This window comes from Pan troglodytes, chromosome 18 (genome assembly GCF_028858775.2).
Source record: "Pan troglodytes isolate AG18354 chromosome 18, NHGRI_mPanTro3-v2.0_pri, whole genome shotgun sequence".
NCBI classification, from domain to species: domain Eukaryota; kingdom Metazoa; phylum Chordata; class Mammalia; order Primates; family Hominidae; genus Pan; species Pan troglodytes.
This window is the reverse complement of record NC_072416.2, coordinates 21,782,131-21,912,493: the sequence shown is the minus strand read 5'-3', so window position 1 is coordinate 21,912,493 and position 130,363 is coordinate 21,782,131. Positions and strand designations below refer to the sequence as shown.

General features: G+C 45.8%; 1 protein-coding gene across 7 annotated transcripts; it reads right to left on the bottom strand.

The window, feature by feature from the left end:
• Positions 1–16,418: 16,418 nt before the first annotated feature.
• On the bottom strand, positions 16,419–116,588 carry SYT17 (synaptotagmin 17). 7 transcript variants are annotated; one of them, XR_001710247.4, is made up of 9 exons: positions 111,822–112,098; positions 111,658–111,680; positions 110,857–111,005; positions 103,897–104,045; positions 100,300–100,919; positions 61,701–61,821; positions 60,024–60,179; positions 18,113–18,251; positions 17,775–17,861 (listed from the first exon to the last, which is right to left on the bottom strand). XR_001710247.4 is itself a non-coding variant. In XM_016929559.4 (8 exons), the coding sequence occupies exons 4-8, from the start codon at positions 104,042–104,044 to the stop codon at positions 17,665–17,667; spliced, it is 1,242 nt and encodes a 413-aa protein (XP_016785048.1). In that variant the 5' UTR covers position 104,045; positions 110,857–111,005; positions 111,658–111,675; positions 116,277–116,588; the 3' UTR covers positions 16,419–17,664. The 7 variants fall into 7 exon arrangements, 6 of the variants coding, with proteins under 6 accessions (XP_016785048.1, XP_016785043.1, XP_063653757.1 ...); XM_016929559.4 differs by lacking the exons at positions 18,113–18,251; positions 111,822–112,098 and adding an exon at positions 116,277–116,588 and having other exon boundaries at positions 16,419–17,861; positions 111,658–111,675; XM_016929554.2 differs by lacking the exons at positions 18,113–18,251; positions 111,822–112,098 and adding an exon at positions 115,760–116,181 and having other exon boundaries at positions 16,419–17,861; positions 111,658–111,675.
• Positions 116,589–130,363: the final 13,775 nt, after the last annotated feature.

Genomic DNA, 130,363 nt, shown 5'->3' with positions numbered 1-130,363 from the left:
TCTGTGTCCTTAGGCAAGTCACTTTGCCTCTCTGAACCTCAGTTGCCTCCTCTGTAAAATGGGGGATAAGTAGAGTACCTACCTCACAAGGATTAAATGAAGTAATTTGTTTCTAAAACTTGGCATGGATGCTGGCAAGTAGTAGGTGCTCAATAAATGACAGCAACTTTTGCTATTGTTGTCATTGATCTAGTGCAAGGCTTTCCTTGGCATCACCCACATCCTCTGCCCCTGCACTCCCTCATTCCTCTCCAGAAATGCTCTGCCAGGTGCCCTGACACCTCATGTGGCTGGCACTCACAGGGAGGACTGGAATGTGTCTGTTTGGCTTCCAAGTCTTTCTGGAACACCTGCTGCTGTGCTTGTGAGAAATAACTTAACTTGTGCCCACACAGCTTGCCTTGCCTGCTGGCACTGGAGCTGAAAGTCTGCCAAGGTCTGACTCAGAATATGAGCACAGCTCAGGCTCAGCTTCAACCTACAGGATGCCTCCTCGGGTAGATCTGTTGCCTCAAAACTAGTGTACTGGTGCATATCCCAGAGCATGCACACTTACTTATTTATAAATGGGATATATTTATTACATGTTTATAAGTGATGTGCAGGTACGACTCACTGTACTAATATATTATTTCTGTTATAAAACACACACACCCACATTGGACATTATTAAAGGTTGATAAAAGATATAAATGTGGAAGAAAGTTTGGATATTTTCTCCCTACTCCCTATCATCTTGAAAGCTGAAATTTGGGGGCTCCTGCTGTCATGTTCCTGGGTGCTGCTTGGAATTTAAAAGTGTCTATCTTAGTCTGTTTTGTGCTGCTATACTAGAACAACTGAGACTGGTAATTTATAATGAACAGAATTTATTGGTTCACAGTTCTAGAGACAGGGAAGGCCAAGATCAAGGTGTTGGCATCTGGTGAGGGCTTTCTTGCTGAGTCATCATATGGTGGATGGTGAGAGGGTAAAAGAGAGACGAGACACAGAGAGAGAGAGAGAGCTTTTTAAAGAGGGGATGAACCCACTCCTGCCATACCTGAGCTACTCTTGTGATAACATCTTTGATCCATGTATGAGGGAAGAGCTCTTATAACCCAGACACCTCTTAAAAGTCCTGTAACCTCATCGGACCAGTCTAGTTCAACTTTTACATAACAAAGTTGTGAGTTGTTTTTCATTTGCCATGGACCCTCAGATTAAAGGTCACGTAACCTGAGCATGACCAGATGAACCCAGTGTGCAACCACAGGGGGAACCTAAGTGCTCAGACTGAGGAGCAGGGACTGAATTCAGAAGCAGACACTACATGGCAGGATCCAGAATCCAATCGGATTGAGCTCTGACGTTACCCCATGGCAGGATCCAATCAGGTCATGCCTCCCCACATCATCTCATTGCAAGATCCAATCAGATCATGCCTCATTACCCTATGCTTATAAAACCTGACCCAAACCCTAGCGTGGGGAGACAGATTTGAGCCTTTCCTCCTGTCTCCTTGCCAGCTGACTAGCAATAAAGCTTTTCTCTTCTTAAAAGCCAGTGCCATGATATTGGCCTCTGGGCACATTGGGTAGCAAGCCCATTGATTACTCAGTACCAGTCCCGCCTCCCAATATCATCACAATGACAATTAAATTTCAACTTGAGTTTTGGAGGGGACAGACATTCAAACCATAGCAATGTCTCTCTGGGTGTGGACACATTAAGTGGGAAGGAGAAGAGTGGTCCAAAGCAGGCCACTAGAAATCCTTCTAAAAAGTGGAGAATCCTTTGATTTGGCAAATAAACCTCCTAAATTATCTGTGTTGTATTTTGATGCCTGAAGGTTTTTATAAATCAGTTCATGTACCCTCTCTGAATGGAGACACACAAGATATTTGTTACTTGCTCAAACACAAGTATGGTCAATGGGCCAGCAGCACGGGGATCTCCTGGTAGCACATTAGAAATGCAGAATCTCAGGCCCCCCAAGACCTGCTGAATCAATTCTGCGTCCCAGGTGGATTGTGTGTATATTAAAGTTTATGAAACACTGCTCTGGACAGGGTAGGGAACTTTTTCTATAAAGAACCAGACAGGCCAGGCACAGTGGCTTATGCTTATATTCTAGCACTTTGGGATGCTGAGGTGGGAGGATTGCTTGAGGCCAGGAGTTTGAGGCCATCCTGGGCAACATGGTGAGACCCCATCTCTACTTAAAAAATAAAGTCTTAGCCAGGTGTGGTGGTGCACACCTGTAGTCCCAGCTACTTGGGAGGCTGAGGCAGGGGGTTCGCTTGGGCCCAGGAGTTTGAGGCTGCAGTGAGCCAGGATGGTGGCTGCACTTTAGTCTGGGTGACAGAGTGAGACTCTGTCAAAAAAAAAAGGTAGACAGTAAATATTTTAGGACTTGTGGGCCACACAGCCTCTGTCACAACTACTCAACTCTGCCAGAAATACAGGACTGGACCAGGCAGTGTGCCAATAAAACTTTATTTACAAAAATAGGCAAGGGGCCAGATTTGGCCCACGGGCTGTCACCTGCCAATCCCTGTTCTAGACCTCAAGCTTTCTGGCCAGAAAGTAAACAATTTCTTCACTTAACAAATATGATCTTTGCTGTCATTTGGAGGTTGTAGGCTTCTCTTTGTTACATCGTATATATTTTCTGGCTTCTTAAAGTTGTATTTATTGAGTGGTGGCCTATCTCTCCTCTCCCCCAATACATACACTGTGTTCATGGCATCTTGAAGTTCCATTAAGATTCTCCCTCTCTCTCTCTTTTATCTCTCTCCCTCTGTCTGTCTATCTATCTAATCTCTATCATCTATTTATCTGTCAATCATCTATCTCCCTTAATTTATTAGCTTTTAAAAAATGTTGTTTATCAATTAAACAAAGTCCCCTACCCCTTCACCACAATTATAAAAGAGGCAATAGATGCCAGTTCATTTCATGGCTTTCAATTCAGATGCATTGTTGTTCAGACTCCAGACCTGTTGCTGTGTGATTATATGCTGATTAGTTAACCCCTCTAATCCTCAGTTTTCTCAACTGCAAAATGGGAAGAAATCAATACTTCCCACATACAAGTGGTTAGAAAAATGTTTGTCACATGATAAGCATTCCATATATGTTAGCTACCTTTCGATCACTTTAGAACCTTCAAAAATACTGTATAGGAAAGTATCAAGTTGATGTGATGGTTGATTTTAGGTGTCAACTTGACTGGATTGAGGGATGCCTCAATCCAGGAGGTAGCATTCTTTCTGAATGTGTCTGGGAGGGCATTGCCAGAGGAGATTGACGTGGGAGTTCGTGGACTGAGAGAGGGAGACTTGCTCTCAGTGTGGGAGGACACCAAACAACTGGCAGGGAGCCAACTGGAAAAAATGGTCAGAAGGAGGGGGACTGGTCCTCTCTCTGCTCTCCCTCTTCCTTCCAGAGTAGGACACTTTTTCTCTTTTTGCCTTTGGACATTGGATTCCAGGTTCAGCTTTAGGATTCTAGGGATTGCACCAGTGGCCTCTGGGGGCTCTTGAGTCTGACTGGAGGCTGCTCTGCTGGCTTCCCTGGTTATGAGGCTTTGGACTTGGACTGAGCCACACTCCCAGCTTTGAGCCACACTCCAGCTTCTCTGGTTTTCCGCTTGTAGTTGGCCTATCCTGAGACTTCACCTCTGTGACTGTGTTTGCCAACTCCTCCTCAATAAATTCCCTTCCATCTATCCTACTGGCTGTCTCTCTGGAGAACCCTAATACAGATTTTGGTACCAGGAGGTAGTTCTAGAGAAACAATTTTTTTTTTTTTTTAGATGGAGTCTTGTTCTGTTGCCCAGGCTGGAGTGCAATGGCGCAATCTCGGCTCACTGCAACCTCTGCCTCCCAGGTTCAAGTGATTCTCCTGCTGCAGCCTCCCGAGTAGCTGGGACTACAGGCGCCCGCCACCATGCCCGGCTGATTTTTTTGTGTGTATTTTTAGTAGAGATGGGGGTCTCACCATGCTGGGCAGGCTGGTCTCAAACTCCCGACCTCATGATCTGCCCGCCTTGGCCTCCCAAAGTGCTGGGATTACAGGCCTATGCCACCGCACCCAACCATTTAGAGAAACAATTTTAAGAATGAATTTCCTTACTTGGTTTTGGGGTTTCTGGAATTGGCTCTGTAATCTGATTAAACCCCAAAACGCTAAAGATTCTACTTCTCATAGTACGGAGAGCATTGATAGTCCATGGCATGAACTGTTAATAGAGATACACAAAATAAATGCACTTGATACTCCTAGTACACTGCTAAGAAGAAGCAAGGAACTTAGTGACCCTGTGCATGAGACTTTTGAGCATCTGTAGAAAGCCAAGGCATAGAATGATGTGGGTTAGTTGCTCCTAACATCCGTAGACAAAGTGATGAAAGAAAAGAATGAGGACAGGGACTCAATTTCTCAGCTCTAGATGCACACAATTAGCCTGGAAGCTTCTAAGTGTGCCCTGAAGCAGAATCTTCTCTCCTGTATGGTCATAGGATTGAAAGTGCTGAAAATCAAACACAAGCCCTCATCCTCCAATTAGCTGACTTACAATGAAAGGTAAACTCAGCCCCTCAGGGTGTCTACCGTTAAGGTAAGGGTATTGATTGGGAAAGAATGGGCCCTGTAAGTTGGGAGGGATGTGTGGGAGGATTCTGAGGAGGCTGGGACACTGAACTTCTATTTTTTTTTTTTTTAAGAGACGGGGTCTTGGACGGGCATGGTGGTTCATGCCTGTAATCCCAGCACTTTGGGAGGCTGAGCGGGGTGGATCACTGAAGGTCAGGAGTTTGAGACCAGCCTGGCCAACATGGTGAAACCCCATCTCTACTAAAAAATACAAAAATTGGCCTGGCGAGGTGGCTCACACCTGTAATCCCAGCACTTTGCAAGGCCAAGGTGGGTGGATCACAAGGTCAGGAGATGGAGACCATCCTGGCTAACACAGTGAAACCCCATCTCTACGAAAAATACAAGAAATTAGCCATGTGTGGTGGCTAGTGCCTGTAATCCCAGCTACTCGGGAGGCTGAGTCAGGAGAATGGCATGAACCTGAAAGGCGGAGCTTGCAGTGAGCTGAGATCGCGCCACTGCACTCCAGGCTGGGTGACAGAGCCAGACTCCGTCTCAAAAAAATAAATAAATAAAATAACAAAAAAAACACACCAAAATTAGCCAGGCATGGTGGCCAGCGCCTGTAATCTCAGCAACTCGGGAGGCTGAGGCAGGAGAATTGCTTGAGCCTGGGAGGCGGAGGTTGCAGAAAGCTGAGATGGCACCACTGCACTCCAGCCTGGATGACCCAGCAAGACTCCGTCTCAAAAAGAGAGACAGGGTCTTGCTCTGTTGCTCAGGCTGGAATGCCATGGCACAATCATAGCTTACTGCACTGAGCTCTTAAATTCTGATGAGTCTTATTTCCCAAGTGAAGTGACCTCCCTGTCTGCAGTGGTATAGGTCTTATACCACTTATAGGTTTTATAAGTTAATCCCCCTTGTCTAGGGGGATTAAGCCCTGCATTGCTTGAGGAAACAGAAGTGGCCTCCTCCGAGGCAGTTGCCAGGCAAGACAATGCTGATTCTCCTCTGGACCTAGCTCCACCACCCCTTTTTACTTCTAGACCTATAACCTGTCTCTAATCCCAGCAGGCCCATAAAAGTGAGGCACAAAGTGTGACCCACGAGAACGTACACTACACACCAAAAGAACTACATGAGTTTTCTAATTTATACACACAGAAATCTGGAGAACATGTGTGGGAAAGGATATTCAGGGTGTGGGATAATGGTGGAAGGAACAGAAAGTTAGATCAGGCCAAATTTACTAACACAGGCTCACTAAGCAGAGAGTCTGCATTATTGTTGCAGCTTGGGGAGTTAGAAAAGATGTTAATAGTTTGATTCCTTGACTGGTTGGCTGAAACATGGATCAAAAGATGGCCCACCATGATGGAGCTGGAGATGCCTGATCTCCCCTGGTTTAATGCAAGAAGAGATTTAAAGGTTTAGGGAGATTGGGATGACAGAGTAGCTTTGTCACACACTCACACTGGGAGGGACCAGAAAATATGCCTTTGACTAATGCTTGAGAAATAGATTTGTGAGGAGAACACTAGCATCCTTGAAGAGCTCTGTGATTGTTCTTCTCTGTAGGCCAGACCTTACAGTGGGAACTGCAGTCACTCAACTGGAAAACTTAAATGCAATGGGAATAATTGATTCCGGGGTGGCAGCAGCCAAGTGGCAGCACTAACCATCAAAGGCAAGATGGGCATGGTTACCATAATGGATCACAAAGGCAAAGCAACAACCAGAATCGTTGGCCTCCTGTTGACCTATGGCACTGGCTAATTAATCATGGTGTTCCTGTTGGCATTGGTTAATTAATCATGGTGATCCCAGAAGTGAAATAGATGGGAAGCCTACCACATTCTTTTATTTAATTCTTTTTATTTTTAAATTTTAATTTTTTTAGCTATTAAAAAAATTTTTTTAAGAGACAGGATCTTGTTTTATCATCCACGCTGGGGTGCAGTGGTACAATCACAGTTCACTGCAGCCTTGATCTCCTGGGCTCAAGTGAGCCTCCCTCCTCAGCCTCCCAAGTAGCTAGTACTATAGATGTGTGTCACCTTGTCTGGCCCTGGAAGTCTACTACATTCTTACTTGATCTGTGTAAGCAGAAAACTTTCAGGTCTAGTGAACAAAAGTAATTTAAATCATAAAAACAGAGAATCATGGTCCCTCAATCATTTTCCAGACTCGAGTTAGCCTACAGACCCCAAAACCCCTTGAAAGAAGGGGAGGCTGAGTCTCCCTGAGGAAGGACCCTGGTACACTACTGAAGATTTATGCTGTTAATCTTTTCCCCATCCTTCCCCAAAGGGACCTATGGCCTTTTACCATAGGTAACTGTGCACTGGGGAAAGGGAAATAATCAGACCTTTGGGGACTACAATACTGGCTCTAACTGACATTGATTCCAGGAGACCCAAAAAGGGCACTGTGGCCCTCCAGTCAAAGTAAGGGCTTTTGGAGGTGTCAAAGAAAAATAAAATCTAAGGACCCCAAACTCACTATGCCAAAGAGAAAAGTTAAGCTTGGGAATTGAGTAATGCAAAAACTGCCTTTCTTTTGTTCCTAACCAGATAGCTATAACTTCACATGCTTATTTGATCTTACGTAAAATGTAGATCTACTGAGTGTGAGATGAATACATAATTGACTTTTCCCCTCACTCATTCCTTTTCACATGTAAAATGTGGATTCACTGAGCACTGGTCAGAGCCTCACAAGAATGTGACCACTCCCTTCACTGTGTATCTTCCCCCTCCTTGTTTCTTTCCTCCTTCCCCTCCTGCCCCCTCTTTTCCCTTTAAATATTGAAGTCCTCAAAATTGTCTTGGGAAAAAGCACAGGCTGTAGATTCCACTCTAACTTGTGTCTCTTTTTTCCAGACTCATCCTCAACCTTAGCAAAATAAACCTCTAAATTGATTGAGACCTGTCTCACACACTTTTTGGTTTACAGAGGTCAGGTGATTAGTGGAGCTTTAGCTCAGGTCCAACTGACAGTGGGTCCAGTGGGTCCTGGAACCCATCCCATGGTTATTAAACATTCCCTAGTTCCAGAATGCTTAATTGAAATAGACATACTTAGCAGCTGGCAGAATCCCCACATGGACCCCCTAACTTGTGGAGAGAGGACTATTATGGAAAGGCCAAATGGAAGCCATTGAGCTGCCTCTATACAGAAAAATAGTAAATCAAAAACAATATTGCATCCCTGGAGAGATTGCAGAGATTAGTGCCATCATCAAGGACTTGAAAGACACAGGGGTGGTGATTCTCCATTCTGTGTTCAGTTTGGATGGAGAACACATCTCCATTCAACTCTCTTCTTTGGCTGGTGCAGAAGACAGATGGATCTTGGAGAATGACAGTAGATTATCATAAGCTTAAGCAACTGGTGACTCCAATTGCAGCTGCTGTACCAGATGTGGCTTCATTGCTTGAGCAAATTAACACATCTCCTGGTACCTAGTATGCAACTATTGACCTGGCAAATGCATTTTTTACCATATCCGTCCATAGGATCCACCGTAGTTTGCTTTCAGCTGACAAGGCCGGCAATATAGCTTTACTGTCCTCCCTCAGGGATACATCAGTTCTCCAGCCCTATATCATAATTTTGTTTGCAGGTATTTTGACTGCCTTTCCCTTTTACAAAGTATCACATTGGTCCATTACATTGATGACATTATGCTGATTGGACATAGTGAGAAGTAGCGACCACTCTGAACTTATTGGTAAGATATTTGTATGACAGTGGGTGGAATATAAATTCAACTAAAATTCAAGGAACTTCTACATCAGTGAAATTTCTAGGAATCCTGTGGTGAGGGGCCTGTTGAGATACTTCTTCTAAGGTAAAGGATAAATTGTTGCATTTGGCCTTTTCTACAACCAAGAAATAGGCATGATGCCTTGTGGGCCTATTTGGATTTTGGAGGCAACACATTCCTCATTTGGTTGTGTTACTCTGGCCCATTCACTGAGTGACCCAAAAAGCCATTGGTTCTAAGTGGGGCTCAAAACAGGAGAAGGCTTGGTAACAGGTCCAGACTCCTGTTAAAGCTGCTCTGCCACTTGGGTCTTATGATCCAGCAGATCTAGTGGTGCCTAAGGTGTCAGTGGCAGATGGGGATGCTGTTTGGAGTTTGGAGCAAGGCCGTGCATCATCCACAGATAACTCCTCTCCTGTTGAGAGATGGCTCTTGGCGTGATACTTGGCCTTAGTAGAAACTGAACGCTTGACTATGGGTCACCAAGCTCTCATGCCACTAGAGCTGCCCATCATGAATTAGGTGTTATCTGATCCACCAAACCATAAAGTTGGACATGCACAGCAGCACTCCCTCATCAAATGGAAGTGGTATGTATGTGACCAGGCCTGAGCAGGTCCTGAAGGCACAAGTACCTTACAAGAAGAAGTGGACCAGAAGCCCATGCTCCCCACTCCTGCTACACTATCTTCTCTCTCCCAGCCTGCACCTTTGGGCTCATGGGGAGTACCCTATGATCAGATGACAAGAAAAGAGAAGATTAGGGTCTGGTTTACAGATATTTCTGCATAATATGCAGGCATCACCCAGAAGTGGACAGCTGCAGCAGTACAGTCAGTTTCTGGTACATTTCTGATGGATAATGGTGAAGGGACATCTTCTCAATTGGCACAACCTTGGGCAGTGCACCTGGTTGTGCACTTTGCTTGGAAGGAGAAGTGGCCAGACATGGGACTATATATTATTCATGGGCTATAGCCAATGGTTTGGCTGAATAGTCAGGAACTTGGAAGGAACATGACTAGAAAATTGGTAACAAATAAATTTAGGAATGAGGTATGTGAATAGACCTCTCCGAGTGGGCAAAAAATGTGAGAGTATTTGTGTCCCAGCTGAATACTTACCAAAGGGTGGCCTCAGCAGAGGAGGATTTTAATAATCATGTCAATAGGATGACCTGTTCTGTGAATACCAGGCAGCCTCTTTCCCCAGCCACCCCATCGTTGCCCAGTGGGCTCATGAACAAAGTGGCCATGGTGGCAGGGATGGAGGTTATACATGGATTCAGTAACATGGACTTCCACTCACCAAGGCTGACCTGGCTACAGTGGCCACTGCTGAGTCCTCAATCAGCCAGCAGCAGAACCCAGCACTGAGCACCCAATATGGCATCATTCCTTGGGGTGATCAGCTAACTACCTGGTGGCAGTTTGATTATATTGGACCACTTCCATCATCGAAGAGGCAGCATTTTGTCCTTATTGGAATAGACACTGACTCTGAATATGGATTTGCCTTCCTTCCACGCAATGCTTCTGACAAAACTACCATGCGTGGACTTACAGAATGCTTTGTCCACCATCATGGTATTCCACACAACATTGCTTCTGACCAAGGAACTCACTTTACACCCAAAGAAGTGTGGTGGGCTCATGCTCATGGAATTCACTGATCTTACCGTCTTCTCTACCATCCTGAAGCAGCTGGCTTGATGGAACAGTGGAATGGTCTTTTGAAATCACAGCCAGCTAGTTAACAATACTTTATAGGGGTGGGGCAAGGTTCTCCAGAAGGCTGTATGTACTCTGAATCAGATATGGTGTTGTTTCTCTGGTAGCTAGTATTCACGGGTCCAGGAATCAAGGAGTGAGCATAGGAATAGCTCCACTCACTATTACTCCTACTGACCCACTAGCAGTTTTTTGTGTGTGTGTGTTTTGCTTCCTGTTCCATGATATTATGTTCTGCTGCCCTAGAGATCTTAGTTGCAGAGGGAAGAATGCTTCTACCAGGAAACACAATAGTGATTCTATTGACCTGAAAGTTAAGACTGCCACCTGGCCACTTTGGGCTGCTCATGCCTCTGAGTCTACAGGCTAAGAAGGGAGTTATGGTGTTGGGTAGGGTGATTGATCTGGACTACCAAGGGGAAACTGGATACTACTCTACAATGGAGAAAAGGGAAAATATGTCTGGCACACAGGAGGATCCCATAGAGTGTCTTGTTAATGCCTTGGAATCAAGGATGATGGGAAACTACAATAACCCAATCTAGGCAGAACTATGAATGGCCCAGACCCTTCAGAAATGAAAGTTTGGGTCACCCTGCTCCATTAAAAACCATGAGCAGGCTGAGAGCAGTGGCTCACACCTATAACCCAGCACTTTGGGAGGCTGCGGTGGAAGGATTGCTTGAGTCTAGGAGTTCAAGACCAGCCTGGGCAACACAGGGAGACCCTGTCTCTATAAAAACAAAACAAAAACAAAAACAAAAAAATCATGACCAGCTGAGGTGTTTGCTGAAAGCAAAGGGAATACAGATTGGGTAGTAGAAGGTAGTTATGAACAATCAACTATGACCTGCACCAGTTACAGAAATGATGATTATAATTATATGAGCCTTTTTCTCCCTACTTGGTTAAGAAACCATTATATATACAGGGCATCTCTCAATCCCTTGTGCATATATATACATATATTAAGCAAATATCTTTGTTTTATCTTCTGCCTTATTCTTTTATCATGTAACATAAGATTTATCAACTTTATTTTTATTTATTTATTTTTGAGACAGAGTCTCGCTCTGTTGCCCAGGCTGGAGCACAGTGGCACCATCTCGGCTCATTGCAACCTCCACCTCCCGGGTTCAAGCAATTCTCCTGCCTCAGCCTCCCAAGTAGCTGGGACTACAGGGATGCGCCACCATGCCTGGCTAACTTTTGTATTTTTTAATAGAGACAGGGCTTCGCTATGTTGGCCGGGCTGGTCTCGAACTCCTGGCCTCAAGTGATCAGCCCACCTCAGCCTCCCAAAGTGCTGGGATCACAGACGTGAGCCACCACACCCAGCTAGATTTATTAACTTTATATCAGCATTTAAGCATTGTTAATTTTACATCCTGGTATTTCAGTTATGGAATATTAGGAGAAGAGTAAACATCACTCAAGAACTTTACCTCCTCTTCTGGGGACGGGGTTCACACATTTTTGGTTGTACTTTGGATAGCTGTATCATGTTATGTGGAATTATGACGTTGTAATTGTCTTTATGTGGAGATTAAGTATGGTTTAAGGAGACATGCAGGAGTACCAGGTTGACAAGGGGTAGGCTTATGATGGTTAATTTTAGGTGTCATCTTGACTGGATTGAGGATTCCTAGACAGCTGGGGAAGCCTTGTTTCTGGGCATGTCTTGCAGGGGTCGTTTACAGAGGAGATTGATGTGTGAGTCAGTGGTCTGAGAGAGGGAGACACCTTCAGTGTGGTAGATGCCATCCAGTTGGCTGGTGGTCTGGCTGGAACAAAAGGGCAGAAAGGGGATTGGCCCTTTCTGATCTCTCTCTCCTTTCCAGAGTGGGACACTTTCCCTCTTTTTGCCTTTAAAGGAACATCAGACTCCAGGTTCTTCGGTTTTTGGACTCCGGGACTTGCACCAGCATCCTTCAGGGGCCTCTTGGGTCTAACTGGGGACTGCACTCTTGGTTTCCCTGGTTATGAGGCTTTGGATTTGGACTGAGCCACACTCCCAGCTTTGAGCCACGCTCCCAGTTCTCCAGTTCTCCAGCTTGCAGTTGGCCTATCCTGAGATTTCTCTGCCTCTGTGATCATGTGAGCCAATCCCCCCTAATTAAATCCCCTTCCATATTTCCTACTGGTACTGTCTCTCCGACAGCCCTGACTAATACAGTTAGGTAGTAAAAGAATGACCCAAAGGACCGCTGCTGCCAACCTGTAGGGCATTGCCATCCAGTCTTTTTTCTAGGCCTAAGTTTTCAGTTTTTACCTACAAACATCCCAGAGTTATTTTTAAATGGTATTTTTGATCATAAAAAGGGCAGATATCCCACTGCCAGTGGATGACAGTCCACCCAGAAAGGAAAGGAAAGGAATTTTCTTGCAGTGATTCCCAGCTTTCTGGGAGCGAAATATCAGTACCCAGGAAATAGCTATTCCTGACGCCCTGGGACCCATCCTATGTGAGCAGAGCTGGGCAGGGGTCATTAGCTTCTGCCAAGTCCAAGGTGTGGGCTGGAATCCTGGGATGCCCTGGAGTCAGCCGTGAGCTCCGAGTCACTGCCAAGGAGGGAAAGGGGGATGTTGCTTCACCCAAGAAGATGAGCGGACTCTTGGATGGTCCTGGGAAAGTAGAAGTGGGTTTAAAAATCCCCAACCCAGCTTTTTTCCTTTGAACTCAAGTTCCCATTCCAAAGAGGGTGTTTAAGTGGTCTGTGTATCTCTTTTCCCACCTCCTACCTGAAGAGGAGGAGGATGCCAATTTAAACGAGTGGGCAGCCCACAACAGGGCACCTTGGGCACAGGTTTCTACAGAAACTCAGTCCTTCCTTCACCTTTCAACACATCCCTCTCGTCTCCTGACGAGCTCTGTTCCTGGAGATGTGAAAGGCTCTGATCTGTCCACCACTGTTACCTCTGATCATCCAGCAAACACTGCCTGATGTGTGCTAGCACTCATCACCATCACGCAGTGTGCCAAGGGTTATGGTAAAACTTTGCAGGCAAAACAACAACAACAAAACAACAACACAACTAAACAAACAAACTCTCTGCAGGCATTTTCCCAGCTAATTAACCCTAAGGGGTAACAACCGTCACCCTATTTCCGGACATGGTGGTGTGTGCCTGTAGTTCCAGCTACTTGGGGAGCTGAGGCAGGAGGATTGATTGAGCCCAGGAGTTCGAGACCAGATTGGGTAACATAGTGAGATCCTGTCTCAAAATTTAAAAAAAAAGAATTGTCATCCTATTTTTAGATGACACAGCCCAGTGGAGTGTTTAGCTACACTGGCTCTGACTTAGTTTGCTAGGGCTGCCTTAATAAAGTGCCACAGACTGGGGCTTAAACAACAGAAATTCATTGTCTCACAGTTCTGGAGGCTGGAAGTCTGAGATTGAGGTGTCAACAGGGTTGGTTCCTTCTGAGGGCTGTGAGAGATTTGTTCCAGTCCTCTCTCCTTGGCTTGTAGATGGCTTTCTTCTCCCTGTCTCTTCACATCTTCTTCCCTCTGTGTCTGTCTCTGCATTCAAATTTCCTCTTCTTTTTTCTTTCTTTTTTTGAGACGGAGTCTCACTCTGTTACCCAGGCTGTCACGATCTCAGCTCACTGCAACATTTGCCTCCTGGGTTCAAGTGATTCTCCTGCCTCAGCCTCCCAAATAGCTGGGATTACTAGCATGTGCCACCATGCCTGGATAATTTTTTGTATTTTTAGTAAAGTTGGGTTTCACCATGTTGGCCAGGCTGGTCTCGAACTCCTGACCTCAAGTGATCTTCCTGCCTTGGCCTCCCAAAATGCTGGGATTACAGGCATGAGCCATTGTGCCTGGCCAAATTTCCTCTTCTTATAAGGACTCCAGTCATATTAGATGAGGGCTCACCTCATGACCTCACTTCAACCTGATCACCTTTGTAAAGACCCTCTCTCCAAATAAGGCCACAGTCTGAGGTTAGGACTCCAGCAAATCACCAACCCATAACAGGGTAGGCAGCTGGGCCTGGGCTGGCTTTTTATCTCTATTGCAGTGACCTGACACTTAAACTTATTAAATCTTGACTTCCAGCTGGGTGCAGTGGCTCATGCCTGTAATTTCAGCACTTATGGGAGGCCGAGGCAGAAGGATCACTTGAGCCCAGCAATTCAAGGCCAGCCTGTACAATATAATGAGAGCTCATCGCTACAAAAAAATTAAGAAGTTAGCCAGGCCTATGATCCCAGCTCCTTGGGGGGCTGAGGTGGGAGGATTGCTTGAGCCCAGTGCTGTGAGCTGTGACCCCACCACTGCACTCCAACCTGGGAGACGGAGCAATTTTTTGCCTCAAAAAAAAAAAAAAATCTTGGCCTCCCCATTTGTAAAAGGAGATTAACATCTCTTCTACACCCCTGAAGGTTGCTGCATGAGGCTTAAATGTGATGTTTGGCACCTCGTGTGGTGCTAGTCAGCCCTCTTGTTATTACTAATGAAGGTGTCTAATGCTGGGGATGCCCTGCCTCACATCCCTCAGTCCACCTGGCTCCCCTGTGGCTGTAGGGAGCTGTGTTGTGCACATACACAGCTGACCTCATCAAGCACATGTGCCTCTTCCTCTGCCCAGAGATTTCTCTGGTGTTATGGGAGCTCATACAGACCACACTGGACAATTCTGAAGTGCCAAACATTTAATGCTTTCAGGGCAGCCCTCAAGCCATGAGGAGGGACAAGCGTCAGTAATTAAATACTCCAGCTTCTGCATAATGATAATTCTTTAGTGTTTTCTACAGGGGTCCTCAGTATGACTGAGCTCACAGTACTAATTCATGAAGACTTTTGCTTTTCTCCTTTCCCTTATTCTTCACTTATGCTTTCTGGGGTCGTCTGCACCCAAGTCCTCATGTCAAGGTCTGTTTTTGAGGGACCCTAAGACAACGAGGAAATTGAGGCTTAGAAGACTTACGTGGTTTGTGCCCCAGTACACAGTTAAGGAGTGGTGGGCCTGGGATTTGAACTATGGTTTCTCGGGCCCAAAGCCCTTGGGCCTCATCACCAATGACTCCACCTCTAGTTCTAAGTGCTTATTATGTACCTGTCTTCACTCATTTTGTTTGTTCTTTTATGCTTTTATCTTCTACTGTAAACCACAGTAATGAAGCCATTTCATACAGAAGGAAAACACTTCTCCTTTTCTTTTCTGAGAACTTAACTGATATGGTTTGGATGTTGTTTCCCCTCCAAATCTCATGTTGAAATGTGATCTCCAATGTTGGAGGTGGGGCCTGGTGGAAGGTATTTGGGTAATGGGGGTGGATCCCTCATGAACGGCTTGGTGATGAGTGAGTTCTCACTCTATTAGAGCTGGTTGTTTAAATGAGCCTGGCACCTCCTTCTCTTCCTCTCTCACTTCCTCTCTTGCCATGTGACACGCCTGTTCACCCTTTGCCCTCTACCATGATTGTAAGCTTCCTGAGGCCTCAACAGAAGCCACACAGATGCCAGCACTATGCTTCCTGTATAGCCTGCAGAACCATGAGCCAAATAAACCTCTTTATAAGTTACCCAGTCTCAGGTACTCCTTTACAGCAATGCAAAATGGATGAATACATCAACCTAACCCAGCCTTCCTGTTTCTCCCCCTTGACCTCCACAACACTTCCACTCCAGAATGGGAGACACCATGAGGTTCTCTCTGCAATACCCAATGTAGCCTGAGGGGTGAAGCCATTTTAGCCCATGGAGCAGTTACCTGGGTCATGCCCTTAGCAGGGCTTGGCCAATAAAATGCTAAATAAGCCATGAATCTTGCCCTGAGGAAGTGAAAAGTTTTATATAGAAGAGCAAAACTGGAATAATTGGCATTAGTACACTGCTCAAGTCAGACAGACATATTGCAAATACTCAACATTCTTGACCCCCAAAATCTACCAGTATAATAAATATCATTGTTTTGAGGCTGGGTGCAGTGGCGCATGCCTGTAATTCCAGCACTTTGGGAGGCTGAGGCTGAGGCAGGTGGATCACTTGAGGCCAGGAGTTCAATTCCAGACTGGCCAACATGGTGAAACTCTGTCTCTACTAAAAATACAAAAATTAGCCAGGCGTGGTGGTGCACACCTGTAATCCCAGCCACTCGGGAGGCTGAGGCAGGAGAATTGCTTGAATGCAGGAGGCAGAGGTTGCAGTGAGCAGAGACTGCACCACTACCCTCCAGCCTGGACAACAGAGTGAGACTTTGTCTCAAAAAAAAAAAAAATCATTGTTTTGACTTGTTCAGTATGGTTTGTTACACAGCAGTACTAGCTGCAATGCCCTCCCACCTTCTATGTCCTGTGTTCATGAAGAAAAAGATAACTCGAATGCATGGCACAAATAAATAATCTTTAATTTCAATAAATAGCTCCCCATCACACCAGACATTATGCTGTGGAAAAAGATATAGAAGCATCCAACAGAGAGAGAGGAAAGGGAGAGAGAGAAAGAGAGAGAGAGAGAGATCTATTCTAACTACACTAATTCCTTACCACGAGAGACGTGACATTCGTTCACAGACAAACACAGAAAGATCCTCAGAGTATGATTAAGGAAGAAGATCATCATGGATGGGGTGTGATGGCCATTTTAATCCATGTATCAGGTCTTTGTATGTCTTTCGTGGGTCACAATCACCATGATTCGGTCAAAAAATGTTACTTTTGCTCTATCATATCCTATTTACTTTACACACACACACACACACACACACACTACTGTTATCCAAAGTGGGATCTCTGACAGACAGGAGGACACTGGTTGGACTCTCACTGGACAGGAGAGGCAGAGAGAAGGCAGTGCTCAGGGCTGAGGTCCTGGCCCATCGCCATGCTCTCCAAGAGGACACATAAGCACACACGTGTTCGCCTGTGAGGGCACATGCACGAGGACATACACATAAATACCCACAGGGAGTTCCCTGGGATGAGCTAACACAAGGACAATTCCGTTAAGCCAGGAGAGGCTTCTGACACTGGAATAGTTTTGGTTGCCATTTGGTTTCTCCAAATGGTCCATAATCTAGTTATCACATTTACTAAGGAGAAGACAAAGATACTTACACCTTTGGAGAAAGGTATCAGGTTTGAAGAACCCCAGGGAACAGCAGCCTGTTCAGAAGTTACCCAGTGGGTGTGTGTTTTGGGAGTGGGGGGTGTTCAAGTCTCCCACACACTGGCCAAATTCTTGGTAAATTTAGTCTTGATGGAGGTTGGCACCCTTTGGGAGGTCCTTTCTCTGGCCTGAGGGTTGAAAGTGCATTTTGGGGCAGGAGTATTGACAAGAGCAGGCACTGCCAATAAGTCCCACGGCAGAGCCCACTGAGCTTGTGATCTATGGATGGGGCTTCCGGAAAGTTCCTAGGCCTCACTCACTGAGGGTGGCCATTTTGTGATCAATAGTCAGCTTCCTCTCAGTTCTGAGAGGATTTGGGGTGTCTGTGTGTCTGTGTGTGTGGACGTGTGTAGACATGTTGCGAGTGTGTATGCAGGTGTGGATGTAATAGTATGTGACACATTTTTTTCCGTCTTTTTTTTTTTTTTTAAACAAATGAAAGCTGCCTTCCCTGCAGCCCTCAGGTCACCTCCAGGGAGGCAGGAGACACGCGGTCACACTCAGCTCGGGACCTCAGGCTATGCCACTGCTCCACGGCTGTGCGGTGCGTGTTGAGCATGCGCCTCCAGTGGTTGGTCTCAGAGGGGCCTGAAGAGTACTGGCCAATGACGATCCTCCCGATGAAGTCGTTGCTGCTCTTCATGTTGTGGCCGAAAACTAGGGAGCCAGAGAGTCGAGGGCAGGAGGGAGGCAAGAGGAAGGAGGGGAACAGAACAGGAAGGCAGGGAGAAGACAAGAGGCCATTAATCTACACATTTGTCAACTGCAAACATGGGGGTCATCGTTTAGGGCACGCTGTCTTTTTCCTTTTCTTGGTGAGAACTCCAACTCCCTCATCTCATCCTCCTGTGAGTCTCTGCAACAGCTGCACCTGGTTTCCTGCCATCCCATGCCAGCCAGATTCTTACCTCTCAGCCTTGGCATTGGCTGTTCCTTCTGCCAGATAGCTGCACCGCCTGCAATATGCAGCCTTAAACGTATGTCCCACGGCATCACCACACTGCATATAGAGCTCCGTAAGTGGACAGTTCTAGTGGAACAGTGAGCCTGTCAATGTAGTCCAGTTGAGCGATTAAACAAGGGTTTCTCAATCATGGAACTGTTGACATTATGGGCGGGATAATCCTTTGCCGTAACTGTCCTGTGGATTGTAGGATGTTTAGCAGCATCCCTGGTACCTACGTACTAGAAGCTGGTAGCAGCTCTCTCTACAGCTGTGACAACCCAAAATGTCTTCGGACATGGCCAAATGTCCCCTGCGGAGGCCAATGCATCCCAAATGGGAACCACTAGGTTAAGCCATGGGCCATGGGACCAAATATCCTGGCGGTGAATCCTGGCTCTATCATTTGACCAAGCTCTGTGACTCCGAGGCAGGCGAAGTAACCTCTCTGAGCCTCAGTTTCTTTATTAGTTAAACAGGAATTTTAGTAGTGCTTCTCTCATAGGTCAATGTGCAATTTCTATGAAATAATGTGTGTAAAGCCCTCAGCACACAGTGCCAAGCAAGTGGTAAGAGCTCAACAAATGTTATACTGCTATTTTGATCCTAAATTTCTGTCTGTTGACCTTTTATAAAAGAGACTTCATGTTTCCTCTGTTCCATCAAATGGTGGAAATTTTCTGAGCGTAATGGCTACGGCAACTTCTTCCACCCCTTGTTGTGCTGCATGTCTCTTTGAAAGGCTTCTCTGTTAATCCCAACTTCAGCTTAATTTGTGTCTTTCAAGCCTAATGAGATGGTTAACTTGATTTATCTTCCCGGCCAAGTTCCGCCTAATTCTTGATCTGTGTGTGGGTAGTCCAGGCATGCCATCTCACTAATGGGAAAGCAGGCTATGCCTGTGTTATAAATGAAGGGCTACAGAATGGGAAATATCACAGATTCACCCAGCGTGAGCTGAGCAAAGGCAGGCTAGATCCCAGGAGGGATGCTGAATATCATATAAACCAACTAAAATATGCTGCCAAAAACAGAGCTTGAATGCTAATGAGCCTCTGTTCTCCCCTGTGGGTTTCACACCACGAATTCCAAATGATGAAAATGAGGGAGAAAAAAGAAAAATGGAAAAATAAAAACAAAAACTCCATCCATCGTCCAAAAGCCAAAAAGACTTAGGGAAAACTAGGCTACGTGAAATACTATGTCATCTTCAGCAAGAGGGATGGGTACCTGTCAGCTCTGTGGAGAAAAATTGGACCATGTATATTTTTTGTACATTTGGTAACATGCTCAGTATGCATAGGTGGACCTCATTTACATGCAAATTACTTACAAAGAGAAATAATAGGAATGGAAGCTTTGCTTAATAAATGAAATTGCTAAGGAGCTCTCTGCATTTGAAAAAATAATTGAACAGGTAACACTCAAGGCTTTTAGGAATGACAATTAGTGGGCAGTGTAAGGTTTGATCTCACCAAATGAGGACAAGTTACCAGAGTCCCCTTCCCTGTGAGCCTCAAATCTAAAATAAGATACTATTATGAGACCACTTCAGGCCCCGTTTAGTTTTCTTCTTTGGGGGCAAAATGTTCTATCTTCTTCTTCCTCTCCAAAGCTCAAGAATGACAATGCAGAAACTTCCCTTCTAAATGGGTATGGGTTCTACTTCTTTGTGAAAGGGCTTTAAGAAAGGAAATTCTGACTGGGCACGGTGGCTCGCATCTGTAATCCCAGCACTTTGGGAGGCTGAGGCAGGTGGATCGCTTGAGCCCAGGAGTCTGAGACTAGTCTGGGCAACATGGAAAAACCCCGCCTTTACTAAAAAATACAAAAAATCAGCCAGACATAGTGGTGTGTGCCTGTAGTCCCAGCTACTCAGGAGGCTGAGGTGGGAGGATCACCTGAGTCCAGGGAAGTCAAGGCTGCAGCGATGGTGCCACTGCACTGGCTCTAGCCTGGGTAGCAAAGTGACCTTGCTTGTCTCAAAAAAAAAAAAAAAAAAAGGTGGGGGAAATCTCAGTCTCACGTACTCTCATGTGCCACTGGTGGAAAAGCAAGTTGGTTCAAATTTTGGGGTGGTTCACAGCATCTGTTCAAAATAAATATGTCATAACTCATGACTCAGCAATTTCACTTCTAGGAATTGATCCCATAGAATTTTCTGCACAAATGGACAAAAATACACATACAAGGATATTTTATATAGCAGGAATGGGCAAACTAGAGCCTCCCAGTCAAATATGGACTACTACCTGTTTTTGTAAATAAAGTTTTATTGGAACACAGTCAAACCCATTTGTTTACATAATGCTGCTTTTGTGCAAAAAGGGCAGAGTTGATGTCTTAGTCCATTCAGGCTGCTGTAACAAAATGCCATAAACTGGGTGGCTTATAAACAACAAAAACTTATTGCTCACAGTTCTGGAGGCTGGGAAGTTCAAGATCAAGCCACTGGCAAATTCGGTGTCTGGTGAGAAGCTGCTTCCTCATAGGTGGTATCTTCTCACTGAGTCCCCACATGGTGGAGGGGACAGGCTAGTTCTCTGGGGCCTCTTCTATAAGGGCACTAATCCCAATTATGAGGGCTCCAACCTTCATGACCTAATCATCTCCCAAAGGTCCTGCCTCCTAATGCCATCACTTTGTGGGTTAGGAATTCAACATATAAATTTGGCAGGGTGGGGGACAACTATTCAGACCACAGCAGCTGAATAATTTGGAGGCCATGTGGCTCTCAAAGCCTCACATATCTGCTATCTGTCTGGTTCATCCATATTGTAGTGTTACTTTTTATGGCCAGTAACGTTCCATTGTATGGATATGCCATGTTTTGCTTATCTGTTCATCAGATGATGGACATTTGGGTTGTTTCCACATTTTGAGTATTATTATGGATAATGCTACTGTAAACATTTATGTCCAAGTTTTTTTTTTTCTTTTCTATTCTTTTTTTTTTTTTTTTTTTTTGAGTTGTAATTTCACTGTTGTCACCCAGGCTGGGATGCAGTGGTGCGATCTCGGCTCACTGCAACCTCTGCCTCCCGGGCTCAAGTGATTCTCCTGCCTCAGACTCCCAAGTAGCTGGGTACAGGTGCCCACCACCATGCCTGGCTAATTTTTGTATTTTTAGTAGAGACAGGGTTTTGCCACATTGGGCAGGCTGGTCTTGAACTCCTGACCTCAGGTGATCCGCCCACCTCGGCCTTCCAAAATGCTGGGATTACAGGCATAAGCCACCATGGCTGGCCTATGTACCAAGTTTTTAAGGTCATATATTATGATCCATTTTTATGAAATGTCCAGAATAGGCAGATCTTTAGAGACAGAAATTACCATTAGTGGTTATCAAGGATAGAGGAAAGAGGGAATGGGGTGTGATAGCTAATTGGCACAGGGCTCCTTTTTGGGGTGATAAAAATGTTCTGGAATTAGATAGTGGTGTTGGTTGCACAACCTTGAAAATATACTAAAAAGCACTGAATCATATACACCAAAAGGGTGAGTTTTAAGTTATGTGAATTTTATCTCAATTAAACAAATTGCCAAAAGGGAATACAAAAAAAAAAAAAAAGATTATCTGACTCCTTATAGAAAAGTTTGCTGACCCCTGCACCAGGGCATTGTTTATAAGAATGAAAAACTGGAAATGGCAAGACTGTCCCTGAGGGAGTGTAGCTGGGGCTGTGGGTGCCCTGCCTACCCCTCAGCCCACCTTGGAGGCTACTCATGGTTTCTATAGATAGTGTCCTGCCTCAAGCACCTGCAGCTTCCTGCCTGAGCCATGCCAGCTTGTCTGTGCTAACTGTGATTTATGGTGAGGACCTTGGGCCACTCAACATTAGCTTGACCTCTGCAAGCTACCTCTGCAAGGAGGCTCAGCTACCCAGATGGTCAGCCATGACCATCTAACTACGTCCTCTAACTACGCTGGACACCAAGGCTCAGGTGAGTCTTCTTGGGTGGCAATACCCTAAGTGTGTTGTCACACATCCTTGCAAGGAGAATTAGGCACTGCTCGTATAACTCCAGTTGAGGAGAACAACTGGAAGCTTGCATCTGGTCTCTCTTGGACTTTTTCCTGTGACAAAGAGGACTCTTTCCCCTTTCTTAGTCTGCTGGGCTGCTATAACAAATTACCATAAACAGGGAGGCTTATAAACAACAGGAATTTATTTCCTAATGGTTCCAGAAGCTAGGAAGTCCCAGATCAAGGTACCAGCAGATTCGGTGTCTGGTGAGGGCTTGCTCTCCTTCATAGGTGGTGCCTTCTCATGCAATAGAAGCAGCAAGGCAGTTCTCTTGGGTTTCTGTTATAAGGGCACCAACCCCATTCATGAGGACAGAGCCTTCATGGTCTAATCACCTCCCACATGGGGATTAGGATTCAACATAAGAATTTTGGGGGAACAAAACATTCAGACCATAGCAGCAATCTTTCACTTTGCTGATTTTGGTCTGTATGCTTTTTCTGTAATAAACTGTAACCATGAGAATAACAGTTTTTCCAAGTTCTGTGGTGAATCATTGGACCTGAGGGGGATTTTGAAGACCCCCTATACTGCAGATACTCGCCAAACATCCTTGATTTGTTTTCCTCCTTTTCCTGTCTCATTTGCCATTCCCTTATTCAAGCTTCCTGAGGTCACCTCCTAGTAGCCTACTTGAGCTCATGTCACTAAGTTTGTCTTTGGGAGGTACCTAGAATAAGACTGGAGGAAATGAATTAAATAACTTCTGAGATAATAATACCACGGAAATCCATGTTGCCATTAAAAATGAGACAGACTTATCTATATGAAATGGAAAAATCTCCAACACATATTGCTAGGAGACAAAAGCACATTACAAAACAGTATATGTAAGCACAATCTTTTTGTTAAAAAGAATGTTAATATACCTGAAGAAAACAATATGGATGTTCACCACACTGTTCAGAGTGGCTCTCTCTGGGAAGGGGGAAACAGAGGAAGATGTCCACTTTCTGTATCAATATGTACAGTTTGAACTTCTTACAGCAAGTACATATTATTTTAGAAAGAAAACAAAGGAAAAATAAGTCACTGTTAGAGAATCCACAACTAAATCACCAGAAAGGATGAAAACTAAAAGGAAGTCTAATATCCTATGCTCGTCATCCCAATTTGTAAAGTAACTTGGCTGGTGAATCACTTGGCCCTTGAAAGGTGGGAGCGCTTGAGTGATTCAGCCTTTCTGATGGGAGGCAGTTCCTGCCATGGCCATCTGAATTAATTAGCAGGCACTGTAACTTGCAAATCACTTGGTAAAGTTATGGCAATCTTAACAGTCTTAAAAAAATTTAAAATGCAAATTATAATAAAATGAAGCTGAAGATAAGTAATAACTTCTATTAGAAAAGTTGCCTGGGATATCAAGATTGCCATCACTGTAAATTCTAAGTGTGTTGAAGAAAATAGAGAATTAAAACTAGACATGTCAGGGGCCAGGTGCAGTGGCTCACACCTGTAATCCCAGCACTTCAGGAGGTCAAGGTGGGAGGATCTCTTGAGCCCAGGAGTTCGAGACCAGCTTGGGCAACATAGTAAGACTCTCTTTCTACAATTTTTTTTTAAAGACTAGACATGTGGAATCCAGAAAGGGGCTTAGGGACAGTGGGTCAGATAACCCAGCCCTCTCCATGTTATAGGTAAGGAAACCAAGTCACATAGCTAATTGGTGATAAAATCTACAGTATTTGAGTAATCTGTGAATGAAGCCAATTCCTTATAACCACATTCCTAAATTCCTTCTCTTTAGAAACATCCATAACTAAAAATTTTGTTGTAAAGTACCTCCACCAAATATTTCTACTGATGGTTATGGGGGACTCTTTTAAATGTAGTCACTAATATATTTCTGGATATTGTAAGCCAAAAATACAATTCTAAGCCCCCTAACCATCTGAATGGGCCCCTCCTCTTGGTCAAGGGCATTCCAAAGGTGACCTGAAAAGCTAGTTCAGGCTGTGGTGGGAAGGGGAAGTCAGACATGCCAACATTAACATCAAGACAGATCTTAAGACTGATAGAACTAATTCTTTTTTTTTTCTTTCCTTTTTTTTTTTTTTTTGAGGCAAGGTCTCTCTCTGTTACCCAGGTGCAGTGGCATGATCTCAGGTCACTGCAACCTCTGCCTCCCAGGCTCAAGTGATCCTTCTACCTCAGCTTCCCAACTAGCTGGGACCACAGGTGCACACCACTATGCCTGGCTTTTTTTTTTTTTTTTTTGGTATTTTCTGTAGAGATGGGGTTTCACCATGTTGCTCAGGCTGGTCTCTAACTCCTGAGCTCAAGTGATCTTCCCGCCTTGGCCTCTCAAAGTGTCGGGATTACAGGTGTGAGCCATTGCGCCCAGGCAGAAGAGACTCTTTAAGTCTGGTAAGAAACATTTACCATCTATTCTCTCTGAAGCCTGCTATCTAGAGGCTTTATCTGCATGATAAAACCTTGGTGTCCACAAACCTTTAATGTAATTTAGACATTGATTTCAGGTCTTTAGATAATAACCAATTGCCAGTCTTTGAATCCACCTAAGACCTGGAAGTCACCCCACACACTCCCCAGTCCCTGTTTCCAGCTGTCCCATCTTTCTGGACTGAACCAATGTACCTCTTACATGTATGGATTGATGTCTTATGTCTCCCTAAAATGTATAAAACCAAGTTGTAGCCTGACCACCTTGGGCGCATGTCCTCTGGACCTCCTGAGGCTGTTTCATGCACAGGTCCGTAACCTTGGAAAATAAACTTCTAAACTGATTGCAACTTGTCTCAGACACTTTTTGGTTTACAAAATGTACACACTCTAAGTGTACCCTAGTCATCTGGAAGCAATTTCTCAACAACCTGTATAATCTGGAGTGTGGCAAGAAAAAAAAAATCAAAACATTCAGAATTGATGTCACAAGTCTATGTACAAAATCCATGAAGAGGGCTTTCTCTAAGAACCTATTTAATGCTCATGGATTTAGACATAATTCAAATAAACTCAGTCATCTGGTTTTCCCATCTGGAGTAACTTAATATAGTGGATTGTGAGTACCAGACAGATACAAGAACTCAAAAAACTACAATAGAATGGAACCATTTGGTGAAGAGGCAAATAACATTTTCCTCCTTCACAGGGCTGGCGGCTATTTGCAGTGTGATCATTTATTTTTATAATTATGATCATGAATCCATTAGAATGCCTGCTGAATGGATCAAAGGAAGTATGGGAATTTTGGTAGCAAACACAGTTAAAAAATGTTAAGCCTTGTTTAAAGCTTATGGGGAAAGGGATCAGTAAGTGGAAACTTTACTCTCACAAAATGCTCTTAGTTCTCCTCCTCCAATGACTATAGAGTAACACCTTGCACAGTAGCTTGCTCTAATGTTTTCTCTTCCGATTTCGCTTAATCTCCAGCACCCTAAGACTACCCTCTGGGGACAGGCAAGTACCCGGAAGTCCAGTTCCCTTCTTCAGACAATGCATGGACACACCCTGCCTATTCCACTTTTAGGAATTTGAGACCCGACTTACCTGTAGAGTTATTAACATTTCTGTCTATTTCCACCGTATCATAGCAATTCAAGTTGGGGAAACACAACCAGGAAACAAAAGTGTGGTAGGAGGCATCCACCAGGGCTCAAAGATCAGGCTTTGAAGGAGCCTGGGATAAAGATCAGTTTATTAAGCACCTACTGTGTATTAGGGCCAGGGCTAAGGACGTCAGTGGATTGACTCATTTAATCATCACATCAAGCCTCCAGAGCAGGGTTTCTCACCCTTGATACTGCTGACATTATGGGCCAGATCATTCTGTGTTTTGCGGTGCTGTCCTAGGCACTCTAAAATGTTTGGTAGCTCCTATCATCTCACACTAATATCAGTAGCAATTCCTCCATCTCCCCTGTTTCTGTTATTTTATTTTATTTTATTTTATTTTTGAGATGGAGTCTTGCTCTGTCGCCCAGGCTGGAGTGCAGTGGTATGATCTCAGCTCACTGCAACCTCTGCCTCCCGGGTTGAAGTGATTCTCCTGCCTCAGCCTCCTGAGTAGCTGGGACTACAGGTATGCACCGCCTGGCTAATTTTTGTGTTTTTTAGTAGAGACGGGGTTTCACCATGTTGGCCAGGCTGGTCTCGAACACCTGACATCAGGTGATTCACCTGCCTCAGCCTCCTGATGTGCTGGGGTTACAGACGTGAGCCACCGTGCCTGGCCTCCTCTATCTCCCTTGTGACTGCCAAAAGTATCTCTAGACATTGCCAGATGTACCCTGGGGACACAATTGCCACCCTTCCTGCCCCCCACCTCCCACATTTGAGAAGTGCTTTAAGGCAGTTGCTTTCACTGGCTCATTTTACAGCTGAGAAGAGTGAGTTCTAGAGGGTGAAGGGAGATCACTCACTGCTCCAGTCAAAACCTGAGTACCCTGAATGAGTCAGGGTCAAACTGAGGCTTTCACCTGTTGATATCTGCTGTAAAAACGAATTTGCTCCTCACCATAGGAGCTAAATTCTTTGGTCGCTAATTTAGTTTGCCAAGGCAGACGGTTCTGGAAGGGAAGCTGGATGACTTAGAATGTGGGTGTAATAAACACTGCAAATTAAAAGGAAAAAAAAAAACATCTTTACCAATGGGAGCAGACTCAACAGCTTCTCATTTTGCATATTTGGTTCACAAGGTAATGAAGGACTCTCATTTGTGCCCTAGGCTCTCACTGCTCCCATATGCAACTCTGAGTCTGACAGCACAGTGCAGGGACACCCCCAAATTATGGCTAGCACCCCGAAACCTCATCACTGTACCCGGCGATCTACCTCTTTGATGCTGGGTTAAGATGTTCCCCTATTCCTGAAAAGAAAAAATGCACAAAGCCAGCAAGACCACCCTGGGCTGTTTCATAGTCCTGCCTACTTCCTCATGGCCGAGAGGTCCCCACAGCCCATCATCAGGGTGTTCATGAGTTAGCTTAACTGTTGGAGGAGACATAACGCAGTCTACACAGGCCTGCTTCTTCCCCTTTTCTTTCTTCCTACAGGGCAGCTCTGACACACTGCAACACAGGTGGCCCTCACTGTCTTTCCAACTTTTGCAAAACCTCTTCTCACTGGAGCACTCTCTTTTTTTTCTTCTTTCAGAAACCTAGAAGCTTTTTCAGGTTTTTGTTTTGTTTGTTTTTTTTTCAAAACAAGGTACATCATATCCCTTCCCTGGGCCTCAGTTTCCCCCTTTATACAATGAGCAGTTATATGTAGATTTTGAGTTCTTTTTTAGCTATGACATTTCTTTGGTTCTAAGAAGTTTCATCCATGACTTAAGGGTGATGTTTTTCAAGCTTTTCTGGCTCACTTCGTGATTCACAGCAGCTGCTGGGACAGAACTTTTTTTTCATGTTTTTCCTTCCAACAGTCATAATGACGATTCAGTTAACTTTATTATAATAATTAAAAATCAGTAACAGCAAATCTTGAGGTCTGTGTACTACGAACTGAGAAAAGCACTTTATATATGTCGTTGTTTTTCTTTTTTAAACTTAAATCCATATCACAGCCCTATTTTTATTGCCATTTTGCAGATGGGTAATTTGAGGCTCGGAGAAGTTAAGAAGTTGAGTGCTCAAAGCCACCCAGCCAGCACGAGGCATAGTAGAAATTGAAACTCAAAGTCCAGCCTAATTTCTTCCTTTATCTCAAAAAGAAGAGGCCAAGCACAGTGGCTTAGGCCTGTAATCCCAGCACTTCGAGAGGCCAAGGTGGGAGGATTGCTTGAGCCCAGGAATTCAAGACCAGCCTGGGTTACATAATGAGACTGTCTCTATAAAAAAATTTAAAAAGTAGCTGGGCATGTTGGTGCACGCCTGTGGTCCCAGCTACTTGGGAGGCTGAGGCGGGAGGACTGCTTGAGCCCGGGAGGTTGAGATTGCAGTGAGGCATGATCATACCACTGCACTCCAGCCTGGTCGAAAGAGTAAGACCCTGCCTCAATAATAATAATAATAATAATAATAGTCTCACCCATTTCCTACTTCCCTTGACCCTCTCCTGTGATAAGGGCCAGATTGGGTAATAGAGATGTATGGTACGTGTGTGTGTGTGTGTGTGTGTGTGTGTGTGTGTGTGTGTGTGTGTGTTTGAAGAGGGGTTAAAACCTCAACCAGCATATAAGGGAAAAGGCCAACAGTCAGAATGGCCCTGGAAAGTCCCGTGAAAATCCTCATAAAGGCGCCATGTTGGGGCCCTTCTCGCCATCTCTCTAGGGTCCAGCACGGTCAGGATTGGCTCTGACTTTTGAATGAGTGGCTGCCTGTTCAGTCAAGCAGCAGATAAGGAAGGAAGATGCCCTATATGAAAGACTGTTGCTATGAAAAATACAATGATAGCACCCAACAGTTCTATAGTGCTTATCACATACCAGCCCTGTCCTGTGGATTTCAGTACACAAATTTAATCCGCACAACAAATCTATGAGGTTTGTACTATGATTACCTCTATTTTATTATTTCCTTGAGCCTAGAGGGCACACACTGACAGCATGATGCATCGTCCTGGGGACTGACCTAGACCAGCCTTAAGCAGGCCCTGGAAATAGGCTTGGGCTGTTTGGGTGGGAAATTCTGGGATCCCAGTATTTGGAGATGATCTAGAAAGGAAGATGTGGGCTCCTTGATGCCTGGACTCCTCACTCCATGAATTTCTTGCCTCCTCCCATTTACAGCATGAGGCCCAAGGTAGAAGCCCTCTTTGTCCTGGTCTGCAGGCAATATTGGCTTAGAACGAATTATTTAATTTTTATTTTAAGAGAGTACAGTGGAGTGCAGTGGCGTGGCATGATTATAGCTCACTGCAGCCTCAACCTCCTGGGCTCAAGTGATCCTCCTGGCTCAGGTTCCTGAGTAGCTGGGACTACAGGGGCACCTCACCACGCCCAGCTAATTAATTTTTTTTTTTAGACATGGGGTCTCGCTACGTTGTCCAGGCTGATCTTGGACTCCCGGCTTCAAGCAATCTTACTCTCCTCAGCCTCCCAAAGTGTTGGATTACAGATGTGAGCCACTGTGCCCAGCCTGAATTTTTTTAATGCAGTTGTTTTCAACAGGGGCCAATTTTACCCCACAATCTGGAGGCATTTTTGATTGTCATGTCTTGGAGGGAGGGGTGCTGCTGGCCTCTAGCGGGTAGAGCTCAGGGATCTGCCCACCATCCTACAATGCACAGGACAGGCCCTACAGTGAAGAATAATCCAGCCCCAAATATCAGTGTAAGTGTGGAGGTAGAAAACCTCTGCCTTAAGGGAAAAGCAGCAACGATGGGAGTTCCCTTCATTAAAACCGAAGCCTCCCCTCTCCCAACCAAAGGAAAGCCACTGAGATTCAAAAGACTATGGCAGATTCACAGGGTAAAGGAGCTGGGAGACTCAGGAGCAGGTGGGAGGAAAGTCACCTCCACTGAGCTAGACAGAGCTTGGGAGCTCAGCACAGAAAACAAATTTAGAGCGAATTTAAGGGGAGAGAAACGGGGGAGTGGAGGAGAAACCTCGGAGAAATGCTGCTTTGGCATACGGAGAAATGCTGCTTTGGCTTATGAATGAGATCTCTTTCTCCTTCCTCAAGAGATGAAAGTCAAGGTTGAAATTTCTTTTAAAATTCCTTTGGGGCTGTGGGACCCCTTTCTTTATGCCTCAGTGTGGAGATTGAGCCACATGGAGCCTGCACTGAAGATGACATATGGGTTGAAGAATCACTTTCAGATCCACGTGTGAATCACACCAACTAGAAGGAAGCACACTTAAAGGTGTCACTATAAAGCAACGTGCTTGTTTTGACATGAACAACCAAAAATGTATACATCTGACTGAGGGTCCGCTCTACATTTGTTTCAGAGAAGCTGGCATCGCTTGGGGGAAGATGTACACTACAAACTGTCTACAGAGCTAGTTACAATATTTCATCTATGTCATGAAATGTACACTGCAAACTGTCTACAGAGCTAGTTACAATATTTCATCTATGTCATGAAATGTACACTGCAAACTGTCTACAGAGCTAGTTACAATATTTCATCTATGTCATGAAATGTACACTGCAAACTGTCTACAGAGCTAGTTACAATATTTCATCTATGTCATGAAATGTACACTGCAAACTGTCTACAGAGCTAGTTACAATATTTCATCTATGTCATGAAATGTACACTGCAAACTGTCTACAAGCTAGTTACAATATTTCATCTATGTCATGAAATGTACACTGCAAACTGTCTACAAGCTAGTTACAATATTTCATCTATATCATGAGCTTTGGGGATGACGTAAGGCCTGCAGAAGGTCTGGAATCAAATTCCAGGTTCACCATGAGCACCTGAGCAAGTGTGGTGATATCATTAGAATGTTATGTTGTGATCTTCCAATTTCATTTTTGTCTTTAGGGGATAATAAATCAGATCTTCCCCCGTCAGTGCCCAGCTTTACCCCCAAGAGATTCTGTTGATTGGTTTGGGGTTGGGGGCCTGGGTGGCACTGGTTTTCAAATGCTCCCCGAGTGAATCTCATGTGCAGTCAGCTTAGATGCAGAATCAAAATATGAGTTGACTGGTGGCTTAGCTGGGTTGTAGAAAGGGGCCCGATCCTACTATTTCCTCTTCTTGATTTAAAACTCTCTGATCATAACTGTGCAGGTTTTGTCCCTGCAAGGTGAAGCCTGTCCAGCAGACTCACTCAGGGAGTTGCAGAGGGTGGTGCCTATGGTAGGCAGGCAGGTCCCAGAAAGAAGAGGAGAGCAAGAAGACCTTTAACAACTCAGTCCCATCCCACAGAGATTGGGACCTCTACATGCACAGTTATTATGCTCTCCATTACGTAAGTCACCTCTTACCTGGAAAGAACAAATAAAGAATTGAAAGAGGACTGGGTGCGGTGGTTCACCCCTGTAATCCCACCACTTTGGGAGGCCAAAGCAGGTGGATCACCTGAGGTCAGGAGTTTGAGACCAGCCTGGTCAACATGGTGAAACCCCATCTCTACTAAAAATACAAAAAATTAGCCAGGCATGGTGGCAGGCGCCTGTAATCCTAGTTACTCGGGAGGCTGAGACAGGAGAATCTCTTGAACCCAGGAGACAGAGGTTACAGTGAGCCGAGATCGTGCCACTGTACTCCAGCCTGGGCAACAAGAGTGAAACTCCGTCTCAAGAAGAAAAAAAAAAAGAATTGAAAGAGAGTCCAGAGGTGTTACTCTAGGGCCAGGGTAGGCACACTTTTTCTCTTTCTTTTCTTTTCTTAAGAAGCAGGGTCTTGCTCCATTGTCCAGGCTGGAGTGCAGTGACATTATCATAGCTCACTGCAATCTCAAACTCCCAGGCTCAATCTAGAGTTTCCAATCTCTGTGGGATGGGACTAAGTTGTTAAAGGTCTTCTTGCTCTCCTCTTCTTTCTGGGACCTGCCTGCCTCAGCCTCCCAAGGAGCTGGGACTACAGGCACACACAACCACACTTAGCTAATTAAAAACTATTAAAAAAAAATTTTTTTTAATATTCAGGTTCTCACTTTGCTGCCCAGGCTTATCTTGAACTCCTGAGCTCATGCTGTCCTCCCACCTCGGCCTCCCAAAGTCTTGGGATTACAAGCATGAGCCACCATACCAGGCCAACATACTTTTTCTATAAAGGGCCAGAGAGTAAATATTTTAGGCTTTGAGGGCCACCTGTGGCCTCTATTGGAAGCATTCAACTTTGCTGCACTAGCAGAAAGCAGCCACAAACAGCATGTTGATGAATGCACATGGCTGTATTCCAATAAAACTTTATTTACAAAATCAGGGAGTGGGCTGTAGTTTGCTGACCTCTGGTCTGTCTAAAGCAGTGGTTCCCGAAGTGTGATGTCCACACCAGCAGTAGCAGCATCACCTGGAAACCTGTTAGAAATGCGAATTCTCAAGCCCACACAGCTATACTGAATCAGAAACTGTCGGGCAGAGGCTCAGCAGTCTGTTTTAACAAGTCTCTGGGTGATTCTGATGCACGCTGGGGTTTAGCAGGACTACACATAACCACCTAGGGAGCTTTTTAGACTATAGTGATGGGGGAGGGGATCTTCCTGGCCAATTGACACAATCTCTGGAGGTGGCACCCAAACATCCATCCCAGCTTTTTAAAGTTTTTCCAGTGACCCGAATGTGTAGCCGGGTTTGAGATTCACTGGCTTAGGGTAAGTGCCTCATGCAAACATTAAGTTGAGGAATAGAATCCTCTTCAAAACATCCAAAGAAATCAGCCTCATTTCTTTAGAATGATGCTTCATTTCTAATTTTTTAAAGGTGCTGCTGAGCTTAATCTAGATGAACCATTCAGCTTTCCATGACCTCAAGTTATTTAAAAAAATATATATATATATATATGTATATATGTCTCAGCCACACACGGTGGCTCACTCCTGGAATCCCAGCACTTTGGGAGGCCAAGGAGGGTGGATCGCTGGAGCTCAAGAGTTCGAGACCAGCCTGGGCAATATGGTGAAACTCCGTCTCTATTAAAAATACAAAAATTAGCTGGGCATAGTTGTGTGCACCTGTAGTCCCAGCAACTTGGGAGGCTGAGGTGGGAGAATTGCTTGAGCCTGGGAGGCAGAGGTTGCAGTGAGCCAAGATGGCAGCACTGCACTGCAGCCTGGGTGACAGAGTGAGACCCTGTCTCAAAACAAACAAACAAACAAAAACATATATGTTTCATTTCAAAGGATGAAGAATTCTGCCACATTTATGTTTTCTTTCAATGTGGGGCAGTTTCTTGAGGTAATTTCAAAAAGATGTCTCAAACATGGTTTTTTTGTTTTGTTTTGTTTTGAGACAGTTTTGCTCTGTCGCCCAGGCTGGAGTGCAGTGGCATGATGTCAGCTCACTGCAACTTCCGCCTCCTGGGTTCAAGCAAGCACCTCCAGCTAATTTTTGTATTTTTAGTGGAGACGGGGTTTTGCCATGTTAGCCAGGCTGCTCTCGAACTCCTGACCTCAAATGATCTGCCTGCCTCGGCCTCCCAAAGTGCTGGGATTACAGGTGTGAGCCACTACACTCAGCTCAAACATGTTTTGAACAGCGGTAACATCCCTTAAAGATCAATAGGCCACATGTAGAGGCCGTGTGGCCCTGTGTATGCGCAATCCCTTTCCACCCTCACAGCAGCCTAGGAAGAAGGTTGTGAGATGCTCCCACTTTCCAGAGAAATAGATGGAGGCTCAGGGTGTAAGTACAATGAGCGGAATTGTCCAAAAGAGGCTCTAGGAGCTTAGGCGAAACATCTGGACCACGAACTGTCTGGGACCAGCTTTCCTCCCACCCTGGTGGCTTCCTCCCCTGGGAAGAGGAAGCTGTCATTTCCCATGGGCCCTAAGGTCTCTGGTCACTGGTGCTGACCCACCTGCCCCCACTGACAAGGCTGCCTGCTCATGCTTGCGCTATAAAATGGTGGGATGGTGGGCATAAAGTCCTGGCCCTAGAACTCAGACGCATACCACAGACCTGCAGCATCTCTCCAAAGGATGGTGGTTACGGAAAGGGAATTCAAGCTTCTTCCTTTCTTGCCAATGCCTGTCCTACAGGCCTTTTCCTTATTCCCCAACAGAGTCAATTCCTTAACCTATACTGTGGGTTAATGTGGCATGTGTCTGGAATCCTTGTGCAAGACAAGGTGTCAAATCCCAGTGACAGGAGGAGGCCCACCTGGGACCCAGCCTGTGGTCCAGTGGTAGAGCGGGATTTGAATTCAGGTCCTGATGACCTTTTATGAGTGAGTTCCAACTCCTAACCTCAGCTCTTGGCATATGCGGCATCCCAAATTATGCTCTGAAAGAAATGCCACCTGTTTTGATGGGCAAATTCTAGCATGTTTTAAAAATCACCCTATTACTAGAATGGATATGTAAATTGTGGTATAGTGACACTCTGAAACACTATTATCCTCAAAATGTGAATAGAAAAATGACTACTACACACAATGACACAAATTTCACAAAGATAATGCTGAATGAAGGAAGGGGTGTGATCCCATTTACATAAAGGTCAAAAAGAGGCAAAATGAATATATGGCAGGAAAGGTCAGGATGATGGCTGCCCTGGGGGAGAGGGAAGTAACTGACATGGGCTATTAGGGAATTTCTGAGAATGTTTCTGGTTCTTAATCTGAGTACTGGTCACATGGGAGCGTTAATTTTGTATAAATTCATGAATTGATGCACCTTTCTGTACGTGTGTTGGACTTCAATAAAAAGTCACCTTAAAAAAGAACTAATGGGGCCACGCATGGTGGTTCACGCCTGTAATCCCAGCACTGTGGGAGGCTGAGGCAAGGTCATGCCTGTAATCCCAACACTATGGGAGGCTGAGGCAAGAGGATCACTTGAGCCCAGGAGTTCGAGACCAGCCCTGGGAACACAGCAAGACCTTTACAAAAAAGATTTAAAATTAGCTGAATATAGTGGGGTGCCCCTGGAGTCCCAGCTATTTGGGAAGGATTGCTTAAGTCTGGGAGGTCGAGACTGCAGTGAGCCATGATGGCACCACTGCACTCCAGCCTGGGCAATAGAGTGAGACCCTGTCTCCAAACACACACACACACACACACACACACACACACACACACACACACACGTTTGAGACATCTTTTTGAAATTACCCCGAGAGTCTGCCCCACATTGAAATGGGATTAACATCAGCAACTGACTTTGAAATGTATGATAAAAATATGAGTCGAGAGAGAGAGTTGGAAAGATGTGTGATAAAGCAAATAGCAAAATGTTCATTACAGAATCTGATGGGTAGAAATATGGGTGTTCATGGGACAATTCTTTCAATATGTTAAAAAAATTTTAAATAAAATGTTAAACTAAAGCCTTTAAAATAAAAGCAACCAGACACACAACCAACTCAATCATTCTACTTTTATTGCCTTTACTTGCTTCTTTATGCCATGGAAATGTTCATTTCCAGGTGAGGGTATTCAAGGACTGATACCATGAGCTGGGTGACTACTCAGTTCGCAGGCTGGTATGGGGCTGTTGGATCCTAGAGCAAAAAGAGGACTTGGTGAATCTGCTGGGGACAAGGGAGTGAGCAAGACAAGATGACCTAGATGAAAGTATGGAGCCCCCAGTGACTCCAGGTTATCCCAATGACTCCAATAACAGACCACGCATGGCCAGAAACACCAACCAGGGCCTGAACCAAAGAGTCTGAAACCTTCATATTTTGTCTACCCAAAACACCAAACAAAGGTTCAACGGTCCTTTGTACCAATGAGCACACTGGATCCTGCTCAGAGCCCTCTCCTGCCTTTAATGCCTTCCACCTTCCACATGAAAAGCACTTGGAAAGATGTTCCACACCAACAGTCATGAGAAAATGCAAATTAAACCCACAACCACTTGTTTCATTTTAAAAAAATATCCCCGCAGTCTTATTAAAGTCTTATTTACACAGAATAAAATCTATCCATTTCCAAGTATCTAATTTGATGAATTTTAATCACTGCCTATGATTGTGTAAGTACCACCATAGATAATCAAGATATAGCTCTTTCCCCAAAGAAAGTTCCTTCTTCTTGTCCCTTTCCACTCCATCCCCTCCCTGGCTCAAGTTGGCTGGACACAGGTAGTAGTACCTTGTCTGCTGCTTTCTTTCACCATAGTTTATTTACTTATTTATTTATTTATTTATTTATTTTTGAGACAGAGTCTCGCTCTGTCGCCCAGGCTGGAGTGCCGTGGCGCGATCTCAGCTCACTGCAAGCTCCGCCTTCTGGGTTCACACCATTCTCCTGCCTCAGCCTCCTGAGTAGCTGGGACTACAGTCGCCTGCCACCACGCCTGGCTAATTTTTTGTATTTTTAGTAGAGACGGGGTTTCACCATGTTAGCCAGGATGGTCTCGATCTCCTGACCTTGTGATCCACCCGCCTCGGCCTCCCAAAGTGCTGGGATTACAGGCGTGAGACACCACACTGGCCTCTTTTACCATAGTTTTGCCTTTAGTAGAAATCCATATAAATGGAGTCACACAGTATATAGTCATTTGCATTCACTTAGCATAATGTTTTTGAGATTCGGCCATGTGTATGTGTACTAATATGTCCTTCCTTTTTACTGCTGAGTAATATTCTTTTTGTTGTTGTTGTTGTTGAGACAGAGTCTTGCTCTGTCACCCAGGCTGGAGTCCAGTGGCGCGATCTCAGCTCACTGCAACCTCCGCCTCCCAGATTCAAGTGATTCTCCTGCCTCAGCCTCCAAAGTACCTGGGATTACAGGCACCCACCACCATGCCCAGCTAATTTTTTGTATTTTTAGTAGAGATGGGGTTTCGCCATGTTGGCCAGGCTGGTCTCAAACTCCTGACCTCAAGTGATCCATCCACCTCAGCCTCCCAAAGTGTGGGGATTACAAGCGTGAGCCACCACGCCCGGCCCAGTAGTATTCTAATGTATGAATGTCTCACAATTTGTTTATCCATCCATCAGTTGATGGACATTCAGATCATTTCCACTTTTTTGGTGATTACAAATAATGCTTCCAGGAACATCTGCATACATGCCTTTTTTTGTAGACATATGTTTTTATTTCTCTTGGGTAAATACCTAGGAGTATAATTCATGGGTTGGATGGTAAATATATATTTACCCTTATAAGCCCCGTTCATAACTGTTTTCAAAGTGGCTGTAGCATCTTGCATTCCCACCAGAAATGCATGAGAGTTCCAGTTGCTTCATATTCTCACCAACACTTCTTGTTTTCCATCTTTTAAACTTAACTGTACCTGTGGGTGTGCAGTGGTAATGTATTGTGGTTTTAATTTGCATTTCTGTTGACTGATGAAGAGCAGCATCTTTTCATATGCTTCTTTGCTATCTATGTATTCTCTTTTTGTGCGGTGTGCCTTTTCAACGCTTTTGCCCATTTTTCTTGGGGTGTGGACTGTCTTATTGAGTTACAAGAGCTCTTTATATATTCTGGATATGGGCTCTTTGTTGGATATATGTTTTGCCAAAAATTTCTCTCAGGGCATGGCTTGGCTTTTTATTTTCTTGACTATGTCTTTTGAAGAGCAAAGGTTTTCAATCCTGTTGAAGTCCATTTATCACTTTTTCACTCATTGCAAAAATAATAATCCACACACTGGATTTTGGAAGGCAGTAACCTTTAGAACTGCTTTGTCTATGCCAACTATAAAATAAAACTAAAGTCAAATCTGAGATTATTACATAATTAAAAATAAAGATGATTTTAAAGGTAAAGAGGGATGATAAAAAATGGTTGTTCAGAACTTAACAATTTTCAAAGCTTGCTTATGTCATTCTTACAAGAATCTTCTGCGGGGCAAGGAGTTGGGACCTCCCTGAGCTAAAACATTTTCCCAAGTCATCTGTCTCAATTGGATGCTTCAAGAAGACACAACAAAGTAAAAATTGTGCCACTGGCCGGTTGCAGTGGCTCATGCCTATAATCCCAGCAGCACCTTGGGAGGCCGGGACAGGAGGGTTGCTTGGGGCAAGGATGTGCCATTTTTTTAAAAATTGCAAATTTGACGATATCTATCAAAATTGACCAACATGTATGCTTTGATCCAGCCATCCCACTGCTAGGATTTAGGTCACAGTACATTTGGACACATCAGCAGAGATATATGTGAGGATGCTCACTCTAACAATGTTTCTAAGCACAGAAAAAGTGATTAACCTCAAGGTTTACCAACAGGAGACCTACCAAATAGATTACTCTTCAACTAATTGACTGAATGGGATATCATGCGGCCATAATAATGAGAGGGCTTTATACATCTCCACCTCAATCACTTGATCTCTTTGCTGTTTCTCCTGCCAGCGCCTTTGTGTTGCTGTTCCCTCTGGCTGGAATGCTCTTCCCACAAACATCCACATGGTATATCTCTGATCTCCTAAAAGGCTAGGATCAAAGGTCACCTTCCCCCTGGCCACCCTTTAATAACTGTCACCCTCACCCCATGCATCACGACCCCCTTTCTCTGCTTCCGTTTTCTCATTTGGATTTAACATCACCTCTCAACTGCAAAATTCAGTTATTTGTTTTGTTTATTGCCTGTCTTCCCACATTAAAGCATTAGCCTGCTGAACCTGGGATTTTTGTCTAATTTGCTCACTGTCATAGCCACAGTGCCTGGCTCATAAGAGGGACTCATGAATATTTGTTAAATGAATAAATAGGTGCTAATTTGGAAAACTGTCTAAGATGTACGAAGTGAGAAGAGCAAGTGGCAGTAAAGCATATACATTTTGGATGCTAACAAAAGAGAGTAGAGATATAGACATACACATACCCAGATGTGCACATATACACGCACACACATACGTATACATACCACGCACACACATGTGTACGTATATACACTTATTAGTGCATACATTCCTGGAAAGAGCCTAGATGTTACAAGTGGTTAGCTCTAAGTAGGGGAAATTAGGGACTTTTACTTTTTGTTTTATTTCTCCCCATTTACGGTTGCACATAATATATGTGTGTGTAGTTTCTAGATATTTGAATAATATATAAGTGATATTCATTTTTACATATTCATATTGCAAATATTCATTAATGGGTATCAATTTATTAATATTCATTATTAATATATTGGTGGCTAATATTTATAGAAATAGTACATACAATATACACATATAAATTATAGGCCAGATATGGCGGCTCACACCTGCAATCCCAGCACTTTAGGAGGCTGAGGCGGGCAGATCACCTGAGGCCAAGAGTTCGAGACCAGCCTGGCCAACATGGTGAAACCCCAATTCTACTAAAAATACAAAAATTATCTGGGCTTGCTGGTGGGCGCCTGTAATCCCAGCTAGTTGGGATGCCTCTTGAACCCAGCAGGCAGAGGTTGCAGTGAGCCAAGATCGCACCACTGCACTCCAGCCCGGATGACAGGGTGAGACTCTGTCTCAAAAAAAAAATAAATAAATAATATACAAAATATAGGAATTATATCTAAATAATAATATGCATACATGCATATGCATATATATGCACATATATACATACATATAGTATGGAAAAATTATATCTTTTATAACAGCAATACTAAAAAGCCATCAGTACTGCCCTTTCCCATGTAACCCCTTCACGTCACCGCATTCAGGTGATATTCTGCTCATCTTCCCAAGAGGGCTCCCCGCTCCCTCTCAAGCTGGGCTGAGCTGCAGTCCATCTGCCCAGGCCCTGCCACCTGGGGGATGGGGCTTGTTTGCAGAGCAAGGTATTTCTGTTTGCCTACGTTTTTATGGGTGGAGACAGGGAAGCCATTTGAAAAATCTGCACAGATGAGCGTGGACTCACTCAGCATGCTCTGGATCTGAGCTCTTCACACTCAGGCAGTTAAAGAGAAGCCACTGGGAATGATGAGAGGTTAAAATGCCATAAGGAGAGTAAACAAGCCTCAAACAGGTGCAGAACAGGTGCTGACTGGCTCTGAGCCCAGGCAAACCTGCCCTTCTCAGCGCCTGGTGGAGATCACCACCTCACCCCAAAAACCTCAGGGGACCCACAGAATCCCATCATTCTAGCTCAGGGTTTCTTAACTTTGGCCCCATAGGTATTTGGGGCTGGATGATTTTCTGTTGTGAGGGGTTACGTGTTCACTGTAGGATATTTAGCAGCATCCCTGGCCGCTACCCACTAGATGCCAGTAGCGTCCCTGAGCTGTGACAATAAAAATGCCTCCAGACATTGCCAAATGTCCTCTAGGGAGACAATGTCACCCCAGGTTGAGAACCACTGGTTTAACTGCTTTCATAAGTCAGCAGGTGACCCGGGCTCTCCAGCCAAAAGGTTTTCCAGGCTCTTGCCAGCCTGGAATTTGGTGGCATGAGATTCCCCCACTGTTGACCCTGACCATAAACTCAGAGGCCACAGGTGCTCAGGGAGGTCGTGGAGCAAGCATGTTGAAGGCATGGACTGGCTCTTCTATTTGCCTCCTTGGGTATCTGAGCAGAGATGGCTGTGTGGTCACCAAAGCCTGTTCACTCTCTCCCTCAACATGTAGCTGGACTACATTTCCCAGCCTCTCCTTCAGAGTTTCAGCCAGTAGAATATGAATAGAATTGGAAGTGGAAGTGATGTACATTACTTCTAGGCTCAGCCCATGAACAGTTCCCATGCAGTCCTCAACTCTCTTTCCTCCCCAACCACCAGCTAGAGATGAAACTCCCCAAGGCCAGAGAAGATGGCAGAGCCATGAGATGGAAGGCGCCTGGGCCGCTGAATCGCCACATGGAAGGTCACTCATGACAGGATCCTCGAAGGACCATGGTGCAAGAAAGAAATAAGATTCTGGTCCAGGCTGGGTGGCTCATGCCTGTAATCCCAGCACTTTGGGAGGCTGAGATGGGAAAATTGCCTGAGGCCAGGAGTTCAAGACCAGCTTGGGCAAAATAGTGAGACCCCCATCTCTACAAAAAAATTTTAAAAATGGCAGGCACGGTGGCACATACCTGTAGTCCCAGTTACTCAGGACACAGAGGCGGGAGGATCACTTGAGCCCAGGAGTTCAAGGCTGCAGTGAGCTAAGATTGTGCCACTGCATTCCAGCCTGGGCGACAGAGCAAGACCCTGTCTCAAAAAAAAATAATAATAATAAAGAAAAGAAAAGAAAAGAAATAAGCTTCTGTGGTGTCAAACCACAAAACCTTGGCAGCTGATCTGTTATAGCAGCTAGCCACACCTTAACTGATACAGTGACTTCTAGCTTTGTAGTGAGTCATATGAGATCTCTGAGCTTCAGTTTCTTTCCCCGTAAAATGGGATAACATCAGAACCTACCTCGTCTGGTTGTTGTGTGATGAGTTGAGACAGTGCTTATAAAGTACTTGGGACAGCACGTGGAGGATTCTAAGACTTTAATAAATGTTGGCTATTTTTATTATAAGAGCTACCACTAAACTCCTGCCCCTCGTCCAAGTTAGGAGCTCTTCCCATGATGTCTTTTGTGCCTTCTTTTCCAAGCCACACTTAATAACTTGGAAAAGTACAACTTGCCCTAGTCCTCAAGTGCCTTAGGAACTTATTGAGTCTTAGAGGCGCTTCTTGTAATGAGGCTGGGGCCCTTATTTTATCACGAGGTTGTCAGGGCATATCTTTTTTTTTTTTTTTTTTTTGATGTAGTTTTTTCACTCTTGTTGCCCAGGCTGGAGTGCAATGGCGTGATCTTGGCTCACCACAACCTCTGCCTCCCAGGTTCAAGTGATTCTCCTGCCTCAGCCTCCCGAGTAGCTGGGATTACAGGCATGCGCCACCATGCCTGGCTAATTGTCTACTTTTAGTAGAGACAGGGCTTCTCCATGTTGGTCAGGCTGGTCAGCTGGTCTTGAACTCCCAACCTCAGGTGATCCGCCAGCCTCGTCCTCCCAAAGTGCTGGGATTATAGGCATGAGCCACCGCGCCCAGCCAGATGAGGCATATCTTAAGTGTCCTGGCTTCTCCTTAGCAGAGAGGTCACCAAGAAGGCAAGGGTGACCTTGCACAAGGATGGAAGAGGAACCCACCCACAAGTCATCCAAAGGCTGCCTCCCCTCTGCTTCTCCAGCCCAAATACAATTAAGCAGAATAAGATCCCAAAGCAGACATCTAAGGGGAATTTTGCTTGCCACATCAGCAGATACTCTCCCTGGTTCCTGGACCAGCCACTCAAGATCCTCAAGAAAGTGAGCAACAGGCCCCAAAGAGCCTCCTGTGGCCAGTGTAGGCATCTGCTCATGAAGACAGAGGCAAAGATCTTTTGCCCACTGCCCGCCCTACTGACTCTTCACCCACCTGTTTGCTTTGTTTTGCTTGGTAAATAATGCCCTTGCCTATGGCTGTTTCTAAAAATAAGTTCCATGATAAGCCAACTACATTCTGTCCTGCTCTAATGCAGGGCATGGGGGGAGGCAGAAACCCAGAGAAGCAGTTTTCATGTCGACTCACAAATAGGAAGAGAGAGAAAATTACACCCACCGAGCATCTGCCGTGTGCTAAGTCCTTGCATGCATGTCATCTCACCCAGTTCTTCATGGAGCCAGGAGCCACATCTCTTCTTCAGTTCTGTTTCCTCCATGCCTATCAGCCTTAGGCACACTATGGGTGTTCAATAAACACTCACCATCTAAGGCTGAGTGTGGTGGCTCACACCTGTAATCCTAGGACTTTGGGAGGCCGAGACGGGCAGATTGCTTGAGCCCAGGAGTTCAAGACCAGCCTGGGCAACATGGCGAAACCCCATCTCTATAAAAAAAAGTACAAAAATTAGCCGGGCATGGTGGCACACACCTATAGTCCCAGCTACTTAGGAGGCTGAGGTGAGAGGATCACTTGAGCCTAGGGAGGTCGAGGCTGCAGTGAGCTGAGATTGTGCCACTGCACTCCAGCCTGGGCAACAGAGTGAGACCCCATCTCAAAAAAATTTTTTTTAATTAAAAAAAAATGTATCATCTAAGTTCCTTGCTATAGTCTCTGCTAATTGCTCAGACCTCATTGCCTAATTCACTCCATGAGATCACTGTTTTGGACACTCTGGCTTTCCTTCTCTTCTTTGAACAAAATAAGCTCATTCCTGCTCCAGGGCCTTTGCACAATTCCCTCTGCCTAGAATGCTCCTTTCCTACATCCTTCCATTGCTGGCCCTTTCTCAGCTTATATATCAAATTTAGAGTAATTTTCCTGGCCTTCTCTGTTGGCTCACTCCACTATTATTTAGCTGTTCATTTATTTATCATTTATCTCACCCCAACTAGAATGTCAAGGTCATGAAAGGATGGATTTTTTCTGTTTTTCTGTGTTTCTTCAGCAACTAATGCAGCACCTCAACAAAGCAGGGGCTAAACACTTGAGACATATAACCCAGTAACTGAGAGCTCAGATTCTAGTCCAGATGACCAGGGTTTGAATCCTGGCTCCAGGATCCTAGGTAAGCTACTTCCCACCCTATTGTTCCCTCACTTTCCTCTTCCATAAAATGGCAATAATGACTCCTATTGATGATAGTGAAGGGCCATCCGGAGCAGCCACTGCCACTGCTCTGGCTGTGGTGGTGGGGGGCAGGTGCGGGGAACGGGCAGTGGTGGTGGGAGAGACTGCAGGAGTGGCAGCAGTGGTGGTGGGACCCCTGTACCCTGTGTCCCTGTGCCCCACGTGCCCAAGGCAGCCAACTGTGCTGTCCCCACCCTTGTATGACTGGATGGGACACACTCCTAGGCCCAGAGCCTCTGTGACTCCCGACCCTGGCATGCATCACCTCTCTCTGCCCTGCCGTAGCTGTGGGGAGGGCACAGGAAGGAGGTGGATGGTCCTCAGAGCCTGCCCCCAGGAACCTCCACTAGAGCCTGCTGCCCTAGGGGCCACTGCAATGGGACTGGGCTGAGCCCTCCACCAGTGGGAGAGCAATGCAGTCAGGCATGGAGGAGTGGGCAGAGAGTGACCCAGTGAGGACCTGGGCCCCCGCCCCAGGCTGCCAGGAGGTGCGGCCAGGGCTGCACGCTCCAGCATGCTCCACAGAGTGGGTGGGAGCAGTCACAAGCGGGAGCCCTGCCTCTTCTAAAATGGCAGGGAGGGAGCTTCCTGGGTGCAGCTGCAGCCACCTAGCTACAGCTGCAGACCCAGGCATCTATGCACTCTTGGGGGTGCAGGAAGACACCCTTCCCTCCCCGCCCCCAATCTCCCACCCCACCTTTGCTGCCTGGCTCCTCCCTGCTTTCAGCACCCACTCCTATCTCGGAGCAAAGTCAGAACTGAGCCTAGGTGCTGTGGCAGCCTGGCCGGGTGTGCACATGCTTGGGGCAGTGCTGACATGACAGCCCCCTGATGCCTCGGCCCCTTCCAGACTTTGGGTGCCAGCAAGTATGACGGGGAGGCTGAGGAGGGGCCAAGGACAGTCTACCACTGGCCTGCAGGTGCCTCTCGGCATGAACAGCCTGAGCGCCATGAGCAACCTGGCATGAGCAGCAGGAGACAGACAGGCTTCTGGGCAGAAGAGGGCTGGTACCTGGTGAAGCCCCACCTTCAAACCAGGGAGGGCCTGAAGCCTGGGGACCAGGCCACCAGTCCCGTGGACCAGAGTGGAAACCTCTGGTGCTTTTCCCTGGGCCAGCCCATGGCTGCCCATGGACCAATCAGCATACACTTCCTCCCCTCTGAGGCCCATAAAAACCCTGGACTCAGCCAGACTCAGGGTAGAGAACAGAGAGACGATGGGTAGACTACAGGCTGACCAGCTGCTGACAGCTGGACACTTGGATGACCTGCCTAGCAGAGAGAAGCTACCCTCTCTGCTGAGAGCTGAACACTCGTTGGGACACGCTGGCTACAGAGAGGAGCTACCTGTTACGGGGCCCCTCTGAGCTGTTGTATTGCTCAATAAAGCTCCTCTTCGTCTTGCTCACCCTCCGCTTGTCTGCATACCTCATTCTTCCTGGATGCAGGACAAGAACTCAGGGCCTGCCAAATGGCAGGGCTAAAAGAGCTGTAACACAAACAGGGCTGAAACACGCCCCTTGTTTGCCACACTACAGGCAACAAGAAGGAGGGAAGAAAGAAGGAGAGGAGAGCTGCAGCCCTTCAGAGGGCCCAGGCCCAGGAGCTCCCCAAGCCAGGTTTGTGACTTCCCCTTTGGGGCCCTGTGGTTCCTGGTGTCTCCAAGCTTCTGGGCACCACTGTGTTCCCCTGTGCCAGCCGTTGAAGCTGCTTGTGGTGATCCTGGTCCAGCCACAGCCTCGCAGTGAGCCGGCACCCATGCTGGCACCTGGAACTGCCTGCCCCACTGCAGCAGCTGGTGTGCCTGACTGTGCACAGTGGCTGAACCCCATGCTCGTTTGCTCACATAACCCTTGCTACTCTGCTCCAGTCTCTTCAGAGGCATGGGATCCAGCCTGGTAGCATGAGCCGAGCACAGCCTGCCAGGATGAGTGGGCCCAGTGGGTCCAGGCAAAACTCAGACAAAGGCGCCACCAGGCACAGTGGTTTCCGGCCAGAAAAGCAACACCCTCAATGATCTCGTAACACTATGTCATAGCGTTTCTATGCAGATTAAATGAGTTAATTCATTTGAAATACTTGGAGCAGTGCCTGGCACACAGGAAGCACTATTTAAGTGTTTGCCGTTATTACCATCAAATACTGCATGAACAACCCTGAGATAGATTTTATATGCATCTGATAGAAGAAAAATAGAGGCTGAAAGAGATTAAAAGGTTCTGCTCAAAATGATACAGCACTAAACTCTGGGAGTCTGGTTTTCTGATTTCTAAGCCAAAGCTATTTCCACTACAGCACGTTTCCTCAAAATGTAGGCAGACAGGTGACACTAGAAGCTGTGCCCTGCAGGCCCTGGCATTTTAAAATTTTATTATACATATATTTTAAATGTTTAATTAATTAATTAATTAATTTTGAGACAGGGTCTTGCTCCGTTGTCCAGGCTGGAGTGCAGTGGTATGATTATAGCTCACTGCAGCCTCCAACTCCTGTGATCCTCCCACTTTGGCCTCCTGAGTAGCTGGGACTACAGCCACACAACACCATATGTCCAGCTAATTTTTTTCATTTACTTTTTGTAGAGATGGTGTCTTTCTGTGTTGCCCAGACTGGTCTTAAACTCCCAGCCCCGAGCAATCCTCCTGCCCCAGCCTTCCAAAGTGCTGGGATTACAGGTACAAGCCATGGCACCTGGCCAGGCCCTGGCATTTTAAAAGTTAAGCATTCTGCTGACTGGCAGCTCTGGGTTGGGAAAGTCAGAATGAGACGATGGATAGAAGGGATGTCTGAAAGCATACTCTTGGTTTCTGATTTGATTTCCTGCATAAGCCTTCATCTCGAACCTACCCAGGTGCTGGCATTGGCTTCTGAGCATAAGATTGCATCTTGCCACCACCGAGGCACAAAGCAAGCCTGAAATCTGGCCTCTGCTGGACCCCTCATATAGCTTAGGCCCTGCAGGCACATATGTGGTTGGATAAACCCTCAGCTCCCTGATGCTGTCCCCCATGGGGATCTGCCTGGAACAAGGTTCCATCCAAAGGCACCAGAGTCATTAAACAGCCATTCAAGTGGAATAAAAACCCTCAGGAGCCCTGGCAGCTGGCCTGATCTTCAAAGGCTGCCATTGGAACCCATAATGGATGTGTACGATCCAGCCAAGTTCTACCACCTGGTGGATGTTGGCAGACTCAAGGAGCTCACAGGAGGAGAAGTTGAGGTCAGAGTGCTATTGGGGGCTCTGCCAGGAGAACCCCAGGGTAACAGGTCAGGTCTATGCTTCTATCTCCTGACCGCCTGGCTAGAGTTATGGCCTCTGCCCACATCCAGGTTCAACACCACAATCAACTGAGCCCTTGCTTTATGCCAAGCACTGCACTGAGCCCATTTATACATTATTTCCTTTTGTCCCCACAATAGCCTGTGAGGTGGGAACTGAGATCTACAGACAAGAAATCCTGATTCAGAAGAGATAAGTAACTTGGCCAAGATAGGGAATGGTCCTTTACATCTGATCCATCAGCATGTTCTGCTGATCCTACCTCCAACATTATAGTCCAGTGAGTGACTCTCTGAAACCCTTCTGCCACCTCTCCAGTCCAATCTGCCATTAACACAGTGGTCTTTCAGATGATTCTCCTCTCAACAGCTGGAAGGATATTTTTCAAACATCTAAGCCACATCACTTCTCTGGTCAACATCCTCCAAAGATGTCTCAATGTACTTAGAAAAAACCATCAACTTCTTATCCTGCAGGCTCTACTTGATCTCCCCACTGATATTTCTGCAAACTCAGAGTCCCCCAACCCTGCTCTGGCCATATTGGGGTGACACGGGAGAACAGAGGAAGGGTCTCCTAGCTATTCAAAGTAGTGCAGAGCAGATGAGCCCCAAAGTAGGGCTTAGTCCATGAGGGTTCCTGGCTTTGCCCGGGAAAGAATTAAAGGGTGAGCTGGTGGTAGGGTAGAAGAAAACAGCTTTATTGAAGCAGCAGTGTGACAGCTCTGTGACTGCTCCTGCAGAGCAGTGCTACCCCATAGGCAGTGTGCTGAGTAGCAGCTCAGGGCAGTTTTGTAATCACATTTATACCTACGTTTAATTACATGTAGATTAAAGGGTGGATTATGCAGAAATTTCTAGGAAAAGAGTGGTAACTTTTGGGTTGTCGGGTCATTGCCGTGGAAAGGGACGGGAACTTCCAGGTGTTGCCATGGCAATGGTAAACTGAGATGGCGCACTGTTGGGTGTGTCTTATGGAAAGCTGTTTTCCCCCATCCCTGTTTTAGCTAGCCCTCAATTTGGTCCAGTGTCCAAGTCCCACCTCCTGCCTCAAAAGTGTGGGTCTCAGACCAGCACAGGTGTCACCTGGAACTTATTAGAATACAGATGCTCAGGTGCCTCCTCAGGCTTATGGAATCAGAAACCACATTTTAACAAGACCCCCAGTTGATTCACAGGAACATCAATGTCGTGGTTAAGAGTGAGTGAAAAGAGCTTTGGAACCATGCAGCTTTAAGTTGGAAGCTCAGCTTAACCACTCACCAGCTGGATGACTTTGCACGGTTGCTAGTTACTACCTAAACAGTGAAAAAGTAATCTTACCCAAAAAGAGGCCTAGCCTTTGTCTTTGGCTCCTAGGGACTGATCTCTAGGTCCCTGGAATGTTCTGCCTAAGAAGAGTATCTTTGTTTGCCTAGGGGCTTTGACTCTTGGCTAGCCTAGCAATGTGATTTATGATTGGGGCTCTAGGATCACATAGTATCAATTCAGACTTATGGAGAAACTGATCATGAAAGGTCTTACCCAGACCTCTGGGAGGGGATAGAGACTGAAGATCAGCCACCTGAGCAGTATGTGATTGAGGCTCAGTAAAATCTCTGGATGCCAAAGGCGTGACAAGCTTCTCTGGCTGGCTATACTGTGTGCATTGTCACACACAGTGACTGAGTAGAGGTAAATGCTGTTTGTGACTCACAAGGCAGACAGATGACTAGAGTCTCAGAGTTTGACCCCTCCTGGACTCTGCCCTATGCATCTCCTCCCTTGGCTGATTTTAATTTGCACCCTTTTGCTGTAATAAAACTGTAGTCATAAGTAGCACTTTCCTGAGTTCTAGTAGTCTTTCTAGCAAATTATTGAACCTGAGGGAGGTCACAGGGGCCCTGAAATTGTAACCAACTGGTCTGAAGGGAGGTAGTCCTAGAGACCTCAGAACTTACAGCTGGTATCTGAAGTGAGGGCAGTTTTGGGTGAACTGTTCTCTCACTCTGCAGTTGGCTATACTCATTGCACTTCCCGTCCCTAAGCTTCGAGTTTCCCCAGCTGAAAAATGATCATAAAATAGATCATAACTTATATGTTTGTTGAAAGATTAAATGAGAAAATCAACATACAGGTGGTTCATGATAAATAGAAGTATTACTGTCCCCATTGTTCAGACAAGAAAAAAACCGAGGTTCAGCGTGGTAAAGCAACTTGCCCGCAATCACACAGAAGCCAGCTCTGGCTGACTTTGACCATGGTGCCACACAGCTTCCTCATGAATTGCTAATGTTTCTGAGAAGGGAAGAACAAGAGTGGTTTGGTTAAGCCAGGAGCCCAGCAATCTGGTAAGGAACTCAGGGGTTGTCTGGGGTGAGTCGCCTGTCTCCATGCCAATGCTCCCCACTGTTTTTTCTTCTTTCCTTCTGGGATTCATGTGACATAAATGCTCTGGAATCCATGTGACATGAACATTAAACCTTTTTGATATTTCTCCATAGGTCTTCCCACCCTTTTCTTTCCCCCTGATTTTTTTCACTCTCTGTTGCATAATTTCTCTGGATCTGTCTTCGAGCCCACTAACACCTTCCTCTGTCACCTCCATTCTGCTATTGAGTCCATCCAGCAAATATTTTATTTCAGTGATTGTACTTTTTCAGTTCTAAAATTTCCACGTAATTCTAATATCTTCTATTTCTCTGTTGATCTGCTGACATTTTCTACCTTATCATTCTTTTCAAGAGGGTTCACCCTTACTTATTGGAGCATGGTTATAATAGTTGCTTCAAAGTCTTCATCTGATAATTCCAACATCTGGGCCATCTTGTGGTTGGCATCTGTTGATTACACTTTCTCTAAGAATTTGCCAGATTTTGCTAATTCTTCATAAATCAAGTCATTTTGGGTTGTATCCTGGCCATTTTTAATATTATGAGACTCTAGGTCTTGCTTAAATCCTATTGAATATGTTGACTTTTTAAGAAATTGACATGGAAAAGTTCAGGCTACAAGTTCTATCCTGCCTTCTGTTTGCTGTTATTTTGATGTCAGTTCAGTTTTCAAAGGCTTTGCAATGCTATTTGTATCTGCCCCTCAGATGTGTCCCCAAGGGACCTAGGTGGTGAGCCACCCTATAGTTTGGTTTTCAGTGTCTTTAGTAGACTGTTTAGAATAATATCCACTTGTGTAGCTTGGAGATGAGTCCAGTAGTACATACACAGTTTTATGGAATCTATTCTTAAGTTCTTCCCCTTTATAATACTCCCCATACTGTAGCTCTCAGGGGCTCACTTTTGTGGTCCTCTGGCTTTAATCCCTTCACTCTGCAGCTCACTTCCCATGACTGGTCTGGCACTGAGTGCCTACTGCCAGGTCTTGCTCTGACCTATCTCCCCATACTGCCAATCCCAAGGAACTTCAGGGAGCACAAACGCCTGGTTCTGCATCTGAGTTGGCACAGATTTGGTGTCAATTCCTGGCTCCCAGACATCATACCACTGGCAGCCTTGGAATGATGGTGAACAGGTGAGGGAGATGCTGGGGCAACAACCACAGGCTGCTGGGCTGAGCTATTAAATACCTCCAAAGCACCAGGTTTTCAACTCTTTCATAGACTGCAATGATTAAAACAGCAGATACAATTTTCCAAGTGGCCACTTCTGGATGGGCCCACAGGCTGATTTGCCTTTAACCCCCATAAAAAGAATGATTGCTACATTTTACACAAAAGTAAGCTGGAGCTCAGAGAGGCAGTGTCACTTGCTTGAGGTCACACAGCTGATTTATCATGGGGCCAAGATTCAAACTCAAGTCTGTGTAATTCCAGGTCCTGCTCTTCTATGGCAGGGTCCATCAATTATCATCATCATCAATCATATTTCACATTTATTGAGCACTAACTGTACAAGGCACTTTCTAAAGCTTTTTATATAAAATAGTGAGATTTTCAGCATTAGAGGAAAGGTAAAAATAAATATATAAAATAAAAATTGAGATTGGAAGCTCATAACAGAGAAGAAACCTGAGATCCATCAAAAGAATAGTTTGCCCAATGCCCATACACTGTCTAGGTGGTAATGGTGAATTTCTTTCTTTCTTTTCTTTTCTTGAGACAGGGTCTCATACTGTCCCCCAGGCTGGAGTGCAGTGGTGTGATCATAGTTTACTGCAGCCTTGGACTCCTGGGTTCAAGCGATCCTCCCAACTCAGCCTCCTGAGTAGCTGGGACTACAGGCAAGCACCACCATGCCTGGGTAATTTTTTAATTTTTTGTGGAGGTAAGGTCTCGCTATGTTGCCCAGGCTGGTCTTGAACTCCTGGCCTCAAGCAATCCTCCTGCCTAGGCCCCCCATAGTGCTGGGATTATAGGTATGAGGTGTGAACCACTGTGAATGGCCAAAAGGTGAAATTTGAACCAAACTGTAGCTCACTCCAATCCATACTCTGAATAGCCATGCAACCTTCTCTCTAGGAGGCAGAGCTGAGCCTGGTGCTCACTAAGTCAGGCTAGAAGGGGAAAAGACAGAGGCTGCTGCATGGCTGCAGAGAGAAGGTATGTCACGGGTGGGCTGTGGCCAGGGTGGGGCTGTGGGGAAGCATCTGTGCCCTGGAACAAGCCCACACATCTCTCCATCCCAGGAGAATTTCAGGCTCTCTCAGAATGCTCTGCCCCACTCAGAATTCCTTCCTTTTCTCTTCTCTGCTGGAGACCCTCTGCCTCTCCACTGTCCTGCTTCCCAAACTCCAACACTTTTTATTTTTAATTTAATTTTATTTTTTGAGACAGAGTGTCACTCTGTTGCCCAGGTTGGAGTGCAGTGGCATGATCCTAGCTCACTGCAGCCTTGACCTCCTGGACTCAAGTGATCCTCCCACCTCAGCCTCCTGAGTAGCTGGGATGACAGACATGCACCACCATGCCCAGCTAATTTTTAATTTTTTTTTTTTTTTAGAAATGGGATTTTGCTATGTGCCCAGGCTGGTCTCGATCTCTTGTACTCAAGTGATTCTCCTGCCTCGGCCTCCCAAAGTACTGGGATTATACATGTGAGTCACCGTGCCTGACCCCAACCCCTTTAAAGAACATCCTCCAGTACCCATTTGACCTGGGGTCTTTCTAAGCAAGAGGCTGGCATGCTGCCCTCCAGCCCTCCCATCCATTCCCCACCGCGCCTTCCCACCCATCTCATCTCACCAGCAGATTCAATTAGCCGATTTGATGCTACAGCTGCAGAAAGCCAAGCAATTATGGAACACAGACCAGGTGCCTTGGCACTCGCTCTCACAGAGGGGTCTGGGAGGCCTCCAGACAGACAGCAGGGCGAGAGGGAGGCGGAACAGTAGAGGCAAAGATTGGCCAACCCAGCCTGCACAAGAGAGCCACCTGGGAGCTTTGAAGAATACAGATGCCTTCCAAAACCCCAAAAAACCCAGACGCCTGGGTTGATTCAGTTTATCTGTTCTGGGAACTGGGCATCAGAATTTTTTTTAAAGTCCCTGAGTAATACTAACGTACAGACAGGGTTAGGGAGTCAAACAATGTGCAGGGGTAGGGACCAGTGCTAGAGAGTTTGTTTGTTTGTTTATGTTTTTGAGATAGGGACTGGCTCTGTCACCTAGACTGGAGTGCAGTGCCGTGATCTCGGTTCACTGCAACCTCCACCTCCCAAGGCTCAAGCAATGCTCCCACCTAAGCCTCCCGAGCAGCTGGGACTACAGGCATGCACCACCATGACCAGCTAATTTTTGTAATTTTAGTAGAGATGGGGTTTTGCCATGCTGCCCAGGCTGGTCTCAAACTCCTGGACTCAAACGATCCGCCCCCTTCAGCCTCTCAAAGTGCTGGGATTAGAGGTGTGAGCCACCGCACCGGGCCGAGGGTTTAATTCTTATTAATGCACTGGCACAATCAATCATCACTCACCCTGATGCCCTTCCTGGGTCTATTTGTTTCCCAAAATGTGGTCTGCAGCCCCACAGCATCGGCATCACCTGGGAACTGTTAGAAATGCAGAATTCCAGGCCCACCTTGGCCTCCTGAGTTACTGAGTCAGAATTTGCATTTTAACAAATCCCTGGGCGATGCAGATGCATGTGAAAATAGAGACGCCACATTCTCTAGTCTTAGAGAAACACCAAGGGTTGGCAAAAATTGAGGCATGTCTGTCATTGCCTTGTTTCTTTTCTGTGTATTCCATAGCTGTCCTGCACTGGTTATTATTGATGAGGCCCCTCTAAGCCTATGCCCTGGTCAATTCCTGCAACAGGCAGCAGGGTGTGGGGGTCTTTCATGCCAATCCCTGGCAGTTTTAGCTCCCAGGTTGAAGTATGACGTCAGCCTCAATTTCTCTTCTGGGGCTGGAGCCCGGCCGACCTCTCTGCATCCCCTGCAATCTTCTCTGCTGATTAATACCTCCTTGTCCTTCAGCTCCCAGCTCAGGTGTCAGCTCCTCTCACTCCACAGACTGGGTCAGACACTCTGAAATGTGCCCTGCATCTCTCCTTCAGAGCCCTTAGACCAATTTACAATTCAATCATTATTGGTGTGGCATTTAATTAATGTCCGTCTGCCTCTACTAGAATTAAGCTCCATGAGAACACGAGCCGTGAATGTCTGGTTCTCTGTCGAATACATAACATCTAGCATGGTGCCAGGTACATAGTAGGTGCTCCAAAAATTTAATCAGTAAGGACAGACACATGGTCAGCTCCAGCCCCAGGGAGCTGGTCCCACCCCCTCCCACCTCAGCCATAACAGGTGGCCAGCAAGCAGCAGTTCCTCCACCTGCCTTCCCCCAGGCTTTGGAAACGCTTCCTTAGCCAAGGGCCTCTTGATCAAGTTTGCCAAGGGAACAAGACTTTTTTCTTTTCTTTTCTTTTCTTTTTTTTTTTTGAGATGGAGTTTCACTCTTGTTGCCCAGGCTGAAGTGCTATGGCATGATCTTAGCCTCCCGAGTAGCTGGGATAACAGGCACCCGCCACCATGCCCAGCTAATTTTTTGTATTTTTAGTAGAAACGGGGTTACACCATGTTGGCCAGGCTAGTCCCGAACTCCTGACCTCAGGTGATCCACCCGCCTTGGCCTCCCACAGTGTTGGAATTACAGGCATGAGCCACTGTGCCCAGCATACAGAGGGTTTTGAGTGCCTTTCAGAAGGACAGGAAACCCTGGCCACTTAGGGGAAACTGAGGGAGGGAGAAGGCTAGAGGCTCAACACATGACATTTGGTTCTTTCAAATTTAGGGATTTCTCCAAAACTTTACCTCCAAGAAGACAGATGGCCTTTCTCTAACATCGAGAGGGAAGACAATACCCTACCCAGGTAATTCTGCAAAATAATTTTTTCCTTCCCTCTTTGGGTTTTCCACAGAATCTCAGACTCTATGTAGACAACGTAGATAAACTATATTATTTATTTATGTATATATATGTAGCCTTTCTTCAGATAAGCTCAAGGTAGCATCTAGCTGCATAAATTGGATGTCTTTCAAGTAATAATAATAACGTCTCATATTTAAAGAGGACTTTCTCTGAGCCAAGCATTGCTCTAAGCCTTTATGTCTATTTACCCATTTGGACTTTGCAACAATTCACTGAAGTAAGTACCATTATCCCCATTTTACAGGTGAGGAAGCTGAGGCAAAGAGAGGCCAAGCAAAGTGCCAAGATTACACAGCAAGTAAGTCACAAATATGAACCCAAGCTAAGGTCTGGTTCCTAACTATTACGCCTAACTATTCCCTCAAAGTGGCAATGAAAGAACATTCTTTTCTCAGGGAAAAGAACAGTATTCCAGGTTCCAGCATCAGCATCCAGGTACTTCTCTGAATTGCTCAGGATCTCCCGGGCTGAAGCTTCATTTACTTATTTTTTCTTTCCTTCTAATTATAGCAACATACGTGTAACATAAAAGTAACCATTTTTAGGTATACAGTTCAGTGGCATTAAGTATATTCACAGTGTTGTGTAACCATCACAACCATCCATCTCCAGAATTTTTTTTTTTTTTTAAAGAGTTTCACTCTTGTTGCCCAGGCTGGAGTGCAATGGCGTGATCTCGGCTCATTGCAACCTCTGCCTCCCAGGTTCAAGTGATTCTCCTACCTCAGCCTCCCGAGTAGCTGGAATTACAGGTGCCCACTACCACGCCTGGCTAATTTTTGTATTTTTATAGAGATGGGGTTTCACCATATTGGCCAGGCTGGTCTCAAACTCCTCACCTCAGGTGATCCACCCACTTCGGCCTCCCAAAGTGCTGGGATTACAGGAACAGGCCACCATGCCTGGCCTCCAGAACTTTTCTTATCTTCCCCAAATGAAAGTCTGCACCCATTAAATAATAACTCCCCATCCTGTCCTTCCCCCAGCCCCTGATAATCTCTATTCTACTTTCTGTCTATGAGTTTGACTACTCTAGGTATTTCACATAAATGAAACGATATGGCATTTGTCCTCTCATATCTGGCTTGTTTCACTTAGCATAATGTCTTCCAGCTTCATCCATGTTGTAGCATGGGTCAGAATTTCCTTCCTATTCAAGACTGAGTAATATTCCATTGTATGTATGCACCACTTTGTTTACCCATTTATCCGTCGATGCATGTTCAGGTTGCTTCCACCTGTTGGTGGTTGTAAGGAAAGCTGCTATGAACGTAGGTGTACAAATAAGAGTTTGAGTCCCTGCTTTCAATTCTTTTGGGTATATACCTACAAGTGCAATTGCTAGATCACATGCTAATTCTATTTTTAACTTTTTGAAGGTTTGCCATCAAGCTGCATTTCTTTTTCCTGCCTTTCTGATATGGTTTGCCTCTGTGTCCCCACCCAAATCTCATGTGAAATTGTAAACACTAATGTTGGAGGTGGGGCCTGGTGGGAGGTGATGGATCATAAGAGTGGATTTCTCATGAATGGTTTAGCATCATCTCCCTTGGTACTATATAGTGAGTGAGTTCTCCTGAGATCTGCTTGTTTAAAAGTGTGTGGCACCTCCCCCTTCACTCTCTTCTTCCTGCTCTAGCCATGTCAGGTGCACGATCCCTCTTTCCCTTCCTCCATGATTGTACGTTTCCTGAGGCCTCCTGGGAAGCCAAGCAGATGCCAGCCTGATGCTTCCTGTACAGCCTGAGGACCCATGAGCCAATTAAACTCTTTTCTTTATAAATTACCCAGTCTTCGGTATTTCATTGTAACAATGTGAGAACGGACTAATACGCTTTCTTTCCTTGTTTTTCCCAACATCCAGTAAAAGCCCAATCACCTCAGTGGCCAGCTCCACTTTACTTTGGCTCAGTAAACCTTCCTGAATTTCCTGGAAGCCCTCTGGGCTGTGTGTTGCTATCTTGGGCGGTGAAAAGCAATTTTACCCCTCTTTTCATTTTTTATTTTTAAACTTCAGCTGCAGAAACCACCTGATAGAAAATTGCAGACGAATCCTCCTCCCACACAGGAAAACAAGTGTTCAGAAAGTCCAGCTTACCAGCTAATTACAGGCTTTTACCAGGGATTCACGGCAAATGCTAAATTGCAGACCAACCTTACTTTTGTTATGAAGTGTTTGGAAACATGCTAATAGGCTGGGCTTTGGTTCCTCGGCCTAGAGGTGACAGCTCTTTCTCTCAGTGGACAAATAAAGCAGGTTAGAACCTTATGAATTTGAGTTCAGGAGAACTGTAGCTTTGCTGAGATACATACTGGCTTAAGACACCTTTCTCATATTATTCCAGCCAGTACCCTTTATGTAAATTGCCACCCTAGCTGGGATTTCCACTCACAGCTGTGGTTCGGAACAATGAATGAGCAATAGAAATATCTGGGGTGTTTTTAAAAAATAGCTACTTACAGATGCTCAGTGCCTCAGCCTAGTCCAGTTGCTTTAGAGTCTCTGCGGAATGCAGTGCAGCCATTGGTAGCATTTTAAAGCTCCCAGGTAATTCTAAGGTACAGCCAGGGTTGAGAATCCCTGATTTAAGGGGGCAGGCAGGCAATGCTTCCTTCTCCAGAAAGAATATTTTCAACGAGCTTTTAACCAGAGGAGCCTGAACTTCCAAGTCAGGGCCCCAAAACTTACAGGAGAGAAGCGGGTCTTCTGTGAATGGAGAGCACAGGACTTCCCTGACAGCATCAGCTGACCACTGCCCCAGCTGACAGTTGCCACCTGAAGTGCTGTGGATTGAATAAAAGATGTATGGGGAGGGGGTGTGGTGTGACTACCCTTGTAGTTTGAGCCTTATGAGGTAACCATATGGAATTCAAGGAATTCGAAAAAACCTCTGCAACTATATGCAAAATTTTCCATACTTCCATGTATTTTTCTGGAGTTCTAATCACAATCCCTGAAGCTCTGTCATACCCCCCACCCCCAGAATAAATAACCTCAGCTTTTATCACACTACATCATGCAACAGTATCTAATGCAGTTATTAAAAATGAAAAGTTAAATCCATTTGTATTCATATTGATCTGAAGGCAACGAACACATTCATTGTTAATTAAACCAAAGCAAGTGTCAGTGTGGTATCCATGGAATGTCCTGGTAAGCTCCGCCAGGGCAGGGATTAGGTCTGTTTTGTTCACTGCTCTATTCCCAGAACTTGGAAGCACTGCCTGGCACAGAAGGTGTTTAATACACACTTGCTGAATTCATGAATAATGTTTTAAAGGAACAGAACCCTCTGTATGTGGATATTGTTTGTGTGAACAAGGAAAAAAGTGTGGAATGCTACACAGCAGAACATTAAAGGCATGACTTCAGGGAGAAGGAACTGGAAAGGGGAAGGCATTAAAGGAAGACATTAGGCCAGGCGTAGTGGCTCATGCCTGTAATCCCAGCACTTTGGGAGGCCGAGGTGGGCGGATTGCTTGAGGTCAGGAGTTTGAGACTGGCCTGGCCAACATGGTAAAACCCCGTCTCTACAAAAAATACAAAAAATTATCCAGGCATGGTGGCGTGCACCTATAATCCCAAGTACTGAGGAGGCTGAGGCACGAGAATTGCTTGAGCCTGGGAGGTAGAGCTTGCAGTGAGCCGAGATCATGCCACGGCACTCCAGCTGGGCGTCAGAATGAGACTGTCTCAAAAAAAAAAAAAGAGGGGAGAAGGATTCCACAGCAAGAAAACACTCTGAAATAAACAAAACTGCATGAGGGAGTGAGAAGGTGGTGGCTGCCCCACGGGCGTGGGAGAAAAAAGGAAAACATTAAACTTTCCCTTTAATAATAGTTAACAGTTCTAGAATGCTTACTATGGGCGGCACAGTGCTCAGCACCGTGTGTTTATTGATCTCACTGAATGCAAATAACAATCCTGTGAAGTGTCCTATATTGTTATCCCCATTTTACAGCTGAGAAAACCTAAGCACGCAGATCTTGCCCAGGGTCACCAAAGTAGGTGAGTGGTAAAGCCAGGACCCAGACACCAGCTCCCCAGCACAGGCACATAACCCCTGTTCTCCTCCGATTCTCTGTCCTTACACATCTTTTCATGGTGTCACTCATTATAACACGTGTGTGCTACATTTATCATAAAATGTTAAGTAAAATATGAAGTGTCAGGGCTTTCCATGGGGGCTCTCAGTTTCCCCTGGGGTCCTCTCCTCATCTAAGCTTACAATAGGAGGTTCCTTATTCTCAGCAGGGACTTGGGAAAAGAGACTTCATTTTTTATCTGCGTCTTGGTTTAATATACAATAGGCCCCACTGCCTGCCTGTCCACCATTTAAGGAGTCAGGGGTGACGGTCTTCTGTGTTGGCCTGAAACCTAGGAGAGAGTGAGGCCCTTGTCTATTTGTAACTCCATCCGGACAGCAGCCATCACAGACTGCATTAGAAGGGATCATTATATCTGCATATGGCAGGCATCCCCTGATTCAACGCAGACTCTATGGGTGACAGGCCTTGAGAAAACCCAGAACCAACCTGCTTCGAAGGGGTCTCAGAGGATAGACATTTGCAATCTTGGTGAGAAGGAGCAATAAGTTTATATAGGGGAAATCTTGTATGCAAGAGTTTTTCAGCCATAGATTGATTTCTTGGGAGACCTGGAGCCCAGGGTTCTAGACAAGATCTAACCAGAGGAGAGTTTCCAGTTACCCTGGAGAAGGATGTCTCAAAGGATGATGTCAGATCCCCAATGGTAGCCCTACCTGGGTGCTTGAGGAAATATAGATCCCTTGATATGTGGAGCTGGCAAGACCAGAGCTTGAATCCTGATTCCATCAGCTTGAGACTTTGTGTAGGTTGTTTAAGTTTTAAGCCTCAGTCCCTAGATCTGTAAGTTGAGGATGAAGATATCAACTTGACAGGGTGGGTTATGGTGAATGTTAGCAATGATATAGGGAAGTACATACTGTAATTAGAACACAAGAAAGAATAACCATTACTCCTACTAACTCTATCCCTGTTGTGGTGAGGAGCTTCCAAGATGACTACCAGTGGTTCCCACCTCCCACTCTTCATACCCTTGTGTAATCCCTTCCTCTTGAGTGTGGGCTGGACCTAGTGAATTGCTTCTAGTGAATAGAATATAATGAAAGTAATAGGATGTCATTTCCAGTATTAGATTACAAAAAGACTCTTCCTTGCCATTCTTGCTCCCTCACTTGACCACTCTGATGAAAGTCACGTTGTGAGTTGTTCTATGGTAAAGCCCATGTGGCAAGGAATTGAGGAAGGTCACTGGCCAACAACCAGGAAGGAACTGAGGTCCCCAGTTCGACAGCCTGCAGGGAACTAAATCATGCTGAAAACTGTGAGTGAGCTTGAAAAGAGATCCTCCCCCAGTTGAGCCTTCAGATGAGGCTGCAGCCTCAGCCAATACCTTGATTGCAGCCTTGTCAGAGGTATTCACACAGAACTATACAGCAAAGCTTTGTATGCCTGAATTTCTGACCCACAGGGACTATGAGATATAAATGTTTGTTGTTTCAAGCTACTAAATTTTGGGGTGATTTATTATGCTGCGATAAATAACTAATATACCCTGGAAATACTACATTAGATTACACCCTGGAAAAATGGACTAAATTCTACCAGACAGTAGCACATGAAGCCTCTACTTAAATACTATATCCTCTGGGAAGACTTTAAAAATCCCTTTCTCTGAGTTAGGTGACCCTGTTTTTTCATATGCTTCTCTATTTGACTGCAGGGAACTTGAATCATCACCACCATCATCATCAAAACTAACACATAGTGAGTACTTACACATAGTGAGTACTTATTATGTACCAAGTATATTGCAAAGTCGTAAGTCATTTACTGTTCACAACAAACCTATGCCACACGTACTATTATTGTTCACATTTTGTAGATGAGGAAACTGAAGCTCAGAGGAGTTAAGTAACTTGCCAAAGACCTCAGTTATTATGTGGCAGTCTTGAGGAAATTTGGCTCAAGTCCACATTTCTAACAATCATATTATAGGGCTCTATGAGTCCTGCCCCGGTTCATAGATGTTAAGTGGGTTCAAACCCAGGTAGTTGAATGCCAGACATTATGTTCTTAAATGTAACTCTCTCTAGATGCCTTCTGGCTCTAGGACAGTAAGTTTGACGTGCCTCACCTGGAGTTCATCAGGTTTTGGAATGCTACCTACCTGTAAACACTAGGCTGGCATTTTCCAATTCTTCTTGGGGAACTTTGAAGCTGAAGGATTCATTGTAGAAAGGATCAATTGTGCCTCTTAAGAAGGATGTCTTCTTGGTTTTCACAAGTTTGAGTCCATGCACCAGCTGGATTTTCACAAAGGGGTCTGAAAATTAGACACAGCATCACAGAATGTTGGAGATCATGAAACCTAATCCGTCCAGTCATTCTGCCATTCAACCTCCCATCCATCTGTCTTTTTATTCCTCCATTCTTCTATCCATCCACCCATTCAACTTTTCATTCATCTCATAGTCCGTCCATTCATCCACCTGTTTATCCATCCATCCATCTTTCCATCCATCTGTCAGTTCACTGATCCATTCATCATCTCACCATACTTTTATCTATCCATTTTCTATCCAGCCAATTTCTCATCTATTTGACAGTTCAACCATCCATCCATCTATTATCCATCCATTTTCCCATTCATCTGCTTATCCCCTTCCTTCTTCCTTTAGCCATCTAATATTTGTTGAGCTCCTCCCATATGTCAGCATTGTGTTCATTTTACAGATAAGAAAACTGAGGACTCAAGGTGAGAAATCAGTTTTTAAAGATCTTGCTGGTGGACACAGAACCAGACTCAGAGCCTGCCCTGGATTTCTGTCTGTGGAAACCCATTATCACTTCAGTGAGCCCATAGCCCATATACAGGTGAATAGAGATGGCAGAATTATAATTCATTTTTAGATCATTTTACAGTTTACAAAGGGATTCATGTACATTGTCTAATTTAATATTTGTTTAAACAACTTATCAAGATGAATACTGTTATTATGTCAGTTTTTGAGATTGAGAAATTGAGGCACATAGTGGTTAAGTAACTTCCCTAAAGCCACATCATTTGTAAGCCACATCATTTGACTCCTAAACCCTTAATGATTTTATCATACTGACTCTCCCATCGTGGTGAGTCTGAAACTCTTCAGTCTTAATACCATTGCCTCCACTGGCCCTTTCTAAGCCTCTGTTTTTATAATGTGGCTTTTGAGAATGCAAGGTGTCTTCTAGCTGTCACCTTATTGCAAAAGTAATTTATTTTAGCTACCGCACTTAGAGAAGACAATAATTCCACCACTGAGCTGAACAGATCCCTGACTACAGCTGCTTTCACAGTAATATCCTTTGCTGTCATGGGAGAAGCAACATACAGATGGAATGGAATCTGTTCCGTTCCATTAAAAGTCATGTTTGAATGGTTTTTGCTATAATATACACACTTTAAATACAAGTCTTTTCAGAGTTGGAATTCATAAAGATTTATGGCACACATGAAATGAGCTGGCGAAACACCTTAGGGTGTGTCCTCCACGCTCATTGATTAGAATGGATAGTCAATGCACACTATCGCCACCTGCAGGATGGCGTCTACATTGCAGGAATAGCATTTGGAAAGGCCAAGTCACTTCCTTGGGTTCAAATAGGATTTAAGTTTCCAGTAGTTATCACCACCAGTCTCAGTCAACTCCCCAATTCCAATAGGGTTACTAAGATGGCATCATTTACCTGCCTCATCCTGAGATGAGTAATGCTCATCCAGGATACAGAAAAAGAAAACTGGGTCCTCCACACAAACACAGATGCCCCATTAATAAAGTGAGAGAAGGGGGGAATCACACGGTACCTGAACCTTGGCTCACATCTGTCTGAAGAAGTTGCTTGGCTCGAATGACATCAACATTCAGTCTGCCAGCACTTGGGAGATAATTCAGTGACAGAAGCAGCTCCCCCAGCTCCACTTCATTCTGTAGAGAAAGGAAATGATCAGGAAGTTGCCTTCTCCTTTTATTCCTTTTGCACCCACCATACAAGAAATTGATTGCAGCAGCTCACAAACAGGTTGCTGTGGGTGCATCAGTTGACAGTGGGAGCCTCTGTGTGTGACTTCTTTTCATCTCTGCCTCCAATTATTGTGGTCCATCTATCTCTGAGTTTTTTCTGCTCTTAGATCACTCAACAGCGACAACAATAACAACGAAAGCAGCAATAATTTTTTAAAAAATGCTTCACTGCCATGTACTATGCTAAGCGCTTTACATGTAATGACTACTGAGTCTGTGAGGTATTAGTATTAACTCTGTTTAACAGATGAGGAAACCGAGGCTCACAGGGTTAAATAACATGTCCAAAGCCACAGCAAGAAAGTGGTAGAGCTGGTACTTAGACCCAGGGAGGCTGATTTGGTTCCAGATACTCTGACTGCTGTTATTCTGCCATCCAATAGGATACCTGGGAGGTAGAATGCCCTGCAGAGGAACTATCTGAGTGAGAAATCTGTTCTTAACCTGGAGTGCCCAACAGATCCCACGCTTCTAACCTCACGATAGCAACACTCGGCACAGTGACATCCCTTGTTGAAGAGTACCCATCCCCTTGATGTCAGCTCTGTCACACTGTGGAAAATTCCCATGAACACCTAAGTGCATGACTCCATACTGCCAAAAGTACCTAGAAAACAGGAGGCCTCCCACTTCTCTGTCCCCTTTTAAAAAAAAAGTATTGTAGAAAATTTCAGCCATATATAAAACAATAGACTAGCATAACAAATCTCCATCCATCACAAAATTGTAACAATTATCGATATTTTGCCAAATGGTGTTTCACCTATATTCTGACTTGTGAAACGTTTTAGCTGAATATTTTAAACTTAGCCCTCGATATGGTGTCATTGTACCTGTATATCCTTCAGAATGCATCTTTAACTGATGAGGACATTAAAACAAGCATTTTAGTGTGAGAAATTTCCAGTCATATTCAAAACCAGACAGAAGAGTATACCCCATCATCTTCATACCCAAACATCATTCAGCTTCAAAAATTCTCATCCCATGGTGAATCTCCCCTCACTTACACCTTCATTCAACTCCCCATATTCCTCTGAAGTAACTCCCAGTCATTATATTATTTGTAATATTTCAATATGTATCTTTAAAGGGTAACATCTCTATCTATCTATCTAACTGTCTCATCTATCTATAATCTAACCATCTATTATCTGTCAGTCATCTATTTATCTATGTCTATTATCTATCTTTATCATCTATCTTTCATCTCTATCTTTTTTGATGCCGGTCATTTCAACAAATTAATGCCAAATGCCTAGCACAATACCCAGCGGCTCTAGAACAATGCCTAGCACATAGTAGATACTTAATAAACATCTACTGACAGGGTGAACAGTCAAACCAAAAGATTCCTGTACTGAGTGAGTTAGTCCCCAAACAAACAAGAAACAATCTCGCATGTTAACTCAGAAGTTGCTAACAAACAGCCTGCAGGTGTATTTTGTTTGCCCCACATCACATTTTAACTTATAATTACTTGTTAATTATTATACAATTCAAGAATCAAGCTATTTCACATTTTTTAAAAATGTGGATTTCTTGCCTTGCTTGAAAAACAGGAAGATCTGGTAACGCCGGCATTCCCACCAGGCAAGTGACAAAGATTCTTTACTTGACCAAACTTTAGTCAGGCTCCTAAACCTCCTAGGCCCATCAGTGCACCACCTTGTAAAATCCAGTGTCTGCAAAGAACTCTGCTAAGTCAGTTTGGTCAGGTTCCTCATTCTCTCTCTTTTTTTTTTTTTTTTGAGACAAGTTCTCACCCTGTCACTCAGTCTGGAACAATGGCATGATCATAGCTCCCTGCAACCTCAAATTCCTGGGCTCAAGGGATCCTACTACCTTAACATCCTGAATAGCTGGGATTACGGCATGTGCCACTATGCCTGGATGATTTTTTTTTTTTTTTAAGAGTTGAGGTCTTCCTATGTTACCCAGGCTGGTCTTGAAATCCTGGCCTCAAGTGATCCTCCTGCCTTAGCCTCCCAAACTGTTGGGATAACAGGCATGAGCCATCATGCCCAGACAGGTTCTTCATTCTTCGTCATCCCTCAGGTAATGTCTGATCACCCTGGCCCGTCTCCAGCAAAAATCCTGCTAGGTTGATTTAGCCAGAGTCCCCCTTACTCCTCTGATGCTTCCTCTTAGTAATGTTTTTAAAAAATCCCTGACCCCCCACTTTGCTCCATGGCTATAGATTCCCATTTGTCTATGCTGTATTTGAGGCTGAGCCCAGTCTCTCTCTGTGACTGAAAAATCCCATTACCGTGGTCCCTGTACATATCATGATGGTCCTCAATAAATTCTGCCTTGCCATACTTCAAGAAGTGTCATTGAGGGCCAGGTGCAGTGGCTCATGCCTGTAACCCCAGCACTTTGGGAGGCCAACGTGGGTGGATCATCTAAGGTCACGAGTTCAAGACCAACCTGGCCAACATGGTGAAACCCCATCTCTAGTAAAAATACAAAAATTAATCAGACATGGTGGTGTGCACCTGTGATCCCAGCTACTTGGGAGGCTGAGGCAGATCACTTGAATCCAGGAGGCGGAGGTTGCAGTGAGCCAAAATCACACCACTGCACTGCAGCCCAGGCACCAGAGCGAGACTTCATCTCAAAAAAAAGAAAGAAAGAAAGAAAGAAATGTCATTGAATAATTTTCTTTAACCCAACATGTAGCCACAGAGCAGTGCAGTGCTCCTTTAGATGGGACCTGCCCCCTTCACATCATACCTCATCTGTCCATTTCTGCCCCTTTACATTCCTGCTGCCCTGCCCTGGGTATCCAAGTATGGAGATTTTCAAAATAGGAATGGTCAACTGAGTGTCTTGAGTAATAAAAGAAGTTCAGCCCCTTTTGCACTGTTGCTAGGGGTTTCCTGCTGCTTCTCAAGGGCTTGGAAGATGCGGTGTCTTTAGGGCATGACCCTGCTGACACATCTACTCTAGTATGAGCAATGCGGAGAATTCTCAGGAGCCCAGGCCATCCAGGTCCTCCTGGAGTTTGCTCCTCCCAGGTTTATAAGTCACAGTGATATTTCCTTTTATTTAAAAAACAAAAACAAAAACAAAAACAAAAAAAAAAACAGTTTACTATGTACCAGGACTAGGGATACACCAGTGAGACCCATCCCTGACTTTATGGAACATACACTCCTGTGGGGGGGATGGACAGCACACAGATTTTTAAAAATACATAAATGAGATGATTTCAGGTAATGCTAAGTATTAGGAAGAAAAATATAGCAGAGTGAGAGAAAGGAAGAACCTTTCTTGGGTGATAGCAATATGCTATATCTTGATTGTGGTAGCAGTTACGTGTGCATTTGCCAAAAATCAACAAACAGTAAGTTCTGCCTCAATACAGTTGATTGAAAGGGGGTAATTTGAAGTAAGCAAATGTGGCAAAATATTGGCGACTTACGACATCTGGGAGATGGACACATGGGTGTTTGTTTTATTATTTTATGTGGGAAATATTCCCATTAAAAACATAAAATAAATATGAAAAAGGAAAACAAGACAAATTAGGCAGTGTAAGAGAATAGATGGGGTTCGTGTGGGAGCTGCCCTTTCAGTCGGTGGATGGGGTAGGGTTTCTCTGAGAGGCGAGCTTTGAAGAGGAATGAGGGAGGAAAGAGGGATAGGGACTCATGGGGCAGAGGGAACAACATGTGCAAGGTCTGGGATGGTGGGAGGGAGGAATAAACCCGGCATCACTCAGTCGGTGTGTTCAAAGGAACAAAGAGAAGGCCAGTGTGGGCAGAATGAATGGATTCTAGAGACGCCTACAGGAACAAAGGCAAGCTGCCCAGTGGTTGATCCCAGGGGCTCTGCCCAATCCTGGCAGTCTTCACAGAACTGGAAGGAGGTGGTGAGGCCATCTTCTGGGCCCTCAATACCTAAGAGCCCCTCAAGCCACCTCTGCAGCCTTCAAGTGTGGATAGAATTGTTCCTTCCCTCCCCTAGGGCCATTGATCGAACCTTCAACAAGGCACTTCCTGAAGTCATCCTTTTTCTAAGAAGACTGAGTGTTTTTCATCTTAAGAAAGCAAAGCTCTTTTATTCCTTCTTCCCTTTGCAGATACAAGCTTGCTGTACTCTCTACCCATCCCATCCTCCATACACAGCATGCACAACAGGGATTTCAGGTTGTACTTTTCCAGGGAACCATTCCCATTGATCCGGCCACTGTTTCTGTCTGCCTTATCTGGGGAGTGATCAATTTGTAACACTGTTGTCTGGAGTCAGGGGAGCAGTTGATAGAAAGTGAAAAAGAGGGCTAATTGTGCAATAGCAAAGGATTCATTGATTCATTTAATAAACGCTCATGTAGCAGGTACTAGGTCCAAGCACTTGGGGATGTCACGATCATGATTGTTACAGCAAACCTTTATGGAGAAATCACCATAGTCCAGGCACTGTCCTGGCACTAAAGCTGAATCGCATTTCTTTTCCTTAACAACTCCAGAGGCTTCCGTCTTGCAGATGAAAGAATTCAAGCTTAGAGAGCTTGAGCTGCATGACTTGCTCAAGATCATATATCATAAACAAAAAGAACAAGGTTCAAACTCAGCCCATGGTTAACTCTTACACAAGGTTTCTGGTGATTAAGCAGCAATCCCAGACATCAAGCAACTCACTATCTACTGGTGGAGAGCAAGGAAGATATAAAAACAAATCAAAATTCCAGGGGCTGCACACCCACTAGGATGGCTATAATAAACACACACACACAAAATCATAAGAAGTGTTGGCCAGGATGTGGTAAACAAGAACGCTGTATACTGCTGGTGGTAATGAAAACTGGTGCAGCTGCTTTGGTAAACAGGTTGGTGTATGACCCAGCAGTTCCATTCCTAGGTGTATACCTAAGAGAACAGGAAACATGTCCACATGAAAACTTGTACGCAGATGTTCATAGCAGCACTATTCACAATAGACAAAAGTGGAAGCAGCCTAAATGTCCATCAACAGATAGATAAACAAAACATCACCTATCTATGCAATGGTAGGTTATTCATTCATAAAAACAATGAAGCATTGATACAATGTAGACAAACCTCAAAAAAGTGAAAGAAGCCAGACACAAAAAATCACATATTGTACAGTTCCATTGATAAAATATCCAGAATAGGTAAATCCATAGAGATAGAAAGTAGATGAGTGATTGCTAGGATCTGGGAGGTGGGGGAAATATGGAGTGACTGCTTAATGGATACAGGGTCTCCTTTGGGTGATGGGAATGTTCCATATGGAACATTCCAATTATGGAATTCCATAATTCCAGAACTGGAATTAGATAGAGGTGATGGTTGCACACCACTGAGAATTTACTAAATGCCACTGAATTGTATATTTAAAATGATTACATTTATACTATGTGAATTTCACCTCAATTAAGAAATAATTGCAAACATATGGAAAAAAGCTCATCATCACTGGTTATTAGAGAAATGCAAATCAAAACCACAATGAGATATCATCTTACACCAGTTAAAATGGCGATCATTAAAAAGTCAGGAAACAGCAGATGCTGGAGAGGATGTGAAGAAATAGGAAAGCTTTTACACTGTTAGTAGGAGTGTAAATTAGTTCAACCATTGTGGAAGACAGTGTGGAGATTCATCAAGGATCTAGAGCCAGAAATACCATTTGACCCAGCAATCCCATTACTGGGTATATATCCAAGGATTATAAATCATTCCACTATAAAGACACATGCACATGTATGTTTATTGTGGCAATATTCACAATAGCAAGGACTTGGAACCAACCCCAATGTCCAACAATGAAAGACAGGATAAAGAAAATGTAGCACATATACACCATGGAATACTACGCAGCCATAAAAAAGGATGAGTTCATGTCTTTGCAGGGACATGGATGAAGCTGGAGACCATCATCCTCAGCAAACTAACACAGGAACAGAAAACCAAACACCGCATGTTCTCGCTCATAAGTGAGAGTTGAACAATAAGAACACATGGACACAGGGAGGGGAATATCGCATACCAGGATCTGTTGGGGGTTGGGGGGCTAAGGGAGGGATAGCATGAGGAGAAATACCTCATGTAGATGACAGGTTGATGGGTGCAACAAACCACCATGGCATGTGTATACCTATGTAACAAACCTGCACGTTCTGCACAGGTACCCCAGAACTTAAAGTATAATAAAAAAAAAAAAAAAGAAATAATTGTAGGGCTCAAGTATTAATCAGCCATATAAATGAAACCCAAGACAGACTGAAGCACAATCTATTCTTGGGAGGGGCATGGTCAAGGAAGTCTTCATGGAGGAGGAGGCATTTGAGTTAAGCCTTGATAAGTAGGATTTAGTCCAGCAAATATTGCAGGGAAGGGTGCCCCATACAGATGGAACAGAATGAGGGAAGCCTTCACTAAAGCCTTGTTGTGTTCTGATCCTGAATTTATCAATATTATTATATAAAAGTTGATATGGTTTGGATGTGTCCCCGCTCAAATCTCATCTTGAATTCCCACATATAGTGGGAGGGGCCTGGTGGGAGGTAATTGAATCATGGAGGCAAGTCTTTCCCATGTTGTTCCCGTGATAGTGAATAAGTCTCATGAGATCTGATGGTCTTAAAAAGAGGAGTTTCCCTGCACAAGTTCTCTCTGTTTGCCTGCTGCCATCCATGTAAGACGTGACTTGCTCTCCTTGCCTTCTGCCATGATTGCAAGGCTTCCCCAGCCACGTGGAATTGTAAGTCTAATTAAAACTCCTTCTTTTGTAAATTGCCTAGTCTCAGGTATGTCTTTATCAGCAGCATGAAAACAGACTAATACAAGGGCCAAGTAACTTATTATTAATAATAAAGTTGGCTGGGTGCAGTAGCTCATGTCTGTAATCCCAGTACTTTGGGAGGCCAAGGCTGGAGGATTGCTTGAGGCCAGGAGTTCAAGACCAGCCTGGAAAACATGGTGAGATGCCCCACTTTGCTACAAAAAAATTAAAAAATTAGCCAGCTGTGGTGGTGAGTGCCTGTGGTCCCAGCTATGTAAGAGGCAAATGTGGGAGGACTGCATGAGCCCAGAGGTTTGAGGCTACAGTGAGCTATGATAGAGCCTTGGCAACTGAGAAAGACCCTATCTTAAAAATAAGTAAATAAAATAAAGCAGCCAAAGATGGTTAATAATTTGGATGTTTGAGATAAATTAGTGAGGATTCTCCTTAGAAACAACATCACCTTCACCCATTTACATTCCTGGTTTGTTGTTGCTGTTAAGTGTTAAAGACAATACTGGTTTCTCCCTCAGAACAGGTGTGTGCTCTTGGCCACTTAGGAGTGGATGATGCCCTCCCCACTTCTACAGCAAATAAATTTTAAAAAAAGAGAAATATAATTTTTGGCAAGAATTTGGTATTTCAGAAATAGCACTGCAGTTCCCGTTGAGAAATCAGAACATTGCTGAGATTTACATTTGAGAATTATTGCAGCAGTCCTTTTTGTCCAGGCATGGTGGCTCATGCCTGTAATCCCAGCACTTTGGGAGGCCAAGGCAGGCAGATCACTTGAGGTCAGGAGTTCGAGATCAGTCTGGCCAACATGGTGAAACCCCATCTCTACTAAAAATACAAAAAGTAGCTGTGTGTGGGGCGGGCGCCTGTAATCCCAGTTGCTCAGGAGGCTGAGGTGGGAGACTCCCTTGACCCAGAAGGCGGAAGTTTCAGTGAGCTGAGATTGCACCACTGCACACCAGCCTGGGCAACAGAGCAAGACTCTGTTTCAAAAAAAAAAAAAAAGAGAATTATTATTATCTTGAATGACATATGGTGAGCAGCGCCATAATTTTCAGGGCTTGGGGGCCTCAAAGCCTTATCCTAACCCAGCCCTGGAGGAAAAGGAGAGTTGCCATCACACTCAGGGTCTCTGCCCCAGAATATGTTGTACGTATGAATAACACCGTTCACTCGGGCATCATAAATGTCAGCTCTAACAATCTAGGGACAAAAATGTCCCTGGGGTGTTCCTGGAGCCAGTATCTTCTCAGTCCTTCTTCCCTAGAAGTATCAGATGCTACATCTAAAAGCTGACGAGGGCCAAGCATGGTGGCTCATGCCTATAATCCAAGAGCTTTAGGAGGTCAAAGTGGGAAGATCAATTGAGCCCAGGAGTTCGGAGCTGCAGTGAATGTTGGTGGTGCCACTGCACTCCAGCCTGGGCAACAGAGCAACACTTGGTCTCTAATTTAAAACAAAACAAAAAAAGCTGACCAGGAGCCAGCTGATAAGGAGCTTAGAATGTAGGAACAGAAAGCAGGACCATCTAGTCCAGCAGCTCCTCAACTTGCCCCACTTAGAAAGATCATGAAATTAATGGTGATCTTTACAGACATCCATGAGGTGCTAGGACATCCAACTTGCATCAACCTGGGGTAATTTTGTCCTCTCTGCTGCCACCTCCAGGGACATTTGGCAATATCTGGAGATGTTTTAGTTGTCATAACTGGGGAATAGGGTAGGGTCTGCTACTGGCATCTAGCGGGTAGAGAGAGACCAGGGATGCTGCCAAACATCCCACAAGGTACAAGACAGCCCCCCCCCCAAACAAGGAATGGTCTGGCCCAAAATATCACTAGTGCCAAAGGTGAGAAATCCTGCACTAAGCCTATAAATCTTGGGCTGATTCAGATTTTTTAAATACATAACTGTACCCTGAACAAAATTTTAACAGGAACCGAAGACTTGGAACTTTTGGTATAAGAACAGTTCGTCAGATGCAGTGGCTTGAGCCTCTAATCCCAACTACTCGGGAGGCTGAGGTGGGAAGATGGGTTGAGGCCAGGAGTTTGAGGCCAGCCTGGGCAACAAAGCAAAACCTTCCCACCTTCCATTTCTAAACTTTTTTTATTTTTATTTTTTAATTAGCTTAGCATGGTGGCATGCATCTGTGGTCCCAGATACTCAGGAGGCTGAGCCAGGAGGAATGCTTGAAGCCAAGAGTTTGAGGCTATCTGATGCAAGAAGCCCCTCTTCAAAGGTTTAGCTTGTTTAGTTTCCTTGTTCTTTGTTCTCTACTTTTAAGGCCAAACTTCCTTGCTCTCTGTACCTCCCTGTCTTGGTTTCAGTAAACAACTCTTCCACTGGTCCTTATCTACAGAGCCTACATCTACTACCCACTCTGTAAATTACCCCTCCCATCACAGCGGCTCTTCCCACCAAAACTGTCCTTCCCGCCAGTGTAACCGCATTCCTGCACTTTCCAAGTTAGCCAACCAGGTTCAGCTTAGATTGTGTGGTCCAACTCCAACCTGTGGAGGCAGGACACAGTAGCAGGGACAAGCTACGTTAGGGATAAAAACCCCTTCCCTCCTTTGTTCAGTGCACTCTCGTGATGACTAGACCTGTGAGAAACACCTTCCTACAGAAGTAAATTTTGCCTTGCTGGGAAATCCTTTGTTTTAGTGCTCATTTTCTTTGCGACACTGAGCATTTGTTTCTAACAAGGCTTTAGTAAGCTATGACTGAACCCCTGCGCTCTAGCCTGGGAGGCATGGCAAGACCCTGTCTCTTAAGAAGAAAGAAAAGTCTATTCACTGCCTCCACTGAGTCTGTCTTCAGTCCCCTCTGGATCTGAAGAGGCCAAAGCACCAGCCACAATCCAGAGCCCAGAAAGATCCAGCTAAGATTTCCTTCCTTCTTCTTTCTCCTTAAGCCATTCTTTTTCACTGCAAAGTGGACATCCAAGCACCAAATACAAAAATCCTCCTAGGAAGTGGGTTCAGCCCTCCCAAGGAAAATGGATTGCTTGTTCTGGTAGGATCTCCAACTCTGTGAAGTCTTCCTTATCCAAATTTAGTGAGATAAGGTTGGAATGTCAGAGCTGAAATAATTTAGACCAATATTCTGGTTTTCTAAAAGAAAACGGAACCATGCCATTACCTCACTTCCCTGTTTATTTCTTATTTATTTATTTATTGTGACAGGAATCTCGCTGTGTGGCTCAAGTTGGAGTGCCCTGGCACAATCTTGGCTCACTGTCGCCTCTGCCTCCTGGGTTCAAGTGATTCTTGTGCCTCAGCCTCCCGAGTAGCTGAGATTACAGGCATGAGCCCCCATGCCCAGCTAATTTTTGTATTTTTAGTAGAGATAGGGTTTCACCATGCTGGCCAGGCTGGTCTTGAACTCCTGACCTCAAGTGATCTGCCCACCTTGGCCTCCCAAAGTGCTGGGATTACAGGTGTGAGCCACCATACCCGGCCTCACTTCCCTGTTTAAAACCCTCCATATCTCAAAATAAAATTCAAAGTGCTTAGCCTAGTCAACAACAGGCTTTGTCAACCTCAGCACTATTGCCACTTTGGGCTGGAGCATTCTGTGTTGTGGGAGCTGTCCTGTGCGTTACAGGAAGTTTAGCAGCATCCATGGCCTCTACACACTGGATGCCAGCGGCATCACCCCTCTCCCCAATGGTAAAGTCTCAAAATGTCTCCAGACATCGTCAAATGTCCACTGAGGGCAAAAATCACCCAGTTGAGAACTAATGGTCTCTAAAATAATTTATCTACGGGATCGAAATGATTTGATCCAAATGATTTGATCCCTGCCTACCTCTGAGACTTCACTCACCAACCGCCTCTACCTTCTTTCTATTCTTTAAAAATACAAGATCATCGGCCAGGCATGGTGGCTCACACCTGTAATCCCAGCATTTTGGGAGGCTGAGGTGGGTGGATCACGAGGTCAGGAGATCGAGACCATCCTGGCTAACACAATGAAACCGAGTCTCTACTAAAAATACAAAAATATTAGCCGGGCTTGGTGGCAGGCGCCTGTAGTCCCAGCTACTTGGGAGGCTGAGGCAGGGGAATGGCGTGAACCCAGGAGGTGGAGCGGAGCTTGCGGTGAGCTGAGATCCCACCACTGCACTCCAGCCTCGGCGACAGAGCGAGACTCTGTTTCAAAAAAAAAAAATGCAAGATCATACCTGCCCCAAGGCTTGAACTTGCTATTCCCTGGGAATCTCAACTCAACAGTCACCTCCTCATCTAAGCTTCCCATTAACACTCAGTTGAAAACACCCCTCTGCCTCCATCACTTTCCATCACACCACCTTGTCATTTCCTTCATGGTACTTGGTCCTTACCTTTTTCTCCATAAAGGCAAAGAAAGTGCCCATGTGTCCACTACTATATTCACTGCACCAGAAACAAATCCAAGATCAAGCAGTGCAGCCCCCAACACACAGGCTGAGCTGCTGCCACACCACGGGCCGAGAGGGGTTGTCAGCACGATGTTCCACCCCCTGTCCTATCCAACCCCCACAGAATCGAAGCCAAGACAGGAGAAGAAACTGGGTGACAGGCCCACTTCTACCTCGTCCCTTGTGGAAGCGATGTCACAAATAAACAGGCCTCATTTCCTTTCTTGTAAGAGCCCGATGCGCTTAATTTGGTCGAACCACGTGGGGTGGGCTAGGGAGAACCAAAATAGACAATCTGTAAATTACTCAGATGAATCCAGCAGCCGGCTTGGGCAAATGTGGCTCAGCTCTCTCCTCTCTACCCAGACAAAAATTCTCTCTCCCGGCAGCCTTTCAACACAGTTAATTTCTAATCAATAAAAAGGAAATCAAAGAAAATCATCTGGGACAAAAGACATTTTCTGGAGATAGCAAGAGCCCAGCTCTCCTCCTGACAGGTTTGCTTTGAACTCCTTCTCTATGGTCCTTTCGCTCTCTCTCACCTAGCAAAGGGTTTCAAATGTGCGCACACAAATTTTAGTGAAGCCCAAACACAGCTGCTCTGCGCCCCCTTATGCCTTTGCTCTCACCGGTTGGATAAAGTCTATTGTCTCTTAATCTGCTGCACAAACAACATTAAAGTAGAAATGGATTTTTTAAAAAGCAAACTCCAACCGCAATGCCAGTGCTTTCCACATTTCATCAAATGCTTTCACTGCTTTTTCTTTCTTCTTCTTTCTTCTCTTCACTTTTTTTCCCAGTCTTTGTCAATACCTCAACCCTGTATTTGCATAGCTGCATTGACAATACAGTCACATTCTGAAATACCCTTTAAGAAAAAAAAAGGGTATTTAAAAAATATATACCCTTTAAAAAAGTACCCTTTTAAAAAAAAAAACCCTTAGATCAGAGGGGAGAGGATAAAGAGAAGTGGGTTAAAGGGTACAAACACACAGTTAGTGAGAAGGAAAAAATTCAATGTTTGGGGCTGGGCACGGTGACTCACGCTTGTAATCCAAGCACTTCGGGAGGCCAAGGTGGCAGGATCACTTGAGGCCGGGAGTTCAGGACTCCTGCCTCAAGCAAGACTCCGTCTCAATTAAAAAATAATAATAATAAATGTTTGATAGTAGAGTAGTGTTACTATATTTAACAAAAATGTATTGTACCAGAATGATAGAAGCCCTAAATACTATGACTTTATCACTATGTATTACATATGTAACAAAATTTCATGTGTACCTCATAAATTTGTACTAATAAAAATAAAATAATAAAATATAATAAAACTAAAAGAATTACACACACATTTTCCATGTGACTATCTAGACATTATAAGTGTCATTATAAATGTTCACGTACAACATTCCATTAGGCTGAAATACTGTAACTTATATTAACCATTTTCCTATTGCTAGATACTTAGGGTTTTTTGTTGTTGTTGTTGTTTTGTTTTGTTTTGTTTTGTTTTGTTTTGAGACAGAGTCTTGCTCTGTCTCCCAGGCTGGAGTGCAGTGGCACAATCTCAGCTCACTGCAAGTTCCACCTCCCGGGTTCACGCCATTCTCCTACCTCAGCCTCCCGAGTAGCTGGGACTACAGGCGCCCACCACCACGCCCGGCTAATTTTTTTTTTTTTTTTTTTTTTGTATTTTTTAGTAAAGACAGGGTTTCACCATGTTAGCCAGGATGGTCTCGATCTCCTGACCTTGTGATCCGCCCACCTCGGTCTCCCAAAGTGCTGGGATTACAGGCGTGAGCCACCGCGCCCAGCCGAAATGTTGACTTTCTATGTGAGTGCAATGCCCTTCCTCCATAAGCCCCCAGTGAGGCTGACAAGCTGCATTTCACACTGGATTATATTGGTCTGTTATTGTCAGGCTTTTCATTAGTCTCATCTGATGGGTATCTTGTGGGTTTAATCTGGGTTTCCCTGACTGCTAAAGAGGTGAGCACCTTGTTGTGTTATCAGCTACTTATGCTTTCTCATCTATGAAAACCCTGCTCATTTCTTTTTGATCATTGTGTATTTGTCTTTCTCTTATTAATTTCTAGAAGGGCCTTTAAGCATTATGGATACTATTATTCAGCAATTACATGTTTTTATGGGTTGAATTATTTCCCTCCCCAAAATTCATATTTAATTTCCAACCCCCAGGATCTCTGAATGTGACCTTATTTAGAAATAATGTCCTGGCAGGGTGCGGTGGCTCGCGCCTGTAATCCCATCACTTTAAGAGGCTGAGGCAGGCAGATCACTCGAGGTCAGAAGTTCGAGACCAGCCTGACCAACATGGTGAAACTCCATCTCTACTAAAAATACAAAAAATTAGGCAGGTGTGGTGGTGGGTGTCTGTAATCCCAGCTCCCTTGAACCCGAAAGGCAGAGATTGCAGTGAGCCAAGATCGTACCACTGCACTCCAGCCTGGGTGACAGCGCGAGACTCTGTCTCAAAAAAAAAAAAAGAAGGTCCTTGTAGAAGTGATTAAATAAGATAAGGTTATACTGGAGTAGGGTAGGCCTTAATCCAATGACTGATGTCCTGATGAAAAGAGGACATTTAGACATGCACACAGGGAGAATACCACGTGAAGATGAAGGCAGAGATCTATAAGCCAATAGACACCAAATATTGCCAGCCAACCACCAGACACTGTGACAGAGGCCTGGAACAGATAATAGCTTTGCCAACACCTTCCTGACATGATTTGGCTCTTTGTCCCCACCCAAATCTCATGTGGAATTTTAATCCCCACATGTCAGGGGAGGGACCTGGTGGGAGGTGATTGGATTGTGGGGTGGATTTCCCCATGCTGTTCTCATAACAGTGAGTGAGTTCTCATGAGATCTGACAGTTTAAAAATGTGTGGCACTTCCCCCCTCACTCTCCTGCTGCCATGTAAGCCGTGCTTTGCTTCCCCTTCACCTTCCACCATGATTGTAAGTTTCCTGGGCCTCCCCAGCCATGCAGAACGGTGAGTCAACGGAACCTCTTTTCTTAGTAGTGCCCAGTCTCAGGTGGTTCTTTATAGCAGTGTGAAGGACTAATACACCTCCAATAATTGCAGAGAGTAAATTTATGTTCTTCAAGCCACCAGTTTGCGGCATTTTCTTACAACAGCCCTAGAAAACTAATATATGTGTATAGCAAACGTATCCTCCCAGTCTGTGGCTTGCCTTTTAATTCTTTTTACTATGTTTCCTGATAAGCAGAAGTTCATCATTTTAATGTGGTAGGATGCATCCCTCTTTGCCTTCATTGGTTCATACTTTATTTTCTGACTTTTTAAAGAGGTGCTTTGCTATACTAAGCTCATAAAGATCTTTATTTCCTTATAAAACTTAAAGTTTGGCCATTCATCAGTTCCTGACCATCAGGATTTGATTTTGGTCTGCGTTATGAGGTAAGGCTCCATTTTCTTTCTTTCTTTTTTTTTTTTTTTTTCCTGTTTTGTTACAGACGGGGTCTCACTGTGTCACCCAAGCTGGAGTGCAGTGGTGTGATCACAGCTCGCAGCCTTGAACTCCTGGCCTCGAGTGATCCTCTTGCCCTGGCCTCCCAAAGGATTATAGGTATGAGCCACTGTGCCTGGCCCCATTTTCATTTTTGAGGGAGTGGCCACCTTGTTCCCTATCTTTCTGCTCCACGAAGCTGTGAGCTCATTGAGGGTAGTGACCTTACATAACTTTCCCCCAATGTTGGAGGTGAGGCCTGGTGGGAGGTGATTGGACCGTGGAGGTGGATTTCCCCCTTTGGTGCTGTTCTCATGATAGAGTTCTCAGGAGATCTGGTTGTTTAAAAGTGTGTGGCACCTCCCCATTCTCTGTCTCTTCCTCCTGCTCTGGCCATATGAGGTATCTCTTTGCCCCCCTTGCCTTCCACCATGATTGTAAGTTTCCTGAGGCCTCCCCAGCCATGCTTCCTATGCAGCCTACAGAACTGTGAGTCAATTAAACCTCTTCTTTATAAATTACCCAGTCTCAGGTATTTCTTATAGCAGTGTGAGAACAGACTAAAAACACCTGTAAATATGACTGTCTTAGTCCATTTCGCATTGCTATAGAAGAATAACTGAGGCTGGGTAATTTATAAAGAAAAGAGGATTAAGTGGCTCGTGGTGCTGCAGGCTGTATAAGAAGCATGGCACCAGCATCTCCTCTGCTTCTGGTGAGGGTCTCAGGCTGCTTCCACTTTTGTCAGAAGGGGAAAGGGAGCTGTCGTGTGCAGAGATCACAGGGCACGAGAGGAAGCAAGAGAGATGGGGAAGGCACGAGGCTCTTTGAAACAACCAGCTCTTGTGCAGAACTAACAGAGCAAGAACTCACTTACTACCATGAGGATGGCACCTAGTCAGTCATGAGGGATCCACCCCCATGACCCAATACCTCCCATTAGGTCCCACCTCCAACATTGGGGATCACATTTCAACATCAGGTTTGGCAGAGGAAACACATCCAAACTATAGCAATGGGGGTCCACAGTCCTTATTTGGAAATAGGGGTTTTGCAGATGTAATTGAGTCAAGATGAGGTCGTACAGGAGTAGGGTGGGCCCTATATCCCATAGGACTGGATTTATGAAATGGGGGAAGAAACATGGACTAAGACACACAGGGGAGAATGCCAGGTGAGGACAGAGGTGGAGGCTGGAGGGATGCATCTCTCAGCCAAGGAGTACCAGGATTGCTGGCAGCCATCAGAAGCCACAGGAGAGGCCTGGGGTGGTTTCTCCTGTAGAGATCTGCAAGGAATCAACTCGGCTGACACCCTGAATTTGGACTATGAGCCTCCAGAGTTGTGAGGGAATAAATTCCTGTTGTTTTAAGGCACCCAGTGTGTATTACAGTGGCCCCAGAAAACTAACACACTGGTAGATTAAGACAAAAGACAAAGAGTTACAGACCTCCATTGCAATCGCAGCTCTCCCACACACACTGAGTGTGTGACCTCAGCCATGACGCTGAACCTCTCTGAGCCTCATTCCTTTCCTCCTAAGAAAAGGAGGACACATACCATATACTCCACGAAGTTCTAGTGGAGAAGGCTGATCTTTCTTGAAATATTTCCGTCTGTTCACATGACACTGTCTGCTCCTGCTCTTCCTCTTACCTTCTAGCTTCTATTTCTTGGTCTCCACAGTTCTTGTTTCTTCTCTCCTGCCCTTAAATGTAGTTTCCCCCAGAATTCAACTCCTAGTCACCTTTACTTTACTTTATATGGTGTTTTTGGCAATTTTCTTGACGCCTGTCATTTCTACTATCACACTGACTATGTAACCCAAATATACTTTCTTTATGAGTTCTAGTCCTGCCTACGCCTTCTTTTTTTCTCTTTCTCCTTTCCTGTTTTTCCTTCCCTTCCATAAATATTTATTGAACATGTATTATGTACCACTAGGGAACAAGACAGAAAAAAATCCCCCTCCTTTTGGAGTTCACATTAAAGGGGAAGAAACATAATAAGGAAATTAATATGTAGTGTCTGATAGCAGTTAAGTGCTAGGAAGAAAAACAAAGCTGGCATCGGGGATAGAAAGTGATAGGGCTGCTCTTTAAAAGGAAAGTCAAGGGGCTGGGTGCAGTGGCTCACGCCCATAAGCCCAGCACTTTGGGAGGCCAAGGCCGGTGGATCACTTGAGGTCAGGAGTTCAAGACCAGCCTGGTCAACATGGTGAAACGCTGCCTCTACTAAAGACACAAAAAGTATCTTTGTATCTTTATACCAAAGATACAAAAAGTAGCTGGGTGTGGTGGATGTACCTGTAGTCCCAGATACTCAGGAGGCTGAGGCACGAGAATCACTTTAACCTGGGAGGCAGGGGTTGCAGGGAGCTGAGATCACGCCACTGTACTCCAGCCTGGGTGACAGAGTGAGACCTTGTCTCAAAAGAAAAAAAAAAAAAGTCAAGGAAGGCCTCTCTGAGATGGTAACCTGAGTGAAGAAAGGAGGGAGCCATGAAGGTATCTGGGGGGACAGCATTCCAAGGAGAGACATGGTAGTGCAAAGGCCCTGAGGTAGGGCCACGCTAGGTGTGCCTGAGATACCCAGCAAAGTTGATGTGGCCAAAGCAGAGTCCAGGAGGCCACTGACCAGGGAAATAAAGTTGGAGGGAGATACAGGGGCTGAGTCTCATTTAGATTTTATGTTGAATGAGACAGGAAGCCATTAGAAGGTTAGATGCAGGAGTAAGACATGAACTGACATTTATTTTACTGTATTCCCCTGGCTGCTGGGTTGAGAAATGCAATGCAAAGGAATGAAGCAGGGAGACCCATGAGGGGTGTCCTAACACTGCAGGTGAGAAGTGAAGGTGGCCTGGACCTGGTTGTAGGAGTAGAAGGGTTTGAAGGGGTTGATGGGGCTGGCCTGATTTGCTGATGAGTATAGGCTATGACTCCTGGGTTTGGGGATAAATGCGGGTGTCACTGATGGATATGGGGAACACCGGCGGAGGAGCAATATGGGGCAAAATCAACAGTCCAGGGTAGGAGTGAGACATGAGCCAGCCACTCCAGCAGGCGGCAAACTAAGTTCAGTGTTTCCAAAGCTGCCCTCAACAGAGCCACTGAGGGTGCTTGTAAATACAGATTCCTGGGGCCTCCCAGAGCCTACTTGATCAGATTCTTCAGGGGAGGGGCCTGGGAATCAGAATGTTTCACAAGTGCCCCGGAAATACTGATAACACTGGTGTTTCAAGCCACGGCATCAGATGAGATCACTCAGGTATCTTTAGTTAAGTCCACTGGAAGCCTCCTCAGGGATGCTCATCCTCAACACCCTGCACCCCAAACTTAGCTCATCAGCACCACCCTGCCCCATCCTCACCTGCTCCTCCTGTCTCACTGTCCAGCACCCCTAACCAGCAAGCCCCTCGACCCCGAAAGCTGAGTGAGGCTCTAGAGACCTCCCTCACCCTCTGCCCTCGTGTCGTTTCCAACTCCAAAAAATCCTCCAAGCCCCCCATGCCTGTCCAAAATCACTCCTGGATCCCTCCCCCACCACATCTAAGGTCACCTTGCCCTGTTCTCAAACATTCTCAAATCAGTGGTTCTCAAGGGGGTGATTGTGCCCTGCAGGGGGCATGTGGCAATGTCTGGAGATATTTTGGGTGGTGACAAGTCGGGGAGAGGGAGTTACTAGCATCTAATGGGTGGGGCCAGGGGTACTGCTAAATCTCCAACAATCCACAGGACGGCATCTACAACACAGAATGGTCCAGCCCAAGGTGTGACGAGTGCCAAAGCTGAGAATCCCTGCTCTAGGTCCACCTCGTGCTCTGCTCCAGAAACAGCAACCTCAAATTCAAATCTGACCAGGGCCTCCCCTATTTTTTGTCTTGCAACGGCTCCCATCCCCCTCAGGATGAGTGCTAAGATCCATGGCCTGGTCTGAGGCTTTTCATTCCCCAGCTTCCGCTTCCGTCAATCTTATGTTGCACCATTGCCCACACGGTAAAACTATGTGCCAGGTAAACAGAACATTCCAGACCATCCACCAACCCCCATCCCATGCGCACCCACAGCAGGGCACGTGTCCCTGCCACGTGCTTTCCTGTGAGCCTGAGATTTACCTCTTTCAGTGAACACGTGGCTGTTTATTCTACCAGCAGAAACTCCACCCTGTGCCAGGCAAAGGTGCTGCATTGGGCACAGAGCCGTGACTGAGTCCCTGCAGCGGAGGGAACCACTCAGGATTCTGGGTTCTAACTGTGGCCTTCAGCCTAGACTGCGAGCCCTTCACTTACCACTTTATCCCCAAGACCCAAGCCAGAGCCGACATATGGGCAACCCCCTAACATGCTGACTAAATAAACAAATGATAACCATAGCGGAAACATTGACCAATCACTTCTGTACCACACTTGGGGCTGAGCACCTTGCTTCTTATCACATTATGTCATTCAGTTCTCAAAGGGCCCTTCGATGATGGTGCAGGCTCAAGCGATTCTCCTACCTCAGCCTGCTGAGTAGCTGGGACTACAGGCATGCACCACCACGCCCAGCTATTTTTTTTTTTTTTTTTGTATTGTTAGTAGAGACGGGGTTTCACCATGTTGGCTAGGCTGGTCTTGAACTCCTGACCTCAAGTGATCCAGCCTCCTCGGCCTCCCAAACTGCTGGGATTACAGGCGTGAGCCACTGCGCCTGGCCAAGTGCTTTCCTTTATTTTCCCCTTTAATCTTCACAGCAACCCTATGGGAGAGTTACTGTTATTATCCTCATAATATATGACAGTAAAGGGATCTTTTATGCCTGAAAGGTCCAGGCATGTGCTGACATCACATTGTAAGTAGGTGGCAGAGCCAGGGTGTGAATAGAAAATACATATTGGATCTTTGTCCCCGTTGCTGGCAAAGACCTTCCAAAACCCCTGAACACTTACAGAGGTCGAGGTGGAGGGATAGCTTGAGCTCACAAGCTTGAGACCAGCCTGGGCAACCCCATCTCTACAAAAAATAGAAAAAAATTAGCAAGGCATGGTGGTGCATGCCTGTAGTCCCAGCTATTCTGGAGGCTGAGGTGGGAGGATTGCTTGAACCTGGAGGTCAAGGCTGCAGTGAGCCATCACTGTGCCACTGCACTCCAGCCTAGGTGACAGAGCAAGACCCTGTCTCAAATGAAAATAAAAATAAAATGCCCGGAATCTCCAGAATGATCAGAGTGTCTTTTGTATGTTAATGAGATGACTGGATGGGACTGGTCTTCAGAAAGATCAAAGCATGATTAAAAGGTTGGAACTTTCAGCTGCACTCCCAGACCTCCAGGGAGGGGAGGGGCTGGAGGTTGAGTTCTGACACCAATGGCCAATGGTTTAATCCATCCTGCCCATACAATGGTATCTCCATAAAAACCCTAAATGAAGGGATTCAGAAAGCTTCTAGGTTAGTGAATACATCAAGGTGCTGGGAGGGTGCTGTGCCCGTTGAGGGCGTGAAAGCTCCACACACAACCCCCTGCCTCATGCCTTGCCCTATGCATCCTTTCTACTTGGCTGTTCCTAGGTTGTGTCATTTATAATAAACTGGTCATAGTAAGTAAAGTGCTTTCCTGAGTTCTGTGAGCCTTTCTAGCAAATTATTGAACTTGAGGAGGGGGTCGTGGGAACTCCCAATTTATTAGCCAGGTCAGTCAGAGGTACAGGTGGCATCCTGGGGCTTTTGACTGGTATCTGAAGCAGGGGCAATCTTATGGGACTGAGATCTTAACCTGTGGGGTCTGCACTAACTCCAGGTATTTAGTGTCCATATGAATTGAATTGAAGGACACCAAGTTGGTGTCCAGAGAAATGGAGAAGTGGTTGGTATGAGGAAAAAAAACCCACAAACTTGGTGTCAGAAGAGTGAGTAAAAACAGTTTACGAGGTATGAACATAAAGAAACTAACTCCAGATCCTGAACTCTTGAAAACTATGCTTTTTGGCTTTTACTCCCACTTTTCCTACTGAAAATTGAGGCTCAGAGAAGTCAAGTAACTTCCCCGATGTCACACAGTGAGTATCCCCTGGAACACTAATGCCTGGACTAAGCAAGTGCTCAGTAAGTATCTGTTGAATGAATGAAGGTGTCAGTGGTCAAGTCAGGGTTGGAACTTGGGTCTGTCAGATTTTAAAGCCCACCCCCTTACCCACTATACTGGCACACTGTAAGAATCTAATAGATCTACTGGTCTTTTTTTTTTTTTTAAGCAGGGGCATCCCTTGTAGCTACTTTCCTTTCTTATGTCTGCTGCCCTTAGAAGCCCTCCCTATTATTGAAAATGGCACCTTCTCTCAGTCTGTGGTTTTGGGGGGCCACAGAAGAGGTATCTGTGCCTTCTATTTGTTTAGCACTCCTCCCCTCCCCACTTTTTCCAGTGTCAGAAGCTCTTTTGCTGTGATTTGGGTGGGGCTGACACTGGGCATTTGTACAGGAGTCAGCTGGTGGTCACTGATTCTGACAATCTACTGTGTAAGAGTCTATCTGACGACAAGGTTTGAGTCCCTGAATTTAGCTGTGCCTGAAGCTCAGGGAACTCCTAGGGTTCTCAGTTCCCTAAGTACCTCTTCCCCTGTCCCCCATGAAGGAAGCCTGAGTTGGGGCTGTGTCCCTGGTGACCCAAAGGGTCCTGACACATCACACAAATCTCGGGAGGCAAGTCCTTCCATGCCACCGATAAACAGGCCTCCATGACCACCTTTGTGCCACCCAGAAACCAATTTCCTCTCTCACACAGGTTCTATGTGCAGGTGATGTGGTCCCCTGGACTGTCCGGCAGTAGCTGGGGCCTCAGTGGGACCTGGTGCTGAAGCAGACCTCTACTGTTGGCCTCAAGAACACTGAGGGACCATTGAGAGAGCCCTGGGTGGTGGGGAGTCAGAGCTGCCCCCCAGCTGGTCTCCCCACTGGAATGTGCAGCCTTTATTCCAGTGATGTTGATGAGCTGATCCGACCTTCTGCCTCCACACATCACCTCTCGGTTGCCCAGTTTAATTCCCTAAGGAAGGTCACAGGGTCACCAGCATGGACAGAAGCTCTTTTGAAACTAAACCCTCAATCTCACCTCTCCTCTTCTCTTCTTTCTCTCAACACTGGGTTTACACACATCTTGAGGCCAACACCAGCTGTAGTAAAAGTCAAGATCAAACACCTTCTAGCCACACCATCTAGACATATCTGACTGCACCTGCCCTGGACACCCTGCCCAAGGGGGAAACCCACTGGATTCTCTATCACCTAGAAATAAAACTCGAATGGAGAGAAATGAAGAGGGAGTGACCTCAGTCCATGGAGCCGAGTCAATTAATCTGATCCTTCTAAGGCTTTGCTGTCAGTAGAGGAACCCCTTGCCTCTTATGGCTGCTGCACACTTGAATATGGCTAGTGCAAATTGAGATGTGCTGTGAATGTAAAAGAGGCAATGGATTCAACCATTTAGTGTGAAAAATGAATGTAAAATTTCACATCAATACTATTTTACTTTGATGACTTGTGGAAATGATAACACTTTGGATGTATCGGGTTCCATAAAATAATATTACAGTAAATTTCACCTATTTCTTTTTAGTTTCTAAAATGTGTTTCCTAGGAATTTAAAGTTAGGGTCATGTATATGGGCCCATGTATATGGCCCATTAATATGCAGCCCATATTGTATTTGTTGGGCTACACTGCTCTAGAGAGAAGTCCATGGGGACCTAGTCTAGAGATTCCCAGAGCTACCCTGAGGGCTTGGTGATTCACTTCTTTTGATACTATAAACTGCTCCACTATCCTTTCAATACCACCCTCTCTTTCTCCCAGAGAGTCTGACATGAGTCCTGGCTCTGCCATTTACTAACTGGATGACTGTGGGCAAGTTTCCTAACTCCCTGGCCTGAGTTTTCTTATCTGTACAATAGGGATAGTAAGGACACCAATCATATAGTTGTTGTGGGAATTAAATGGGTTAATATATGTGAAGGGCTTACAGCCCAGATTTAATAAATGAGCCTATCATCATCTTATTCATCATTTCCTTAAGCTGCCAAAGTCAGTTTTGCTGCTGCTTGAAATGTAAAGACCTTTTTCTTATAGCCCCATTAGTTTTCTCATTCATAGATATCAATATCATCCTTTTTTGTTTGTTTGTTTTCTTGAGACAGGGTCTTGCTCTGTCACTCAGGTTGGAAGTGCAGTGGTGCAATCATAACTCACTGCAGCCTTGAACTCCTGGGCTCAGGGGATCTACCTGCCTCAGCCTCTCAAGTAACTAGGACTATAGGTGTGCGCCAACATTCCTGGTTAATTTTTTATTTTGTAGAGAAGGGGTCTTGATTTGTTGCCCAGGCTGGTTTGAATTCCTGGCCTCAAGCATCCTCCTGCCTTGGCCTCCCAAAGAGCTGGGTTTACAGGTGTGAGCCACTGTGCCCAGCCTAATATGATAGATATTGAGGGCCATGGCTGTTTTTCAAAGGCAACTTCAGGTAATAAGAATATTGAGCTCAGAAGTCACCCTGTTTAAGTTCATGTCCAAGCTCCACCATTCGGTGAATAACTTTAGGTGAGTCACTCATTAACCAGGACCTCAGTTTCCTCCTGTGTAGAATGAAGGAGGGTCACCATACCTCACAGGCTTGAGTGAGTCTGCAGTGGGACCACATATAGAAAACACTTTGCACAGTGTCAGGAAACAGGACACATCTGACAAATGCTCATACTTATTACACTACGATGAGAGTCTCAAGGGCAGGGACCAGGCTCTCACTCATGTTTATAGCCCGGAACCTGCCATACATATGTGGTCAATCAATGTTGACAGCCCTTGGAAACATTCAGCTTCTCCCTCTCTGAACAAAGCCCTTCATGTTCTCTCTGAAGCTTACCACCAGAAACCTAGGCCACCCACCCACCGACCACTCAGAGCTCATAGCCTCATCTTCTCAATCCCACATGAAGTTGATGAATTGCTTGGATGACAATTGTTACTTTATTCTCCTCAATCAAACTGAGTTGAAATTTCTTGGCTAGGAAGACTTCAATGTAATTATCATGGTAATGACTGACATTGACATTTATTTAGTGTTACCAGTAGGAAGTTCACATTAATTGAGGCCTTGCCTCATGCCACAGGCATTATCAGATGACAGCCTAACTATGACCCTTGATGTTGGGGTTGTTATTCTTGCCATTTTCCAACAAGCTGAGCCTCAGTGAGACAGGGCAACAGTTAACACAGCCTCCTCATGTTCAATGGAACACAGCCTCCTCCATTCACTAACTTCATGGCCTTGGGTAAGTTACTCAAACTTTCTGTGCCTGAGTTTCTTTAACTGTAAAATGGGAATAATAATAGCCCCTGGGTGGAAATGAAAACCCTTAGAACAGTAAATGATCCATGGTAAGTACTCAGGGAGAGCTAGCAATGATTATTATCAATGACATTGAGTAATTACCCAAGGTCACACTGCTGGAAGTGGTTGGGCTGGCTCTGACCTGAAAATTAAAGGACACTAGGTCTGTGCTTTTGACCATGATATGGCACCACTGTAAACATGTGCCAGGCTCTCTGATCTTCATGCTTCATAACGACTAAGTCTGATTGCCCACAATAACCCTTTAAAGTAAGTACTACTGCGATCAGTGTTGTGGTGGTAAATCTTTAGTTCTTGGGGTGGGGTGGGCAGAGGTTCTAACTTATGACACTGGTCAATTTCATATACAATAGCTGGTCTCCAGCTATCAATGTGATGATGTTAACCAGCTTGCAAAATTCTTGAAAACTTAACAATTGGCTCTGGGAGCCAGCACACCACACAATCCCCATTTACAGACAAGGAAATTGAGGCTTAGAGATGACAAGTAACTCACCTGAGCCTACACCTCTAGTGGATGTCAAAGCCAAGACTTGAAGCCAAGTCTGTATGACTGCAGGGTCTATGCTCTTAGCTATCATGAGATCGCCTCCCTTGTGGGGTATAGAAGTTAGTACAGTGAGTGTTGGTACAGTACAGCAAGACCTCCTGCCTGAAAGCCATGTGACATTGGACAAGTCACTCAACCTCTCTGTGCTGCAGTTCTCTAGTCTATATAACAGGAAAGTTGGTCCAAATCACCTCTGGTTCCTCTTCTAGTTCATTTTATAACTAGGAATCAAAAGTCCATGTTGAGGCCGGTCACGGTGGTTCATGCCTGTAATCCTTGCACTTTGGGAGGCCAAGGCAGGTGGATTGCTTGAGCTAGAAGCTCAAGACCAGCCTGAGCAACATGGCTGAGCAAATTAGCCAGGCATGGTGGCTCACGACTGTGGTCCCAGCTACTCAGGAGGCTGAGGCAGGAGGATTGCTTGAGCCAAGGAGGTAGAAGCTGCAGTGAACTCTTACTGCACCACTGCACTCCATTCTGGGCAACAGAGTGAGACCCTGTCTCAAAAAAAAAATAATAATAACAAACAAACAAACAAACAAACAAAACAAAACAAAAAAAACCTGTCCTTTTTCTTTAGAGGCCCTGTCTCTAAAAAAACAAATCAAAACAAACAAAAAAGTGCACGTTGATATCTAAAATGCAAAATCAATTTCTATTTAAGGAGGAAGAAAACATGAAGGACCGCATGAAAAGAAACTTCTAGTTAATGGCTGCTTTGTAAGACGCTGGCCTGGGCCCAGCTCTGGCCACACAACATTGCCAAAACACTGCTGTCCATCAGAACCTGAGCAGGAAACAATTTTAATATACACACAAAGGCCAGGACTCTACAGAGAGGGTCAAGGCTGACAGCAGCTCAGGGCAAGTTAAAGAGGGATTTCTCATTAAGAAACCTGGCATTTGCCTTGTCAAGAGCCTCGTCTGGTAAGGTACCAGGTGGTGAGTGATCTCAAAATACAAAATGCAGTAAGGTGTCTCTGTTTACCAGGCGGTTTTTGGCAGCTGACAAGGCAGGCTGGGGGCGTTTGTAACTCCAGGCAGTTTCCAAGTATCGGGTCCAATGAGCACATAACTCTGAGCACCTCAAATTATCAAGTATTTTGGCTTAAAAAAAAGTCCCAGAGAAACTATTCTGGATGACATTACAATGGTGGACCCATGTCATTATACATTTGTCCAAACCCACAGAATGCACAACGCCCAGAGCATCCTAATGTAAATTATGGATTTGGGGTAATAATGATGTGTCAGTGTAGGTTTATCAGTTGTAACAAATGTACCATTCTGGTAGGAGATGCTGATAACAAAGGAGAGTACATACGTGTAGAGGCAGGGTGTATATGGGAAACCTTTGTCCCTTCCTCTCAATTTTCCTATAAACCTAAGACCACCCTAAAAAATAAAGTCATTTAAAAAAAAAATTATTCAGCTGGGTGCTGGTGGCTCACATCTGTAATCCCAGCACTTTGGGAGGCCAAGGCGGGTGGATCACATGAGGTCAGGAGTTCGAGACCAGCCCGGCCAACATGGTGAAACCTTGTCTCTACTAAAAATACAAAAATTAGCCAGGTGTGGTGGTGCATGCCTGTAATCCCAGCTAGTCAGGAGGCTGAGGCAGGAGAAATGCTTGAAATCGGGAGGCGGAGGTTGCAGTGAGCCGAGATCATGCCATTGCACTCCAGCCTAGACAACAGAGCAAGACTCTGTCTTTAAAAAAAAAAAAAATTCTTCTATCGACTGTCTGCCTGGGGCATGGTTATGACCAAAGTAGTATAAATTGAAACACAAATCAGATTCTAAGCCAATTCCTTCTGGTTTCAATCTCAATTGTGTCTCAATCTCCCCCCTTCTCGGTGCGTTCCTTCCTTGGGTCCCTCCCTGTGACCTTCTGGCACCTGGGTTCCCAATCACCATTTATTCAGCATATATAGCATGACTCCATCTTTTTTTTGAGTCTTTTTGGTTTTGGTGGGTTTTTTCTTTTGAGACAGGGTCCGGCTCTGTCACCCAGGCTGGAGTGCAGTGTTGCCATCATAGCTCACAGCAGCCTCCACCTCCCATGCTCAAGTGATCCTCCCACCTTAGCCTCCCAAGTTGCTGCGACTGTGGATGTGCATCACCACATCAGGCTAATTTTTAAATTTTTTATAGAGATGGGGATCTCACTCTTTTTCTCTGGGCTGGTCTTGAACTCCTGACTCACATAATCCCCCCGCCTTGGCCTCCCAAAGTGCTAGGATTACAGGAGTGAGATGGAGTCTTGCTCCTTCACCCTGGCTGGAGTGCAGTGGCGCGATCTCAGCTCACCGTAACCTCCACTTCTCGGGTTCAAGCGATTCTCCTGCTTCAGCCTGCTGAGTAGCTAGGTAGGATTAGAGGCGCCCACCACCATGCCCAGCTAATTTTTGTATTTTTAGTAAAGATGAGGTTTCACCATGTTGGCCAGGCTGGTCTCGAACTCCTGACCTCAGGTGATCTGCCTGCCTCAGCCTCTCAAAGTGGTGGGATTACAGGTGTGAGCCACCATGCCTGCCCCCACTCCCCAATCTCTTAAAAAAAAAAAAAAAAGGTTTGTTTTGTTTTGTTTTGTTTTTTAAAAAAAGGTTAAATAAATAAATGAAAGAAGCAGTGCCATGGAGGAGAGTGGCTGAGAGTACAGCCTCTGCAGCTGGATGACATGGGTTCAAGTCCCAGTTCTGTGGCTTGGATGGGTTGCTTAATGCATGCCTCAGTTTCTTCATCTATAAAATGGGGTGATAATAATAGTTGACACAATAAAAGCACTTAGCAGAATGCCCAGTGCACAGTGAGTGCTATGTGAGAGCTTGCCACCATCACTCTCCTCACAGTGCTCCCCCAGATCCCCATGCAGTAAGAATTATTATCCCTAATGTACAGCCTAGGAGTTAGACCCAAGTTCACACAGCTGGGAAATGGTGAAGCTGGAACTTTTAACCAGATCAGTCTCATTCAAAAGCGCATGCTCTTTACACAGTATTGGTTCAATTCAGAAGACATCTATTGAGTTCCTTCCAAGTGCCAAAGATACCAAGACTAGAACCCTTTTATTTGGCTGGGCGTGATGGCTCACATCTGCAATCTCAGGACTTCGGGAGGCCAAGGCAGGAGGATTGCTTGAGGTCAGGAGTTCGAGACCAGCCTGGGCAACACAGTAAGACTCCGTCACTACAAAAAATAATTTAAAAATTAGCTGGGCGTGGTAATTCACACCTGTGGTCCAAGCTCCTTGGAAGGCTGAGGCGGGAGGATCACTTGAGCCCAGGAGTTTGAGGCTGCAGTGATCATGATCGCACCACTGCACTCCAGCCTCGGTGACAGCGTGAGACCCTGTCTCTAATACATCAATAAATAAAGATACCAACACGAAATAACAACAAATGCTGATGTCTATGGGGTATTTACTCTGCCCCAGGGGCTGGCCAAACCTTTTCCTGTACATCAGCAGGATGCTGAGGGAGGGTGTTTCCTGTTGACCCCAGAACACGCTGCCCTGGCCCAAAGTGAAGACCAAGGAGAAGTACCCAGGGGCCAGCAACATCTGGGACACAACCTCTCTCTCTGCGATTTGTGAGAGGTGGAGAGGTGGTTCTGCAGCGTTCACAATCCTCCCTACTCCCAGTATCTACATGTAAAAGGGATGAGGGGAGAGGGAGCATTGGCTGAGTGGAGACAGCTATAGATTTTCTTTGTCATCCGTTCCCCCAAAAGCTCAGAGAGAGACATGGCTGCCAAGACAGTCACTTGCAAAGATTGGGCACCTCTATAAGAAGGGGGGACTGGCATCTTTTTCTTTACAGGTTTCCGCTTAGCCAATGTTCTTATTTATCTGCATTGCACCTTCCTGATCAGAGGAAAGGGGAAATGAAGAGAGATGGCAAGCAGGGAGAAGGTGAGGCATGGAAGATGCTGCATTCTGAGCCCTGAGGGTGGCAAGAGAAAGTGTAGCAATGCTAAAGGTGCCCACCACAGCACCTAGCCCCGACCAGAACAGACTTCGTTGACTGCCTACTGTCAGCCCTACATCTCTGCTTAGGTCTCTCGGCCAGTGGAGTCTTTCCTACTTGTGCCCACAAGGCAAGTTGGAGGTGCCCAGGGAATTAAGGACTTTTGGGAGCATCCTGCAACCCATGCCACATGGGAACTCGGCGAATAAATACCCCAGCTCCCTCACCCCTGGGGTAGGCTACACTGAGTTCCCCAGTATGATTAAGCTCTAGTTGCCCACAGTGGTGAGACACTTTATTGGTCTCATTTCCTCCCTTCTCTTCTGGTGTTTCTCAGCATCACTTCCTAAAGAAAATGCATGCACTCAAATCTTTGTCTTTAGAGGAACCCAACCTAGGATAACAGATGACTTTCCCAGGTGTCAGCAGACACTGGAGAAGACAGCTTGGTTAGTGGCCACACGCACAGACTCTGCTTCCTAAGCCACAATGCTCTGAATTCTAGACATCAAAGGTCTAAAAGGCTTTCATTTGGGCAGTGCAAATCTCAGGTTGAAGCAATGTTCGGAAACATAAATATCCAGCATTCCAGTGTGCAAATATCACTTTTGACTAAACATATTTTCTTCTTCCAGGCCCAAATCAAACATTCCTCTTCAGTGGGCAATCTGGCTTTGTAATGTAAGATACTGCCTCCTGACATGACTCAGAACTCTTCTACATGAATGCCTAAGAGCACTTTAACTTGAACCTACTCCTTCCCAGAACGGCTCCATAAAATATCATCTTAGTGGCAGCCCTGTATGGGGTGCACCCTGCACACCGGCCACTGAAGCAGCTGGGCACAGCACTTGCCACGCCAGCTTATGAAACCGTCACAACATCCAGCCCCTAAGTGGCAGAGCCAAGTTTTAGATGCAAGTCTGGGCAGGTCAAATGTCCGAACCCTTTCCACCTTCCACCTTTCACCTTTCACCTTCCACCAGCCACCCAGTGTTTCTCGGAACGAGGTCCAGAGTTTACCTACATTAGAATCTCCCAGCCCATTGGCTCAAGTGCAGATTCATGGGCCTCTCACCCAGGATGTGGGAAATCAGAATTAGGGAGGCTGAGGTCTGGAGGCTCCACAGTCACAGCTCCCACCTGATTCGGATGCTTGTTAAAGTAAGAGAACCATCACAGTAGTAGAAACCCACTTGACCACCCCCAACCGACCCCGCACTGTTTGATATTCCTTGTTTATAGTTTCCTCAAAGGCTGCTTCTGGGCATCAAAGCCTCTGCTTTCAAATTGCATCCTTTGTCACCGCCACCTTACACGGGGTCCAGATCATCACCACCTCTCACCTAAGAGACCACAGCAATTTTTCCTAACTGGCACCGGTACTTCTTGTCTTTTGCTCCTCAGCATTTTCCTATGAACGTTCTCTCTCTCCCTTTTCCCTGTAGAAACAGGGTCTCTTCATGTTGCCCAGGCTGGTCTCGAACTCCTGGCCTCAAGCAGTCCTCCCACTTGGCTTCCCAAAGTGTTGGGATTTTAGGCATGAGCCACCACACCCAGTCTACATTTCTTTTTTTTTCTATGAGACAGGGTCTCGCTCTGCCGTCCAGACTGGAGTGCAGTGGTGCGATCTTGGCTCACTGCAGCCTCTGTCTCCCGGATTCAAGCGATTCTCATGCCTCAGCTTCCCGAGTAGCCAGGACTACAGGCATGCGCCACCACAACTAGCTAATTTTTGTACTAAAAAGTAGAGATGGGATTTCACCATGTTGGCCAGGCTGATCTCGAACTCCTGGCCTCAAGTGATCCTCCCTCCTAAGTCTCCCAAGGTGCTGGAATTACAGATGTGAGGCACCGTGCCTGGCCGTGGCTTACACTCTCAACACTTTCAAATACAGAGAGGCTTAAAGAATTGTACAGTGCGGCCACGCGGTGGCTCGCGCCTGTAATCCCAACACTTTGGGAGCCAAGATGGGCAGATCACGAGGTCAGAAGATTGAGACCATCCTGGCTAACATGGTGAAACCCCATCTCTACTAAAAATACAAAAAATTAGCTGGGTGTGGTGGCGGGCGCCTGTAGTCCCAGCAACTTGAGAGGCTGGGGCAGGAGAATCACTTGAACCCGAGAGGCAGAGGTTGCAGTGAGCCGAGATCATGCCACTACACTCCAGTCTGGCGACAAAGTGAGACACAGTCTCAAAAACAAAAAAACAAAACAAAACAAAACAAAACAAAAGAACTGTACAGTGCACACTCTTAGATACATCCCCTAGATTCTGAAATGAACAGTTACTGATATTAACAATGTTGTAATTATATTTAAAATATGCTCTATTTGCTTCTTCCCTATCCATCTATCACTCTATCTTTTTTGAACGCATTTCAAAATAAGTGGCTGACATTGGTACACTTCCTCACTGTCTTAGTCCATTCAGGCTGCTGTAACAAAAATACTATCAACTGGGTGGCTTGAAAACAACAGAAATTTATTTCTCACCCTTCTGGAGGCTGAGAAGTCCAAGATCAAGCCACCAGCTGATTTCACGTCTGCTGAGGACCATTCCTCATAGATGGGACCTTTTGGTTTTGCCCCACATGGAGGAAGGGGCAAGGCAACTCTCTGGAGCCTCTTTACAAGAGCGCTAATCCCATTGAGAATGGCTCTGCCCTCATGGCCTAACCACCGCCCCAAAGGCCGTCTGAATACCATCCCCTCGGGGTTAGGATTTCAACATACGAATTTAGGAAAACTTCAGACCATGGCACCCATACACATTTCGGCATATCATTAACCAGAGTTCAGTGTTTGTTTATGGTGGGTTTTTTTTTTTTAGATTAAACTTATATGCAGTGAAATGCACAAACTTTAGGAATACTGGATGAGCCTTGCCAAATGGATACAACTGTGTATCCTTCCTAATGCTCAGAAAGGTTCCCGCATGGCCACGGGGCATCTAATCTCTCCACTGCCCTTGTTCTTCCTTCCCCAAACCACATGAACTCAAGAGAAAATGAACCACCTGCATCGTGGATATTTTTACGGCTTAAAAACACACACACAGTTGGTCAAAAAGCCATCTGCACACCCATGTTCATAGCAGTATTATTTATAATAGCCAAACGGTGGAGGCAACCCAAGTGTCCATTAAAGGATGAATGAATCAACAAAATATCACACACACACACACACACACACACACACACAGAGGAATATTATTCAGTTCAGCCTTAAAAAGGAAGGAAATTCTGACTCATGCTACAACACAGATGAACCTTGAAGACATTATCCCGAGTGAAACAAGCCAGCCACAGGAAAAATAATCTATGACTCTACTTATATGAGGTACCTAGAATTGTCAGATTCATAGAAAGTAGAATGATGGTTGTCAGGGGCTGGGGGGAGAGGGAGATGGGGAGTTATTGATTAATGGGTGTAGGGTTTCAGTCTTGCAAGAGTTCTGGAGAGGGATGGTGGTGATGGTTACACAACAATGTGAATGTACTTAATGCCACTGAACTGTACAGGCAAAAATGGTTAAGACGGTAAATTTCATGGTGTGTGTATTTTCCCACAATTAAAACTAATAATTTTTTTTTTTAATTTCGAGATGGAGTTTCACTCTTGTTGCCCAGGCCAGAGTGCAATGGCGCGATCTCAGCTCACTGCTACCTCCACCTCCCACGTTCAAGCATTTCTCCTGCCTCAGCCTTCCAAGAAGCTGGGATTACAGGTGCCCGCCACCACACTTCACTAACTTTTTGTATTTTTAGTAGAGACGGGGTTTCACCATGTTGGCTAATAATTTTTTAAAAGAGTTGAGCCTACACAGATTTCAATGGCTTTCAATCCATTCCGATGAGCAGAATTTCTCTAAATAGCCAGTGTAATTTCATGTCTATGTCAATCCCCTCGTCCTACTCACTGTATGGTCTTATTTTCATTATCTTCCGGCCAACCTTATCACTGAGACCCCAAAAATGCCATAGCTCCATTAGCTGCCAGTTTCCCGAATGCCAAGATCAAAGATGCAGTCAGATAGGATGTTGCAAGACAGATGGGATGTTCTGCCTTGAACCAGGAGGTGCCTATATGCTGGCCCCACAAGCCACCCATTCGTCTTCCACATGGGTTTTCCAAGAAGAAAGTATAACTAGACACTAAGCATTAGCTCAACTCCACACTCCATTAGAATAGGCTAAAAGTAAGAAATTGAATAGTTTTGTCTTGTATACCATTACACAACTGCCTCCTCTCCTTTCCATTCCACTGACCAACCAACCAATTTGGTGAAGGCAGATGTTAGCTTCTAACAAAAATCAGCAATCAGGGCAGCTATTCTGGCTCACGTCTTTAATCCCAGCACTTGGGATCCTCCCAAGGCAGGAGGATCGCTTGAACCCAGTGGTTTAAGACCAACCTGGGCAAAATAATGAGACTCCATCTCTACAAAAAATAAAAAATTATCTGAGCATGTTGGTGTACACTTGTGGTACCACATGGTCCCAGCCACTTGAAAGGCTGAGGTAGGAGGATTGCTTGAGCCCAGGAGTTCAAGGCTGCATTGAGCCATGATTACACCACTGCACTCCAGCCTGGGTGACAGAGCAAGACCCCGTCTCAGAAAAAAAAAAAAAAGACAGGTTGAGGTCCTAACCCCCAGTATCTCAGAATGGGACCTTATTTGGAAATTGGGTCATTGTATATGTCGTTATTTAAATTAAGATGAGGTCACACTGGAGTAGGGTAAGTCCTAATTCAATATGACTGGTGTCCGGTGTCCTTATAAGAAGAGAAAGACGTGGCTGACGCCTGTAATCCCAGCACTTTGGGAGGCCGAGGCAGGTGGATCATGAGGTCAGGAGATCGAGAACATCCTGGCTAACACGGTGAAACCCCATCTCTCCTAAAATTACGAAAAATTAGCCAGGCGTGGTGGTGGGCACCTGTAGTCCCAGCAACTCGGGAGGCTGAGCCAGGAGAATGGCGTGAACCCGGGAGGTGGAGCTTGCAGTGAGCCGAGATCGCACCACTGCACTCTAGCCTGGGCGACAGAGCAGCACTCGTCTCAAAAAAAAAGAAGAGAAGAGACACAGACACACACAGGGCAAAAATGTCCATGTGATGTTAGAGCAGGGATTAGAGCAACGCAGCTCCAGCTGAGGAATTCCAAGGACTGCCTGCAACCACCAGAAGCGAGGAGCAAGGAAGGCTTCCCCTCCAGGTTTCAGAGGGGACATGACTCTGCTAATGCCTTGATCTGGGACTCCTTGCCTCCAGGCCTGTGAGACAATAAATTTTTGTTGCTTTAAGCCACTCAATTTGTAGTACTCTGTTATGGCAGCCCTGGCAACAAAACTACATCCAAATCCCCATCTCCGGCTCTGCTTCTAGGGAACCCGGCCAAAGACAACCAGCTTGTTTCTTTCTTTCTTTCTTTTTTTTTTTTTTTTTTTTTTGCAGAACTTAATTTTTTTTAACTTTTATTTTAAGTTCAGGAGTATAAGCGCAGGTTTGTTACATAGGTAAACTTGTGTCATGGGGGATTGTTGTATAGATTATTTCATCACCCAGGTATTAAGCCTAGTACCCATTAGTTGTTTTTCCTGATCCTCTCCCTCCTCCCACCCTCCATTCTGTGAAAGGCCCCACTGTGTGTTGTTCCCCTCTCTGTGTCCATGTGTTCTCAGCATTTAGCTCCCACTTACAAGTGAGAACACGGAGTATTTGGTTTTCCATTCCTGGGTTGGTTTGCTGAGGATAATGGCCTCCAGCTCCATCCATGTTCTTGCAAAGGACATGATCTTGTTCTTTTTCATGACTGCATAGTATTCCATGGTATATATGTACCACATTTTCTTTATCCAGTCTATCACTGATGGACATTTAGGTCGATTCCATGCCTTTGCTATTGTGAATAGTGCTGCAATGAACATAACGCATGCATGTGTCTTTATAATAGAACAATTTATATTCCTTTGGGTATATGCCCAGTAATGAGATTGCTGGGTGGAAAGGTATTTCTGTCTTTAGGTCTTTGAGGAATTGCGACACTGTCTTCCGCTATGGCTGAACTAATTTACACTCCCACCAACAGTGTATAAGCGTTCCTTTTTCTCTATGACCTCACCAGCATCTGTTATTTTGGACTTTTTAATAGTAGCCATTCTGACTGGTATGAGATGGTATCTCACTGTAGTGTTGATTTGCATTTCTCTAATGATCAGTGATGCGCTCTTTTTCATATGATTGTTGGCAGCATGTAAGACAACCGGCTTTTCCACTCAAGGAGCGTAATTTCCAGAGTAAGCATTAGCTGGGCAATAGGAGCATATTCTTCCCTCAGTCAGAGTCTCCAGTGCCTCTCTTTGTGTGAGCTTCTTGCCTCACTAGTATGAGTCTGGTATTCAAAGTGAAATACTCATATAGCATGACCTTCCTAGTGGATTCCATCATTTAAAACTTCTGCCTGAAATACATTTGCTCCCCAAATGTGAGCAAATACATCCTGATCCACTCCAACGGTGCAAGACCTGCTATATTGGAATTACTGAGAGATGGTACCTCAGTCTTCAATATGGTGCCCATTTTCAAGGCCAATTTTGATCATTCTTAGTAAAACGAGTCTTGGCAGGGCTCAGTAGCTCATGCCGATAATCCCAGCAAACTTTAGGAGGCCGAGGTGAGAGGATCGCTTGAGACTAGGAGTTGGAGACCAGCCTAGGCAACATAGCGAAATCCCCATCTCTGCAAAATGTATTTTTTTAAAAACTAACCAGGTGCAGCGGCATACAACTGTAGTCCTAGCTACTCGGGAGGCTGAGGTGGGAGGATCTCTTGAGCCCAGGAGTTTGGGGCTGCAGTGAGCTGTGATTGCACCACTGCATTCCAGCCTGGGCGACTGAGCAAGACCCTGTTTCTAAAAATAAAAAAAAATAATAATTTTAAAAAAGCAAATGAGTCCTGATTGCCCATTTATTACCGCATGCAGCACACTGCATTATGGCTTGCTGTTTACCAAACTGTCTTTCCCACTAGACTGGAAGTTTCCTGCTGCTAGGAATGGTATGGTATTCATTTTTATTAATCCAACTAGAAATGCCGGGCATATAATAGGACCTCAAGAAAAACAGAATGAAGAAATGAGCAGATCAGAGAAGAAAAAACAAAGAATAATAAAGAGGGGAGAAGAGAAGGAAAACAAACATCTTAAGGGTCCAGATGACGCTTCCAAAAACTATTTTGAACAGTACTAAGAAAACACTCATCATCATCAGGAATGAGAGACAGAAGGCATTTACAGCCAGGATTTAAGAGTCAAACCCACAATTAAAGGCATTAACAGCCACTACTTGGCTGATAATAGCACCAGCAAGGCTGGAAGCCCGAGTGTGACAGACCAGAGTGTAAATCAGATCAGCAGTTAGAGCAGTTGACCTGCCTGCAATATTTCAACTTTATACACACTTTTGTTATTTTATTTTTTTAGAGACAAGGCCTCACTCTATTGACCAGGCTGGAGTGCATTGGCGCAATCATAGCTCACTGCAGCCTCAAACTCCTGGGCTCAAGCAATCCTCCTGCCTCAGCCTCCCAAGTAGCTGGGACTACAGGCACATGCCACCATGCCTGGCTAATTTTTTTTTTTTTTTATGTTTTGTAGAAATAGGGTGTCACTATGTTGCCCATGCTGGTCTCGAACTGTTGGGCTCAAGCCATTCTCCCACCTCAACCTCCCAAAGTGCTGGGATTACAGGTGTGAGCCATTGCACTCAGCCCTATACACATGAATACTTTTAATTTATAGAGGCACTGAAAGGTCCCCATGAAACTAAGGCACGGCCTGCAGCTCTATCAAGGGTGAGGAGCCAGCCCTTGTCTGGGAGAAACCTGCTCCCGCAGTGACCTGAAACAGGCCCGGCTGTCCCTCTTCAAATGGAAAGGAGACGGCAGCCCCGAGATTAACTCAGCTGAGGAGACGCCAGCTCCTCTGCCGCAAGAAGGCTCAGCATCAGGAGTGAACGGGAACACTCCCCGCCTCTTGTCTGCCCAATTAGATATTCACCAGGTGTGATTACCGCTTAGTGCACTGGAAGGCGACGCATTACAGGCTCACTCTGAATGGGTTCACAATAGAAGACGTCGTCTCCTGACAACTGGGCCTGCCACTGTGGAGTGCTCGCCACCCGCCAGGCCCTCGCTGCGAGGTGGTGTTACTACCTCCACTTCACCTGAAGTGAGGTGAGGGAGCACAGGGGCCCAGCAACAGCTAGGCACTGGGAGGAAGGTTGCAGCTTGGACCCAAGGCCATTTTCTCTGCACGTCACCAAATGGCTCCCCATGGAAAGGCAACTTTTTTCTTTTTTTTAAGAGACAGGGTCTCACTCTGTCAACCAGGCTGGAGTGAGCTGGAGTGAGTGCAGTGGCTCGATCATAGCTCACTGCAGCCTCAAACTCTAGGCTCAAGAGATCCTCCTGCCTCAGCCTCCCAAGTAGCTAGAATTACAGATGTGCACTACCATGCCTAGCTAATTTTTAAATTGTTTTTTGTAGAGACGGGGTCTCACTGTGTTGCCCAGGCTGGTCTTGAACGCCTAGACTCAAGTGATTCTCCTGCCTCAGCCTCCCAAAGTGCTGGGATTACAGGCATAAGCCACTGCGCCTGGCCTGGAAGGCAGCTCTTATTGACCTCATGGTGGCCAAAGCCCCCTCCCCTGTTTCTCCATCTCCCGTCCCTGTTCCTACAACAGCCATCCCACAGGACAGGGAGAGAAGGAAGGGAAGAGGGGAGGAGGGGAGGGAGGAAGGAGGGGAAGGAGGGAGAAAGGGAGGGAAGAGGGTAGCAGGGAAGGAAGGGAGGGGGAGGGAGTGAAGAGAGAAGCGGGAAGGGAGGGAGGGAGGAAGGAGTGGCTGGGTCTTTTCCTTTCCTTGGGCTCCCCACATCCTTCTACCTACAATGGGTAGACAGTTACCCTCTAATATGCAGGAATGCCCAACAGCCAACTGGAGACACAGCCTGGTCCGTGGGTGGCTTCCCGAGCAGCCAACCACATTTCCCTGGGCTGGACAGGGGGAAGGAAGCCAATCTAACAGTTGGCCTGAAAAACATCCATGCCTCATCCTGTTTTCCAGCCTTCACTTTTTCCCCAAAAAAATCAATTTCTGAAAGTCAAAATGATTGATAGCTTTATACCCTGTGCAATCATTCTCCTTATTAAATAACTCAGCATCGATGATTTTAAAAAGGCTTCCAGAGTGGTGGTGGTTACAGGAATCTATACATGTGATAAATTTTCACAGAACGACACACACGAGTGATGCACATAAAAAGTAGTGAAATCTTGAGGTCAGGAGATCGAGACCATCCTGGATAACACGGAAAACCTCATCTCTACTAAAAAAAAAAAAAATACAAAAAAATTAGCAGGGCGTGGTGGCGGGCGCCTATAGTCCCAGCTACTCAGGAGGCTGAGGCAGGAGAATGGCGTGAACCTGGGAGGTGGAGTTTGCAGTGAGCCAAGATCACGCCATGGCGCTCCAGCCTAGGTGACAGAGCGTCTCAAAAAAAAAAAAAACTAGTGAAATCTGAGTAAGCTCTAGGTTAGTTACCAACATCTATTTCCTGGTTGCGTAAGATGCTATCATGCTGGATCAAGAGGACACAGGAACTCTCTGCTATTTTTGCAACCTCTTGTGAGTCAAATATTATTTCAAAATAAAAAGTTTTAAAAATCCAAGAAAGCCTTTTAAACAGTAAAATAAAATAAAAATAATCACTTTTTAAAAAAGCTCCCAGGAGGAAACACCACAAAGCCATCCCTTACCTGAGAACTGGGAATCAGCGCCTTCCACCAGTGCCCGCCCTTGACCAGGTCAACTTCACACAAAGGCACAGAAACTTTCCCAATGACACAGTGGCGGGAGAACTTATCAAAATCCACCACGGTCAGGAGCAGGGTCCTCCTCTGGGCCTCCAGGAAGGGGATCTCGAAGGTGTAGCGCTCCTCAAACACGGGCTTCTGGGTCTTGCGTTTGACCCCGGTCTGCTTTGAGTTCTTCTGGTCCGGCAGGAGACAGATCTTGACGTAGGGGTTGGAGTGCGCCATGTCCTGGCGCGAGCCGTCGTGGGAGATGGGAGGTGGCAGGTCCCTGGCCTCGATCACGCGCACGGTGAGGTGGTTGTGCAGCAGGTCGTACTGAGTGCTGAAGTGCAGCATGCCCAGCTGGTACTTGGACAGGATCTCCTCGTCTGTCAGAGAGTCCACGTCGTCGCTGTTGGAGTCGAGGGAGTACAGGTGGGGTTCGAACTTCCTGAAATAGTCGTCGGGGTTATAGGTCCGTCTGAGCACCGAAGGTTGGATGGGCTCCTTCTTGGCGCTGAGAACACCAAACTCGATGGGTTTAATATCGATGAGTGGAGAGCTGGGACGTCTTGACTCAAGACCTGAGAGCCACCAGAAATAACAATGAAGACAGTCACATACGGGGCAGACCTGGGCCACTTTGCAGGTAAGCAGATTCTTGCATTGTTTACTCTGCTTCAGAATGACCTTTGCCATCTTTCTCCACACTCTGAAATACTCACTGATTCTGTGACAGATAGTTTGGTGGCACTATTGTCACCTTGCCATCATCACAGCAGCTAAGTGCCAGGCACTGCTCTAATGGACTATGTACACTACATCATCGCATATGTGCAATCACAATCTTCACATCCCCTTGAATTATTAGATAATTACTATTATCCCCACTTTATAGACGAAACAGAAGCTTTAAGTAACTTTCTGAAGGTCACACACTTGCAAGTGTAGGAGCCAGGGGTCAGGCTGGTCTAGCTGACCCCAGAGTCTGGCTCTAACCATTATCCTACGATGTCTCCACTTTAAGAGAGTGAGCTCTGGGACCAGAGTGCCTGGGTGGAATTCCATCTCAGCCACTTACTCACTACTCGTGTACTCATTACCAGTGAGCCATGTGACTCCGGGCATATTCTTTTGACTCTCTGGGACTCTGTTTTCCCATCAGTAAAATAGAGTCAATAACGGCACCTACCTCAAAGAATGTGGTGAAGATTCACTGAGCCAGGGCATGGAAAGAGCATGGCACAGAATGTGCCCGTAGGCACAGACCAATAAATGGGAACGACTGTACTTCTTCAAGGTTCATATTCAAACCTCATCGCTTATGGGCCGCCTCTCTCCCTTCCATGAACCAGCAGAGTGCATTGATCCCAAGTTCATTATTCCAACCTTTGCACATCCCTCTCTTCTAGCAATGAGCTCATGGCATTCTTGCTAATTGCCCAAACAGTTGTCTTTATGAGACATTTGCCAGAGGCATGGGAGGTACTCTGATAGATGTATGCTAAATGGAGATAACCTGTGTTCAGAGCTGGGCATGAGACTTAGAAATTATCTAGGCCCACACTGTCCATAGAAAGATAACGCAAGCCAGAAATGCAAGCCACACATGTAACTTAAAATGTTCTGGCAGCCACAACTTTTAAAATATGCAAATAAAAGGGCAAAATTCATTTAATTTTATTTATTTATTTTGAGACAGAGTCTTGCTCTATCGTCCAGGCTGGAGTGCAGTGGCGGATCTCGGCTCACTGCAACCTCCACCTTCCAGGTGCAAGTGAATCTCATGGCTCAGCCTCTCAAGTAGCTGGGACTACAGTTGTATACCACCACACCTGGCCCATTTTTGCATTTTTAGTAGAGATGGAATTTCATCATGTTGGCCAGGATGGTCTTGAACTCCTGGCCTCAAGCGATCTGCCTGCCTCGGCCTCCCAAAGTGCTGGGATTACAGGCGTGAGCCACCACGCCCAGCCTGCAAAATTAATTTTAATATTTTATTTTATTTAACCCACTATATCCAATGTATACTCATTTCAACATGGAACCAATATAAAAATATTTTAGTGAGATACTTTAAATCCTCTCTCTCTTTTTTTTTTGAGACAGAGTTTCATTTTTGTTGCCTGAGCTGGAGTGTAGTGGTGCAATCTCGGCTCACTGCAACCTCCACCTCCCGGGTTCAACCGATTCTCCTGCCTCAGCCTCCCAAGTAGCTGGGATTACAGGCATGCGCTACCATGCCCGTCTAATTTTGTATTTTTAGTAGAGATGGGGTTTCACCATGTTAGCCAGGCTGGTCTCGAACTCCTGACCTCAGGTGATCCTCCCGCCTCGGCCTCCCAAAGTGCTGGGATTACAGGCATGAGCCACCGTGCCCAGACTTTTTTTTTTTTCCTCACTGTCCTGAAAGTCCAGTATTTATTTTGCACTTACAGAACATCAGTAAGATTCAGTCTCACACCATTTACGTGCTCAACAGCTACGTGTGTCTAGTGATTGTTATACCAGACAGTGCAGCTCTAGACCAGCCCTCTCATTTTACAGATGGGAAGACTGAGGCCTAAAGAAATCCAGTGCTCCCTCTGTTTCACTATTTCATGCCCTTGAACTCTTTTTTTTTTTTCTACTTTTTTCTTTTCCCTCCATCCCCAGGAAAGGTTGGACACCAATGATCTCCACCTGAATGGATTTGTTTCATGCATTTGAAGCTTTTCCCTCTGTCTGGTGAATTTCAGACATCGGTTCACACAGAGCAGAGATACTTTTGTGGAGCAGAAGGAGGTTGGGAGCCTCTGGGTGTTTGTCCTCCTTTTTCCTCCTCACCCAAATCATGCTGTTTGGTCAAACACATACGCCACACAACAGAGTGGACAAATTGGGTGGTCAAATTTGATGGCCACACATACATTTTGTTTAGGCTTGAAAGTAAGAATGTTTCACATAAAAAAACCCAGATTGCCAATATCTCTTTACAAAGATCAGACAATACGGAGCCCGCAATCCCATACAGCTACCATTGGCCAGAGCTGAGTAGCAGACACCCTGCCCCCCTTTCAATGGGGCATTCGCTTTTCAATTGACCGAAGTCCCCACCCTGCCCTAGTAACTCTCCAGACAGAGCGGCAGCTGCCATTTGTCACTGCACTCAGGCAATGTTTATCTCTATGCAACCTCTGCACTTGGCCACTGATGCAACCCGCCTAGCTCCCAAAGTCACCAGAATTGACAAACCCTGTATATAATATAGCCACACTCATCTTTCAGAATCTGAAATGATATACACTGACAATGTTAATCAATTCAGCCAATTCAATCAAACTTAAAATTAATAAAGGAAAAATCAATCAAAATGATTGCTTTTGATTAAACTCAGCAGCAATCAGGTGTGATGCCCTCCTCTGTCACATCGTCATTATCTCTCTCTCGCCCTGTCTCCTGGACTGTCATCCCACTCTGCCGCCCTCCCCCAGCAATAACACTGCCCTTCATGACTCTCCATGGGAGAGTGTCTGGGAAAGCCAGCCAGGGCCCCCAGAAAGGTAAAGCAGAGATACTTACTCGAAATCCTCCGCGTCAGGCTGTATGTAGACTTGGATGTGTCTGAGGACGAGCGTCTTCCATCCGGGGAATTGGTCCGTGGGGTCAGCGGGACTTCGCTGGCCGTGTGGACAGAGTCACCATCCTTGTCACTGCTCCGGCTGGCCATCCTATAGGAAGGGAAGAGGTCTCAGTAGCTGTCCAGGAATCCCCGGGGACTGGCATCTCTGTCCCTTGGGGGTTAAGACCCACGATGAAACCGCTCTCAGACTCATTTTATGCAACATGGAATAATGCAAATTTGACAGTGTGGTGTCCTTAAACTCTCAACAACGTCTTGCTTTTTGCACAAAATGTGAAATGATATGAAGAAATATTCCCCAATTTAGAACAATCTGTCAAGAACTTGCATAATTTCAAAGCTGGGGTTGGGTGGAGAGCTGTGTAAACTTAAGCTGTCGCCACGTGGGGGCGCCACTTTGGCTCAGTGAAGCCCGAGACCTGTCAATCTCCAGTCTGGAGTGAACCATCTGGTTGTTTTATAGGCATCCAAACTTCTGCTTTTGGTTACAAGTGTCCTGGTATTTCAACAGTCACTGTGTCTATAATTTAAGATCTTTTAAAAATATCCTATAACAATGTCACTCAAGGGTTCTTTGCGCGGCAGAAATGGCCCTGAAAATCAACAATTTCTGAACAGAAGTTTGATGTAAAGAAATAGCTATAAATTAGCAGCAGCCGTGACTCAATGTGCTCCCAATAAAGAACTGCTGAGAAACTGGGAAGGAGGAGGTAGGGGTGGATGGAGAAGGAAGACGATACAGGGTAGTCATTGAGAGAACCGCTGGGGCTGAACCCTGGCTGGGTGCTGGGGCAAGTCCCTTTCCCCTCCCGTACCTCCATTTCCCCATCTGTAAAGTGGAAATATTGACAGTACCCACATTATATGGTGGTTGTAAACACTGAATGAGTTAACACATATAAAATGCGTAGAGGCCGAGCATGGTGGCTCACACATATAATCCCAGCATTTTGGGAGGCCAAGGCAGGAGGATCCCTTGAGGCCAGGAGTTTGAGACCAGCCTGGGCAACACAGCAGGACCCATCTCTACTGAAAGTTGGCTGGGCATGGTGGCCCACAACTGTAAACTTTGTGAAGAATGTAAACTTTGGGAAGCTAAGGCAGGAGGATCATTTGAGCTCGAAAGTTTGAGATCAGCCTGGGCAACATGGCAGAACTCTGTTTCTACAAAAAAATTTTTTTAATTAGCTGGGCATGGTGGTCTGTGTTTGTAGTCATAGTTACTTGGGAGGCTAAGGCGGGAGGACTGCTTGAGCCCAGGAGTTTGAGGCTGCAGTGGGCTATGATTGTGCCACTGTACTCCAGCCTGGGTGACACAGCAAGAGACCCTGTCTCAAAAATAAATAAAATGCTTAGAACAGTGCTTGGTTGCGTAGTAAACAGGTGCTCAATACATCTTGAAACTTTTTTTATTGATTGATCGATCAATTCATTGTTTTTTTTTTTTAAGAAACAGGGTCTCACTATGTTGCCCAGGCTGGACTCGAACTCCTGGGCTCAAAGTGATCCTCCCGCCCTCAGCCTCTTGAGTAGCTGGGACTATAGGTGCATGCCTCCATGCCCAGCTTAGCTGATATTATTACAACTGGGGTGGCTTTAAGATCCCCCCCAATACTCATAAAGCTAGGTAAGGATGCTGGAGGGATGGGAAAGGAGGTAGAAAAACAGCTGGTGACGTCGTTTTGAGACTGATGCTGCTAATAACATGCTCCTAAGCCATAATGGCTGTAGATTTATGCCTTCCGAGGCTGCATCCCCCCCAACTTGACATTAAAGCCTATGGGAAAACTCGTCTTGAAAAATGCAAGTTTTGAACGCTGTGAGGTCTTCAGACGCATCCTGTGCATGAGATGAGACTGATCTGATGTTCTTCAAAAGTGTTATCAGGAGCTAGGCATGGTGGCTCATGCCTGTAATCCCAGGACTTTGGGAGGCTGAGGTGGGTGGATCACTTGAGGTCAGGGGTTCGAGACCAACCTGGCCGACATGGCGAAACCCCATCTCTATTAAAAGTACAAAAAATAACCTGACGTGGTGGCATGCACTTGTAGTCCCAGCTACTTGGGAGGCTGAGGCATGAGAATCACTTGAAACTGGGCGGGCACGGTGGCTCACGTCTGTAATCCCAGCATTTTGGGAGGCTGAGGCGGGTGGATCACGAGGTCAGGACATCGAGACCATCCTAGCTAACACGGTGAAACCCCATCTCTACTAAAAAATATACAAAAAATTAGCCGGGCATGGTGGCGGGCGCCTGTAGTCCCAGCTACTCGGGAGGCTGAGGCAAAAGAATGGCATGAACCCGGGAGGCAGAGCTTGCAGTGAGCGAGATTGCACCACTGCACTCCAGCCTGGGCGACAGAGCTAGACACCGTCTCAAAAAAAAAAAAAAAAGGAGAATCACTTGAACCTTACCCAGGCTTGGGTATCCCTTTATCACAACAGAAAACAAACTAATACAGGTTGGGAGAAGGATGAATAACTAATTTGCACCACTGTTAAAAGGCAGAACCCCAGCTAAGCCAGTAATGCTAAACTCTAAATGGCACACACTCCCGATCGCCAAGTGGGGCATCTCTGAGAGGGCTGTAAGAGCTCTGCACATTGTAGGCATTCAATATGTGCTTGTTCGACAAACAATCAACCAACTTGACTTTAATTCACTCTTCAATGAGGGTCTTTCTGGCATTGCTTCAAAAAGCACCAGTCAGATGGTGCAGTTTTCCTAATCTTCACCAGCCCAGCCCAGCCAAGAAAAGTTGGGGGCCCACAGGACATGAGCATATGTGACAATTAATGTTGTATCCCCAAGATCACACGCAGAGCACACACAAAGGGCCAGCTCATCTGCCACGTGCCAGTCCACAGAGGCAAGTCCCATGCTTCTTGGCTCAAATGTCGCAGTAGGAACAGCACTGCAAAGCCCATACACTTGACATTTCCACTTCCTGTCTGTTTGATAACATGCAGCTGCCCACTTGGTAAATAAATCTGGGGAAAACACAAAGCTGTAAATTTACTTTCTGAATGATTTAGCCATCTTCCCTTTACAGATTTCTCTTACCGTTTTGCATTATGCTGAGTGTCAAAACTGTATTAAGCACTGCCCAGTGTTCAGAAGAGACCTCATTCATCCTGGGAAGCACAAAGGTCACGCACAGCTGTTCAGTCTGTAGACTGCACAACCCTAGGTGGTGCCATTCATAAGGGCCACCATGTGAATGGTGCCACCTGGAATTTTGTGGTGTATTGGCCCTGCTGGGAAAGTTCCAGTCCACTTCTCTACTAGTGGCAAAACCAAAAGAAGTATCTTCCCAGAGGGTCCCAGCCCCCTTGCCCCTGCTTACACAAAGGGTTAGCAGCAGTCAAGGCAAAACGCAACTGTCCTCCAGCTCAGCATGAGAACCTAGGCTGTGCATCTGTAACACTCAACATTTGGACATCTCGGGGGCAAACAGGTACCTGGCTGTGATATTCAACACCTGTGAGGGGTCTCCGCTGGTATCGAAGAAAATCCAAATTCCTTACTCTGGCATTCAAGACCCAACTCAACCTGAGCTTGCAGGCTCCCCCAGCTCTTCCTAGATGTAGTTGTGGCCTGAATCCTACAGGTGTGTGTAGAGTTGAGATTTTTGGTGAAAGCAACTCATTAATCAAGCGATAATTCACAGCCGGGTGCCGTGGCTCTCACCTGTAATCCCAGTGCTTTGGGAGGCTGAGGTGGGAGGACTGCTTGAGGTCAGGAGTTTAAGACCAGCCTGGGCAACACGATGAGACCCCTATCTCTACAAGGGGTGATGTCTGCCCACCTCTCTAGTCAATTTCCTCCTCTCTAGTCACACTACCCCAATTGTCTATTACAGGGGTCTGCAAACTACAAAGCCAAATTCACTGCCTGATTTTGTAAATGAAGTGTTAATGAAACACAGACGTGCCCATTCATTTACTGTCCACAGCTGCTTCTGCATAACAATGGTAGAAATAAGTAGCTGCAACAGAGACCATATGGCCCATGAGGCTAATATATTTATTATCTGATCCTTTAAAAGTTTGCCAACCCCTGGTCTAATAGTTTAGTTCCTGTGTTTCTGGTGGAAATGACCATTTCCCTGGTTTCCTGGGTGGGCAGGTAACTGGCATGATTCTAGCACCATTTCCTCCAAGTGAAAGTGATTGGTACATAACCCGAGCCAGGCTAATAAGAGTCTTTCCTGGTTTTGTTTTGTTTGTTTGTTCGTTTTTTATGCAACCGCAACAGAATGCAAGTTTAGTGCTGCCACATGGAGAAAACAAGCTTAACAATGAGGCCAATACAGAAGAAACAGAGAAAGAAAGAGAGAGAAAGGCTCTGATGACATGATTTCTGCTCCTGGATCCAACTATGCCTGAAGCCATCATTCCTGATTCTTTCATAACAAGGTCTTATGCAGGACTGTCATATATGGAATGCAGGGTGTAAATGCACAACTCTAGGGGGCAACCTGACTTACATACCTGCCTTACCTCCTACGTGAGACTGAAAATTCCCTGAGCATGGTCACAGGACCCTATCTAGCCCTGTGTATACCACAGCGCCTGGCACACTGTACTTAAGAAATAACTACAAAAGGAACTGAGATTAACTTTTCAACCGATGATTGGCACTCTCAGGATGCAAGTTCTGCCTGCAGGATAGTCTGGCAGTCAACAACTTTTTCTGAGTGAACAAGGCAGGCAAAACTCCCTGCCCACATGGAGATAGCATTCTTGTGAGCATAGCTTTAAGGACATCAGATGGACTGAACTAACTTCTGCTACATAGACCAGTAGAATCCTTTTTTTTTTTTTTTTTTTTGAAGTCTTGCTCTGTTGCTCAAGCTGGAGTGCAGTGGTGTGATTATAGCTCACTGCAGCCCTAACTTTCCAGGCTCAAACGATCCTTCCAACTCAGCCTCCCGAAGAACTGGAACTCTAGGCACCAACGTGCCCAGCTAATTTTTTAAATTTTTGTAGAGATAGGGGTCTCATCGTGTTGCCCAGGCTGGTCTTAAACTCCTGACCTCAAGCAGTCCTCCCACCTCAGCCTCCCAAAGCACTGGGATTACAGGTGAGAGCCACGGCACCCGGCTGTGAATTATCTCTTGATTAATGAGTTGCTTTCACCAAAAATCTCAACTCTACACACACCTGTAGGATTCAGGCCACAACTTATGAATAATGAATAATGGAAGAGTTCTTTAACATTGTGTTTGTATCAGTTTAATTCATCTCTATTGAAACCTAATACTGACAGAAATAAATGCTTATAAAACTTTTGCTCTGTGCTAAGCATATTATATGCATATCTCATTTATTTATTTATGTATTTATTTTTGAGACAGGGTCTCATTCTTTCCCAGGCTGGAGTGCAGTGGCGCAATCACAGCTCACTGTAGCCTCAACCTCCTAGGCTCAAGCGATCCTCCCACCTCAGCCTCCAGAGTAGCTGGGGCCACAGGCACACATCACCACATCCGGCTAATTTTTTGATGTTTTGTCGAGATGGGGCATGGGGGGTCTCACTATGTGGCCCAGGCTGGTCTCGAAATCCTGAGCTCAAGTGATCCGCCTGCCCTCAGCCTCCCAAAATGCTGAGATTACAGGCATGAGCCACTGCGCCCAGCCAGAGTTACTTACATGTACGATCACCAACAAAGTATCGAGCATTCCTAACTACTTTTCCACATTCCAAATTCATTGACTCCCTTCAACAACTCTGAGAGAAATACTATTCTTTTTATCATCCCATTTCACAGATGGGAAATCAAGGCACACAGAGATCAAACCACTTGCCCAAGGTCACAGAACTAGAAATAGTAGTTGAGACCACAGAGCCTGGATACAGAACCATTTTGCTATGGAAATATTTGATACTTGCTTCTAAGAAGAGAAAATGAGAGGCCTGAGGCATGAGCCCCCAACTTGGAGGGAAAGATGGGACACCAGAGACTTTTGGAATCTCAGGCCAAGGACTGAGCTGAAACAGCGCTGCCTCCTTCCACTCTGCCAGGCTCCAGCTGTGGGTCCTGGCCGCTGTCTGTCTCCCTCTCTGGGCCTGCCCCTCCGAATCATGACAAGCTCACTTGATGACTTCTTGATCCTTCCCAGCCCCGACCTTCTTGACTGTACCCAGGCTTTCTGACCACGTCCCTCTCTCAGTCACGGAGAGGTGGACCAGGCACGTGGCTGAGAAGCTTCAAAACTGCATTCCCAAAATATCTGAGCGACTGGCAGATGGAGATGTTGTATGCAGGCGCGGGAGGAGAGCAAATTAGAAATAAAACGAAAGATGCCAGAGAGAACATAAACAGCGTTGGAGGACAGGATGGAGCCTGGAGGTGCTTTTCTGCTTCCCTGTTTCTGAAGTTCTTGTTCGGAGCAGCAAAAAGGCACTTGTTTGTTCATTCTGTCTACCCATCCATGCAATGGATATTTATCAAGCTTTTACTATGTGCAGGCCCTGGGCTGGGTGCTAGGGAATCTTGTCACGCTGACTTGGATGGAAACCCTCAGAATGCGGTCAGCCCCTGAAGAATATAGAGGCTCGGATCACAGATCTCCTTTTCTGCTCGGAACCACACTCCACGTGACTAAAAATGCCCACACGCTTAGCATTACACGGTTCATATCTCAGAAGGCCCGATGTGCCACTAGGTGAACTAAAACCACACCACCAGCTGGTCTCACCAGCTTGCCGAACAAAATGGGGGGTACAGAACATATCCCTAGTCTGCAGCAAAGTTGTCCCTGGAAACTCAGCCTGCTTCTCTTTCATGCCCCCAAATCCTCCCTCTCGTGGCCCAGACCCCCAACCCACCTTCTCATTAAAAAGGAAAAGTCTTGAAATTGATTTCAGAGAAGTTCAGAGCAGTTTTACTTACAGCCAGGGAGGGGTCTGAGCAGGGAAAGGTCCCAGAATTTCAACTTCATCCTCACTTGACTGGCAACAGCTGGACTCGTAGCACTTCTGACAGCAGTGCCGGCAGGTCCATCTGCACAGCAGCAGATCAGAGATTCTAGAAAGAAAACCCTGAGGCCATTGGGGGAGGTGGGCGGGGGGATGGGGGAGAGGGGAGGTGGGCAGGGTGGGGAAGAGGAAGAGGAGAAATAACACCCAAAATTACAAGCAGCCGATCTCGGATGAGAAACAGACATTCAGGAGTTCTGGCTCTGCTGCTCAGCACTTAGAACAAAATGTTTTCCATTTCTATTTACCAACTGCAGGCACAAAGATAGCAAACATCAACTCGCTGGAGCCGTTAGCAGCAAGCAAAACATTTGCAGGTATTTTCTTTTGTAGTTTATGTGAACGTCTTTCTTGACACGTGGGTGGTTTATACAACATCATAAGGGCTATACGATATGTTCGAAACACAATGAATATTACTGTGTCTTCTTGAAAGCAGGGGAAAAAATGTTTTTAAAAAATCTCGGTGACATGAAACAGACAGAGATAATCAAACGGAATAAGTAGGGGTGGAGAGGGAAACTTGTCTTGTCAACTGGTGTCTTTTCAAAACCGGGATCTCCTTTCGGTAGAAAGGAATGGAAACTGTGCTGTTATTAACACCAGGTTATTGTTGAATATTCAATATCCCCACAGCCCCACATAAGACTCCAAAATGAAAGTCAGGCATTTCTTGATTAGAAACCAGACCAAACAAATCATCAAATGAACCCACCTCGTTTAATGGTTCCAACTGCCCTTTTAAGATCCACGATGAAGCCAAGGGCGTAAGGGAACGAAGGGGTTAAAGAAAGAGAGACAAGACCAGTTTAGCAATATTCCAGCAACTCAAAAAATATTTACAAAAAAAAAAAAAAAGCCCTGCATATTTCCACTTACCATCCTGGGAAGGGAGCTGACTTCCTAACATCCTAACAAGGTGTTGCTATTTTCGGGGCTGCTGGTAGCCTCCTGGTTAACCAACACCAAATAAATGGGAAACTTTAGCATTTCGATTTGATTTGCACCGTATGCTGTTATGAATCAGAGCGGGCGGATAGATAGTCATGCTATCCAATGCAGCCACACTTCAGGAGAAGAGCAAACCTTCCTATACAGAAATAGCCATGTAGCCAACCCAAAAGGACATGATTAGCTAACATGCAGGCAGGCACACAGTGGATGTTACTTGGCTCCCCCGCCCTCCCGGAGGCCCTACCTTCCAATTCTGCTCCAATGGTGATGGTGGGGTGTTTCCTATCACCACCCACAAATAGAGGGAACTAAAAAGGAAGCCCTAATCTGGTCCTCTTGAGGAAGGAGGTCCTCCCTTCCTGTTGTGGCCCCACCCCGCCTCCCCATCTTCGTCTCCTGGGTTCTCAAGGCACAGACCCCCTCCTTCTCTTTAAGGTGGTTTTCCAAATGGGCCAAGTAGGCTAGATAGGTTAGAAGTACTGCATCCCAACCTCGGGCATGTCCCAGAGGTGAACTGAGGTGGGACTCAAACTCAGAACTTTGAATCAAGAGGGAGAAAGTTATTATCTTTTTTCCGATTCTCCTTTAAGGAGGAGAAAGTCTCAATTTGGTACCACTACATGTTAACATCTTTTACCACTTACCAATTTCCACCCTCCCCCATCCCCTTTCTTTTAAACAAAGAAAGTAGATCTTGTCCAGAGCCTTGGAGACAGCCACGTCCACCTAGAATTCAATAATGTGGCATTATTCCCATTGGGTTTATTCTTCTAGTTGCCTTCTGCCATGTCACATGATCTTGGTTTCCTATGATATTAGTGACATAATGTTTCCTTTTCATATGATTTTTTAAAGTAAAAATAAAAATGAGCCCATTTATAGAAAAAAAATTAAGTTAATAATAGCATAGGTAGGGCTGGGCGTGGTGGCTGATGCCTATAATCACAGTACTTTGGGAGGCCAAGGCGGGTGGATCACCTGAGGTCAGGAGTTTGAGACCAGCCTGGCCAACATGGTGAAACCCCCTCTTTTCTAAAAATACAAAAAATTAGCCAGGTGGTGGCAGGCGCCTGTAATCCCAGCTGCTGGGGAGGCTGAGGCAGGAGAATCACTTGAACCTGGGAAGCAGAGGTTGCAGTGAGCCGAGATCGCACCACTGCACTCCAGCCTGGGCGACAGAGTGAGACTCTGTCTAAAATAATAATAATAATAATCATCATCATCATCATCATCATAGTATAGGTGGTACGTGGCTTGTGAAAAAATCGAAATCCTCGAAATGGTAAGGGAATAGCAACAGCTTGGGAAATAGTCAAAGGCACTTATCACAAACTCTCTAAAGCCAAAACTCAAACCATACACAGAACAAGACCCAAAGGTGCTGAGGGGCCACGCAACAAGCTGAGCCAGGAAGTACTAGAGTCCTAGTCTCACCATCGACTGATCATGTGACTTGGGCAAGACAGGGGGCCTCTCTGAGCCTCGGTTACCTCTTCTTTAGTGGAAAGGCTACTCTATACCTCAAAGGCGTGCTGTTGAGGTGGGACAGGACACTGACTATGCAAATACTTGCGTGCGGTCCAGCTGAAAAATAAAATGCACCCTTTCTGTGATGAGAATTAGGTGATTGTCAAGACCTAGTGGAACCCAGTAGGCACTGGGTATTGTCCCGGCAGGTACAGCAGGGCACAAAACAGCAAAATATTATACCCTCATAGGGCTTGCATGAAAAAGTGCTTTAGAATGTTTAGGATAAAGTGATACTTTTTCATAATAATCTATGACCATTTTCTGAATATAGGGAAGCATTTCCTAGACATGTGGTGGTCAAAAGAGGCCATTTATGAAACCAAAGTGAACGGAGACAAGGTCACCTCATGGCCCTGCTGAAAAACAGCCTCCCCAGCTTTCTCAAAGCCCAGGTGTAAGATGAGTGTCAAGGAGCAGAGAGAAAGCAAAGAAGATGAAAGTGGGTGCCCTGACGTTCCCAGGCATGCTGAGTCTTTCTGGCATTGGGTCTCCTGGGCTCACGTGTTTGACACCTATGGAAGAGAACCAATTCACACCAGAAAGAAAGAGGAAGAAAGACAACCCATGCATTCTAAACAGAGGTTGGCAAACTAAGGCTCGCAGATCAAAACCAGCCCCGCAGCCTGTTTTGCTACAGTCCTTGAGCTAAGAATAATTCGTGAGTTTTTAAAAGGTTGAAAAAAAAAAAGATGAATGCCTCTTGACTCGTGCAAAGTATACAAAATTCAAATTTTGGTGCCTGCAAATAAAGTTTTATTGGAACACAGCCACGCCCACTCATTTACTACTGTCTATAGCAGTTTTGGTGCTATAGTCAGAGTGGAATAGTTGTGACAGAGACCATGTGAGCCTCCAAGAGAAAAAAAATAGTATCTGGCACTTTACAGGACAACAAAGTTTAACACCTTGTTCTAGAAGGAAAACCAACATCACTGGGTCATCGCCATATGAGATGCTTAACATATCTACCACAGTCCCCTCTTGAGATCCAACCTTGACCCCTAAGCAGCTATGTGGCCTTGGGCAAGTCACTTAATTTCTCTGTGCTGAAGGCGGCCATTAAGAACCCCAGGAGCCGGTAATCATGTTCATTTCTCACTAAATTGCGCACTCAGAGGGGCAGGAACTGTGCTGTTTTCATCACTGTATCCCCAGTGCCAGCACTTAGTAGGCGGTCGCCCAAGTGCTTGTTGGGCGACTACTGAATAGCCCCTGGACAACATTCAGCACACAGTGGGTGGACAGTAATGTGACCTTCATTGAACTTGAAGAGAAACTGGCGATTCCACGAAAGGGAAGCCAATTCAGGGAATCTAAGGCAGGAGACGAATGGAAGAGGCTCCGCCAGGTGACACAGCACAGAGTTCCCGGCAGGCTGAAGCGTCTGAGGACACGATGAGGGGATATGTGACCCAGAGGGGAATGGGAGGACCAGCAGCACCCCCAGCTGTGGCTGAGGGGACAAGATGTGAGCCAAGATGCACCCTGGACGTGGGAGTCTGTAAGCTTCTCTGCCCAGCTCAGAGGCGCCAGCACCAGAAGCAAGCAGCTCAACGGGTCTCACTGCGGGTCTGCCTGCTTGACCTTGGCGCTGACCTGCGGTCACTTCCCTTCTTGCAGAGGAGAAAGGTCTTTTCACCAAGAAGCCCGGCCCACCCCTCCGCCCCCTCCCCCCAAAAAAGGCTGCTTAGAAATTATTTCAGAATTATTTCAGCCCAAGGATTCTTGGGGGACGTTTCTTCAAGGTGAAGAGGGTCCACATCTCCCAGACCCCAATGCAGCGGAGTAAAGTAACAGGCTCCCTTCTCTTCACCAGCGCGCCTCTGGCCTCCGGGTGTCCCCCACCCCTCAGCACCCAGTGCCCAGGAGAGACGACGTCCTTGTCCCTCCTGGTCGGAACAGCTGCCTCAGGCTCGCTCCGCCGGCCAATTAGCCGGAGCCGTCACCACGGCAACGGCAGCTGGCGGGCCGGGCGGCTGGCGCGCCCCGGGCCGCCCTCCCCACGGCCCCTCCCCTGGGGTGGGGTGCCAAGGAGAGGGAGGGGGCAGGGGAGAAGAAAAGTCCGCCCCACCCCCCATTCCCTCCCCAAGAGGCAAGGGCGCGCGTTGCAGAGTACACATAGGACCCTCCATCCCGGGGTTTGGGGGTCCCCAGTCTCTCCTCCCGGGGCGCACCCCTGTTGCTGCACGGGTTGCCCGCGCACGGGCACCCTTTTTCTCGAAGCAAGTTTGTGGGAGCCTAGCCGTGGGCCCTCCCTTCCGCGCGCTCCCAGCCGGAGGGGGCGCGGCACCCCCTACCCGCACCCCGGACCTTGCCCCCAGCCTCAGCCCTACCTGGATGTACGCCATTTTCGCCCGCGCGCACTCACTCCGGCCCGGGCATGGCGCCGCCACGGCCACTTTGCCCTCGCCAACAGCGGAGGGGGAAGAAAGCAAAGGGGGAAAGGAAGAAAAAGGCAGCCGGTGGCCCCAGACGTGACTGGCGTGGCTGATGAGCGGCGCCCGCCCCTCCGCCGGCCGCCCCGTCCTTGCCTTTCCCTGCGTTCCGGCTCTCGGAATCGGGGCCGCCTCCCCGGTTCGGAGATATCGGGCGCCCAGGGCCCCCGCCTCGGCCTCCCTCGCTGTCCCGTGCTCCCCGCCGAGGCGCTCCCCAGGCTGGAATAAGGCCGGGGCGCCTGGGCAAGGAGCCCGGGGCAGCTGCCGGGACTGCAGCGACCCCAGCGCAGGCGGGGCCGGAGACGCTGGGGCCCGAGCGCGCGGGAGGCGGGGGAGGGGATGGGGATGGGGAAGGGGGTGGGAGGGGGCGGTACACAGGTCAGCCCATCCTGCTGGCACGGGGGCTGGCACCTACCGAAAGCAGCGCCCCCGGGGCAGCCGTGGAGCCGAGGGGACATAGTGCAGCCTGCCATGAAGTCTGCAGCAGGGAGGGTCCTTCCCATCCAGCCCTCTCCCCAAACTGGGTTGGAAAAACTTTATTCCCGCCCCACCCGACGCGCCTAGCACGGTTGCGGTGAGGCTTGCAGAGGCTGCGTGGATGGGAGCCTCAAGTTAAGGTGGGCGTAGGGCGTCCCAAACGGAGGTGCTGCGTCCAGGGCTGCAGGGGGCGCGCGGAGAGAGCGGAGCGCCCCTTTACCCTAAACCTGCCGGAGTTGCGCCCTGGACGCAACAGGTCTAGCGCGGGGCGGCCCGGCAGCGCCACCCAGCGTCGTGCCCGGCCTCGTGCGCTCCTCTGCCCACGGGCAGGCGGCCGCCAGCGAGCGTGCGCCCCGGGGCGTGTCCACCGCCGCCCTCCTGCCTGTCCTCGTGGCTGGGGCGCCCTGGACCCAGAGGCCTCCATCAAACCTCCCAGCCCAAGGCCTCTGGCTCTCCACTCAGAGATTCGAGGTGGAACATTGCCCTCCGCTGGATTTCTTATTTTATTTTATTTTATTTTATTTTATTTTATTTTTGACACAGAGTGTCACTCTGTCACCCAGGCTGGAGTGCACTGGGGTAATCTTGGCTCACTGCAACCTCCGCCTCCCAGGTTCAAGGGATTCTCGTGTCTCAGCCTCCCGAGTAGCTGGGACTACAGGCAAATGCCACCACGACCACTAATTTTTGTATTTTTAGTAGAGAAAGGGTTTCACCATGTGGGCCAGGCTGGTCTCGAACTCCTGGCCTCAAGTGATCTGCCTGCCTCGGCCTCCCAAAGTGCTGGGATTAGGGGCGTGAGCCACTGCGCCGGGCCGGTTTTCTTTTTAATATGCCCAGTCATCTCCTGTTGCCGGACACCAGCTTATCAGCATTTTAATTTTAACCTCCCAGTGCCTCTTTTTCCTCAGTAAAAACAGGAGAAAATCTCCACCCTGCCTATCCTCCAGGGCTGATTTGTGGGAATAAATGAGAAAATGAATATGGGAGTAACAAAAGATGGATATTCAGATGCATATATTTTTTGTCTAAAAATCTAGCAGACCTATACATTTTTTAGTATGATATATTTAGTTTGTAGCATATAGCACGTAACGCATATTGAGTGCTTATGATTCTGCAGGCATACACGCCTCAACACTTCACAAGCCTTATTTCATTTCAACCTGCAGTACCTTGATCACTCCTATCAGGTAGCACCTGTCCAGCCAGAGTAGGCACTCCGTAATTGTTTTTGTTGCCCTTATTCACTCTGCTTCCTGAGGGAGGTGCTATGATTATCTCCAATTTATGAGGGACTGCAGTCCAGACAGGTAAAGCCTCTATGAAGGCCTGACAGCTGGTAGCCCAGGGCACTGACCTTTGAACCCACAAGTCCAGCAGTGAACCCAAAGTGGCCACTCCTAACCACTTTGTGGTATTTATCCACAATCTTTCTCCAGCACTGATGGCAAGGCATGCCAGGTGGGGAGTGAGCCTCACAGAGGAGGATGCCTATTGGAACGGGTGCTCCTTGGGGGCACTTGAGGGAGTTGGAGGAATTTGCTAGGTGTTCCCATAAGTAAAAATAGTTAACCCTTTTTCACCTGAGGTCAGGAGTTCGAGATCAGCCTGGCCAACATGGCGAAACTCTGTCTCTACTAAAAATACAAAAAATAGCCGGGCATGGTGGCAGGTGCCTGTAATCCCAACTACTCAGGAGGCTGAGGCTAGGAGAATCACTTGAACCTGGGAGGCGGAGGTTGCAGTGAGCTGAGATCGTGCCACTGCACTCCAGCCTGGGTGACAGAATGAGATACCATCTCAAAAAAAAAAAAAAAAAAGTTAACCCTTTTTGAGGTCTGTGTACCAGGCACTGTTTTCAGCCCTTTACACAAATTTTGATCTTTTAATTCTCTGATTACCATGAGGTAGGCACAAGTACTATCCCACTCTTTAGGTGAGAAAAAAAGAGGCATTAAGAGGTGAAGTTGGCCAGGCATGGTGGCTCATGCCTGTAATCCCAGCACTTTGGGAAGCCAAAGTGGGTGGATCACTTGAGGCCAGGAGTTCAAGACCAGCCTACAAAAAGTTTCTTTACAAAATACAAAAATTAGCCCGGCATTGGTGGCTCACACCTGTAGTCCCAGCTACTTGGGAGACTGAGGCTGGAGAATCGCTTGAGCCCAGGAGATTGAGGCTATAGTGAGCTGAGATCACACCACTGCACTCTAGCCTACATGACAGAGTAAGACCCCATCTCGAAAAAAAAAAAAAAAAGATGAAGTCATTTGCCCAAGGCATGTCATGCCAGACCACTGTTAACTCCTTTAGGAATAGTACCATGTCCGGAGGCCAAAAAAGAGACCTAGAGACAGTGAACGAGACACAGGGTTTATTGAGGGAACTTACATACAGGGACAATCCAGTGGCAGCTGGCTGGACAGGAGAACCTCTACTGTTTATATAAAAGCATGCAGTTTATGTAGCATTTTCACTTAGCACCCTCCACCTAGCAACTTCCTTTTGGCCCTTTAACCCAAAACAAAGGGCCTCGATTGTTTATATAAAAAGCATGTTTATATAAAAAGCATGCAGTTTATATAGCATTTTCGCTTAGCACCTTCTATCTAAGCAACTTCCTTTTGGCCCTTTAACCAAGGGTTTTGGCTCTTTAACCCAAAACCAAGGGCCTCAATTGCCTGTACAGCCTGCATTCCAAGGGATAGGCAGGGGACCCAGACATCCTTCATAGATAAGGAGTGAATCTCCAGGTTGGCCACTCCCGGATTCCTTAGCTCTGAACTGTGAATACACATTCTTCTTAGACCATAGGGTCGTTCGCAGGGTAAGCTAAGTTCAATTATTGCCGTCAAATGTGTCTGCCCTGCAGGGTGTGTATGGCTTCCAGGAGCTGGGATTCAAACCTAAACCTGAATCCTTTCCCTAGCCCCTGCACCATGTTGCCTAATAATGCCTGATCCTGGAGGAGGGGGATGACCCCGTCCCCAAAATTTTTTGGTACCTTAATCCCTTATTCACCTGAAACTGTCCAAGAATACTAAGCACCTCTCGAGCAAAAGAAGAGGTTATTTAAAATGCGGATAATAGAACCTGCCTCTGGTATTATGAAATGCTTTAAATGTATGCAAAGCACCTGGCAAAATAGGTGTTTGATAAATGTTTGTTGAATGAGCAAATGGGTTGCAACAACAGCTAACATGGACACTTTCAACTCTCAGACAACTGGTTATTATGATTGAGTGTTAAGCGCTTCACATTCGTTTTTGTTTCATCCCTACTGGAGCCTTACAAGGTGGGTACTGTCATGGTCTCCAGTTTACGGGTGAGGAAACTGAAGTCCTGAGACGAGAAGCAAAGTGAGTTGCCCAAGGTAAACAGGTGACAAGAGACAGGGACAGGACAAAAATGCAGATCTGGTTAGCAATAAAGGCTCAACTCATCATGGCTGCACCATCGTCAGATGAAAGAATGGACGAGAAATCAGTTTAAGTCCTTCATCAGGGGAGTGTCAATGAGTTCCAGGATCCCACTGCTTTGCAAGCCTCTCCTGCCTTTCACGGGGACATGAAGTCCAGCTTTTCAATGTAACTTGGACTCAGATCAAGGCTGTGCCTGCAAAGCTGGCACCTTTACAGATCGCAATGAAGAAGGCCCCAATCAGGGAGGTAGACAAATGCATGGAATTATATGTGACCTGTGGTGTGATAAAGGGAGGCTCAGGGGACTGTGGGGTTACAGGTGAGGGGCCCCAACCTCGTGTGATGAAGGATCACAGAAGGTTTCCCAGAGGGGCTGACATTAAGCTGAGTCCCAAAGAACCAAAGATGGGGAGTGGGGCTTATTTGGAAGGTCCATGAACTTAGAAAGAAAAAAAGTTACATCGCCATTGTCACCAACCTCCTTCTGAAATTTAGTGTTTCCTTCCATTATGACTGCAGGCAACCAACCAAAACAAGCTTAGCACTTACTCAGGACTTTGTCACCAACGAAGATCATGTGTAGTCTATCTCATTACACTTGCAGTTGTTGCAAATGACTTGAAATTTCATTTATGTTCTTTACTGCTTGAAAATTACAAATAGTTATTAGGCCCACCTCTAAATTGTCTATTTAATGTGTTAACAAAGAAGCAAAGACATGACCATATTTAAATTTGTTTAAATATTTTGATAACTGTATATCAGTGTTCATTATAATTTCATTATCAATCTATGTATTCTATTCTACGATTCTAAAAACGTTATTCCAAGAGGGCTCTATAGGCTTTGATGGACTGCCCAGGGTTTCATGACACAGAAAGTAGTAAGAAAGCCCTGAAGGTAGCTTCTGCATTAGCTTAGAGGTGAGAATGGGAACTGGGGAGAGGTGGGTGCCAGGTGTGGCTCCACAGGTAGCAGATGCCAGATGTCAGGCGGCCTCCTAAGTTACCCCATGGAAAAGCAGAGAGGATTGTGATCAGAAAGATTTTGGCAGGGCTGTGTGCATGTCTGTCTGTCTGTCCACCTGGCTGTCTTTGGACATGGAGCAGACAAGCCTGGAGGCAGGGAGGCCAGTGAGGAGATGGTTGCAACAATCTAGGTGAGAAGTAATGCGAGTCTGAACCAAGATAATGGCAGTGAGCCAATGGCAGTACCAGAGTGAGAGGTGATGAGGTCATGGAAGGCAAGGAAGGCTAGAGAGATGCAGGTGTGCTGCAGGAGGAGGAGGAGTTTGTGTCTGGATATGAGTCTCAGATATGTATTATCTAGGGTTCCTGGAAGAAGTCCAATTCAATCCAACTTGGGCAGAAAAGTATTTATGGGCTCATTAACTGGAAAGTCCAAGAGCAAATCCTGTGGGCATGGCTGGAAATAGGGATGCAACTGAAGTCATAAGAGCTCACTCTCTCTATATATATCCCACCTCTTTACAGCATCTCTCTGAAAATCAGGGTTTTTATATTTTCTTCCTAGAGTAGGTTTGCTTTACATGGCAGGAAATGGCCACTAGTGATCTTCAGTTTATATTCTTACAGTTTATGCTCCAAAAAGAAAAGACTTTTTTTTTTTTTTGAGATAGAGTCTTGCTCTGTTGCCCAGGCTGGAGTGCAGTGGCACAACCTCAGCTCACTGCAACCTCCACCTCCCAGATTCAAGCAATTCTCCTGCCTTCACCCCCCAAGTAGCTGGGATTACAGGCTTGTGCCACCATGCCTGGCTAATTTTTGTATTTTCAGTACAGACGAGGTTTCACCACGTTGGGCAGGCTGGTCTCGAACTCCTGACCTCAGCTGATCTGCCCTGCCCAGAGACTCTTTTTTTTTTTTTTTTTTTTTTTTTTTGAGACAGAGTCTCACTCTGTTGCCCAGGCTAGAGTGCAGTGATGCAATCATGGCTCACTGCCGCCTCCAACTCCTGGGCTCAGGCAACCCTCCCACCTCAGCCTCCTGGGTAGCTGGGATTATAGGTGCTGCCACCACACCTGGCTAATTTAAAATTTTTATTTTGTAGTCATGGAGTCTCGCTATGTCGCTGAGGCTGGTCTCAAACTCCTGGCCTCAAGCAATCCTCCCACCTTAACCTCCCAAAGCACTGGGATTACAGGCATGAACCACTGTGCCCGGCAAGAAAAGAGATATTTATACCAAATCTAATGGAAAACTTCGGGCCCTGCTTAGGTCTCATGCCTACTGTTGTCCAGAGGACCCTGTACTCTGCTTCAGTCGGCCTGGACCAAGTGACCAGGTGGACAGGGATGTGTGAGCACCATGAGCTGTGATCCCACAAGGGCTGCAGAGAGGGGCGGAGTTAGTTCTCTAAGAACAGCTGCTGGGAGACAAAAACAAAAAACATGGCCACGATGAGATCACATTGGAACACTCAGGCAGAGATGTGCAATGGGAAGATTAGACGGTTCTGGAATTCAACCCCTCTTAACACAGAATGACATTCAGAGCTGATGAGCAGGGAATGAGGCCTCAGTCACTTCCTGAAGGTATCCAGGGGCTCATTTTTATCTCCAGCTTCTAAAAGGAACCAGGCCTTTCACCTTCTTCCCTTGAACACCCACCCACCCAGCCCTGGATGGCAGAGACAAGCATATAATAATGGTCTTCTCTTCAGGATCCTTAGATAGGTAGTTAGAGGTGCCAAAGCAAACCACGGTCCTGAAAATACCTATTATAATTAAAAAGCACCAGAATTGCAAAAGCAGCCCCTCGCATCCATACGAACAACACAGATTCTGGTTAGGTGACTTTCTATTTCTGCCATACAAGCTGATGGCACTTGTCTCCTAAGTCAGTTTTAATTATACAGCTTCCCAAACATGCTATTCAGATCCTATTTTAGCTATACCTGTAACCCTGGGCAGTGTTTTTGAATGCCAGGGAAGTAAGAAGGCCCCAGGCTAATTAAATAGCTTAGTCTGAAATAGGAATGGCAGCCTCTTGTTAACTATGATCCCAAGAGCAGACATAACCAAGTAACCCCACATGGAAGTCCGACTCCTTTCATCTCCATCCTCCACACGGGCTGTGTGGTTTGATAGCAAGAGATCTGACTTGGGCCAGGCGCCGTGGCGCATGCCTGTAATCCCAGCACTTTGGGAGGCCGAGGTGGGCAGGTCACGAGGTTAGGAGATCAAGACCATCCTGGCCAACATGGTGAAACCCCGTCTCTACCAAAATACAGAAAATTAGCTGGGTATGGTGGTGCACACCTGTAATCCCAGCTACTCAGAAGGCTGAGGCAGGGAAATCACTTGAACCCGGGAGGCGGAGGTTGCAGTGAGCCCAGATCGCTCCACTGCACTCTAGCCTGGTGACAGAGCAAGACTCCGTCTCAAAAAAAAAAAAAAAAAAAGATCCGACTTCTAGTCCAGCCTTGCTTACGTGATAGCTGTGTGACCTCAAGTAAGTCACTTCACCTCTGTGAGCCTCAGTTTTCCTCATCTGCAGAATGGGTATACTCCCCTACCAGGCTGGTGAAAGATAAAGCAAAAGAGGAAAATATACTTGAAACACTGACATGTAGTTCACAAGTAGTAGTTCTCTGTTTCTTCTGCTTAAAAGCATAAGTTTATTTTTATTTCTTTTCATTTTCTTTTCTTTTCAAGGCAGGGTCTCACTCTGTCACCCAGGCTGGAGTGCAGTGGTACAGTCACAACTCACTATAGCCTTGATCTCCAGGGCTCAAGTGATCCTCCCATATCAGTCTCTCAAGTAGTTCAGACTACAAGCACACGCCACCATGCCTGGCTAATTTTCAATTTTTTTTTTGCAGAGATGAGGCCTTGCTATGTTGCCCAGGCTGGTCTCGAACTCCTGGGCTCAAGCGATTCTCCTGCCTCGGTCTCCCAAAGTGTTGGGATTACAGGCATGAGCTGATATACCTGGCCCCCTCTTTTTTTAATTTTATAGTTGGAAGAGAAATCATGCTAGGGAGGAAGAAGGGATAACATAGAAGTTAAAATCCTGGACTTCGGAGTCAGCCTGCCACTTACTAGCTGTGTGACCTTGGACATGCTTCTCTGTGTGGCTCAGCTTCCTCCTCAGTGAACAGGATACTAACAGCCACCGTTTAGTGGAAGTAAAGATTGAGTGGGCCAATCTAGATTTATCCCTTAGCACAGCGCCTGCCACCATTTATTTACTCAATAAATGCTAGCTAGTACTATTTGTTATTTTGAAAATATAAACACATCACACAGACAGGTTATATTATTACTAGCCATTATACTGGTACTTTATTTTCTCTGAACAATTTTCTTGTTTTCTTTGTGGCTCACACCTGTAATCCCAGCACTTTGGAAGGCGGAGGCAGATAGATCACTTGAGCCCAGAAGTTCAAGACCAGCCTGGGCAACATAATGAAATTCTGTCTCTACAAAAAATACGAAATTAGCCGGGTGTGGTGGTGTGCACCTGTTTTCCCAGCAACTTGGGAAGCTGAGGTGGGAGGATTACTTGAGCCTGGGAGGTTGAGGCTGCAGTGAGCCAAGATTGTGCCACTGCACTCCAGCTTGGGTAACAGAGTGAGACCGTGTCAAAAAAAAAAAAAAAAAAAAAACAAGAAAGAAAGGTTGACAAGACAGAACAACACATCAGACAGGAGGACAGCCATTCATCAAACTTGACTGTGCATAGAGAGTAGGGAGCTGTGCTATATTCTGGAACTCCTTATTTTCAGACTCCTCACCCAGAGATTGTGATGCAGTAGATTTAGAAGTGAGGTTTGGGGATTTGCATTTCCTAACGAGCTTCCCTAGAGATGCTGACGCAGGTGGTCTAAACTTTGACCTTGACCTTAGCATGCTGGGACATCATTTTGGTGATGTGCACACACTTCCTACCTAGGACGATGCCCACCACCAGCCAGGCTGCACCCGTGGCCCCCTACCCCAAAGGATGTTCCATTGGCTAAAACAGGTCAGGGTGGGAGATTGCACAGAGCGGGAGGATGGGCCTAATGGTGCCCATAAAGCCCTGAAGATGTTTGACTCACCCATGATGATTGACCTCCAGCCAGTCCCTGCGTCCTACCAGACATCTCTTCATCTTGCATGCTGTCTGCTGATATCACTCCTAAGGATCTTGCTTAGGGGAAGGGGTCTGATGGTCTCGCCTTTGAAACCCTCTGAAGCCCCCGTGCCATCCTACCTCCAGCCTCCACACTGGTTCAAGAATTTCCACTACAGATGTTCCTGTCTGAGGCTGGTAGCTACAGTCAGCCAAACCCTCTCCACCCCATGATTCAGAAAAGGGTAGCTAATTATGTAATCTTCAAGAAGGAAAATGTGAGGGCAATTTAATAATGGGCTGCAAACATATGAAGGGTTATTAGCAGGAAGCTGGTGACCACCTGTTCCCTCTCTCCGCCGCTGCTAGGATGAAGAGAGGTAGGATTTACCTGCAGAAACCAAAGAGAGCTTCAGGGTAGGCATAAGCATTGGTAGCACTGATGTGGTTACAAGAGGCGGCATGTGAAATCTGCTTTCCTGGGACTTATGAAAAGGGAAGAAGCGTTGGATCTGATGTGGTGTTTCCTTTAGAGGCAGGGAGGAGGGCATGAGGCTGTGAGCAACTTTGAGACAGGGATTTTGGCTTGCTGAGCCCAGATCCCTGGCACCAGGCACTCTGTAGACCAGTGGTTCTCAAAGCATGGTCCCTGGACCAGCAGCATCAGCATCACCTGGGACCTTGTCAGAAATGCAGAATCCCAGGTCCTTCCTATACGGACTGAATCAGAGCCTCTAGGGGCCAAGAAATCTTCCAGGTGATTCTAATGCTGGCTGAAGTGTGAGAACCATGAAGCTTTCAAATTTACTGTGCATTTCACTCAGGGAATCTTGTGAAAGAGTCAATAAGTCTGGGTCATGGCCTGAGATTCTGCGTTTTTAAAAGCTATTTTTTTTTTAATTTAGGTTCGAGTGTACCTGTGCAGTTTTGTTACATAGGTATATTGTATGATGCTGAGGTTTGGGCTTATAATGATCCCGTTGCCCAGATAGTAAACACAGTTCCCAATAGGTTGTTTTTCAACCATTGCCCCCCTTCCTTCTCCTCCCTTTTGGGGTCTCCAGTGCTCATTGTTCCCATATTTATGTCCATGTGTACCCAGTGTTTAGCTCCCACTTATAAGTAAGAACATTCTGTGTTTGGTTTTCTGTTTCTGCATTAATTCACTTAGGATAATGGCCCCCAGCTGCATCCCTATTGCTGCCGAGGATGTTATTTTATTCTTTTTGTGGCTGCATAGTATTCTGTGGTGTATATTTCCCACATTTTCTTTTTCAATCCACCACTGATGGGCACTTAGGTTGATCCCCTGTCTTTGCTACTGTAAATAGTGCTGCCATGAAGATACGAGTGCCTTTTCGGTAGAATGATTTATTTTCCTTTGGGTATATACCCAGTAATGGGATTGCTGGGAGTTTCTGCATTGCTTACAAGCTCTATGTGATGCTGATGCTGCTAGTCCACAGACCACAGATTAAGTAGCAAGGATCTAGAATAGATGCATTTACCCCTGCACACACGTGAGGGCTCAGCCCGCTTCCATAGGGAGCATGAAAAGGACCAGAAGGCAGACAGACCCTGTCCCAAGGCAGGTGGGACACAGTTGAAAGAATGTGGAGTCACAGAGACCTCAGTTCAAATAGGGACTATGTTGCTCACCAGTTTTCTGAGCCTCGGTTTCTTCATCAGTAAGTGGGCATGTAATCTGCTTTCCTGGGACGTATGACATGCAAGATGAAGTGAAGGAGTTGGAAGCTGCTGGCATAGTGTCTGCCATGTGGTACCCACTCTGCCATATAGTTCCCCTTCCTCTGAATGATCAGGTCTCATGTGATGGTCTGGGGCCTATCATGATTGAGGGCACCCATTAGTCATGCCAACACCAACATTAACAAGGTCCTTCTGCCTTGACCAACTGCCTGCCTTCTAGAGCCCTGCTATCTAGCAGAAAATGCAAGGTACCCACCAAAGTCCATCTTCCTTTCTCTTATGGAAATAGAGTTATGGCTGGGCATGTAGCTGCCCAGCTAGAATCTACATGACTTACTGATGTACCTGAGTTTCTGATAGATCTGGACTCAGGAGCTCAAACCATGAAGATGGTTCTCTGCCTCTCCACTTCTCATTTTTCCTTTGGCCTATCTACACAAATCTCCAAAATGTGTTCCCAGCCCGGATGCCTTCTCTGAACTCCAAGGCACCATATATAACTGCCGTTTCTTCTCCAGCTGCATGTTTAAGAAAGGATTTTCGAATTATGCTTAAACACAGTTTCTCACTTTTTTTTGTAAATACAGTTTTATTGGAAACACACATTTTCTATGGGAGTTTTCATGCAGCAGTGGCAGGGTTGAGTTGTTGTGACAGAGACTGTATGGCTTGCAAAGCCCAAAATATTTGCTATCTGGCCCTTTACAGAAAAAAAAAAAATTCCAACCCCTGTCTAAGAAGCATAACAAGTTTTGTATTCCAAGACCAAATTTCTCACCTGCCCCTTAATCCCCTAAACCTGCTTCTTCCACTGTCTTCCCTCTCCAAGTTACTCAAGTCAGAACCCTTGGAGCCATCCTTGAGATATAGATATAAAAATATAGATATAGATTCTCTTGTACCCTACACCCAATCAGAAAAGCCCTGTTAAATCTTGTCCTCTTTACATTCCAAATATACCCAGAATCTGACAATTTATCATCATTTCCCATGAGGTCCCATGAGAGATGTTGAGGTCCCATTATCTTTCCCCTGGATTATTTCAGTAGCTTCCTAACTGGACTCTCCATTTTCTCCATCACCAACTCCTACCTGATACTCTATTCTCAACCAGCAGCCCACATGAGCTGTAGAAACATTAAGTCATACTATGTCATTCCTCTACTCAAAGCCCTTCAGTAAATTTACTTTAACTGAGTAATTTACTCAGTTAAAGTAAAGTCAAAAAGATTCCACATAACCTGGCCCTCCATCATCTACCTCTTTGTTCTCATCTTTACTACCATCCCCTCACTCCATTCCAGCCACACCAGCCTCCTTGCTGTTCCTCGAGCACCAGGCAAGCTCCCAGCCCAGGGCCTCTGCACTTGAACTTTCTGCCTGTTTCACTCACCCCTCTGAAATCCCCCATGGCTCACTCCTTCATCTCTATAACAGGCAGCTTTTAAGATGGCCCACAGTGATCCTCCTCCTGGTATTAACACCCCTGTGTAATCTCCTCCCATTGAGTGTGTGCAGGACCTATCACAGGTGATGGATGTCACTTCTGTGATTAGGCTACGTAAGGCAGTAACTTCTGTCTTGGCAGCAGATTCCCTCCCTTGCTGGCTTTGGGGAAGCAAGTTGGCATGTTGGACAGACCCACATGGCAAAGAAATGAGGGTGTCTAGCTAGGAACTGAGACCCTCAATCCAGCAGACCTAGAGGAACTGAAATTCTGTGAACAACCACGTGAGCTTGGAAGCTGATCCTTCCCTCATTGAGCCTTCAGATAAGAACACAGCCCAGCCAGCACCTTGATTAAAGATTTGTGAGAGATCCTAAAGTAGAAGACCGAGCTAAGCTATGCCCAACTCCTGGACCACAGAAACTGTAAGTTAATAAATATCTGTTCTTTTAGCAGCTAAATGTATGGTAATTTGTTAAACAGCATTAAATAATACTTGACCTTCTCAGTCCAATCTTCTTTGACTTTTCTCTCTAAAATAGCAACCTTTATTCTTGCCTAGGAGCTCCCAGTTCCCCTGCTTTGCCTAATTTTTCTCCATAATACATATCACCATGTGACATATCATATAAAAATATATATTTTATATTTTTTTGTAGTATGTTTCGTCAACTAGAAGTAAACTCTTTGAGCACAGGGGTTTTATTTCTTCCACAGTTGAATCACTAATATCTAGAACAGTGCCTAACATGTAGAAGCTACCCAATAATATTGTCAGATGAATGAATGAATCAATGAATGAATGAATTCTGTTGACAGTCTCCTTCCACAAAAGTGGACAAATTGCACTAATGGATGTCAGCTCTACAATTTCTTAGCACAGCAATCCCAATGAGAAAAGATGTTTTTGCAGACATCCATCTATATCTATCCAGAAAAAACCCAATTAGCCCTACTTGGGTCTTGTCCCTCTTTGTTAAGAGAAACATGAGAAAATGTCCTAAGTAAAGCCTGAGATCTTCTGACACTCCCATAACAATTTTGCCTTCTCAAGAGTAGCAGAAGAGTTTTAACACTTTATCCATTGTTCTCAAATAAGGCTCAATGAGGCCTACCTATGTACTATTCCAGGAAGAGCTTGTTTCTCTAGGTGAGGAAGAATTCAGTATTGTCTAAAGAACCATCACTCTGCACAAAGATTTACATGCCAATGTTCACAACAGCATTATTCATAATTGTCAACAAGTGGAAATAATCCAGAAGTCCATTGATAGGTTAATGGATAAACAAAATGTGGTATAGTCATACAATGGAACGCTTTTCTGCAATAAAAGGGAAGGAACTACTAATGCATGCTACAATTTAGATTACCTGAAACACATCATACTAAGTGAAAGAAGCCAGCTGCACCACTGCCCCCGCCTCGAAAAATAAAAATTAAGAAAACCCGCACATATTGTATGGCTCCATTTATATGAAATATCCAGAAAAGGGAAATCTATAAAAACACAAGGTAAACTAGTGGTTTCCCAGGGCTGGGAATGGGAAATGGGGAATGAATGTAGACAGCACAAAAGATTGGGGGGGTAGCGGTGGTGATGGAAACGTTCTAAAACTGTACTATGGTGATGGTTGCATGACTTTGTGAATCACTGTAGATCATTAAATTGTGCACTTAAAATGGGTGAATTTTATGGTATGTAAATTATATGTCAACAAAGGTGTTTTTAAAAAGAAAAAAATGAAAATCTCTTGCTAAACTTTTTTTAATTCTATGTTGAAAGGATCCTCTGTCAAATTGTCTTTGAGAATTGTGCTTCCTTCCTTTTTAGATGTTTCTATGAAAGATCAATGTAAAAGGTCCCGTCAGTGTCTCAAAAATATAAATGAAGTTTATAAATAAATTAATGAATACTTCTAAATGGCCTGATTTCTGCCCTGTGTAAGGCAATAAAAGGGGCCATAACATTCTGACTTTTGAAATGATTTTTTGGTCACGTTTGCAGAGCCATCGTTGTCTGACCTCATCACTGAGTGAACTGCACCAGCTCCAAGGACCATTGCCCATCAAAGCAACTGACAAATGCCACATTCACATAGAAAACAGGAATAGTGAAAGCAAAGTCTTGCATTGTGACTACTGGGGATTGAGGAAGAGTAAAATGCTCTGATTCGCCTGTCTTGTAGTGACCTGCAATTTCCATTTCAATGCAATCAAAGGAGGATGGAGGTAATCTCAACTTTGGTAGCCCTTAAAGTGCTACCCTGGATCAATGGCAGGTGCAAAGGAGGATGTAGCACTGCAATTGGCCCAGCCTGTGTCACGTGTCCGTGCCTATGGCGAGGGGTAGCACACCAAGATTTGTAG

Bases quoted from the DNA above. Each gene is read 5' to 3' on its own strand.
- SYT17 (XM_016929553.4), bottom strand. From the start codon at position 111,852: ATGTTAGGAAGTCAGCTCCCTTCCCAGGATG. The intron at 111,681-111,821 runs GTAAGTGGAAAT...GGATCTTAAAAG, and splicing joins TCAGCTCCCTTCCCAGGATG to GGCAGTTGGAACCATTAAAC. The intron at 100,920-103,896 runs GTAAGTATCTCT...GGTGGCTCTCAG, and splicing joins CCTGACGCGGAGGATTTCGA to GTCTTGAGTCAAGACGTCCC.